At 48.8% G+C, this 142,448-nt stretch overlaps 3 protein-coding genes and 1 pseudogene across 8 annotated transcripts; 2 read left to right on the top strand and 2 right to left on the bottom strand.

Moving 5' to 3' along the window:
* The first annotated feature begins 9,925 nt into the window (after positions 1-9,925).
* SYNPO (synaptopodin) lies at positions 9,926-64,483 on the top strand. 6 transcript variants are annotated; one of them, XM_004471991.5, is made up of 4 exons: positions 9,926-10,153; positions 27,821-28,476; positions 54,389-56,742; positions 61,712-64,483. In XM_004471991.5, exons 2-4 carry the CDS (start codon positions 28,077-28,079, stop codon positions 62,384-62,386), a joined length of 3,429 nt encoding a protein of 1,142 aa, XP_004472048.2. In that variant the 5' UTR covers positions 9,926-10,153; positions 27,821-28,076; the 3' UTR covers positions 62,387-64,483. The 6 variants fall into 6 exon arrangements, with proteins under 6 accessions (XP_004472048.2, XP_004472051.2, XP_004472050.2 ...); XM_004471993.4 differs by lacking the exon at positions 9,926-10,153 and adding an exon at positions 11,521-11,621; XM_004471994.5 differs by lacking the exon at positions 61,712-64,483 and having other exon boundaries at positions 9,929-10,153; positions 54,389-58,772.
* A 79-nt stretch (positions 64,484-64,562) lies between these two features.
* MYOZ3 (myozenin 3) lies at positions 64,563-84,989 on the top strand. The gene is made up of 7 exons (XM_058281013.2): positions 64,563-67,045; positions 68,439-68,500; positions 77,138-77,292; positions 78,237-78,290; positions 78,370-78,508; positions 78,909-79,071; positions 82,715-84,989. Exons 2-7 carry the CDS (start codon positions 68,440-68,442, stop codon positions 82,881-82,883), a joined length of 741 nt encoding a protein of 246 aa, XP_058136996.1. The 5' UTR covers positions 64,563-67,045; position 68,439; the 3' UTR covers positions 82,884-84,989.
* On the bottom strand, positions 71,286-72,468 carry LOC139439862 (cyclin-G1 pseudogene; annotated as a pseudogene).
* Positions 84,990-119,431: 34,442 nt separating the features above from the next.
* On the bottom strand, positions 119,432-132,937 carry RBM22 (RNA binding motif protein 22). The gene is made up of 11 exons (XM_004471997.5): positions 132,786-132,937; positions 132,319-132,372; positions 130,738-130,767; positions 130,007-130,139; positions 127,564-127,664; positions 127,292-127,464; positions 123,320-123,520; positions 122,145-122,309; positions 121,284-121,372; positions 120,944-121,075; positions 119,432-120,556 (listed from the first exon to the last, which is right to left on the bottom strand). The coding sequence occupies exons 1-11, from the start codon at positions 132,837-132,839 to the stop codon at positions 120,426-120,428; spliced, it is 1,263 nt and encodes a 420-aa protein (XP_004472054.1). The 5' UTR covers positions 132,840-132,937; the 3' UTR covers positions 119,432-120,425.
* Between the last annotated feature and the right edge of the window lie 9,511 nt (positions 132,938-142,448).

Consider the following 142,448-nt stretch of genomic DNA (forward strand, 5'->3'; position numbering starts at 1 on the left):
CTGGAGCTGTCGGGGTGGATGCGGCCTCTGTCCGGGTGAAGGTTGGGCCTCTGGAGGGGTGGGTGCTGGGCCTCTGGAGGGGTGGGTGCTGGGCCTCTGGAGGGGTGGGTGCCGGCCTCTGGAGGGGTGGGTGCTGGGCCTCTGGAGGGGTGGATGCCGCCTCTGGAGGGGTGGGTGCTGGCCTCTGGAGGGGTGGGTGACGGCCTCTGGAGGGGTGGGTGCTGGGCCTCTGGAGGGGTGGATGCCGGCCTCTGGAGGGGTGGATGCTGGGCCTCTGGTGGCATGGGTGCTGGCCTCTGGAGGGGTGGATGTTGGCCTCTGGAGGGGTGGGTGCCGGCCTCTGTTGGGGTGGGTGCTGGGCCTCTGGAGGGGTAGATGCCATCCTCTGGAGGGGTGGATGCTGGGCCTCTGGAGGGGTGGGTGCTGGGCCTCTGGAGGGGTGGATGCTGCCTCTGTCAGGGTGGATGCTGGGCCTCTGGAGGGGTGGATGCCGGCTGCTGTCGGGATGGGTGCCGGCCTCTGGAAGTGTAGGTGCTGGCCTCTGGAAAGGTGGGTACCGGCCTCTGGAGGCATGGGTGCTGGCCTCTGTCGGGGTGGGTGCCGGCCTCTGTCAGGGTGGGTGCCGGCCTCTGGAAGGGTGGGTGCTGGCCTCTGGAGGGGTGGGTCCTGGCCCTCTGGAGGGAGGTCCCAGTCTGCTTTGGGAGGACTCGCCTGTCTCCCCCATGAGCCTGGCTACCATCCTTGTAGAAGTTTGGATTTTCCACAGCGTTGTGCCCCAAGGGCAGCTGCAGAGCATGGAAGGGCCACTTGGTGAGTTCCTAGCTCCATGTGCCCTGCCTGGAACTTCCTTCCTGCCTCCTGAACTCCTTCAACCTCAGCCCCAAAGCTAGGGGTGGGGTGCAGGGGTAGAGAGCCCCCCAGAGCCAGCCTTGGGCTTGCTGTCCCAGCTCAGAGGGAAAAGGGGTTCCACATGTTGGCACAGAGGAGACCTCTGTACCATCCACGGAAGAAAGTAGATCTTAATTGTGTTCAGAGAGACCCCAGACACAGATGGAGGGAGCCAGAGGAGGAGGGGGTCTCACCTGTGTGTGAGAGAGACACAGAGACAGAGAGAGACACAGAGAGAGATGGAGAGATAGAGATAGAGATAGAGAGACAGAGAGAGACAGAGATGGAGAAGAAGAGAAGAAGGGCAAAGGAGGGAGAAAGAAGAAAGGAGAGAGAGACAGAGAGAGGGAGAACGAGAAAAAGAGGAGAGAGGAGCAAGAGCCCAGCCACATGGCAGAGGTGCGGGGTACAGGAAGGGGGCAGAGGAGAGGCGGCTGGGGGGCTGGCAGGGGATGGAAATGAGCCATAGAGCCAGGCTGAGGTCTTTGGACTTCACCCTCCAGAGAATAAGGAACCATTTGTTTAAAAAAGTCTTTTACATTTAATTGAGTTGACTTTTTAAAAAAAATCACAGTGCGCACTTATTGTAAAGAGAAAAAACAAGTACAACCTGGTGTTCAATAACAAGCAATTTCCCTTCCCGCTCTCCCAGGTCCCTCCTGAGAAGAAACCACTGTTGCCAGTTCTTGTATATCCTTGGAGAGATATTCTAGGCTGTATTTGTTTGGTGTATCCATCCCCTCATATTTACCCACAAGCAGCATATTATACACACCATTCTGTTTCAGTGTGTGGTTATAGATAATTTCCTAGCAGTGCATGCACGTCTGTTTGTCTCATTGATTTTACCACACTCTGTCCCACTGTGTGGATGCTCTGGGTTTTGTTTACCAGTCCTTACTGATGGACATTAGATTGCTTCCAGCCATTTGCTTCCACAAACACTCCTGCAATGAATGTAAACTTGAGCATCCACCTTTGAGCACACGGGCTGGTAAATGGGTCTGATAAATTCCTAGGAATGGTATTGCTGGGTCAAAGGACATGTGCACTTAACCTTGGATAGACATCACCAAATCGCCCTTCACAAGGTTTAAGGCAGGGCAAGGGCAAAGCTCCATGATCTGGCAAGTTGCTTTGGATGCATTCGGCAAGGGAAGGAAAAAGCAAATTATTTGATAATGAGCCGTGCAGTCTGAGACCAACTAACATATCTTAAAGGATCTTTAGGTGAGGGTTCCTCTTGAGACCCTGGGAGCCCTTTCAAAGCTCCCAGCTCTGGTGCACCTCTGCAGTGCATTCTGGCAGGCCCCTCCTAGCACCTGGGAGCCTGGGAGAAATGGGCCTCAGTGGACAAGTTGCTTTGCTGCGGGGAGAGGGCCCCGAGACCCACCCCCATTGGCCGGACCCACTTCTCCGGGGTGGCTACAAACAGCCTAGTGGGGAGAGGACAGGCTGCCGGCAGCTGCAAGGGGCCTGAGTTCAGCCAAAGCCCGCGCGAAGGGCTGCCAAGAGTTTCTTTTCATTTTTCCAAGTCTTGTGCTTTGGACTAGGGCACAGTGTCATCCTCCTGTTTCCTATTACTTTGCAAGGCTCCCATCAAAGCGCCAGCCGCACAAGCTCTTTGATGTGTGGGCCGAGGCTGCCTCCACCTCTGGGAGAAGCATCTTTGCTGAGGCTCAAGAGGGGAGTCAAGCTGGAGACAGTCCCCAAACCTTCCCCCATGTGCTGCCCAGCTCCACTCTGGCTGGGACCCTGGCCGAGCTGCAAGGCCCCGGTGATGGAGCCCAGGAGGGGACCCAGAGAGGGCAAAGGGCCTGCCTCAGAACGCACGGTGAATTGGTGGGGTGCTCCAGCTCTGGCAGATGTCCAAGGCCGGGAAGGCTGGGAGGGGACCTCTGCCTGTGTGAAACCTTTGGCTTCTCTTGGTTCCTCAGTTTCCCCACCTTGCTTTCTGGAGCCTACTGGCTCTGACACCCTGCCACTGAGGGTGGAGGTTAAGTGTGGGTGTCTGCATTCGCCTTGCCTGGATGCAAATCCTGGGCTCTGTCCCCCTTAGCTTTGTGACCTCTGAGCCTCAGTCTTCTGTCTAAACTGGGATGCTGACAATTCCTGCCTCAGAGGCCCCTTTGAGAGTAAAATGAGAAGATGCAGGCAAAGTGCTTAACACAATGCCTGACACATAGAGTCTCAAAAAGAATAGTTCTTATTATCCTCATTCTTGGTGATGATGATGATAACGACAGTAACAAAGGCGTGGGGAGAGGGTTTTTAAGGGGAAAAGCCTACCGAGGAGTAGGCTTGCTAAGAAACCTCTTCACTGCCCCCACCCCAGCCATATTCTAAAGTCCAGGGAATTAGCACCTTCTTTGCTCCCTCCCAACTCTCCACTTCTAATGTCAAGGCTCTCAGGACTGAGGGGGTGATGGGCGGGTGGAGAAAGGCATGGGGAAGGGGCACCGTGGAGCCTGGGCCCGGAAGCCGGGTGGGGGTGGGGTGGGAGGCGTGTGGGACACCGCTGGCCCTGCAGCCCTGACGGGGGGAGTTGGGGGGAAGGGGGTGTTTCCTGGCAAAGTGTAAAAGGTTTGGGTTTGACTTGGAAACACATTGAGAAGTCCCTGGTGGCTGCCTCCTCAGAAACGGCCTCTCCGAAGCCCAGCCTGGAGCAGGGAGGCTGTTTTGTATAAAGGCGCTCTGGGGTCCTCAGGGCGGGGGGACGGCTGAAGTCTCCCTCTGAATTACAGCCCCGGCAGCCGGAGCCCCCTGCCCTCGCTGCAGGCCTGCCCCGGGGCTGGAGCACTCCCGCTAGGGACCCTTACCAGGACAGGGGAGCTTTGGTCGTATCTGTGTTTAGCCTGTGATATTATTTACTCAACATTTTTCTTTAAATTGACTCTCGTTTTAAAATCTGAATATGTTTGTCTAAAGGGGAACTTAATATTGCTACTATTAATGGAAAACTTGGATCGCTGGCCATAATGATCACATAAATGAAATACAATAAAACCAAACAATGCTGCTGAGGTCTAGCTAGAACCTGACACTGGCTCTCTCTGATGAAAAGGGGAGGTTAGCAACTGGGAGAGCCATGTTCAAGAAAGGTTATCACCAAGTAAGATTTTCTTCTCGCTTACGGTTGCCGGATAAAATAAAATATTGCGTGAAACCTACTTACCCTGAAAAATTATTCATCATTTAATTGGACATCCCTTATTTTTATTTGCTAAATCTGACAACCCTTTCCTTGGTGAATGAAAGAGAATTATTGCTATTTTTTAGGAGGTACCGAGGATTAAACCCAGGACCCCGTACATGAGAATCAGGCAACTCGACCACCTGAGCTACATCTGCTGCCTGAGAATTTTTAAAGGAATAAATTTCTTGCTGCTAAGAGATGAGACGTTTCTGTGAGATGTCCCTACACCACCAAAAAAAAAAAAAAAAATCTTGGGAAAGGCTGTTCTGATTCAAGGTGGAGTTAGACCTTAGTGTGGGAATTTGGAGGAGGAAAGGAGCATTTGGGAAATTCTGAAAGGCTCCGTGGAAGAGGAGGCATTGGGGTGGGGCTCCTTGCGGCAGGCAGAGCTAGGCAACAGTGCTGGGGTTTTGAGGACCCGTCCCCTCATCCACCCCACGGCCTGGGGCCAGGCCACTCCTGGGGATAAACTCTTGTCCCGGCTCTCAGAGGACAGAGGGGCTTGTGTTTGAGCAACTGTGGCTTGTCAGCATGAGTGACTGTGTGTGTTTGCCCAAATCACACCCTCTCAGGCCAGGAAAGGGCTTTTGAGGGCATCTCCCCTAACTCCCAGCCCTGCCCGCCCAGCCCCGCACGAACCTGAAACCTGATGGCACTTCTCCAGTGACAGGGAGTTGCTGCTAGAAAGTCCCCCCTCAGACAGACGGAAACCTGCCTGCCTTCGCGTCTGCAGATTCGCTTCTGCCCTCTGGGAACAAAGTGCCCCCTTCAGCCCCAGAACAGTCCCTCAGAGGTGAAGAGACCCCCCTTCCCAGGCTGCGTTTCTGACGTCCTGGTTTGCAAGGAAGCGGGCTTGGGGATCGGGCGGGGGACACTGCCTGTGGTGGCCCCACTGTTCACCGTTATCAGGCAGGGAGCAGGGAAGAGGCTCGTAATTGGGAGCGCTGGAAGTTGAGGCAAGAGCTGACCAGGAGGAGAGGGAGCTGCTTTCCTGTGATGCTCAGCCAGGCGAGGCAGGGCAGGGGGTGGGGAAGCGCCCAGCCCGGCAGCCCCTACTCAGAACCTAATTTTCTGGGTGACCTCAGGCAAATCCCCTCCCCCTTCTGGACTTGAGTTCTGCTTTATGCGCTGTGAGTGGCTTGGCCTATTATTATAGGTAAAAATATTTGTGCCTAGTCTGATTGATTGGCACCAGCTGGCTAAAGCCTGCGCTGGCTGAAGTTCGGTGGTGGGAAGGATGCCGAGGCTGTGCCTGGGCCCCTGAGAAACAGGCACGCGTGGCCCGTGGAGCGGTGGTCTGTGCGCTGTGGGTCTGCCAGCCCTGCCCCGAGCGGGGTGCCAGTGCCGAGAGCGCCCGGTGTGGAATGATAAAGCAGGCCTCGGAGAGGTGCCCGGGAGGGGGACACGGGTATGGGTGTGCCGCCGGGAGGAGGGCCCGTGGTTCTGCTGGCCCCGTCCTCCTCCAGCCTGCAGGCTCTCACACGTGTGCTAGCCCACACCCTGCCACCCAGGCGGCCAGAGGACAGAGGTGCTCTGTGAGCAGGCCAAGACTCCTGGCTGGAGGGTGCTGTGGAAGGCGGCAGGGCTGGCTGGTGTGCGCGCGTGCGTGTGTGTGTGCACACGTGAACGCACGCTTGCAGATGGGGCTTCTTTGCTAGGAGTTAAGTCATTAGGGAACACAAAAATGGGTCAGAGCTGGGATCTGACTGCTACACAAAGGAGCATTCTCCCCATCCCTGCCCTGCAGGCCCGGAGGCTGGAAGAGGGGAAAGCCCAGGCTCTGAGGATCTCAAAGGGGCCGTGTTGAATCCGTCAGCTGGACAGAATCCCCAAAGGTCAAGGGCTCCTTCCCCGGCCAAAGAGCAGACAGGCCCTCCCGAGAGGGGGACTCTCATTTTGCAGGACCATGCTCTCCCTCTGCCCCTGCTTCTGCTGCCGCGCACTATGTGAGCCTCACCAAGTCCCCTTCCCTCGTCTGTAAGGTGAAGGCAGATGGTCTCGGAAAGCCCTTCCAGACCTCACGTTTGCAGACTCCAAGTACTACGGAGCACTCCCAATAAGCTGGTATTGCCTGCAGGGCACTTTCCTGCTTCCCACTTACTTCATCCCCAGCAACCTGCCGAGAAGGCCATGGTGAGACTTATCCCTCCAATGTGTTCAGATGATTGAACAGAGGCTCAGACAGAGAGAGGCTCTTCCAAGGTCACAAAGCAAGGTTGTGGCTGATCTGGCCCCAGGACTCCTGCCGCCACGTCTGGACCTCCATCCACTGATCAGCAGTTTGCAGGATGGTTCAGTGGGGCCTGGATGCAGTGGAGGTGGGTCTGGAGCCTTGAGGGGGAAAAAATGTGGGGAGCTGCTTTGGAATGGGCATAATTGCTTCATTTCTGTTTTCTATATGATTTCCATGTAGGAGGAATTTGGAGGAAAAGAGTATTCGAGGCTAAAAATCTCAGAAGACCTGTGCTGAACCAGGACTTCCCAGGTGGAAGGCACTCCCTTCTCAACCGCATGGTCTCTGGGTTGGGGAGCTTTGCCTGAGGTTTAGGCAAGAGCTTCATGTGTCTAATGGAAATAAAGGGGATTTGCACATATTAGTTCAAAGGCATTTAGCACATGATGGCGCTTGGATGGAGGTTGGAAAACTTCTTTAGGAACCATCTGGTCCTTCCCTCCCTGCCCTTTACCAAGGGGAAACTGAGGCCATGGAGTGGAAGGGATTTAGCCCCGGTCACAGAATCAGTGGCAGAGACAGGACTAGAACTTGGGGATCCTGGCATCCCTGACAGTTTTGACAGCGTCCACTGTCTGGGGAGGCAAAGGCGGGGTGGGGGGAGGGGGGATAGGACAGGGGAAGAGAAAGGAAAAGAGGGGGTTGGGGGCTGGACCAGGGGACAGGCAGACAAGAGGTATGCGTGGCCCAGCGGCCGCTGATAAGAGACCCGCAATGCCATTCCAAAGGGATATTTTATCAAGATGCAATTTTCCCCGCTGCAGACATTATTTTCTTTCTCGCGCAGACTGTGCTGGCCTTTGCGATAAGGCGCCTAGACATGTTCACACTAAGGCAGCCAAAATATGAGGCAGGAGGAAAAAAATTCCCTTCTTAATCCCCCCCCAACCCCCCCATTTCCTCTCATTCTCTCCAAGTTCTCATGCCCCCCCCCCCCAAGCTGGCTGGCCTCTTCCTGCCTTCCAGTAACTCAGCCCAAAGGAGCCAGGAAGGTATGTGGCCCAGAGGAGGTCAAGAGGGAGAAGTGTGCAGGGGCCTCCCCTGGGAAAAGGGGCACAGGCCACAGGCTCTCCCACGACTGCGCAAGGGCGAGGGGGCGTGTGCTGTTTACCGGCCTGCCCTTGGAGTCTCCTCCCGCCCCCACCATCCCTGCAGAAGAACTCAGAGCTGTCTGTGGTTTGGGGGTTTAAGCTGGAGGTGATTAGGGCCTCCCCCAAATGCAGATTCTTTCCTCCCTGACCCTTCCTCCTGACCTCGTAATGCAAGGCCTGATGGGAATTTCTGTGGGAGGGGGCTACCCTGCCTACGTCCATCTAAAACCCCCACCTGAAGAGATCTGGCCAGCCGGACGTCGGGATCCTGGCCCCACAAGCCCACCAGCTCACTGGTGGCTCTGTCCCCTCTAGGCCTCGGTTCCCCCATCTGCCCACCACTGGGGCAGGACTCAGACGTCCTGGCCCTGAAATTCTTCCCCTGGTTTGGGAAGACGATGTTCTACCCCAGGCCTCCCGGGAGCTTGAGCGAGCCGGCGGCATGGCCCCCACGTACCAGTACCCGCCCTGCTCTCCTCAGGAAGTCCACTCCACCCGCCACATCTGGATGGAATTTACCCCCCAAAGCAACTCAATTACCGGCGATCTGATCAGGACGGCTCATGTGTCAGAGGGGGCCCTGGTGGAGGCTGCTCTGCCGGAGAGGAGGGTCTCTGGGCCTGCGACCCACCCCTCTCCTCACTGCACTGCCTTCCTGAGCCCCCTGGGGAGACAGGCCCCGTGTCCTGCTGCGGGCCGGGGGGCACCTGGGAGGGCTGCCACCTCCTGCCTTGTCTTAGGCCACCCCTTCAATCAAGACCCGAATCAGGGCATAGAGGCTGGAGGCGGTGGGGGGGGCGGAATTCTACATCCACCGGCCTGGCCAACGGCGTCAGTGAGGGCGGGAGCCCCTCGTGGCCCCCGTTCACCTTCCAGCCCTCGTGAGGGGAGCCTGGCTGGTAAACGCTGGTCCCTGCTCGCAAGCCTGTGGCAGTGAGAGTTCGGAAGCCTAGTGCTGTGTCTTAGTGTGCCGCCTTGGGAACTCGAGACTAGCTCTCCTCGCTTCCTGTGGCTCCTGCTAAGTTGGCTGGAGGGGGACAGTGGGCTTTGGGGCTTTTCCCTTCCCTCAAGTCTCCACTTCACATCTCTTCTTTGGGGCCTACAGACAGTGTCTGCTTTCCCAGACACCGTCCCTTTCCTCTGCTCCCATGCCTCTCGCCGTCGACACACACAGGAGGATCCCGCGCCCAGGGGGCTCCAGGCTGCCAGGTGCCGACTCACTGAGGGTCTGCACTAAGTTTGCCATCCCTACGGCGATCTCCCAGAAGCCAGAGACAAGCGAGGAGTGGTAAAACGGCCCAGGTCACAAACAAAGCAGGCGAAGCTGTCATGCCCGAGGGTGGTGGGGGTCACGCCCGGGAATGCCCACTGCCCTCCGTACCGGTCATGGGTGCCACGTCGGCTGGGCAGGGCTGGCCGGGCCGGGGCAGCGGCGCACACCCTCACACTTGCCCACCACCCCCTTCCACCCGAGAACCCAACCAGGACGGTGCGAGGGTTCAATTCAGCCAGTACTCACCACTGCCCATTGAGAACAAGGCCCTGTGCTCCACTCTGCTGTGGGGAGAACGGAAAGTCGGAGGCAGAATCTCACTCCCCCAGGGGCTTATACTGTCACTGGGGCAAAAACGCTGACAGAGGAGGCCATCTGTGTGGTGGTCCAGAGCCAGCAGACCGAGTTAGAATACCAGTTCTGCCATGTCTGGGCTGGGGGGCTTTCGGCAAAGAGTTTAGCCCCCTACCAGCCTCATGGGGTTGCGAGGAATGAATGCGACAGCATATGTGGGACACGGAGCACAGCCCTGGTGGAGAGTAAATGTTCCACAAATGGCAGGTTTATTATTATTTTATTAAATAATTAGCAACAAGACAATAACGCCTCACTTACCTGGAAACCTTCCTAATGCAGAAACCTGTTAAGATCTCCTAAGAAGACCCTTCTAAAAAGGCCTTTGAGCTGCCACCAGTAAAGCCATGCATAGGCACTGGCTCGTGGACTTTTCTCATCAGGAAGCTGATGCTAGAAGAGGAAGGATGGGCAGGCCATGGGTGAGGAGGCAACAGAGGGCTTCTAGGGGGCCCGAGGGCAGCAGGCTGAAGGCATAGAAGATCCAGGAGCTTCTGATGGGATCAGGTTCTCAGGGGTCTTGAATGTCCCTCTAAGTCTTTGGAAACCTGGGGCGAAGGGGAGCAGCTGTGAGTTCACTGTGGGGCTAGTGAGATAAAAGAGCTTCTTCCAGAAGCGACTCTAGGGTTGACACAGGCTATACCCAGGGGCAAGAAGGCCTGGTACGGCCTGTGGGACCCCAGGCAGGACTTAATGCTGGATCCCCAACAGGGAAGACCAGACAGGGAAATCACCATGTACTTGGCAAAGCCCCTTCACATCCTTCCCATCACGTGGTCTCCAGAATTCAATGACACGGTTATCTCCACTTCACAGATCCCTAGAGGAGGGCGCTCACACAGCTCATTAGTGCAGGGCGAGGCCAGTGACCCTTTTCTTCATGGAGCATTTGAGCGTGTTCTTCCTGGCCAGTCCTCGAGTCAGAAGAGCCTGGAGGGAGGCCCAGTCCCCTTACTTATCACCAGGGTGGACTGGAGAAACATTTGAGCCTCAGTTTCCCCCAAATGGGGATGGCCATGGAAGCTACTTCAAAATGTAGAGGAGAGGACTCCATGAGAAGGTCCCTGTAAATATGGAGGCGCTCTCTCTTCTGCAAAGACGGCGGCTCCTTCTCCACTGTGAGTTCCGGGAGGGGTGGGCTTGTCTCGTGGTAACTGTGACTGTTGCCTGGCATGAGGCTTGGTACACGGTAGGAACTCAGCCATTGTCATCGTAAGAGATGTTCACATTAATTGAGGTACTCGTGTGTCAGGCACTGTGCTAGCTGCTCACCTAAATGGAGGGTAGGCAGTCAGTGGAGGGTGGGGTGGCTGAATCCTAACCGGAGTGGGGAGATGTGGCCACACCCTCTCCCACTGGTGTGGGGTCAGCCGGGACTGTGCAGACCAGAAGAAAAGGACCCCAGACTGGAGGGAGCTGGGGGACAGCTCACCAGAGGGGATCTGAAGAGCCATGCTCACCTGCCCCCTCTGCTGTCACCTGCTGTGTGACTTTGGCCAAGGCCCGGCTCTCTCTGGGCCTGTTTCTCCTCTAGGAGGACAGATGGAGGGCACGAAGGCCTGGCAGCTGGGCTGTCAGGGAGGGAGGCTCCTGCACCTGAGGCCTCCGGACTTGTTGGGATCTGCCTGCCTGAAGGGGATTTCCTGGGGCCGGCCCAGTTCCCAGCCCTGCTGACGTCGACTCTCCTGGATGGGTGCCCAGTGGGGTGGGGGGTGTCCTCAGAGCAGCCATCTCTATTGAGAAAGGCAGGCGACTCTCCCAGCCACACTGACCCTCCCTCTGGGGCTCTGGGGTCTTCCCACCTCCATCCTCGAGGCGGGGAAGTGGGGGGATCCCTCTTGTTGAAAGAAGAAGGCACCGCCCTTTGACCTAAGATCCTGTTTGCTGTGTGACCTCAGGCAAGTCCCTGTTGCTTTCTGGGCCTTGGTCCCTTTTTCTCTGAAGTGAGGAAGGCAAAGATTTCCAAGCTCTTTTGGAACTCTGACACTCTGGGATCCTGCTGGGGGCTGGGGGTCCTGGGAAAGAGAATTGGGGTGGGGGGCTGGATTCCAGGGACTTGCTTTCTTGCTGTGGAGCAGAAAGTGCAGGGGGTGGGGGAGTGTGGTGGGTGAAAATGAGCACTGAGGCCTCCAGGTGGCTGCAAGAGGGGGCAAGGCGAGCCTGCAGTCTTGGAAACATATTTATTTTTAAGTGTCCTGTGTCACTGGGGGCTTTCTCGTTGGGTTTTGAAATGCTCCAGAAGTCAGCGTGTGTGTGTTTGCTGAGCGGAATATGGGCTGTATTTATTCATCCTTTAGCCCGAGCCCTTAAAAATATAGACGGCTAATGTCTTCAGTATGTATGAAATATCCCATATGCTCAGAAACAAAAGGGGCTCTGTTATTAAAGTTTCATTTCCACACGCCCCCTCCCCTCCCTCCCTCCCGCCCCCCTGACACCCTGCCCTCCTCCCATCTCGCTCAGCCTTCTCCGAGACAGCCGGCGAGAGCGAGGAGGCAGGCGGGCAGGCGGCGGGCAGCCGGGCAGCCGGGCCGGGGGCCCGGGCATAGCGGGTCCCTGTGGTGTGGGTGTGGCGTCTGCCTTCAGGTGAGGGGGAGACAGCGGAAAAGGAGAGCAGGCTCTTCAGGGGAGGGGGCCTCCTCGGTCCCCGGGATGGGCAGCGGAGGAGTGGGAGCCGAGGTGGCCCGTCCTGGGGCTGGGGCCCTGGCAGGGCCAGCTGTCTGGGACGGAAATGCCCGCTTTGCTGCTAACTGAAACCACATGTGTCTCCCAGGCAGGGGGACAGAGACGCCGCCAAGCCTGGGGCTGGGGACTGGGGGAGGAAAGATGCCGGCTGGCCCCCGCCGTGTGCCCCGGTTGGGGGCGGGTGAGAGGGCTGCCAAGCAAGGGTCGGGGTGGTGCACGCCGGCGATGGCGAGAGCGGGGTGAAGAGTGTGAGTGAGTGTCTGGGATCCGTGTGTGCGCGCGTACAAGTTGCACGGATGGGTGTGCTATGTGTGTCTGAGCACGCACGCTGGCCGGAGTTGGGAGTTGGTGCGTCCCAGACTGTGCACACTGGCCTGCGCACAGAGGGTCTGAGAGCACACTCGACGGCCTGTGACGGGGTGAGTATCCGTGTCTTCGGCGTCCGTCGACACCAACACACATGCCGGGGCACATGGAAGAGGGGGTTTCGGAGTACCCCCCATGGGCCTGTGGATGTGCGGATGTGTTTTGCAGGGCAGTCTGTAGCACGTGGGCGGCGAGCACAGTATTGTCTGCCCGCATGTGTGTGCGGCAGGTGGGTGGAGCGCCCCGGCTCCTGGGCTGAGTCGGCCTCCCCTTTGGCCTCCTGTGGTCTGAGCCCTGGCCTGGGAGCCTGCTGGGCACCTCCGGCTGGGTGCTCTGGGGCAAGGATCTCCAGCTGGGCCACCACCCTCCTTTCTTCTTGTTCCTCCAGCCAGGCCAGGCTTCCCACGCCTGCACAGCCCCTTCCCATGGAGCCCGGGGGTGGTAGAGTCCCCTCTCCCACATCTCTGTTATCTTTTTCAGAGAACTCTCCTCCCGGAGCTTGGCCTCTTCACTGTAGCTCTAGAAGGTGAGGAAATCAAGCCCGAGGGAGGGACACCCTTGCCCACAGCCATCAGGAGCCAGGGGAGGGGGCTGAGCGGCCTGGGAGGGATCAGAGGATTCCGTGGGCTCTGCCTTGGAGGAAAGACCAGAGGTGCTCCATGTGCCAATGGGGACCCCCAGGGCCCAGGTGACCTGCGTCCTGGGTCTTCTCCCCCAAAGGCATGAGGCTTGCCCAAAGTTGGGGTCTGGGTTCTGGAAATGGCTCTGCCCCTGCCTTGCTGAGGCTATGGGGCTTCGTTCCTCTGTGGCTACAAGGACAGGGTTAGCCCAGCCTCGGAGATTCCCAAAGTGTGACACGCACACCTCTGCAGCATGGGATGCTGCCACGTGGACAGCTGTTTTTATTTTAGTAAGTATTGTTTGTTATTTTCACCTATCTACCTTAGGGGAAAATATATGAATAGCACATCAAACCAGCTAGTTGATTTAAATAAAAACATAAACTTCCCAAATGAATGAAGACTAGTAGAAGATCCCTGGTCCTGTCCAGATAAGGCAGTGTGCTGTCTGTGTTTCTACTATTTCAAGTGCTCACAGGTGTCAATTTTAGCTGTCTAGGATCCCCAAAATCGTCATCTGTTCTGTAGACCATGTTTTGGCCTCCACAGATTAGCAGCTTGATAATTCCATGATTGCTAAGTGAAAAGTCCAGTTGCCACTGTACCGCGTGTGTGTGTGTGTGTGCGCCTTGTGTGCGCTGTGTAGGAAGGGGCAGGGGATGGAATCAGCAGAGCTGGGAAAAGATCAGCCCAACCCAACGGGGGCTGGGTGCCCAAGGTCAAAAGCAGGGAGTTTGGGAAAGAGATTGTTCCCGGACTGACATTTTCAAGTGCTTTGTCCGGCCTCAGCCCTGCCTTGAATTGGGGGGGGCGGTGGGCAGGCGAGGGACCACCCGGCCTTGGGCTTTCCTGCCATTCAGTCCCAGCTCCTGGCCACTTGGCTGCATTTTATCTGTCAACCCAGGAAGGGGTGCACGGGGTGGGGGGCACTGCTCAGGCTGGTCTGGTCAGGGCCGCTGTTGCCGAGGACGTGCCCGCTCGCCCCCCCTTCCTTGGCTTGCTGTCGTTGCCAGTGACTTTGTCGGTAATTGTTTACGTGTGCCTCTTGGTTGCTGATTGGCCTCATCGCCAACTCTCTAGGCAAGAAGGACCCTGCTCTGTTCCAGGCAGTGGAACCTCAGGATGCTTCCTTTGTGTCACATCCTGCCTTGGGCACATGACATGAAACCTTGGCTCAAGGACGGACAGCATCCTTGGTGGAGACAACTCATGGCCCCTTCTTTGGGAGGAAGCAGATGCAGAGGAAGGTGCCCAGGGCAGTCCATCCTGGCTGGGCCACTGATTTGCTGTGAGGCCCTGGGCAAGGTGCTCACCTTCTCTGGGCCCCAGAATCCCCATGGATCCTAGGTGGCTTTGTCCCCACTGAGACTGAAGTGATCCTCTGGCTCTGCCCTAGAAGGGAGCGGCATCCACTCACTTCTAGAGGGTTCTTGTATCGCTAGAAGGCTGCTTTCTCTGAGGGTGCAGAACCCTGTACGCTTTGCGGAGTGGCTTCCTGGAGCAGGGATGGGCCATACAGAGTCCTCCACACTCAAGGTTTTTTGGGGTCCTGGGCCAGCTGGGGTCCAGGGTAGCAGCTGGGCAGGGTCAAGGGCACATCCCTGCCTGCAGAACTCATCACTTCCTAACTGGCCCTCAGTGGCCTTGTGGGCCCCACAGCTGAACCCACTGAGCCACAGCATCTACTCCCAAGGCCAAGGGCAGACAGGAAACCTGCTTTATGATCCCCTGGGCAGGTTTATGGGCATCATGATGGAAAGACCACCCGGCCAGGGAGTGGGAGGTGGCTCTGCTCAGTGGGGAGGACCTGGGCTTAAAGAGCAACCTCTCCCCAAAGAAATAGTCTCACTTAGAAAATGGAACTCTTCATAGAGCCGTGGTCAGCTGAAATATGTCACCCCTTGGTGGGCTAAGCAGTGGGCTTCCGACGGAGGCGGAGGATTCTAGCTCACCTTAGCTTCCTGACCAGCAACGCCCATCTGCACACTCCACCTTGGTTTCTATTTCCTTGATTGGCTAGAGGCAGAATGTGGAAGTGGTGACAAAGTCCTTTATCTATAGAGTCACACCAGTGTTTTCTTGTGATAATATGCGCTTAAGGTAAAGGAAAGCTGAAGTTTGCTATTGGGTCAGAAGAAAAGTAAAAGGAGAAAAGTCAGGTGGATTTGTGCCCTGCCTCTGCCACAGCTGTGGACCTTGCCAGGTGGCTGCACCTCTCTTGGCTCCACCTTCCTCATCTGTAAGATGGGCTATCATGAAGATTCTCAAGAGAGTGGCCCAGGAGCCCTGGGACCCACTGCATCTGGCACTTGATAAATAGTAGCTCGAAGGCCTCAGGTCCATCAGTAATGCCCTCCTGGCTGAAGAAAGTGGTGTCATCCTCACTTTATGTATGAGAGAACTGAGACACTGTGTGATGTGCCCTAAAATGAGGGAAGAGAACCAACTCTTGCCCAGGCCTGGGTGCAGTACTCCTCCTGCACCACACTCTCTGAGCCTCAGTTTCTTCATCTGTGAAATGGGGACAGGAGCAGCACCTACTTTAGAGAGCTGCTGTGGGAATTAAAGAGCCAACCTAAAGCTCCCGGCACATAGTAGGTGCTCAGTGAACACTGCTGTAGCCAGGTAGGAACTGGTGGTCTGGGGCCCAGCCCTGTAGGAAGCAGGGGCCTCTGCCTCCCAGGTAGCTCCCCTCAAGCAGTCCCTCTGCTCTCTGCACAGGGCTAGAGCCTTTACACGCAGCAAGGCCAGGCGGCCACATTCTCAGGAAGCCGCAGGGGCTGGATTCAAATCTTGCCCCCGGCCACTAGCAAGAGCACCCTGGAGGAATGTTCTGCCTCAAGTTGACAGGCGGGCAGTCTGGTGGGTGGTAACAGTGCTCTGAATTCTTACTGATGACAGTGGTGGGGCTGGTTTGCACCTGGAGGACCTTTAGAGAAATGAGGAAACTGAGGCTCAGAGAGGGGTGGGCCTGAGTGAAGTTGTCAACATGGCAGCGAGGGGTGGAGGTGAGAGGGTAGGAAGCATTGTGGGAAAAGCGGCGGGGAATAGCCCCTATACCTACCCTGGTAGGGCCTCCCTCGTAGCTCTGCTGGAAGCAGGAAGGGGTTAAAGGGGAGACGGAAAGGAAAGGAAGAAAGCAAACAGAGGCAAGAGAAAAGCCTGGCGCTCAGAGCACTCTGGGGTTGTTTGGTCTGGCAGGCCACCTCGGAGGCCACTCCCAGCAGCTCTGCAGACAGAGGCCCCGGCAACCCCCACCTGCACACGCACACACAGAGAGACACAGAGACACGGACACACGGACATACAGACGCACAGATAGAGACAGACACACGCCCAGACAGACACTGAGACTTAGCCACACACACAACACAGACACACACAGAGGCGGTCACAGACAGTCACGTGTACAGACGCACACAGTCGCGCATCCTCACGCACCTGGGCACAGCGGGAGCCTCAGAGCTGGAGGGCAGCGGCCGGGCAGGGCCGGGCAGGACGGTTTCTGGGACTTGTTTTGGCTCAACTTCATCCCCCACAACTTTCGGAGGCCACACCCCTCACGGCACAAACACTTACCAAGTGCCTGGCTCGGTTCTAAGTCCTTCACTCACATCAACCACTTCCATCCTCACGACCCCCCTGCGAGTAACACTTAATGGGTACAGAGTTTCTGTCGGGGGTGGTGAAACGTTTTGGTGGTGGATGGTGGTGACAGGAGCACAACGTTGTGAATACAATGAACACCCCTGAATTGTATGCTTGAAAGTGGTTAAAATGGGAAACTTTATTCTGTCTGTATGTTACCACAACAAAAATAAAATAAAACCACCAACACCCTCTGAGGCAGGCACAGCTCTTAGCCCCATCTTGCAGATGGAGAGACTGAGGCTCACCCGAGGCTGCACCGTTTGTGCCGCGGCTCCTCCCAAGCAGGCCCCCAGAGCGCACAGCCCATTTGCTGACCACTCCCCACACTGCCCCTGAGGGGCCTGCGGGCAGCACTGGCACCCCAATTCCCCGTGCCATAGGAAGCAGCAGTGTGATTTCACCCTTCCTCAGCCCCGGCCCCACAGAGAAGGATCAGGGCTGGTTGAGCCCTGACGCCACCATTTACCGACAGTCCTTGCCAGCAAGGGGCCAAACTATCAAAAATGCATGTCAGGTCCCCAGTTAGGCTCAAAGTGCCTGCTGCGCGGGTCACAGGACACGGGAGATGCACATGAAAGTAGAGTTACACAGTTAGGTCCTTGTGGACCACAAACGTGATATGATCCACCAGGATGCAGCTGTCGAAGAAAAAACAAAAGCGAAGTTGATCTTAGGCTGCTTTAATTAAAGGTAGAATGTCCAGAATGAGGGAGGTGAGGAGCTTGCCACATTCTGTGCTTGTCTGGCTGTCCTGGAATGTTGTGGTCAGTTTACTTCTGAGAAACTGAGAGCCTGGGCTGAGGACCGAGGTTGGGGAGGAGTCTGAAAATTCTTCATGTGGAGGAGTTGAAGGCGCTGCAGAGGTTTAGCTGCGGGGACAGAGGAGAAAACAGGGAGGGACTTGTCTGTGCCTCCTCACGGACTAGTATGGGGCTGGGGGTGATGAGGGGAAATTCCCAGGATGGGAATTTCACCTCCACTGAAAAGGGATGCCTGAGTCCAACCAGCGAGTTGGGGGCCTGGAGGGAAAGGTGGTCCAAGCATCACGTGGGGCTTCCCTGAGTGAGGGTCTCCTGACTCCTGGCTCTTCCCCGAGGCGGTGCTGAAGACGAGGGACCCCAGGAGGCCTGGGCATGGCCCCAGCACTGCTCTCCGCCTGCTGCGCCGCCTCAGCTCCCACCTCGGCCCCCCTGCCCCCCAGGACCAGGGCACGGTGTCTCGGACGGACCCTCCAGAGTCGGCAGGGCCCTTGGCGAGCGTGTTGTCCTAACCCCCTCACCTCCTGGAGGGGTAAACCGAGGCCGATGAGGGGAAAGGGCTTTCCTGGAGTCCCTGGGCTCGTAGTCCCTGCCTCTGCCTTGACTCCAGGCCTCCAGCCCGGGGCTTCTGCCTCCCCGCCTGCCCGGGCAGTGACAGGCTGATGATCTGATTCCCCAGCCTGAGAAGGCATCTAGGCAGAATCAGTCCCACTCCTGCACGCTCCTCATAGTGCTTCTCATTCGAGATCTGGTCACCATGCCTTTATTAAGCGCCTACTGTATGCCAGGCATGACACTAGGTCCTGGGGGTGCAGTGACTGCCGCACTAGACGGGAAGTGACAGCATCCTCCTGCCTCTCGCCCTTCGGAGCACTTTTCTTGTTTATTCATCTACTAGATTGTTGCCTGTCTTCCCTACCCCACCCTGCTCCGCTCCCAGCACTTCCGAGTCCAGGTATGCGCAGGTCGCCGTTGTAGCCCCAGCTCCCAGAGCAGTCCTGCCTCCCAGTGAGTGCTCAGAACTACTCACTGAGCGAATTAATGGTGAGCAAAACTGACACAGTGCCAACCCTTGTGGAACTAGAATAATGAGCAGCCCTTCTTGAGCCGAGCGCCTCTCCCACATCCTCTCATTTAATCCTCATGTTGCCTGGGAGGTGGTATTATCACTGGCCCCATTTGACGGATGGGGAAATTGAGGCTCAGGGGTTAAGTAGCTCCTCAAGGGCCTTGTGCCCTCCCACCTTGTTTTACAGCTAGCCAAGCCTCCGACTCATACCCCTCTGCCCACACTAGGCGACTTGAAGGCAGGAGCCACTGCTGATTTCCCTCCATTTCCCACAGTGTCCCGCGGTGCTGGCTCCCAGTGGCACCTCTAAGGGCCCTTCAGTTGGGTTGAACTCAAACTTGGGAAGGGAAAGGAGGACAAGGTAGGGAAGGGAGGTTTAGTGTACACCAAAAAGGGGCCATGCCAGCTGGAAGCCATCTTCAAAGACCATATCATCCCGTGCCCCGGTTCCCATAGAGTGTTTGGATTCCCTTTAGAACAGCCTATCAAGGGGTTTCCCTGGCTCTGCTCATTCCCCGCCAGTGACAGAGAGCTCAGCACCTACTGAGGTCTGCGATAATCCAAGGAAATCACTTAGCCCAGTGCCATATGGTCCCATGATAGCTGATATTTATTAAGTGCTTTTTTTTGGTGCAAGGCACATTTACATCCACATCACAGCCACTGTGAGGTAGATACTATTATTATCCTTGTTTTACAGATGAGGAAACTGAGGTACAGAGAGTCATGTAACTTGCCCAAGGCTTCATACCTGGTAAGTGGCAGAATGTGATTCAAAGCCCTAGAGAGCATGCCCTCCTCACCTCTGTGCCATCCATTGACTTATAGTGTAAACGCTATATACAGGTAGTTTTAAATTTTCTAGTAGCTGCCTTAAAAAAATAAAGAGAAACAGATTTTTTTAAAAAACAGGTGAAATTAATTTTAATAGCATGTTTAGCCAAAAATAGTATCATTTTGACATGTAAGAAATGTAAAAAAGTTATTAATAAGACATTTTACATTCCTTTTTTAGTACTAAGTCTTTGCTATCTGGTGTGGATTCTTTATTTACAACACGTCTCAATTCCAGCTTGCCACACCTCAAGTGCTCAGTAGCGCAAGTGGCTACTGAGTTAGACAGCGCAGCTCTAGGCTTTACTGCCCCTCAAGGGGCTTCTGGGGTGCATCCCAGGGCATAGGAAGAATCCAATAAGTGTCTGTCACTATTATGATTACTTGGTCACCGCGTGTTGTTATTGCTTGTCCAGGGAGAGGCTGGACTGAGGCCCCAAGCCCTTGGCCTAAGCTGCACCCTGACAGCTCTCTTCTTGATGGGAGCCTCCAAGCCAGCAGCCTGATGGCTTCCAGGCTGAGCCGAGCTCCGAGACCGTAAGCTCGTGGGTCAAGAAAAGTCAGCCTGACTTCTTGGAAGGGAGGGAGAGACTAGCGTGGAGTCTCTCTAGTTCTCTGGCTGGCCAGCTGGGCACATGAAGTGAGGTCTTCTGGGGTTTCCAAGCCTGAGGCCCGTCTGTTCCAGAGGAGAGAGGCTAAGGGAACCCCCTCACCCACTGCCCCTCCTGGAAGCAGCACCTCCTGCATGCCTTAGGCCAGGTCAGACGTTTAAACAGAAACAACCAAAAATCCATTCTCTCTCTCTCTTCCCCCCCCCCTCTTTTTTTCATACAAATTTATTTTCCTTGGAGAATGGAGCAGGAATGAGGAATCTGCCCCCATCTTTGGTGTCCCTGGACAATGTTTACTATGGGCTTGCAAAAAGGCTAACAAAATACTGAGCCAATGGTTCCCAAACCTGTCTGCACCTTGGAATCACCTGGGAAACTTAAAAAAAAATGCTGATGCCTGGGTCCTCCCCTCCAGATTGTGATTTAGTTGGTCTGGGGTGTGGTCTGGGGTTTGGAAATTGTTAAAGCCTACTAGGTGATTCTTATGTGCGGAAAGGATGGAACCTGCTGTGCTAAGCCATAGGGGCACAGGCTGTGTGATGCAGGGGTGGTTGTGACTCCCATTTTACAGATGAAGAAATGGAGGCTCAGAGGCAAAGCCACTGGCTCAAGTTCAAACAGGCAGGAAATGAGTGTGGTGAGGATTCACAAGCCATGGTCTGGTAAATTCTTAACAACTGGCTCTCTGGGGTGAGGATGGAGGAGGGGCGGGAGCCCTGATGTGTAGCATTTGCCAATTTCGGTGGTGTAAATACTCCTCTGATAGCAGATTTCAAGTTCTACCAATATGAGGTCACTGAATGCAGAGTTGGGATGTGATGAGCACAGCTTTTAATCAGCATGGGCCAGCTCCAGCACACTGCTGGGCCTCTCTGCAAGAGGGAAAGGGTCCAACAGAGTGGGAGGTAGATATGACTAGTCATTTTCTAAATTTTAGTCAATCCTTTCTCAAATGAATTCTTTGAGAACTCCAATACAGAAAACAGATAAAAATCTTATCAGTAGAAGTTTATTGTATAATCAGATTCCTAAGAGCATGCTCTTGTGCTAATGGGGCAACACAGTTTGGCCCCTCGGGCGGGGCAAAGGGCGTCTGTGAGCATGGACAGTGGGTGGCAGTGAAGAGCAGCTTCCACTCAGCATTGGGAGCCTTGTGAGACAGGCCCAGCTCTGACCTCGCTGACTGTGTGACCTTGGGCTAGCCCCTCCCCTCCCACAGTTTACCTGTGTATCCAAGAAGAGACCAGCCTGGGTGTAGGACCCCTAAGGAGGGGCTTTCCAGGCTGGCCTGAGCCATGTCCATGCCCCAGCCTCCTCCCGTCAACTTTGGCCTTGTATTTATAACCATGACTTCAGGCTCCCTAGTGCTGCTGAAGCTAGTTCTCTGGCCCACGTATTTATAAACCCCAAAGGGCAGAAATAGATGTGACGAGCAGGGGACTCGGCTGATTTCACCAGCAGGCTGGATTCTGTGAGTCCGTTTGGAACGGGCTAGAGTCCACCAGAGTCTGGGTTCCGCAGTTAATCCAGAGCTGGAAGGGCCCCAGAGACCCCACGCCCAGCCCGGGATGGTACACCAGGGACCACTGAGGCCCAAGAGCAGAGGGATATGGTCAAGGTCAGGCAGAGTGGGGCCGAGCCAGGCCAGAGTGGAAGTTCTCTCTAATGTGTGATTTGGCTTCTCCCCAGGACGCTCAGAGACCCCCCCAGCGATCACCCCAGGTCCCAGGCCCAGGTCAGGTCCAGCCTTGGTGGTGTCCCTGCTCCAGGACCATGGGCAGAGGTTCCCCATCCCTGAGTCTCAGTTGCCTCGTCTGTTAAGTGGGGCAATAGGAGGTGCCCACGTCATATAAACACAACAATCGACACTGCGGGCACAGCACAGAGCCCAGCACCGAGTGGGTGTTGATAAATGCTAGCCAGCTCTTGTTATTCTTTTGTCCTCAGTCACCCCTCAACAAAAATAATGATAATGACCATAGCTGCAGATTCTCAAGCCCTTACACACGTTACTTTATTTAATCCTCACAACAACCACGTGACGCTGTTATCATGATCCTCAAACTCAGTGTACTTCGAATGTGTCGCCCTGAGGAGACCCTTTATCAATGCAATGACTTTGGAAACAGATCCTCTCAAAGAAATAATGCTACTATGTGAACTCATGTCTTTACAGGCAGGATGACTAAAAATATTCCTCAAATAGAGGACACGTGCACAGAGGCATGGGAAGGTCCTAAATATCAGCAGCACTGTATCTCCCAGGGGGTTGCAGGGCTTACAGCCCTGAGTTGGCCACGTAATGCCGATTTTATGGATTTTATAATTGCATGTGAGAATTGAGCGTAATTGTGAGCTTGAAATACATATGCCATACAAAAACTAGAATGACATCTGCCAAGGTTTTCCACATTACCACCACTATTTGCTCTAGCATAATGATCCATAGCACTCCCTAACCCTCTTTCCTGCTCAATTATTTTTCCATCGCACTATCACCATCTGTCATTCTTATTTATTTTTTTTGTCCACCCCAGCTAATGTGTGAGTGCTACATGGGCAAGATTTCTTTCCCTTTTGTTCACTGTGTACCATCAGCACCTAAAATAGCAAATGGCATACAGCGGGCATTCAGTGAATACGTGTTAAATGAATCGATGAATAAATGAATGATTGAATCTCCATTTTACTGAAAAGGCAACTGAAATTCAGTGAGATGAAGTGACAGGTCCCAAATTACCCCGCTGGCATGAGGCTGAATTGAGATCTGGCTGAGGCTCATCTCTCCTGAGACCAGCCCTGCTTGCCTGCCCTTGAGAGTTCCTCCCAGTCCTTCAAAGCGAACTCTTGTCAGGGATGTTTCCTGATGCTCTCTGAGCACCCCCCGCTTCAAATCATTCCATCCAGCATGGCCCCTTCTGCCCCAGGAGGTAGATGGGAATGAGGGGGGAGGGGATGTGAACAGGTGTACCCCAGGCCATTGGGGCCACTTCTGAGTTACCTTCCCTCTTTTTAGCCCCAGGCTATTCCTACAGTTAATCCCGAGGTCACACCTCACTCATTAGTTCACTCAAGAAATATCTATTGAGTACCTACCACGTGCCAGGCATTAGAAACCGTTTCCTCCCTGCCTCCCTCCTCTTCCCTTCTCTCTCTCTGTCCTCCTTTCTTTCCGAGTTTCTCCTTTCCGTTCTTCTTCCTCTTTCATTCATTCAGCCACTATTTATAGTATTGGGCTAATACAGCCTTATGGATAAAAGTGATATTTGGAGCTAGACTATCAGGGTTTGAACCCTGACTCAGCCACTTATAGCTGAGCTTGGCAAGTGATGTAAGTGCCGTTTCCTTATCTATAAAATGGAGATAATAATAGCATTTTCCTTATAGGGTTGTGATGAGGATCAAACGAATTAATGCATGACAAATGTCTGGAATAACACCTGACACAGTAAACACATCATAAATATTAGCTGTCATTGCTCTGATTGTTATTGTGTGTCTGGCACTGCCGAGGAAATGGCCCTAAAATGCTCTGCTCTGAGGGATCCCAGCCTGCCAGCCTTTGTTTTCAGTCTCCTGCTTTCTGCCCTAGCCTTGCTGCCTCCAGCCATTGCCCCAGAGCTGGGCTTTGCAGTGTCCCCCAATCCTGCAGGGCTGTCCCCTACATCTACATTGTCTCTTCATCCAGCAGGAGACAGTCCAGATCATTGAAGCCGGTCACAATCTGGCCACTTGTCTCCCAGCCGCACCTCCCTCTGCCCTTCCACACATGCCTTTCCTCACATGCCTTTCCACACAAGCCTAGATGGACCCCAGCTTCATTCCAAAATGGCCCTGCCTTCTCTCTTCACTTGGCCTGAGGTGCCTTCATCCGTCAGAATCCTAAGCTCTTCTTGTCAAAGTCCTTCAAATCTAGCTGAAACATCACCATTCCCCTCAGCCATAATATGGCATCCGCTTTTGAATCTCCATTAGCTTTTCTTTATCTTGTGAGCAGTGGGGATCTATGGACTGTTCTTGAGCAGATGAGTGACACATACTGAGCTGCACTTTAGAAGAATGGATCAGAACCGCTATAAGATGGAGACAGGGAGATACTACAGGTCGGGAGGCCAGATAGGGAGACTTCTGGAGCAGAAGGGTCTTCCGAGAAATGAGGGCTTAACCTCATTAGGGCCTCTCCTCTCTCCACCCACTTCAGTCTATGGAATCACATCCTATGATTCTCCAGCAGGACTCCAGGGGTCACTGGAAGAATAAGAACGAGGACCCCATGCCTCGCTCCCGGAGCCGTGCACCTGCTGAAGCCCTGACACCCAGCGCCCCTCAGCTCCTCCTTCCTCCGAGGCTCTTTTGGCCTGCGGGCGCACTCCTGCTGATGGGGAATCAGGCTGCCTGGGGGGGAGGGGGGCTGGACTGTGCTGTACTCTCACGCTGGCCTGTGAGCACCAGGCCCTGAGGGCCCCGAACACCAGGTCCCCAAGCAGCCCCAGAGCCCTTCTGGGGACCAGCACAGCAGGGCTCTCCCATAACTGCCGAAGGAATCCATGAACGAAATTTTTTCACTTAGCTCCTATAACAACCCTGTGATGGAGGTACTCTTTTATTCCCTGTTTTGCGCACGGGGAATCCAAAGATCAGAAAGAGGAAGAGACTTGCCCAGGATCAGGTAATCACTGAGTAGTGGAGTCAGAATTCGAACTCAGATCTGATTCCAAAGTTAATGCCTTTCCCACTCCACCTAGGGACAGAAGGAGGGACACGAGAGTCCCAAGGCCACCTCCCTGGGCCCACCCACTGCAGAAGCCAGTACGGGGGAGCCCCTGGAGTGTCTTGCAGGGCTCCAGAGCTGCATGGATGGGACCATACAGCATCTGATGCTTAGCTTGGGCTTTGGTCCCCGGGACCCTGCCTGGGTGGGCAGGGAGCAGGCGAGGCTGACCCCTCCGGGGGAGTGGGGCTTATGGGAGGAGCTGCAGGTAGAACATTTGGATACCTGGGTTCCAGAGCCAGGTCTGCCTCCTACTTGCTGTGCAGCCCTGGGAAAGTCCTCCCCCTCTGGGCTCGGTTTCCCTCTGTGAGACGAGGTCATGTGCTCTTGGCCTAGCCTTGCCAAAGCTTGGGTGTCCTGGTGCCTTGTGACCAGACGAGGAATATGGATTTGGGGGAGATGGAATCAGAGCTTTTAAAATGCTCCCCCTGGAGTGGGCCATCTCCTGCCCACAGCGGAGATCTGCCCACGTGGACGGATCGTCTGTGATTTGAGCTCAGCAACCTCAGGAGCCGTGGGGGTCCCTGGAGTCCGAGTCTGAGGCCACCAGGAGCAGCGGTGGGTCAGAGCACAGACCCCAACTTCACCCCCCACCACCTGTGAGACTCCGGACACTGTTCTTTACCTCCCTATGCCTCAGTTTCCTCATCTGTAAACTGCTCTCGGGCCCACCTCCCAGGACTGTTAGGCAGAGGCCTTGGACTAGCATGGACCAGCAGATGCTCAGTGAGCAACAGCTGCCGTCGTTAGGGGTCCTGACCCCGTGGCTCCTGGGCAGGGGTGGGTGTTCAGGGCTCAGGCCCGCACCAGGCCTGCCCGAGCCCCCGGCTGAGTTGGAAGTCAGGGAGTAACTCCCTGGGAGGGAGCCTCAGATTGGAATGCTCCTGCCAACCCCTCCCTCCTGGCTTGGCAGCATAAAGACAACGCCGGCCAAAAATATTTGTGTGGGTGGCGGAAAGTTAACTTTTCCGCCTCTCTCTTCTTTCCTGGAAACCGTGGCCACCGTCAAATACAGCAAAACAGAAGCAGGGAAAGAGCGAGGCGAGGCCCCTGCAGGGATGCGGGGAGTCACAGGGAGCCCGGCCCCCTCCCCACACCCACTCCTTCTGCCTCCTGCCATCTGGCTCTATGCGGGGCGCAGGGCGCAGAGTGGGGGGCGGCTCTGAGTACTTAGAACCATGGGATCCTGCCAAGCCCGCGTAGGATGGACCCTCCAGCATCATCTGGCTCAATCCTACCTTGTGCCCCTGGGGAAACCGACTCCAGACAGCAGAAGGCACCTGCCTGAGGTCACACAGCCAGGGAGGGCCAGGCAGGCCTCCTCGGCATTCCACTCACCCTCCTGAGATTCTAAGATGCTTTGAAATTCTCAGGGTGGAAGTCTCCAACAGTAGCTGATGCCCGAGGAAGTCCTTGGAGGGGCTGAGGGCCTGGGGCCACTTTGTCTGTCTCTCTGTGCCCCCATCATGGCCCAGGTGCTAGAGTGGGGTTCAAATCCCAGCCTGTCTCTTCCCAGCTGGGTGTTGGCAAGAAGTCACTTCATCCAGCTGAGCCTCACTTTCCTCGCCCCTGAAATGGGATAATAATAATAATAGCAGCTCTCACAGGATGGCAGTGAGGATTTATTTTGATCACCAAAGTGAAGGAACCCAGCATGCACAGGTGCTGGCTATGGTGAGCTCCCGTTCTTCTCCCAGGCAGGTCAGCTTCGTTTACCTGACCGTGCTGCCGCTGAGGCTGTTGCAGCAGGTGCCTGATTAGCTTTTGGATCCTGACCTCTGTTTGCCTTTCCCCTGGCTGGCTCCCATCCGCCCCAGGGCCTGGGAATGAGCTTATCTCCGCCCCAGGCCTCTGAGAGCCAAGGCCTTGACCCCCCTACCAGGGCGGGTGTACTTGGCCCCTGCCAAGTGGTCTCCAGGCCAAGGGCCACAGCAGCTGAGGCCAGTCCAGGCCTGAGATCACCGATGCCCACAGACCTCACAGGCCATTGGATTCTCACGGCCCAGGGGGCAGCTGGCGGGGTAAAGACAGATAACAGGGGCTTTTCCGGGTTCGCACAGCTAAGCGGTGGCAGAATCGAGCCTTTATCCAAGATCTGTTCCTTCCACGGTTCCTTCCCCACATAGAGGACCACTGGCCCTGTCTTGGACGCCGCCTGCCATTCCTGGGGGTCTCCTCATCTACACTCTGTGCCTCCACAGATGAGGTCCAAACTTTGTCCTCAGCCTTGTTCTCCAGGACCCCACGTGGAACTACCCACATCCATCTCCTCCAGAGATCCGAACTCTAGCTCATCTCCCTGCTCCCCTGAACACCTGCTCCTTCCCATTTATTCCTAGTCTTTATTAACAAAACCACTCTGTTGCCAGCGCTACGAACCTGGGCTGTGTTCTAGACTCCTCCCTCTTCCTCCACCCCACTCTCCATCTGCCTCCCAGCCCTGCCAATTCCACCACCCAAGTCCCTTCTCCATCCAGCCCTTTCTCACCATCCCTCAGAGGAGGCTGCCGTCACCTCGCTCGGATTATCGGCATTACCATTTATAAATACTCATCCTGTTATTATTATTATTTATTCACAGCTTCCCCCACCCTATTTTAAGGCTTCATGGGCCTGAGCATTATGTCTTCTTTATCTTCCACTGTATTTTCAATATGATCTGAATATATATTTGAATATATGCCTGAAATAGGAGCTCAAGAAATGTTTGTGGAATGAATGAACAGCCAACATGTATCGAGTTATGTCTCAGAAACCATGCTAAGTCCCTGGCATACATTTTCTTATTCCATCTTCACTACAGCACAATCCCCATTTACAGAAGGGAAGCTGAAGGTCAGAAAGGTCACGTGACGTGAGGTCCACCAGCCAGGTGGCAGAGCTGGGGCTCTAGGTCGGCGCTGGGCATCTGGGTACCTGGCTGCACCACCTCCCTTTGGTGCCGAAGCCCCTTCATGGGGGTCCCAGGCCTCATTCTTGTGCCCTTTGCCCCACCGTTCCTGTGATTCTGAAAGTGGTATGTGCCCGGGGAGGCATGTGCGAAAATTTTTTCTAGGCAGTGCCAGATAAGTATTTTTAAATAACTAGATATTTATTTAATGTGTGTGGGGGGTGGGGAAGACTTAGCACAGCATATTTGTGGTTTTCCTGCAGTTATCACTTACAATAAGTCTAAAGTAATGCAAGTAAGTTGATTTAAGGAAAAATATTAAGTAAATAATGCTTCAGGTGGCATAAGGATATGGCAGAAATCTGGGCTGTTGAGACAGGCCTGGGAAACACTTTGCCGTGGAAGGGGGGACCTGTACCCTCAAGCCTCAGCCAGTTGTCAGGGACACCCCCAGATGGAGGGGTCTCAGAAATTCAGCTGGGAACACCCAGCAAGGCATCTCATGTGCTGTTTCTTTCTTCCCTGGGCAGACGGATCGCCTTGAAGGGGGCCTCACAGCGCCGCGACGGTTCAGGAGGAGGGCTCAGGGGCCCTCCACCCCACCCGGCCCAGGAAGGACTCCTCTTGCTTCCCAGCCTGACTTCACTCCAGCCCTGTGCGTTGCAGAGGACTGCAAAGCTGCCGAGCGCTGGAGGAGGCCCCGAGGGGAGCCGAGACAGTGAGCACAGCTGCGCAGACCCAGGCCCAGGAGCCCGCTCCCCTGCACCGCAGAGGGGAGGCCGCGCTATGCTGGGCCCCCACCTTCCACCCCCTCCCCTCGGGCCCCGCGAAGGGAGGCCCCCCTCCTGCACCTTCCGGATCCCCGACGGCAGCTATAGGTGTGTGGCCCTGGAGGCTGAGGAGAGCGGCAGCGAGGAGGGCCCGCAGGGAGAGGCGGGTCCTCCAGACCTGGAGGAGGCCAGGGGAGCCCGCAGGAGGGGGGGCAGCTCGGCCTGCAGAGCCGCCCAAGGGGCACCGCAGCTACCCAGAGCCCTGGGCCTCCAGCCACCCGGCTGTTACAGCGAGGCACGAGGGGAACCCCAGCATGACGACAGGGCCGGTCAGGACTGGGGAGCAGTGAAGGCCCGGCAGGTGACGACAGCCAGCCCCAGCTCCGGCCCCGGGCCCGGGGCGGCCCAGAAACCAGGTAAGCTTGCGCACCTTCTCCCTGCACTGCGGGAGCCAGGGCCTCCTGACAATACATCACAATCCCTCTCAGTCCCGTGGACATACCCAGATTAACAGCTGTGGAGAGGCAGGAGAGGCTGTGTACCTGTGGTTCCTGCTGTGCCACACCTGACCGCACTCTTTTCTCTGCCAAAGAGGGCCTGTGAGAAGGCAGTGAGAGAAGGCCGCGTAGCATGCTTGGTTGAAAAGAAAGGGAAAAAAAGGACCTCTCTCACCATCACCTGCCCTGGAATCATTAGTGGTAACAAAGGACTGTGGAGTCCTGAGCGGCTGATGAGGCAGAACCGCCTCACTGAACGTGTCAGGCTGAGGGCAGCACCCGGGTCAGTTCCCTCACGGAGCCCGTGACAGAGCCTGAGCCTCTGCTCTCGGATCTAATCCAACCTCCTAATTTTACAGGTGGGGAAACTGAGGTCTGGGGGGGGGCGGTGCTGAGTGGCTGAGTTGAGCCCACACACCTCACTTGGGCCTCAGTTTCCCACCTGTCTAGGATGACAAAGGCAGGACCTACATGTCCTGGGCTGCAGTGGGGCGGCACGTAGGGGGAGGCACCGTGAGCCCGGCATGGAAGGAAGGAATGGTGATGATTTTCCTGCAGGTGGAGCAGGCGGGGCAGGGAAACCCACGCTGAGCCACCTCCAGGGGCTGGGCCCGTGGAAACGCTGAAGTGGGTCCAGATGGGGAGGACGTGAGCCAGGCTGTGCTCGGCCCAGGCGGGAGCCGCTGCTGTCAGATCCCGGGGACGCGGGGCGTGGGGGGACAGAGTCCTGGGAGAGCTCGTGCGTCAGGAAACTGAAGGAACACTTCACTTCTCCGCAGGCGTTGCCGACGCCCCCGCTGGCATCTGACCAGCTCTCCCGCCCACTCTCCTCTCGGCAATAATTCTCGCAGGTTCTGACCACCTCCGAGCCCAGGTCTTGCAGGGACCTGGACCGGAGCAGGGAGGGGTCCTCAGTTCATCTGGGGCAGAAAGAAGGAGCCTCAGAGAGCTCAGGGAGGGGAGCTTGGAGGTGGGCGCTTACAACAGAGTCAACCAATACCCTCGTCCCTGTGGCCCAGAGCTCCGGGCTTCTCATCGACCACAGCCAGGGATGAGGAGGCACAGGTGCTGGTTCGGGATCCGATGTCAACTAGCCAAGTCCTGGGTAAATCCTTCCTCCTTGATGAGCTTCAGTTCCTTCATCTGTGAAAATAAAATAAAACTATGGGCCCTATCCACCTCATAGAGCTGTCATGAGGTGGAAGTGATCTTGCCTACAGCTGTGTTTTAGAAATTTTAAAGTAATCTAGATAAGCATGTGAGGGGCACTGATGATAATTAAGATTATGATCTTCAGCTCCACAACATGGCTACTCTCTGTTAAGCCCATATGCGCTAAGCCTGCTCCCCATGCGGAGCAAAACTATGAATATTATTACTGTATTACCGCCATTATACAGACAAGAAGACTGAGGCTCAGGGAATGAAAAGCAACAGGCCAGCACGGTGCTAAGCCACGGTTCGATCAGTTTTCTGAATACACACTTTGTGCTCTTAGCCACCACCCTATTCTGGAATCGTGATGGAAAAATGTTGTCGGTGGATACCCTGGAGTTGGAAGAGACCATGGGTGAAGAGGAGAGATGAGAGGATGACCTGTTGGCATCCCACACTGGGTTAGGTTATTTAATAGTATATCATTCTCATTATCTTACTACAATCTTCCAAGGTAGGAATTATTTGCCCCATTTTATAGGTGAGGCAACTGAGGCTCAGAAACTTAAGCCACTTGCCCAAGGTCACACAGCCAGTATTGGAACTCAACTATGGTTGTGCTCTGCTTACCTCAGCCGGGTTCACTTCTCTCTTTAGCGTCCATCTAGATGGTCATCCATTTCTGGCCTGAACATTTCTAGGGACAGAGGGGGAAAGAGTGGCCTCAAAAACCTGAAGTGAGTCGGGAAGACTTCTTGGAGGTGGAGACAGGAAGGAAGCTGGGTCTTACAGAAGAGTAGGAATCTGGGTGGTCTTGGGTCAGAGCCCACATGGGCCTTTCAGCTTCCTTGGAAGGGAGTGGCCAGAGTCCCTCCTTTCCACCCGTAGATCAGATCCGGAGGGCAGAGGCCCGTGGAGCTGCCAGGTTATTAGTGGATTAGAGCTTCCTTTAAAAGCTTCCCCCAGTTACGACCAGAGGATTATAAGCATCTTCAGTTACACCCATCCTTCTGCAATTATACCTGCCTCTCTAGAGTGCTCTCTGGCTTCTTTAAATCTGCCTTGGGCCTGTAGAGGCCTGATTTTGGGGAGAAGAGGGCGTGACTGGTGCCATTTCTCTAAGGTCTGAGTACCAGCTAGCCAGGGCAGAATGGGGTCCTTGGCAGGCTGCAGTGGCAGGGGATCCGGGGAGGTGGGATGGGCAGCAGCCTGCTGTTCAGTTTCTCCCATCAGCTGCTGCCATTTTGGGAGATTATCTGTGGGAAGAAAAGTGTTATGACAGGCTCATGGTTGAGCCTCAGCCAGCATGAGTTGGTTCACAGCTCACAAAAAGAGGCCCCTGCTGCAGCTGTCCCCTCCACAGCGTCCCAGTTGATCATGACTGGCAGGACTCATTGTGCAGATAGACACTATAAAGACCAGAGATTGCAAACGACTTGTCTAAGGCCACCCAGTAAATCACTGGCAAAGCTGGGGCTGGAACCAGGCCTTCTGCCTCCCAGTTCGGCTGCCAGGCACTGGGCTAAATGGCTTGTATAGATTACTTCATTTCCTCCTCTGAACAGCTCTGTAGATTTCGTACTTTTCTTATCTTTGTTTTACAGATGAAGGAACTAAGGCCTAGCCAGTGTAAGCAGTGACTTGTCAAAGTCTCACAGCCTCTGGGTGGAGAAGCCAGGATTTGAACCCCAGGAGGTCTGGGGCCCATGCTTAACCACCCTCTGTGCTGCCTTGTCTCCATGGAGACAAGGCAGCAGGCTGCGTTCTTCCACCCACCTGGGGCTGGCAAAAGGTTGTTTGGTTTTTGGGGGGTGGCGAGGGATTCTGCCTGGCACATTCCCTCCGGCATGGATGTGCTCCAGGGGGCCTGGGATCCGCTGCTCATCCAGTCCCTCGTTGGCCAGGTGGCTTTGGGAAAAGGGAGTTGTATGTCGAGCATTTGGAGGCCTTTCCAGCTCTAGCAGACCCTGCTCTGAGCCTCCGGGGTGGGCAGAGGTGTGGATCTGGGTCGTCAGGTGGGCCCTGGCCATGTCTGTCCTGTCGAGGCAGTGGAACCTGTGACATCCTAAGAGCTGACAGTGGTCACTGGCTCCTCAGGCCTGTGGGAGAGAGGGCACCCAGCAGGAGGCTGGGCAGGACGCCACCCACTCCCCCCCCCACGCCCCCACACCACCCTGGTAGGAGGGTGACAGCAGAGAAGTATTGTCACAGGTTCACATATACCTCCCACGTGCACTCCCACACATCCATAAGCACACAGGTGTGCACACACATGACAACATCATGTTCCCAGGTGAACACTCAAGTACACACACGCACATGCCCTCAGGCACACACATAACCACACATGGGGCATACACTGGCACACACACATCCTCCAATAGGCCCCCTCTTACGTGCACCCTTAACTTTCACATGTGGACTCATGTAGCACATTTGCATACATAGCTACACTCCCACCTGAGAACATACAAGCTCTCATACGCATACTTTCTCATACAAACACACAGATCCCCTCCCATAGAAACAGGTTAAAAGCATGCTCTTTTCTCCATTTTCTTTTGCTCACACACCTACACTTTGAAATTTCTTTTCCATGCACACATTCTCTCCTATAGGCATATCCACTCTTGTGCACCCACTGTTACACACCTACGTACAGATGGAACCACTTGCTCTCCTTCTTCCTTTTCCCCATCTCTTTCTTTCATACCCACCCACACAATATTCCCAGCCTCTCTTTCTCTTTCCCTCTCACCCACACAGTTCATTTCCTGGTTTCCCACAGGCTGGCTGCAGCCCCTTTCCCAGCACATACGCTCACAGGGTAGGCAATACCCAGCCTGGTGCCAATCCCCAGGACCCCTCCCCACCCCCCAGCCCCTCCACATGGCAGCCGCAACACAATAGGACAAGAGCAGTCACAGATCTAGAGGAATACTCTTGCAGCCCATGACATTGGAAGCTCTGGTGTAGAGGGATGGGAGTGGCCTGGGAGGGTTTGTGCCCTCTGTCACCTGACCTCCCATGTTTTAGCCAGCCCACTGGGGACAGGGATATCCCAAAACCTGGGCACCCGGAGCTCTGCTTTTCACAGAGCTACGGGTGGGGTGGATTACATCAGTGCATGTCTAGCTTCCTTTAGCAGAAATCTAAATGCAGAACCTTGATATATAAGACAGATGAAAGTGGAACTGCCCTGGCTGAAGAGGCGGGGTATTCAGAAAGAACCCAGGGAACTTGGGTGAAAACCGGGGCCAGGAGTTTTTCAAGTGTGGTTCTGCTTCAAAAGTGTTGGGTGAGTGTGTGTGAGGAGTGCTTGTTAATCCTGTTATCAGACTGGGGGTGGCTGGAATCTGGAAATCTGGGCTTTTAACATCTCCGTGTTGTGATGCAGATACCATAGAGCTCTGCTGAGCTCTGCATGAATGACATTTAGTTCAAAGTCTAGATGGGAAACTGAGGTCCGGGGTGGCCACACAGTGCCCCTGTCCTGTTGTTGCTGAGCCACTAGCTGTCGGGATGGTGGCAGTGTGGGGGATGGGGTGCATGAGGTGGGGGTACCCTCTCTCCCTCCTCCTTTGCCTCAGTCCTACCAAGGGAAACAGACTTATTCTAGTAACTAGAGCTAAGAAGAAGGGGGGAAATGGGCCCCAGGGGGGGTCGCCTCAATGGTCAGCACCTGCCTCAAGGTCTGAAAGGCAACCCAGAGGGAGGGGGTGAGTTATGGGGACAGAATCACAAACACAGATTTAAAAGGGGGGTGGGTAAGGAGAAAGAGAGAAAAGAGGAGACAGAACGTGTGACGCTAAATGAACACTGAGATAGAAAACAGAAGGGGTGAGGGACAGACCAACCGACCACCGAGAAGTGCAGAAAGTGATGAGGAAACCAAGACTGACACCCAGGCAGCAGAGAGAGAAAGCGAGAGGAAGGAGGGAGAGGGGGCCGCCTTGACACTGGAGGCCGAGCCCGTGGGGGAGGGAGCCCCCCCCCCCCCCCCGCCGAGGGCGGGGCGGCGCTAGGGCCCGGGGGAGAGGGCGGCGGGAGAGCGGCTCGCCGGCCCCGCTGCGGGCTCGCGGTGCGGGCAGCGGGCGCGGCGGGCGGGCAGGCAGGGGCCTCCGCGCACAGGGGCGCCGGCGCGGGCCGGGGGTCGTGAGGGCCGCGGGGCGGGGCGCGCTGACGGACGCGGCCAGGTGCGGCGGCGGCGCTGGGGAGCTCGGGCACCGCTCTCGCCAGCTGGAGGTGAGTGAGGGGCGCTGGCCCTCAGGGGAGCGGGCACCGGGCGAGCCTGGCCCCTTCCCACCTGCGCCGGCCCCGGGGGCGCCCAGCCCCGGAAGCGGCACACCTGGCTCCAGGCCCCCCGCCCGCGAGGTGACCTTGGCCGAGTCGCGTCTGCACTCTGGGCCTCAGTTTCCCCACCTATGCGGTGGCGGGCTAAAGGGGTCTTGAGGCTCTCGGGCAGCTCAGGAGCCGGAGGACACCCCGACGCCGACGCGCACAGCCCCGAGGCTGCGTGGGGGTCCAGCCCTCCTTCCCCTCCCCGCAGGCGGGTCGGGAGCCGGGGGCAGTCCCGGGCCCGCGGGTGGGCCCCAGCCCGCGGTCTGCGCTCCCCAGGCCCTCCGAGAAAGGTCGGAGCGGCTGGACCCAGGACACTCTGCCCGGGGTTGACCAACATGGGCGCCTGTGGCGCCGCGGGAACGGCGTGTGCCGGCCCCCCTCCCCGCGGGCGGGGTGACCCGGTGCCGCGGGCTGGCAGCGCGGGCGGGCGCGGCCCGCGGGAGGCCGGACAGTCACGCCGTGGGGACCACCCGGCCCGCGCGCACCTGGGAGAACCTCGATCGCCCGTGGGGAGGGGGAGAGCACCCTAAGCGCACCACGTCAAATTCTCACAGCACTCCTGTTGTCTCATTGGCCGAGGAGGGAATTGAGGCCCCAGAGGGGAAGTCAAGCGCCCAGGTAGCCTGAGGGTGGAGGGGTCCTTCTAATGACAGCACTGTGGAATCTGGGGGCTCCATCCACAGCCCAGGCATGGCCCTGGAGAGGACTACTTTCCTTTTCCCAACCCCACCCCACTCTATGGGCTTAATTTACGTGGGAGCAGGGAGGCACCCATACTCCCTTTCCCCACCCTATGGGCAGTGGCAGGTGGAACTGGAATAAACCAACTTGCTGTGTAGCCTGGGCAAGCCCCTTGCCTTCTCTGGCTCCCAGTGAGAGGGATGGCAGGGTGGCCCTGGTTGGGGCAACTGCCCTGGAGGCAGCAGCACTGGTAGTGGCTGTAGGGGCAGTTGGAGGGTGCCCCACTTGCTATGGTGTTGGAAGGTGGAGGGTGAAACATGAGATCTGGGGGCCTAGGGTATGCTGGGGCAGGGGGCTGGAAGACTTGCTGGTGCCAATCTGCCCTGTCACTACCCCCATCCCCTTTTGGGGACAGAACCATAAGCTGTAACTGATGTTCTCTTCCCCTGACTACTCATATTACCTCAGGTAGTAGTGTGGGGTGCCTCAGGGAGTTGAAAATGCTCTTTTCTTGGAGGGGCAGGGTCCCCTGCCTCTGTCCTTATGAGATCTTGGCTTGGTCTCTCTCCATCTCTGGTCCTCAGTTTCCCCATTGTACAAGGAGGGTGTCCGGCTAAGATCGCTGTAGTTGGACATCCCCGAAACATCTCCAGGCCATGTTGGCAGCTGTGCCACACTGATCGCTGCCCGGCCCCCACTTTGCAGGCCATGGGCCAGCTAGCCCCTCTTCCCATTCCCTACATCAAACTCGTTAGAACCAACATTTACGTGTTTAAACAAGGCTGTTCTTCTCTGTCTGCCTTGTGCTTCTCCACTCCCCTCTCCCTAAGAGGTGTTAAAACAAAACAAAAACTACAAACCTTTGGCATTCAGGTGCTGGGGTTCCTGGCTGGTCCCTAGGCCCTTCAGCCAGCATTTTACCCAACCCCCCCCCCCATTTTAGAGTTGGGGAAATTGAGTCTGGGGAGGGGAAGAAATTTGCCCAGAATGGTGCTGTGAGTGGAAGGTAGCAGAGCCCCCTTTCCCTGAGAAAGATCAGCTCCCAGATAAGTGGGAGAGGACCCAAGTGGCAGTGGAGCATCTGGAGAGATGGGAGAAGCTCTGGAGGGACCTTCACTCCATCTCTCTGCCCCAGGTCTTGCCCATTTCTGTGGTTGACAGCGGTCTCCCTCCCACCCCTTCACAGCTGTGAGGCGGGGCTGGGCAGGGGTCAGCACACTTCCTCCCTCCCACCCCCACCTCCCCGGGCTGCCCCCCACAGCCTTGGGGCCTGGCCTGGGAGGCACCTTTTCCTTCAGGGCAGCCCCCAGGCTTCCAGACATGAGCTCATCAGAGCCACTGATGCCAGGAAGGGCGGGACTGGGGGGGACGCCTGTAGGGCTGCCCGGTCTGGGGCGCTGTGGGCCCCTGGGGAAGCGGAGGGGTGCTGCTGGCGAGGACCTGCAGATTCTGGCCCCCATCATAGCGAGGCAAGATAGGCCAGCAGGTCAAGTGTGGGGCGTGGGGGACACCTCTGCCACCATTCGCTTGCTGTGTGGTCTCCTTGAATTCCTTGCCATCTCTGGACCTCGGTGTTCCAGCTTGGCTACGGGGGCAGGGGAGTGCTTAGGCACTGGAGTTACAGTGGCGACTGAAACAAGTCCCTGCCCTCAAGGGGCTTGTGTCCCAACTGGGGAGATGGACAGAAAAAAAGCAGATAAGCCAGCAAGATAATTTCAGATAGATAGACGTGGTATAGGGAAAAAAATAGAAAACAGGAAAATGCCATGCTGCTAAGATGGAGAGCAATTAGAGGGCCTCCTCTGGGATGGTAGTGAGGTATCACCCTCTCAGAAGATGCTGCTGGAGGGGAGACCAGAACGTTATTTGGAGGAGCGGTCAAGGCTGGCTTCCTGGATGAGGCACGACAGGAGCTGGGGCCTAGAATAGCAGGAGGGATTTGATGGGGAGGAAGAGTGTTCCAAAAGGTGGTAAATGATCTGAACGGGGGGCGGGGGCGGGGACACTGGCTGTAGGCTGTGAAATGCCTTCATCCCCAAGGTTTCAGGCTGCAGACTCAAGGGAGCCTGTGATCTGGGCCACGGGTGGCTGGGCCTGTCTGCCAGGAGGCTGTGCTGAGTTCTCTGGAGTGTGTGAGCCCTTCGTGCACGGTCCCTGAACATTGGGGCTCACTTGCTACCCAGTGTCGCCAGAGGAGGAGTCAACATGGGGGCAGCCTCCAGGCCCTGTAATTCCAGAGGCTTACAAAAGCCCTCTCTCCGGAATGAACTCTTTACCAACTGGCCGCTGCCTGAAATTCCACCATCCTCGCTTCATCTTTTCCACTTGGTGAGGCAGTATAGCATAGCACTCTCCTAACCCTGTCCTGCCCTGCCCAGCCTCTCAGAGCTGCTGCAGGTGGAACAGAATCGAGCCTGCTCCTGTGTTACCTGCTTCCTGAGTGGTTAACACACAGATTCTGTTGTGGGACTCCTGGGTTCACCTCCTGGCAACCTGTAAGATCTTGAGCATTTTATATAACCTCTCTGGCCCTTTGTTTCCTCATCTGTAAAAGGGAAACAATAATAGACCCCAAAATAGATCCCTATCTTGTATGCTTGTTAGGAAAACTAAATGAGATGACGATAAATGCTTTAAAAAAATTAGCCGTTATTTATTAATAGTATTATGGTTTTGATGGAATCTCACTCAAGACTTGTCATAGCTCAGCATAAACTACTTTTTGACATTTTTCCAGGAACACATCTTGATGGTGAAATTATAGGCACAAGCACAGTGGAGAGGGGCTGGCCTGAAGGGATGCTTGGCCCTCCAGGCCTAGCTGGCTGGTGAGCTTGTGAACGAGCTCAGTAGACAGCACCTGGGGCCAGCAGGAGGCGCTGTCTCCATCGTGGGGCAGGAAGGGGCAGGCTGGATGAGCCCCGCATCCAGGGGAGTGAGCTGACTCTGGGACAAGGGACGGCCTGACCAACAGGGGTAAGAGAGGGATGATTCCTTGGGCTGCCTGGGAGTGGCACGCTTGGCATCCAAGGAACCACCAGTGACTCTGACCCTGTGTGTCAGGGCCTCTCATGGTGCCCAGACCATCAGACTGTGCCCACTCGCTAAGCTGCACAGTGGGTGGGAGTGGTGGGTCAGACTCAGCCAGTGGTTTCCAGTGTGCTCTCTGGTTCCTGGGGATGGGAGGCACAAACCTGAGGCCCTTGCATCTAATCCTCCAGAATAGTCTCTTGGAGACGAAGATAAGCACTTTTAATAGGTAAAAGCCAACATCCTTGAGGAATAGTTTATTGTGACTTACTATGTGCCAGGGATGCGCTAAGTTCTTACAGTCAACAACTCCATCAGGTAAGTATTGTTGTTATCAATATTGTACAGGTGAGGAAACTGAGGCATGGAGAACTTAAGCGAGTTTTCCAACATCACCCAGCTGGTAAGTGGCCAGATTCAAACCCAGACAGTCTGGTCCCAAAGCTTGCTTACTTACTGCACAACACTGCCTCTCCTGCTTTAGGTGGAATGCCTGGAGGCTCAGCAGTGCCAAGCTACCTGCCCAAGAACACACAGCATTCCTCCTTGATCCTTATCATCCCTTTCCCTCAGGGCCTGGAAGGAGGAGCCTCTCTGGGTCGTTGGTCCAGGGCTCGTTGGCCCTTGAGCCAACTCAGCCTCTCTTCTCCTCCCAGCTTCCTTTGGGAGGATCAGTGTTCCCTGTCAGTGCCGCGGGCCTCTTGAGTGGGTGTTGTCAGTGTCGGGGAGCTGGTGTGGATCCCAAGTGCTTGCATTGTAATGAACTGCCATGCAATCTGGTGCAGCCCCATCATTGTTCAGGTGAAGGAAACTGAGGCCAAGATCGCGCAGGCAGGAGGGAGGCCCAGGTCGCCTCTGCTCAGGCCTCTTTCCACATCACTGGGCTGTTGCCCCTCCCTCTGGGGCCTCCTGTCCTGCTTTCCGTGGGCTCTAAGGGGAGTTGGCATGTTGGGGATCTTCTCTGATCCCCAGGGTGGCCTGAGCCTCAGCCAGGTCATGATTCCCAATACAGGGCCCTTTGGGAGTTGGGGGATGGGAAGGTGCTGATTAAAAAATAGACTGTCATGCGCACGGGGAGCAAACGCACCACCACCCGGCCTGTGCCAGTTGGCTCCCCGTGCCCAGCTGCCAGGCCCCACTCAGGGCTCCCTCTGGGGCCCCGCCCCCCCCACGCTGGCTCCCTGCCAGAGGCTGACAGCTTCCCAGCCACCTTCCTCTCTCCCTCCACCACCCCTGCCCAGGCTCCAGGCAGATGGTGCCCTCAGTTGGGGGGGGGGGTGCTGCTGGTGGCTTTGACCCGTGCCAGGGGTCTGGCTTCACCGCACACTGGCTGTGTGGCCTTGAGGGAGCTCTTTCCCTCTCTGGGCCTCAAAAATGAACAGTATAATGCCATCAGTTAAAGCTCTTTTTAGCTTTCAAAGCCTTTCCCAGGTTCCTTCTCTCGCTTCGACTTCACAAACAGTGCTGAAGGTCCCACTCGGAGAGCTTCAGGAAGCGATGCTGCTCTCAGCCCTAGCTAACTGGCGGTGATCTTGGGCAAATCATTTGCTTCCTCTGAGCCTCAGGCTCCAGTCCTGAGCCGTGGTGAAGTGGCCTGGAGGATCCAGGGTGTGAGAGAGCTCAGGGGTCAGCAGGAGGGGCCGTCTCCGTGGTGGGGCAGGAAGGGGCAGGCTGGCCGAGCCCCACAGCCAGGAGAGTGGGCTGAGCCTGGGGACTGAGTTAGCCAGCTGAGTTAGCAGCTGGTCATACAGGGCAGATGCCCTTGCACATCCCAGGCCTGTACAGCTTCTTGAGGGTGAGTGAGGGCACTTGGAACCACAGAGGTTAGAGGCTTTAATCATGTTGGGAACAGTGCAGTGTTTTTACTCATTTATTCTTCCATTTGTCAACACATGTTTTCCTGGGACACAGACAGAGCCAAAGAAATGGCAGCCAAAGCCCCTGCCTTGTGGTGGCTGCTCACCATCAGGCAGGGCAGGCCAATATTAAAACAAATAATGATGAAATTGCTAATTGAGCCAGAGCCTGGAGGTAGGGGTACTGTGGCAGGAGAATGTGTCCTTGGTGGGTCTCCCAGAGACCTGTAAACTGATTTGAAGGGGCTGGTGAGGGGATGAGGGAAGAAAGGCTTCTAGGCAAAAGGGGCAGCAAGTGCAAAGGCCCTGGGGAGAGATCATGCTGGCACCTTGGTCCAAGCACTTGCAGGAGGGCCAGCGGGGCTGGAGTGTAGAGAGGGAGGGTAAAGCACCATGTGGGGAAGTGGAGAGGTGGGGAGGTGGCACGACCAGTCCCACAGGGCCTGGGGCCTGCAAGGGAGGGTGAGGCAGATCTGAGGAAGGAGGGCTGTTTTCTCTTGCTGGTGCGGGAGCCTGGTCTTGTCTCCTCTTAGTGCTGCCAACGGGCCCCACCATGTGCTCAGCCACTTCATGTGATGTCTGAAGGCAGAGTGGTCGGGCCATCGTCCTCTTCCTGGATCTTGGTTGCGTTTTAATAGCCACCCGGTGCATCTTGGGTTCTGGTGGTTTATTGGGCTTCAGATGCAGGCCGGTGCCAAGCATGTTCTTGGGCCGGAGGTGGCAGTCACTGGAGCCGAATGCCTCTGTTCAGGTGAATTCTTTCCTTTTTGAAAAGCTTTTATTGTGGCAGCATATATACAACATGACATTTCCCATTTCAACCCCCTTCAGGCACACAGATCACAGTGTGAATTACATTCACAATGTTGTGCTACTGTCACAACCATTTTGATTGCCTTCTGTTCCTGGGAGCCTGTGGACCCCTGGCAGTTCAGCTTTTGGCTGAAGTGAAGGCCTGTTTCTGTCCCCTGCCCCCCTGCAGTCCCCTTCACTCTACCCCAAAGCCCCCCAGGGCCACAGCCCCAGGATGCAGTCAGGAGGCCTGTGTTCTGAGCCCAGCTCTGCTCTAGGCTCTTGGACATATCCCTTTGCCTCTCTGGGCCTCTGTTTTATAGGGAAATGCTCTAGTTCTTCCATACTCAGAGTATGGCCCATGGACCAGCAGTATCGACATCACCTGGAAAGTTTTCGGAAATGTGCGGTCCCAGGCTCCATCCCAGATCTACTGGATCAGAATCTGCATTTTAACAACATCCCCGAATGATTCCTATATACATTAAAGTTTGAGGAGCGCTGCTCTAGATCAGCCATGTTCAAGCTTTTAGAAGAAAAAACTAAAAAGCTGTAGGACCTCCCTCCCTCTCCAAAGCTTTATATATAAAACACGTAAGAGGGGAACCACCCACTCTATATTTATTCATCACATGAGTAGGGAAGGGAGGGAGTGGGGAGGGAGAGTTTGGAGGCACACGCTTTTATTGGGATGGGCATCGGAGGGGAAGAGGAAAAGCAAGAGTTCCGGTAGAAGAGAATGGGGGTCCTGGGGACCCATCTCAGGCATCAGCTTTATCCCTTGAGAGTCCCTGACCACGGGCCTCTAAGAGCCCTTTCAGCTCTGACCTCCAGGGTCCCAGGGTCCTCTGTCTTTATGGGTTTGGAAAGGTGGGCTTGCAGGGAGGGCATTTGACATCTCACAGCCCGGTGACATCTTTCCCTGCTTGTCCCTACCTTGGTGCCCTGCCCGATTCCCTTTGGAATCCCTGAAAGGGTAGCGGGTGCTATTTTTAGTGTGACAGGGTGGTGAGGAGAGAACATTAGTGCATTATTTATGCCTCTGAGTCAACAGGATTACATTCAGGGCTCCCTGGACGCGGCCTCGTCACCACCAGGGGCAGGCGTGCCCCCTGCGTGCAGATGGGAGGGCAGCTTCCAGGTCCCATAACTCATCCTTCTGGCCCTGCGGTCCCTGCTCAGCGCCTCTGGCCCCACGCTGTGCAGTGGGTCGTGAACCACAACAGAAAGCAAGGACGAGGCGCCCGTTGCTTCAGCGATGACATTCCCTTCCGTCCTCCGCTCAGTGCTACGTTCTTTCTGAGCTCGCATCGCCTGCAGTAGGTGTGAGTACGCGGAGGCAGGGAACAGAATCCCTGCAGTCCAAGAGCTCACGCTCCGCCCTGAGAGTTCCCGGTGCCCCGTCATCCTGGTCACGAAGGCCATTTCGAGCGCGGGGGCCAGGCCTGACGCTGGGGGTGTCGGGCACCCTCCCAGACGACAGCAGCCCTCTGCAGGGAGGATTAGTAGGAGACTCTGTTGCAGAGGAGGAAACTAAATGCCACTGCAGCTAGTGATGGGCCCAGCTCGGCTCAACAAAACGACAACTTTAGACCCAACAGCAGCATGCAGTGTTAGGGCTCTGGTGGGAGGGAAAAGAGCAGGATCCAGTGGCGGGAAGGAAGGCGGGAGAGGTTGTGCTGTTTTCAAACTCCAAGTTACTGGAGGAGTCGTGTGTGGACAGTTTTCCTCAATCTGGAATGGAAAGACAGGTACACAGTGGGCTGGAAGTCGGAGCCATATGGGATTTGGTGAAAAGACCTGAGGTGGCTGGGAGTCACAGGCCTGCGTGCTGGACCCAGCTTGGCCGCTTCCAAGCCGAGATCCCGGGCGAGTCCCTTGGCTTTTTTCTGCCTCAGTTCTCCAGTCTGTAAATTAGAACAGTCCCTGCTCTGCCTCCATCTCTGATGAGGATCCAGTGGATGTGACAGTGCCAGGAAAACTAGGAAAGCGTTGTGCTTGTTCAAGGGCTGGTGCTATACTACACACACGCACGCACACATACACATACATACGAATCCCTTGTACTTTTGTTCACCTTATGCACGTTATGTGCCAGGCAACACTGTTTTCCTGTGCATTCACTCACTTGTCAATACATTCCTGAAGCCCAGTGGGTCCGCATCCTGGCAGGGAGCCTGTGTGTAGTCTCTGTTCCCACAGGTCTGGGTTGGGCCCCAGGAATCTGCATTTTGAACATACTCAGGGATTTGAGAAACCTGCAGTTTTTCCTTCTTTCCTCCCTCCCTCTCTCCCTCCCTTTCTTCCTTCCTTCCTCCCTTCCATTCTTAATGGAAATGTTTTATTTTTAAAGCTTTAGAGTACATAAATGTAACATTGAACATATAGGGAATTCCCATATACCCCTCGCCCTTCCCCCACTTTTCCCCATCAACATCTTTCATCAGTGTGGTACCTTTACTACAGTTGATGAACACACAGAAGCATTGCTACTAACCATGGTTCATAGCTCACATTATGGTTTACACTTTGCACTTTACAATTTTATAGGTTTTGACAAAGTGTATAATGGCCTGAATCCTGAGGGTTTCTGATCTGGGCCAGAGAGGGGAAGGGGTGTGCCCACGGCCTTGCGGCAAGCTGAGGCCAGGTTGAGCCTGAAACCAGGCTTCTGGGCCCCAGTCTGGCCCTTCCCCGTCCTCTTCAGCCGCCCCCGAGCACCTGGAGGATGAAGCTGGGGGTGACGATGACCAGGAGGGAGGAGGCTGGCAGTGGCTGCTAATACTGACGGGGCCGTGCCCGGCATTTCCTGTGGCTTGTTCCGCCGAACTGCAGTAGTGGTAGAAAAGGGGCCGTGCTCCTCAGCAACGTGATCCCCTGGGACATTCGAGCATCAGGTGGCAGATTCTAATGGACCCCTGAAAAAGGGAACCGAGACTGAAGAGCAGAGATACTGGAGAAGACAATTTGAAACTCCAGTAGCACGTGGCCCAGAGGCAGGGGTGGTTTGGTACTCAGTTACCTGAAGACAGGGCAGGCCGCCAGGAAGGACGGATGTGCCCCCTCCCCAGGGGCACAGCTGAGGCGTGGCCATCCCCCCACCCCAGGGGCAAGCTGAGGTGTGGCCGTCCCCCCTCCCAGGGGCTAGCTGATGTGGCTGACCCCCTCCCCAGGGGCACAGCTGATGCGTGGCTGTCCCCCCTCCCCAGGGACGCAGCTGCTGATACGTGGCTGTCCCCCCTCCCCAGGGGCACAGCTGATGCGTGGCCATCCGTGCCAGGCTGCCACATGAGTGCTGTGTGTGCCCCGTGTACCTGCATCCCTGTTTGCACTCCCGCAGGCGCCTTGTGTGTCCTCATTTGTGTGTGAACGTCCTGCCCCTCTGAGGACGCCCTGCAGCCTTGTTTGCTGAGGGGGCGTGGAGCCTGTGCAAGCTCTGCGGTGGTAGTGCAATCCCGAAGCTACGCAGCGCCAGTGCGTGGGCGTGAGTGCACCACAGGAGGTGCTGCTGCCGGCCAGGGCCTCTCCAGAGCTGGGGAGCCTTGGAGAACGCGCGTGTGTGGCAGGGGTGGGTGTGGGTGGGTGTGTGCCAAGGGTTGAAACTCAGCGGGATCCCTGAGATCCCACAGGGCAGGGGTAGAAGGGCCTTTAGAGAACCTGCTTTCCTCACGCATGTCCCACCTCTACATTACGAGCACCATCTTCACCCCGCCTGGCAGAGCCGGCCCCGGGACCTCAGCTCTCACTGTCCCTCTGCTTGGTCACTTTTCCCTCACACATGCCCTTGCCTCACTCCCTTACCTTCTGCAGTTCTTTACCACAGCTCTCACCTTCTCAGTGAGATCTACCTTAATCACCAGATTTGCATTTGCAAACCACTCCCCATGCCAAGCAGTCCCTGCTTTCTTTTTCTATAGCACTTAGCATCTGACTTACTGGTGTATTTACTCCTATATTTATCTTGCTCCCAACTAGAATGCAAGCCGGGACTTTGGTTTCTGTTCCTGCCCGTGACCAGTGCCCTTGCTGGTGTGCAATGAATATCTGTGGAATGAATGAATCCATGCACCACTTAGACTTACTAAATTATTTTCTTTAAGTGCGTCTAACTTCTGTTACTGAGATCTTTGCCTCTAGACCTGAGATCACAGGTTTGGATCATGCTCCTTTTCCAATACATGTGTGGAATTTACATACTATTTTAATATCATTAGTTTACATACTATTTACATGCATACATTTTAAATATCAGGATACCACCTCAACTCTTCTTGCTTCCACTAGAGGTGTGAGGAAATCCCCCCTTGGAATCCCTTACCCAGTCCACTCCCCCATCTGAAGCGACGGACAAACGGAGGCCTTCGAGGGCCAGAGGCCAGCCAAGGGTAGCAGGGCAGACCCGGGAACCAAGGCTCCTGACCTCCAGGCTTTTCTTCTGTCATTTAAGTGGGGAAAGGGGGTGCTGGATGATTCAGCCTTTCCTCCAGCAGGAGACCCCTCCCGCTGGAGTGGAGCCAGGCATGCCCGGCAGCGGGCGCATGGCTGTGGTCTCGCCCCACACGCCCAGGGCCGTGGTGCCCTCCTGGCTGTGTGGCCATGCGTCAAGCTGGGGCTGAAGGGGTGGGGGGAGCTTCCTCCCAGGAGTCTTGGCCTGGGGGCTGCCCTAAGGGTTCGTGGGCTCAGAGGCCTGAGAGCCGAGTGGGAAGCGCGGCCTCAGGCGTGCCGTCCACCCTCGGCCTTCAGCGGCCTTCGCAGCCGGCTGGCAAGGTGGGGATGGGTGACCCAGGTCTGCAGCCGAGAAAACGGAGGGTGGGGGTTTGGTGACTTGCCCCAAATGGCCCTCCTAGCAAGAGGCAGAGCGGATGCAAACCCAGTTCCTTCTGCTACAGACGTTGCCTAGAGGTGGACCCTGGTCCCCTTGGGCAGAGATGCTGCTGGGGATTTGGGCCTGTCTGTGAGCTGAAGAGGGAGCCAGCAGAAGTGAGCACACACTCAGGGAGGGCTGGTAAAGGGAGGCGAAGGAGAGAGACGGGGCCAGCCTGGGAGAGTTATGCAGAGGCGGCTTTGTGCAAAAGCATGAGGTCCAGTCTCCCCTCGGGTGTGCAAAGCATGTTGTCTTTTATAAATCACGTCTGCCTCTCATTTGCTCAGCAGCTACTCTGCAAAGTAGATGTTATCATCCCCATTTTACTGATGAGGAAGTTGAGGTCTAGCAATGTGAAATGACTTACTAAGGACAGCCTGGCACGTTAGAATCTCAGACGCCTCCTCGGGCTGTGATTGGAGGGGACCAGGTTTCCCCCCACGCCCCAACGTAGAGCTGGTGAAGGAGGGCTGTCTGAGGATGAGGAAGGAGCATGCGGGCTGAGCGTACCCCGAGTGAGAGGTAGGTGCTGGAAACCGTCGTCTACCCACTGGTCAAGGGACCTTGGCGAGTCACGTCTCCTCTTCTGTAAAATGAGGTCTCACTGTAGTGAGAATTATAAGATGATGGCAATACTTAACTGATGCCCAGCATGTCTTTTCAGTAAAGGGTGATGAAAGCCAAGTGCACTCGGCGCACGGTGACCACTTCCCACGGCAGAGGGATTCCCAGGGCCTTTGGGGCAGATGTGAGCACCCGAGACCCAGCCAGGTCCTGCACAGCCCAGGGACCCACGAGCGGCGAGTTCGGGTCCTCGGCCTCGTGCCCTGGGCCGGTGGCGGCGCCTCTTGGGGCGAAGCAGCAGGAGAAGCCTCAGCCCGGGAGGGGCTCGGCAGGGGCGGGCGCGCCTGGGCTGGCGTCTCACCCCTGCCCCGGGACGCCACCACGCTTAGGCCGTCATTATCATTCCGCCTGCGTTGTTTTTTTCTTTCTTTTTTTTTTTTTTCCCTTCTGCCCTGGTTATTTATTTTTCTGTGGGGAAGGAATGTGGGGAATTTACCACAAGGCACTGGCCTTCGCTTTCGGCTTCCCAGTGGCCTTTTCTATAAGGGGGAGGCAGCCGAGACAGATGGTGGAGGAGACCGAGGGGGCGAGGAGGGTCCCCGCTGGATCTGCGGTGGGAGCAGGGGGGCGGTTATGTAACCCGCAGGGGCCCAGGGCAGACCTCGCACTATTCTGGTCTCAGCACGAGCCCTGTAATATACATTGCTCCTCCGGAATTGTGCCCACATCACCCCCATCCACCCTCGGCCTCTGGGCAAGTCCAGATGGGTGTGTTTCTCTGTCAAAGGTTTCTTCCTTGCCAGTTTATGGCACTGGTGATGCAGGTAGGGGATTGTGGGGGGGGGGGGGGCAGATATCTTGAGCCTTCCGGCCTCTGCTCAGCTGTCCCCATTGCTTAGAATGCCTCCCCACCTTCATCCTTCAAGACCTAGGTGTATGCCACTCCCTCCAGGAAGCCTTCCGGGTTGCTTTATTCTAATCCCTCTCTCTCAGGCTCTGTGTTCTCCTGGCACTTCTTGGAACAATGTACCTGTTAGATCTAACACAGTGACTTGAGGTGTCATCTCCCTCTTCACTCCAGACTTGTCCTTCTCCCCACTACCCCCAGGAACCACCCTCTGGATCTCAGATCTCTGGGGAAAGAACTGTGGAGCAAAATGCATAGGTGGGAGGCTTTGGGTTGTGGGAGGACTTGTCCTTCACCATTTATCCACCAAGGCTTATTGAACCCCTCGGGGTGGTGTCTTCTGCTGGGTCTGGGGGCGTTTAAGAAGGACAGAGACCCGCTCTGGCCGCAGGCTGGCACGGGGCCGGGAGGAAGGGCCGCTTCTTCATAGCAGGCCTGGAGTGCGCCAGGCCCCGGGCTGCGTGCTGGGGCTGCAGGGCTGACCTCGGCACAGCCCCACCCCGGCAGAGGCGGGTTTAGGGGAGATCGCCCTCTCCCCTGCCCTGGCTCTCCACACCTTTGTCTCCTGGCATTTTCTCTGGAAAACTCCAGGCAGTCCTTGCACTCCCAGAGCAGGGAGAGGGAGCAGGAGGGCACAGGGCTGGGGAGGGAGATGAGAGCCAGGGCTCTGTGTGAGCCAGCCTGTTTCCGTTGCTGTGTGCCTGGGGCTGAGCCCTGCCCCTCTCTGGTCCACCTTTCCCAAGTCCCTGGAAATGTACTGACTGTAGATTAGTGAGTAGGCAGGAGTAGGCCATGGCTGCTGCCCCTGGCAGGGAAGGGCCCTGCAGCAGTGCCCTGGTCAGTGAACAGTGAGCAGTGCTTGTGGCCTGCAGTGCTGGTGCTCATCGAGGCCTGAGGTGACTTGGGAGCCCTCATCTTACCGTCCTCCCAAACCGCCCACCCCTGCCTCACCTGACCCCACCCATGGCCAGCAGATAGAAACCAGGAGTCCAGCCGGGTCCAGCCACCTTCCCCTCAGACCTTAGTTTCTGAGCTTTCTCAAACTGTTCCTTCCTCTGAACCCCTGCTTGTTCTGAGTCCCTGGGAAGGAACAGTGATCGAGGAGATTGGGTGGATTGAGGAGGGCTTCCTGGAGGAAGTGGCATTTGGACTGGGTCTGGGGCAGAGGTTGGGGGAAGTGAGGTAGGCTGAGTGAGTGTGCTTTGCTGACGAAGCCCTTCAGGAGCGTGGGTAGAAAGGCTGTGATGACGGGCAAGGGTTTGGGTAGAGGCACCTGGGCAAATCATGCTTTGGAGGTGGGACCTCACAGGGCAGGTGTGGGAATCGTGAGCTATTGAGCTCCCTGGCCCCTGCTGAGGGTACAGAGGGGTCAGTGAGCTCTCAGGCAGGCCCTGACATCAAGGGCCTTGAATGCCAGGGTGTTCTGCTCCATCCTCCAGGTCCCGGGAGGTGGTGAAAGGTTCTGAGCCTGGGAGAGGCACGAATGGAGCCAGGGGCGAGGAAGCTGAATCTGGCAGCGCGGGGCGGGTAGATTGGCGGGGCAGAGACTGGGGGCGGAGAGGCCATTTAAAAGGCTGTTGCAAAATTGGTTTTCCTGATAAAGCGCCGGGCTGAGTCATCTGTGGAGGAGAGAAATCATATCCAGCTCCTCCGCGTTGCTGTCAATGTGGGATTTTCCTCTCTTTGTCGGCAAGGCGATTGGCTGCCTTCCCCGAAGGCTTTGAGAACCGGGGCCTGCTCGCAGGCAGGCGCATCCCGCGGGAAGCTGGGCTGCAGGCAGGACCCGCCAGCGTGAGTAAGATGAGCCCTCGAAGGTGCCTTTGTGTTCGGGGACGTGTGGCCTCCCCTCTGTGGTCTCAGTTTCCCCTGTGGGCAGCTGCGGAGAGGCATATGGTGGTTTCTCCCAGCCTGCTGGTGCCAGGCGGGAGCCTCCCGTGCCTGGCTGCCCTCATTGCATGTCTCCCGTGCCTGTTCCACGGTCCTTTCCACTGTGGCGTGGTTTATTTTTCTCCTGAGAAGGGGCTGGCAAGCTGCTGGGACGAGGATCGTGCTGCCCACCCAGACTCTGGTGTGGATGGAGAGTCCCCAGGGCGTGGAGGCCGTGTCATTTCCTCCCTCAGGCGGGGAGGATGCGAGGCAGGGGCTGGCAAGGTGGCCAGACCATTACTCAGGCCATGCTCATCTTCCTGCCCCCAGCCACCCCAGAGGCTTGCAGGGGCCTGCCAGCCCTCGGTTCCTTCCTGATCCCACCAGGGGGCCAGTTTATCCAGCTTGTTTACTGTCCCGTTGCCAAGACTCCCAGGCGGCCACAATGGGCTGCCTCGGGCCAGCGTCTCTTTCCACCTCTGGCGCTACGTCCCACCCCACCCGACCCAGGCTCGGACACCCCATTGACGGCAGCCATGTCCAGAAGCATTTCCTTGAATTCTCCTTGTCCTGACCTTCTGCTGGGACCTCCCTTCCCCTGCCCTGCCTCCCTCCTGTGCATTCTTGGTCTAGACAGGCCCGCTGGTGAGCCCCACAGGCAGCTGCCTGCAGAGGGGGGTGAGGGGGTGAGGAAAAGCGCTTGCCCTGACTTGCTGATTCCCATCCCTGTTTTCTTTCCACTCACTAAACTGTCATGCCCTATCAGTCATTTCTAGTTTAGTAAGAAAGACTTTATCAGTTCTTTTCCTGAAAGGAAGAAGGGATAGAGCCTGCGATATAGGCAGCCGAATCTGCAAGGGGAAATGGCGAAGTTGAGGGGTCTTGGGATGAGGGATAAGGGAAACAGAGGGCTCTGCAGACCATCATCCAGGAGCACTGGGGCCTCCGTCACACCCTTCCTTCCAGAACACTGGAAAGCAGAGTGGTAAGAGATGGGACTCAGTAGCCAAACTTTCTTGAGTTTTGAATCCCAGCCCTGTCACTTACAATCTGAGTGATGCTGGGCAGCCTCTCTGAGCCTCTGTTTCATCTGCAAAATGGGAAGAATAATAGGACTTCCCTCTCAGGGGTGTGGTGAGCATCTGGGCTATAGTGAGGGCTCCGTAACTAGAGCAGCCGCGCGGTCCTCATTCTAGCGCTGTGCTCGGGGTTTCTCACCCCACCCCACCCCCACCTTTGAGCGTTAACCCTATTGGCTGCTGGTCTCCTGCCCCCAGACAACTCTTCCTTGTGTCTGCCCTCCACCCCTTCCTCTCCTGAAGGTCTGTCTTCAGGGCTCCTGATCTGACCTCCAGGGTGGGACTGAAAAGGGCCAGCACCCTGACCTGGCCGGTGGTCCTACTAGCAGGGCGTCCTGACAAGTTTGTTAGGCACAGGCTGCCACCAGGCGAATGGGGCTCAGCCAGGTGCCTGTCCCCTCTGGCCCTCGGCCACCTCTTGCCTCTCTGATGCTAGGGAGCACAATCTTGGACCCGGGGGAGGCTGGGGCATTCCCAGGGGTGGCCGTTACCTAGCCTGGAGAGTTGGGGATTGAGCTGCCGCCCCTCGTGCAGCAGCAGGGGTCTCCGGGATGCCCGTAGTTGGCCACGCTCCATCCTCACACAGCTTTGTTTGTGCAGGGTGGCAAAAATGGTCTGGATTGCTGCTGCCACATTCCTTTTCCATTGAGTCATGGCAGGCTGGGGTGAGGGGCATGGAAGCCCTCCCCACAGGGCAGGGTTCACTCGCCCTCTGCCCTTTCAGTTGCATTCCTCTTGTCCCAGAACAGTGGCTCAGAGAGGGGGGGGCTCAGCCATGGGCAGCCCAGGCCGTGAATGGGGACCGGCTGGGAGTCTGCAGGCCTGGGACCTCGGCCCTCGCCCCGTGTATGACCTGGGCAGGCCTTTCCCTCGCTAAGGCTCAAGCCTGGCTTATCTTGAAGGACCCTCCATGCTCTGACTTTTAAGGATCTTCTAAACCCATGGCCTTTTTTGTTTTTAAAGATTTATTTTTTTCTCCCCCCACCCCATCCCCATTCTCCCCATTGTCTGCTCTCTGTGTCCATTTGCTGTGTGTTCTGTGTCTGCTTGTATTCTCATTAGGCAGCTCCGGGAGCCAATCCTGGGGCCTTGTGGAGTGGGAGAGAGACGATCACTCTCTTGCACCACCTCAGCTCTCTCTTCTGCTACATCTTCTTTTTTTCTCTCTTCTGTGTCTCTTGTTGCATCGTCTTGCTGCGCCAGCTCTCTGCGTCAGCCGGCACTCCTGCGCAGGGCAGCATCCCCACGCAGGGCGGCACTCCTGTGCAGGGCAGCACTCCTGCGTGGGCCAGCTCACCGCGTGGACCAGCTTGCCCTCACCAGGAGGCCCTGGGCATCGAACCTTGGACCTCCTATATGGTAGATGGGAGCTCAATTGGTTGAGCCACATCCGTTTCCCTAAACCCATGGCCTTTTAAACCCACCTGGGGATGGGACTGAAACAGAAAGATGAGGAGAAAAGCAGGAAAATGCAAGGGTGCTAAAAGGTCTGGATTTTCTGAGCCCAGCACTGTGGGAACAGGCAGCCAGAAAGCTCGGTGCTCTTTGGAGTCCGGCAGAGCTGAGTGTGACTCCTGCCCCACTGCCCTCTGGCTCCACGACCTTGGCCATCTCACCTCACCTCTCTGAGCCTTGGTTTTCTCATCAGTAAAATAAGGGCAATAAACAGTTTGTGCTCCAGAGGATTGTTGTGAGAATTAAATAAGATAATATGTGTAAAAGTGCATATAAAGGTACACAGTAAATGTTAGTTATTGTTATTGCAACTGTGTCATACAAAACCTTGTAGTGGGGAGCAGATGTAGCTCAGTGGTTGAGTGCTTGTTTCTCATGTATGAGGTCCTGGATTCAATCCCCAGTACCACCTAAAACAAAACAAAATAAGCGCCCCCCCCCAAAAAAAAAGACAGAAAACCTTGTCGGGACTGGGGATGTTTTTCCTGACCATGCCCCATGGGGGAGTGATAGATCTCTGACTCTCCGAAGGGCTGTCAGGTTGGAAAGAGAAAGCTTTTCATCTCTGTGGCCCTGGGGGCACAGCCACATCTAGAGGTGAAGTTGAAGCAAGGAGGACCCCCATAGCTGAAGATGTTAACTGGTGGAAGGCCCCTCCTCAGGGACAGGAGCAGGTGAGTGTAAGAGTAGAGGCTTGTACAGTCAGGGGCATGGTTTGAGGGACCCAAGAATTATATGGGGACTTGGACCCAGTGACAACCATGCCTGAGATTCTGAGGTTCTGTGAGTGGGGACAAGAGCTCTTCCTCCCCGTAAGTCCAGAATCTTCACCCCTGATCTGGGGAGTGAATTTGCTAAAAGGAAATCTGACCCAGTCCAGGGAGTAAGGTGGGGTCACCAACACCAGTTCATCCCAGCGTAGCATGAGCCCTCTGCCTCATCCCAGCCGAGCTTGATAACAATAAGCCTTTTACCTCGCTGCGGCCTCCCAGCCCTAACATGAAGGGCTTTGATCACCTCTTCTCCACTAAAGAAACTGAGGCTCTGAGAGGTGCAGTAACTTGCCAAGGCCACCCAGCTTGGCGACGGCTGAGTTCGGATTTGGCTTCTAAGCAGAGCAGAAGAGATGGCCATTTCATGAGATGCGCAACCTCTCACTGTGGTTGGCTGCCCTTAGCTCCCCCGGGGGAGCCGCTTGCCCAAACCCTCCATCTTTTCCACATGGGGAGATCTGGGTGGGAGAGGAGGCCCCCAGGATGGAGCAGTGTCATGGGTGGTGGGACAGGCTGTGCGCTCGCTGCTTTGGAGGCGTCGGCCCGGGCTAGGGGGAGCCAGGCCCTGAGGAGAGCTGCAGGGCCAGAGAGCTGCGGGGCTCGCCCCAGTGACGCAGTAGCCTGCAGCTCCTCAGGCTATGTGGCCCCCTACTGCCCCTCACTTCCAGTGGGGGTCAGTGGGCTCTACCCTGGGCCACTCTCTGGACCTCAGTTTCCCCATCTATACAATGGGGGTGTGTGTGTAAAATAGCTCTTCTATAAGGACCATGAATTCTGAGCTGCTCTGGCAGCATGCCTAGAGGACTGTCCCTGGAGACCCACTCAGAATGCCACGGCCAGTGCTAATGAGGGCAGAGCCGGGCAGGGGGGCAGTGTCAGATTCCTCATGAAATAATTAGCTTCCCACAGTGTGAGGGGAGGGTGGAGGGAGGAATTTTCTCAGTCACTGGCTGGGCATCTAACCCTGACCACGGCTGATCCATCGTTCACGGGTTCATGCGTCTACATTCATTCACTGTTCAACAAACGAGCATTGAGCACTGATGGGGTGCCAGCTGAGCACTGGGGATGCAGAGATGAATGGCTGCCTACGCTGAACGGACAGATTAACAGAGGCCTGACCCCAGACTGAGCCTTGACCTCAGGCCCCGACTCCAGCCCCGAACACAGCCCTGACCCTCGCTAACTCTGGCCCCGTGTCTCCAGTGGACCTCCTGGGACAAGCAGACAGCTTGGGCTGCGGAGCCAGAAGGAGCTGGGTTCTGGTTCTAGCAATGCCATCCTCAGTTAGGTAACCTTGGTCAGGTACTTTCAAGTCTCTAAGCTTTAGTTTCCTGAGGATAAAGTGAAATGATGCAATGTTCTAGTGTAGCTGCTGTTGCAATTAGCACCATTTATTACTTTTCTAATGTTAAAATACGAGAATTTTTAAAAGAAAATTTAAACTTGAAATAAAAGCAGAAAAAAACTTTGAAGGCTATAAAAAAAACCTGCTAGTAGTGGTTACCTGATTTGGGTAAGGGGTGCTCAGGGATGGAGGGAGGCTTGTCACTGTATACCTTTTTATAAGTTTTTATTTGGGGGCCATGTGAATGTATTATCTATTCTTAAAAAAAGGGAAATGTTAGTGGCATCTTTTTTTTTTTTTTAGGAGGTACCAGGATTGAACCCAGGACCTCATGTATGAGAAGCAGGATGCTCAACCACTGAGCTACATCCATCCCCTGGCATCTTTTTTAAAAATCAAAGCAAACCACCATACTATGAGTTTAAAAGTTTAAAAACAACTCATGAAAGACACATAGAAAATATTCTAGGGTTCGTGAGACATGAACAAGGAAACATGTAAAGAAGATAATTTTGAATTGTGGCGAATGCCATGATGGAAGTAAAACAAGGAGATAGGATAGGAGAGAAAAGCCAATATCAGAGAAAGAGCCCTCCAGATGCGACCACAGTGGCAGGAAGGACCCAACATGGAATGCCACCTGGGAAAAGATGATTCCAAAGAGTAGGAACAGCAGGGGCAAAGGCCCTGAGGTGGGAACAAATGTGACATTGTTGAGGAACAGAAAGCAAGCAAGCATGCAGAGCCTAGTGAGAAGGAGAAGATGGCTAGGAGATGAGTCAGGGGTGCAGTAGGGACCTTGACTGCTAGGGTGAGGTGTTGGTATGTGGTTGGCTGCAGTGCCTATCAATACCCTTCAAGGGCAATCTGAAGGATGGTTAATCCTAAAAAAAAAATAATCAGGGAAGGCTTCCTGTGGCTGGTAGCATTTGAGTTGGGCCAGAGTTCTTTATGAGGTTATGGGGAGAAGTGGTTCTAGGAAATGGTGAGTACTGATCAAATTCCAGAGGAAAAGAGCACGTGTAGGAGGGACAAGGGTGACCGCCTGCCTGCCGCTGTCTGTGCAGCCCTGTGGCTCTGCATTCCCATTTGCTAACTGGGCCTCTGTCCTTCCCTGCAGCATTGGGCAGGTGCACTAGCCTCACCGAGAAGGATCTGAAAGACGCCAAGGCCCGAAGTCAGCAGATCGCAGCCCAGCTGACCACCCCTCCCAGCTCCAACTCGCGTGGCGTCCAGCTCTTCAATCGGCGCCGGCAGAGGGTGAACGAGTTCACTTTGGAGAGCCCCAGCCGGAAGGGGCAGAAGTCTAGCCCTGAGTCCCTCCGCGTGCTCCCTACAGGCTCCACGGACCATGCCCTGGGGCTCGGCCTGAGTCCCACCTCACTCCCAGAGCCAGGCCCTCCGAGGAACCCCGACTCCCGGATCCCTGGTCCCAGCATGGAGGGGTACTCAGAGGAGGCCGGCTTGCTGCGGCACCTAGAGAAGGTGGCCAGCGAGGAGGAAGAGGTCCCGCTGGTGGTTTATTTAAAGGAGAACGCGGCCCTGCTGACGGCCAACGGGCTGCATCTATCCCAGAACCGAGAGGCCCAGCAGGCCCCGCCGAGCCCGCCTCCACCCGAGGACCACGGCCCAGCTGCAGACGTCAACCAAAACCTTTCCTCCCCCAGTGCCGGGCTCACCACACCAGCTTCTGACAGCAACCGCAACCTGCCAGCCACAGACGTCAATCAGAACCCAGCCGCAGCTGTCCTCCCGCCCAGCCTGCCGCTTTCTAGCACCCAGCGCAATTCTTCTGAGGCACAACTCCCACAGAATGACTCAGGGCCAGAATCGAAGCCCAGCACCCCGTGTGCTGGTGGGCAAGCCCAGGCACCGGAAGTGAAATCCAGCACACTCCTAATCGATAACATATCAGCTCCACCTACTGCCACCCCCGCCTTCTCCAGGGAAGCCACTCCCATGTCCATCCCCGGGGCCTCAGCCCCAGATTTCACGTCCAGCTCCCTGCTCGTCGATGTCCAGCCCACTGCCCCACTGGCATCAGCAGAACAAGAGACGTCAGGGCAGGCAGCCGCCACCACGCCCACCAAGCTGTGCAGTGAGGTCCATTTCACGCTGGCCAAGCCCCCCTCCGTGGTCAACAGGACGGCCAGGCCTTTTGGGATTCAGGCATCAGGGGGCACCAGCCAGATGGAACGGAGCCCCATGGTAGAAAGACGGCATCTTGGAGAGAAGGCCCCGACCTCCCAGCCGCCCAGCATGGCAGACAGGAGTCCCCGGCCACTGAGACACGTAGTGTCCCACAGCCCCATGATGGAGAGGCGGCCCATGGCCCAACGAAGCCCCGCCTTGGAGAGACGTCCCTTGGGAAACTTCACACCACCCCCCACCTATGCGGAGACCCTGTCCACGGCCCCCCTGGCTTCCCGGGTGAGGTCTCCCCCCTCTTACTCTGCCCTGTACCCCAGCTCCGACCCCAAGCCTTCCCATCTGAAGGGCCAGGGGGTTCCTGCCAGCAAGACAGGCATTTTGGAGGAGTCGATGGTCCGCCGGGGCAGCCGGAAATCCATGTTCACGTTCGTGGAGAAGCCCAAGGTGACCCCGAATCCAGACCTGCTGGATCTGGTGCAGACGGCTGACGAGAAGCGGAGGCAGAGGGACCACGGGGAGACGGGCGTGGAGGAGGAGCCCTTTGCGCTGGGGGCCGAGGCCTCCAACTTCCAGCAGGAGCCCGCACCCCGGGACCGGGCCAGCCCCGCCGCGGCCGAGGAGGCCCAGCCGGAGTGGGCCTCATGCCTCAAGTCTCCCCGCATCCAGGCCAAGCCCAAGCCCAAGCCCAATCAGAACCTCTCGGAGGCCTCCGGGAAGGGCGCTGAGCTCTACGCCCGCCGCCAGTCACGGATGGAGAAGTACGTCATCGAGTCCGCCGGCCACCCGGCTGAACTGGCCCGCTGTCCTTCACCCACTATGTCCCTGCCTTCATCCTGGAAATACTCTACCAACGCCCCCGGGAGCCTCCGAGTGGCATCCCGAAGCCCGGCTCGGACCCCGCCCGCCTCCCTCTACCACGGCTACCTGCCTGAGAATGGTGTCCTGCGCCCAGAGCCCACCAAGCAGTCGCCGTACCAGCTGCGGCCCTCGCTCTTTGTCCTCTCGCCCATCAAGGAGCCTGTCAAGCCCTCGCCAAGAGCCGCCTCACCCAGAGCCGTCTCACCCGCCAAGCCCAGCTCCCTGGACCTGGTGCCCAGCCTGCCCAGGGCCGCCCTCCCGCCATCGCCTGCCCTGCCTCGGCCCTCCCGTTCCTCACCGGGCTTCCACACCTGCCCTGGCCAGGACGGCCTGCAGCCAGCGGGGGTGAGCCCCACCTACAGCAGCGACATCTCCCCGGTGTCCCCCTCCAGGGCATGGTCTCCCCGAGCCAAGCAGGCCCCGAGGCCCTCCTTCTCCACCCGGAACGCGGGAATCGAGGCCCAGGTGTGGAAGCCCTCCTTCTGCTTCAAGTAGCCAGACCCACCGGGGCCCCACTGCCTGTCAAGGTCCCCTCTCCGAGGGGAGGATGGAAAGTGGATGTGGCAGGGATCGGCACAGGGCTAAGGCCAGGAGTAGGAGGAGCCTGAGGGGTCAAGGTCTGAAGCTACCGCCAGCTAGCTTTGTGACCTTGGGCATGTGGCCTCCGCTCTCTGAGCTGCCCCAAGGGGGGTTGCACTTCATGTCTGGGGTGTGGGGCATCTGGTTCTGGGTGGGTAGGAGGGCCCCTTGGTAGGCCCGAAGGAGGCCAACGGGGCTTCCTTTGGCCTCGGGGCCTGATGCCAGCGTCTTGCTGGGGCGATGGCCCGGAAGGGACCCCTAAAACAGGGTCCGGGAGCACACAGCCTGCCACTGCTCGTGGACTCGGCCGGCTAAGGGGCTGCCCCCGTAGCCCCGCAGGGCCTCCCTTGTTGTGGCCCCAGCTCCTGGCGTCTTCCGGGCTCTTGCTGGATCCTCACTCCACAGGTCTGTCTTTCACCTCTGCCTTCTGGACACTGTTTCCTCTCCACTGCTTCAGAGAGCTTTGCCTCAGCCTTCTCCTCTTCCACTCTCCTCAAGCCATCTGCTGGACAAGGACCTTGCCCGCCATTGTCGTCTGACGTTTTTCTTCCTGCCCCTCTGCTCGGCCACCTCCATGCCCTCTCCGAGCCCCCGGCCCCCCTTTAGGGACACTCATGGGCCCAGATCTCAGTCCTGGTTCCAGCTAGCTGGCCTCCACTGCAGGGTGGAAGAGGTTCCAGGGATCCCCAAGAGAAGGCGAGAACTTGGATGGATGTGCAGATGTGGGTGCGCAGGTAGAAGAGAGGCCCCGACAAGGGATCCATCGACTGTTTTGGCTCAGCCTCAGCCAAGATCTGCCAGACTAAAAGCAGTCATCTTAGTGAGTGCAACAGGCCCCAGTGGGAAAGATCCATCTCAGCCACCCATTTCCTGTGTGACGTTAGCAAGTCACTTTCCCTCCCTGGGCCTCATATATGGATGTTTTCTATACATAGAAACATATATAAGCCTTGGCAGGTTCCTTGATGGATGAGAGGACTATATATATATGTGTGTGTGTTTTCTCATCTATACCAAGAGGGTGTGAGGATAAAGAGGATAGGCTAGTGCTTTGGGAGAAAGGCCTTGTAAGGGATAAGACGGTCCCCTGAGAAGAGAAGAGAGGGATGGGCTGTTGCCCTAGGACAGGTGGAGGTTAGATTGAACTGTGTAGGAGGTTGGATTGAACTGCCCCCCCCCTCCCGCCAGGGTATCAGAGGCCCAGGCTGGGATGGCTCAGACTCTGGAGGCAGAAGGCGGGGCTGGGGCGGGAGCAGAGCAGCTCAAGGGGAAGGGAGAGAGGAGACCTTCAGGTTTTTAGGAAAAGGTGGGAATTTAGGGGATCTGGATTCTAGCAGACTAACTCCATGTGTATCTTTGACTCTCAGTCGCCGTATTCATACAGTGAGGGCGTTGAGTCAAGTAGTTTGAGATCCCTGCCACACTGCCACCTTTGAGGTGATACAGCCACCCAAAAGCAGGCTTTGGGGCAATGAGGAGCACAGATGCAAGAGGCAGGATTCAGATGGAAACTTCCCAAGGCTGGGGGCCGAGGACCACCCACTTTCTCTTTCCCGGCCCTATTTCTGGGCTCCCCAGAGGGGTGAGGGGCGGTGGGGGTGGTGCCCGTGCTGGGCTGAGCCTGCAGTTTTCTTGAGCTCTGGGCTCGTCGCCATGGGAACAGGGGGTGCCTTCCCAGTGAGCTCATGAGGCCCAGAACGCGGGAGTATGTATGGGGGAGTTAGGAGTGAGCGCAGCTCTTCTGTGGCAGATCCCTCCCAGGGCAGAGTGAAGCCCCCATCCGGGACCGTGCTCGCTTTGACCCCCGAGGGCCAGCCGTGGAAGCACCCACCCTCCATCCTGCAGCTCCTGCGGCCAGGCCAAGCTCTTCCGCAGACTTTGTTTTCTCTCCTGTTCTAAATACACTCTGCCTCAAACTGTCTCGCTTCTTTCTTTCCTCCCCGCTCGCAGTCAGGGCCCTCCCACCTCCCTGATGCTGGAAGTGTGGTGGGAGCCTTGTGTGCCTCCACGTGCTGCCCTCTTCCCAGGTCAGCAGTGAGGCCACCAGGAGCCTGTGGAGATCATGGTCCTCTGCTCTCGCCTTCCCCTCGAGTTTGGCCAGAAATGTTCCAGATCATCGGGAAAACCCGTAGCCCTTCCCAGTCCAGATTTGTATGGGTCCTTTAAAAATGGGATTTGAATGCCTTTAGCCAGAACATTTACCCTCAAGTCCCTCAGGCCCCCTCTACCGCTCCCTGTTATCTATCTCTGGGCCATTCCCCAAATTAGCTGGCTCCCAAAAGCATTTGAGTTTACATCCTTGGTGGACTCAGGAGAATTGGGTTCCAATCCCAGATCTGCACTTGACTCCTTGTGTGACTTAGACAGCCCTTCCCACTTCATTCCTGGGCCTCTGTTTCCCCTTCTCTGCAATGAAAGGACATCAGAGTGGTCTGATAGTTCATCCAACTCTGCTGAGCTCACACCTTCATCCCACACGTGTGCCCGGCTTGGGGGTGAGGGCTGTGTTTAAGTGGGTGCTACCTTCTGAATCCTCACCCAGTGCATTTCTAAGGAGTTCTGGTGTAGACCGTGCTTTGAGATCTTCGTCAGATAGTGAACGCGGTTCTGATTCCCTGCAGTCTTTTCTGAAATGTGTTCACCGCTCCTCCTCCCCCACAGCACACATGCACAGAGTGTTCAGTACTCAGGCATTGCAGGCGGTATGAGGTCAGGCTCTGGCCTTGCTTGCCCATCTCCAAACGTGGGGAAGCTGCTCACCACTCTCCCCGAACACGCCAATCCATGCCTGACCCTTTCTGTTTCATCATCTCAGCTGAATTCTGTTTCTCCTTTCATTCCTTGGCCCTGGTGTTCCCCTAGTGGTCACCAAAGATAGAGGCAACCCTTTAGAGATTTTGCATTTTCTCTTAGCTCCCTCTGCCTCAGCTTACTCTTCTGGCTGAAGACCCTTGCTCCCTCTGCCCTGGTGGTGGTTGGCCAGCTTGGATCATGGGCTCCCTGCCCCACCTTCCCACTCGGGGTGGCACTGTGGTCCAGTGTTGGCACATGCCTGGGCTCACCCTGATTTAACATTTGGCCCTGATTTAACATCTAGCCTCCACTCCTTCCCTCCAGGCCATGGGGCAGGGAACTCCCAGCTCCTCTCCCTAAGCCCTGGAGTCTGCCTCCTGCAGCCCGGATGATTGTAAGATGACTGAGGTGTCTCACACACATGCGTGCAAACATGCTCACACACACATTCAGCAGTCCCCACGGTCTCTGGCTCACGTGTACACGACTCTGACCCTGGGCATGAAATGGGCGGGTCCTACTCTGAGCCTTAACTTTCCCACCTCATCACTGGGGGCCTCGAAGGGTCACTCCACCCCTACCTTCCCATGAAAAGTCTCCTGTTCAAGCTGCTGCACTAGTCACTTGTAGGCCAGGAGTCTCCAATTCTGAGCCTGGGCTCATTAGCAACTGCTGCATTCTGTTTTGGAGAACCCATTCCATTTATGTCTGTTCCTTCCTTTTGATTGGGGGGGAGGGATTAAGTTCTGACTGGATGAGAGGGGTACTTGGCTGTGGCTGATTGCTGATTGGATGAGAGAATGGATCTTGTGGATGGTTCTAGATTCCGTTATGTTAGAGACACAGAATGAACTGGCTGGCTCCAAACTCTTATGGATGACTGTGGTGAATATGGATTGGATTGGGAGGTTGAGTGGACTGGTTTTTGCTGGACTCTGATTGAATGGTTTAGCAAGTGCTTGCTGAACATGGATTCCCAAGCCCTCCACTTTCAAACCAGTTTGCAACTGGCTGTGGTTTATAGCCTTTGAGCAGCAGAAAGACACACACACACACATTTCCTGGTGCACAGAACACACTGGGTTTACACCTCTAAGTTGCATTTTCCTCATGAGGAAAATAACAGTTACTCCCCAGTCTGTTGTGAGGATCTAATGAGAGGTAAAGGAAGAGACTGAACCTTGTAGACTGGAAAGTCCTTCAACAGGTATGGCAGTGCATAGCAGAGCAGTGCTTTATCACCTCAAAGCATGTTTCCCACCCCACCTCACTGAAGCACACGCTCCCCCTGTGCTGGCCAGAGGCCCAGTGAGGTGCTGCCTGGGGGAACAACCCCACTCCCTCCTGCGGGAAAAGTGAGGAGGCGACAATGGCAATAGGGCAAGGGGTTAGGGCCAAGAGGGTCTTTTACGAGGCCCAGTCTTAACAATGAATCATTTTCAAATGTTAAGATTTTGAATAGGTAATACATCATGTGGTTCAAAAATCTTAACTTACATGAAAAGGAATATATTAGAAAGCCTTATCCCCAACCCTGTGGCTGTGCACACTGTCCCTGTCCACCCCACTTCCTAAATTAGGGTAACCACCTCCCTTAATTTCGTGTTTCCCTCCAGTATTTCTTTGTGTAACTAACGTCTTTCAGACTATGTTGTAACACACGTCCTGCTCTTTTACATGGGTTATCTCGTTTAATCCTCACGACAACCGTAGGGAGCACGTGCTGTTATTAACCCCATTTTACACAGGAGGGAACGGAAGCCCAGAAGTGTGAAGCAACTTGCCAAGTTCACTCAGTAAACGGAGAGGTCCGTTTTCAAAGCCAGCGTTGGCAACCGCGTCTGCCTCCCTGTTAAGCACAGAGGGGCAGGCGGCAGGATGTCTTTTAAAGCACGCTGGGCTCTCAGCTGAGGCACTGCATTTTATTGCAGGCACTACCTGACTGTGGTCGGTGGCTTTCCGGCTTTGTACAATGCCCAAAGCAGACTCGACTCCTTCCAAAACTCGAGTACAGACGATGCCAGCACTAACGCCTGCCCCACCCCCTCTGCTCTCTCCCCAGGACCGCCGGGAGAGCCTGCCCACCTCCCCGCCCTGGACGCCCGGCGCGTCCCGGCCCCCCAGCAGCCTGGACGGCTGGGTGAGCCCGGGGCCGTGGGAGGCGGGCCGCAGGAGCAACATGAGCAGCCCCCCGCCGCTGCCGCCGCCGCCGCCCATGTCCCCTTCGTGGAGCGAGCGCTCCGTGTCCCCGCTGCGTCCAGAGCCTGAGGCGCGGGCCCCCAGCCGCCAGCTGCAAGCGCTCTTGGCTCGAAACATCATTAACGCGGCCCGGCGCAAGAGCGCCTCCCCGCGGCGGGCGAGTGCCGAGCACCTGCGGCCCTTCCCCCCGCCGCGGGCGCCGCCGCCGCCGCCGCCGCCGCCGCCGCGCATGCGCTCGCCGCAGCCCGCCCGCCCCGGCCTGGCAGCGGCTTCGGGGTCCACGTTTGCCCCGATACCGCGGAGCCCGCTACCCGCCGGGCCCTCGTCCTGCGCCAGCCCTAGGAGCCCATTGCCCGCGCCGCCCAGACCCTTCCCCTACCGCCGCTCGCCCACGGACTCCGACGTGTCCCTCGACTCGGAGGACTCCGGGGCCAAGTCGCCGGGCATCCTCGGCTACAACATCTGCCCCCGCGGGTGGAACGGCAGCCTGAGGCTAAAGCGTGGCAGCCTCCCCACCGAGGCTTCTTGCACCACTTAAAAGCTGCCCCTTACCCCCACCCACCCCGAGCGAGCCGCGCCGGAAGAGCCCCCGGGCAGCGAGGACCCCAGCACCACATCCCCAAGAGTTCTGGCCTCTGGACAGCTCCGGAGATAAGGGAAGCAGAAAAGGAAAGCTCTGGGCTTGAAGGTGGAGGAGAGACCTAAGCTTGGGTTATAGCCCTTGAACTATCATTCAGTCACTGTGTGACCCTGGGAAGACCCTCAGCTTTCCCCTGTTTAGTGGGGCTTTGGCCAAGGCACTCTCCAAGCACCTAAATCCTCCCATCCCCACCCATGCACACCAACACACACCCAACAGTGCCTTGGAAAGGCAGGGCATGGCATATATGGACCCCTAATTTGCTGGGTTCCTGGGCTCCAGGGCCCTCCTCCCTGCTCCCCTGGCTTTGCCCTCAGGGGTCTGGTAAATGAAGGGTGTGTTCAGAAAAGCCTAGGCCATGTCCCCTGTCCAGGGCCTGGCCTGATCATCAGGCTCCTTGGCACCAAGTCCCAGGCAGGAGCAGCTGTTTTCCATCCCTTCCCAGACAGTTCTATTTTTACCATGCTGACCTTTAGATAGGTCTCCCAGGCCAGCTCAAGGTGCCCCCCTGGCTTCTCTGGAGGGAGGAAATGGGAAGAGTCCCCTAGGTCTTTCTCAAGCTACTTTCTCCTCTACCCTAGCTCAGGCTGTCCAGGGCATCTCATCTTCAGGCAGGGAAGAGAGCTGTGAGATGATGGTTCCCCGCCCCCCAGGTCCACAGCTCAGCCCTCTAGGTCTCTTATAGATGCCTTCAACCCATCTCTCCTTTCTGAGTCCTTTCATGGCAGATTCTGAGCTCAAACCTGAGCTGGAGAGAAAAGGAGACAAGGAGCTACCCTGTGGCTTTACCTGATGGCCCTTGAGTTTGGGATTGCCCGTTTGGAAAGAGGTTGACTAAGGGTTCCTTGTTATGGCAAATATGCAAGCTGTGGCCTGACCAGGACGCAACAGACAGGATTCTAGTAGGGGAAGGAATGGGCTCAGAACTTCTCTGAGGGCTCTTCCATGAAAGGCTTTCCAAGGTATTAGGGAGGAGGTGGAGGCTGGACTGGGCTTGCACTGAGGAGCAGACGAGCTTGGGTGGATGAAAGAGGGCTTTTGGGCCAGGTTCTGCCTGTTTTTCTGGCCCCCTAGGAAGTGTCCACTCTTCAGTTTCAGGCCCCAGCCCAGTGTCCATATCACGCCCAAATGAGTGATACTGTCCTGCCCCAGCTCTTTCCCATTGTACTCTGGCTGTCCAGGCTAGTGCCTGGTCCCCAGTGACTGTGGGAAGCCCGACCACCAGCCTAGCTTAGAGCCCATCCTCTAAGCCCTGGTGGCTCTAATTCCAATCCCCAGGAGGAGCGTGGGAAAGAATGTGGCTTTGATTTCCATAGGTTCCAGAGTTGGCTGGTGGTGCCCTCTAGAGGTTCAGACTGTCTTCAGGATGCTCTGGTGGGGAGGGGGTGGGGGGTCTGGAACTACAGTGGTTGAGGATCAAAGTTATGTAGATGAAAGGATGCCAGGAAGTTGCTCAAGGTTAGGGACCGTGTGTTATTTGGGATTAGGAGTAGACTTATCTGCCCCTTAGAGTGGTATTAGACCTGGGATCCCCAAGTGAGCCTGGGGAAAGCTGAGCTCATGGTGGACGAGAATTAGGGGGGCGGTGCTTTGAAATAAAGGAGTGATCCCAGAGGGTCCCTAGGGCCTAAGGATTTGGGGCATAGGCCCTATGGATGGAAGAAGAGAGGATGCTCCTGCTGGGTCAAGGATGAGTGGCTCCATTTTTTATAGCCCCGACCTGCTGTAGGGTCCTTTGTAGCATGGGAGGCTGGGGCTCTCCCAGACACAAGACACTATCTGGTTTCTGGCTGTTGCACAGAGGAGCCGCTTCTACCTGCACTTCCCCCAAGGAGCCAGCAGGAGGCAGCCTGGGGAAGCTGCAGTTCTGCCCCTGTTCTCTCGTCACCGCCTTCTGCCCATCCATTCCTCTTACGCACTGGGGCTTAACTGTGGCCTGCCTCTAGACTCCTGTAGAATTCAGCTCTGGCCCTCAATAAATGCTTCCTCAATAAATCCTTCCGCCTCATATCATTTTCAGCTGTGTCAGAAGCCCTTTCCTTTCCCCAACCATAGAGCAATCTGTGAGGCTCTGGGTGGGTGGGAATGTTTTTGAGACATGAGATAGGAGCTTGGAAAGGAGCAGCCCATGAGGAGAGATGGGAACAATGGAGAAACTTGGGACCAAAAGGAAGTCCCTGGGTTTAAGTCCTTATCCTGTCATCAACTAGCCAGTTGTCCCTGGGCCAGCCTACTTGTCCAGCCCACAGCTTCCTTATCCGTGTAATGAGAGAGTTGCCCTAGGTGATGTTTCCGGGGTGGTACTTCCCAGGCCTGGCCTCAGGGCACTGGAGGGGCTGGGGCCGAGCAGAGGCTGTGCCCTGTGCTCTGGGGCTCCTTCTGTAGGGCAGGGCTCCAGGCCAGCAGGAAATCGTGAGCGCTTAGACAACCCTCATGAGGTCAGAACCCAACCATCAGGATTCCTTCTCTCCTGACAGAATCATTTACACAGAGAGAGGAATTGGGGTCCCACTCCCAGGTGCGACCAGGCCTGCCCTGGGAACATCCTTGGATGGAGGAACCTGAGGGGCAGCCCACAGCAGAACCCAGGCTTCCGTCCTGAGAAGGTGTCAAAGGTCCACCCTTGGGCAGTCTGTATCCACACACAGATACAGATACAGGTGCCCCACCCGGGCCAGGGTGCCCTTGCCGATCCCACCCTTCCCCAGGAGCTGTGGCGTGTGTGCTCTAGCTGGAACTCCTGAGCACAGTATTCCACTGCCCACTGGTCATCTCACGTAGGCCCAGGCTTCTCAGATCAAGTCACCCCAAACTGAATCTGTATCTCCATCCCCTCTCCCATACTGTTCCTTCCCCCTTAGTCATCCAAGCCAAAAACCCGGGAGGTGTCCTTGACATTCCCTCACCTCTCACATCCCATCCACTCTCTCACCAACACCTGGTGATTCTCCAGTACCCCTCCAGTCTTCTCCTCTCCATCTCCTTTGACACTGCCCTTGTCCAGCCACCTGGCCAGTCATCTCTCACCTGGCTACAGTGAAATCCTCCCTTCTAGTCTCATTGTCTCTAGACTTGCCCTCTCCAATCCATTTCCCACACAGCAGCCAGGTATATCTTTGGAAAATGCCAGTCTGTCTACTCCATCCCACTCTCTTAAGCTCTTCAATAGTTCCTCATTGCCCTTTTTTTTTTTTTTTTAAAGCTTTCTCTCTTTCTCTACCCTTCTTCCCCCTGCCTCAGTTGTCTGTTCTATTTGCTGCATGTTCTTCTTTGTCCGCTTCTATCCTTATCAGCGGCACGGGAATCTGTGTTTCTTTTTGTTGCGTCATCTTGTTGTGTCAGCTCTCCGTGTGTGCGGCACCATTCCTGGGCAGGCTGCACTTTCTTTCATGCTGGGCGGCTCTCCTTATGGGGCACACTCCTTGCACGTGGGGCTCCCCTGTGTGGGGACACCCCTGCATGGCACGGCACTCCTTGTGCACATCAGCACTGCGCGTGGGACAGCTCCACAAGGGTCGAGGAGGCCCGGGGTTTGAACCGTGGACCTCCCATGTGGTAGACAGATGCCCTAACCACTGAGCCAAGTCTGCTTCCTTCATTGCCCTTTCTAAAGCACGTTTCCTTTTGAAAAGCCTGCTGTGATCTGGCCCCTACCCTCCCATCTGGCCTCCTGTCTCACCACCGCTCCACACCCACCCTAGCTCCAAGTCTACTGTCCACTTCATTTGTCCCTTGTCCTTGCCTGCACTGCCCTTGCGTCTCCTTCATCCAATGAGCTCCCACTCATGCTTCAGGGCCCAACTCAAATGTCTCCTCCTTTGGGAAGACTTCCCCAAGTCCTGGGCTAAGTTGGTGACACCCTCCCCTGGACTTTCCCAGAGCATTTCCCATGATGCACCGCAAAAGCTTGTTTAGTGGTATGACTCTGGCTTGACTGAGCTACTTGAGAACAGAGGCCTGCCTTATTTATTTTTGGTCTATAAAGACAGGCCCTAAGAATGTGAGAAGGTAGAGGGAGGGAGGGAGAAAGGAAGGAAAGAATAAGTCAAGCAAAGATATTGGGGGACAATTCCTCTATCCATCCATCCATCCATCCATCCATCCATCCATCCATTCAACAAATATTTATTGAATTGAATTTCTACCAGGCACCATTCTAGGCACTAAGAATCCAAGAGTTAACAAACTGAAGTGACCGGCAACTGACTGGTGTATGTATATCAGTGTGTGTGTATCCGTGTGTGTGTGTGTACACAGGCACACAAGCCTTTCTATCTGCAAGGGCCTGCTGCCGGGGCACCTGTCTTCCCCAGGGCCTAGAGCTCTTAGCATCTGGCCCCGGCTCCTGTTGCAGCCTGAAATAAGGCTGTGACCCACGGCAGGGCTGGGAGGATCCTTGTCAGCTGCAGCCAGAGCTGAGTGCAGGACACGCGCTACTCGCTGACCGCTGACCACTGACTGCCGACACAAACACCGACCACTCTCAGCTTCCAGACAGAAGTGTTGACCTTGAGCAGCTGGCACTCTCTCCTAACCTCTGTGGTCCCATCCTTGCAGGTACCAGGGTTCTAGGGGACATTGGGGAGCTGTGGGGAGAGGAGAGAGGACACGAGCCAACTCTCAGAGCACCTTCTCCCCCAAACAGAAGGCCCTGCAGAGGATGTGGGGAGTAGGGACGTGGAAGCCTGGGTCCTGGGTTGAGGAGAGAAAGGCTAAGTTCTAAGTTGCACTAGTTAAGTGGGGAGGGGGTGCCTCAGGTTAAAGGTGGGGGTAGGTAATGGCTCCACTCAGGACTTCAGGATCCTTAGGAAGTAAATAAAAGTAGCTTGCCTGACTGTAAAATGTGGGGCCCTGCCCAGTGTCTGCACTGATCAAGAAAGGAGATCGGTGGGCTGTGGAATCCTAAATGGCCACAGTCAGAGCAGTTCAGCCACCGCATGATCTTCACCCGTGTTTGCACACAGCTTTAGGGGGGTATGTGTCTGCCCTGAAGCCCGTCCAGGGATCTGCATGATCTAGCTCAGCCCCAGAAGGGGAACTGAGGCACAGAGTGGGAGAGCACCTTGCTCAGTTGCAGAGCAAATCAGGGGCAGTGATTAGACTCTAGGTCATCCTGCTCAGCACCCACTGACCCAGGTCCGTGGTGTGGGGATGAGGGTACCGATGCAGGCAGATTGTTTTTCTAAAAGAAGGAGCATAGAGAAACCTGGGCGTACAGGGGCGGGGCTCAGTGTTGAGCAGTCAGTCAGGGAGCTCACGGGTTCTGCCCTTTCTCCTAGTGGCAAGTTAGGGAACCTGTGTTTGGGACCTGCAGGGGTTCTCTGGGACTCGGGACCTCGTTTTATGTGTAAATCTCCTCCATGATCCCTGGAAAGTGCCATGAGATGCAAACGGAGCTAGGAATGAGGGAGAGGAGGAAGCAGCTTGGCCCGGGGATGGGGAGGAGGGGCGATGGTGCGCTCAGCTTTGTGGACCACCTGCACCCGTGAGCCTCAGGGCCATGAACGGGGACAGGAGGGCCTTGCAGACCCCGGTGGAGCCCCAGCCCCCCTCCCTTGCCCTCTGACTTAAACCTCCTACCTCTGTCAGCCTCTGATTATAGTCCTCCTGGGTCAGTAGCTGACAAAGCAGTGCCTGAGAGGCCCCTTCCTCCCCCCTCCTGATGTCCCGGCATCTGCTGTCCCCGTGATCAGGATACGTGGTCCAGAAAAGACCCTGGAGACCACTCCCCCAAGAGAAGGAGCTTCCTTAGCAACACGGCACCTCGAGCACCTCACTAACCCATCCGGGGTGGCAGTCTCGCCCAGGCCCTTCCAGCTCATTCAGGCCTGGCTTGGGCCTCTGGGACGGAACCAGGGTGGAGCGGAGCTGGGGCTGGATGGGGGGGTTGGGTAGTGGACACCAGGAGATGGAGGCAGCCTGGCTCACTCGCGGAATCTCTCCTCTGCAGGATGATTCCCAAGGAGCAGAAGGGGCCAGGGATGGCTGCCATGGAGGATCTCGCAGGACCAGGTAAGGTGGGCCCAGGCCTGCACTTTCTTCAGACGCCAGCGTCTCAGCCCCATACTATGGCCACTCAGCCCTGCTGGCTCCAGGCCCGGGCAAACGAGCGTGAGCTCCCGGCCAGCCCTGGGAGCGCCTGTGGAATGGAACCTCTCACCTCGGCTGGGAAGCCTCCTGGGGCATCGGGAAGGGCCTCTTCCCTGATGTCCCCAGACCCAGGAGCCGAGGGTGAGCCCCGGGCTGAGCCCTCCCCAAAATGACGCTGGCCCGGGCCCCCGCTGAGTCCTCTGCTGAGCCCCGAGCTGAGCCGGAGAGCTCCGGCCCCAGGTCAAGCCCTCACGGTAGCCACATGCTCCCCACACATTTGCCCTCCCTAATTGTAACTGGAGTCTCACAACAACTCACAAGTAAGTAAGATATTATTATCCACCCCCTTTGGCAGATGGAAAAATGGAGGCTCAGAGGAATTAGCTGTCACAATTTTGGTAGGTGGTAGATCTGGGATTTGACCTCAGGTGTCTGTCTCCAGACCACTTCTTTGCTATACGGTTATAAAAACAGTACATCCATGTTATAAAAATTCAGACTAGACAGAAAGGAATGACTTTGAAACTGAAAGCTTCTTACAATGGAACCATCTGGAGATAACCACTGTTCACATATTTGTGTAAACCGTTCTTCTGTTCATATATAAACATATTTATATAAATGCATAAACCCATAGGCTAAATACTAGAAGCTGTGTTTTTTTCACTTGGCGGCATACCACAGACTTCTTGGCATCCGAGTACGGTCTCTAGTCCCACCTCCTCCCCCCAGCATACCTCTGTTTGGATGTATCGTAATTATATTTAACCTTCCCCTAATGGTGGTCATGAAGGTTTGCCTTAGGTTGGGCCTTTGAAGGGGAAGCAGAGGATTCTGGTGCATATGACTTGTTGAGAGAATCTTTTCAAGAGAAGGGGAGTGAGGGAAGCAGAAGAGGGCAGAGGAAACTGCTGAGCGAGGAGGTGGGCTCAGCTGTAGTCCAGGTTCAGTGTGATCCGGTGGGGGCTCTGTGAACTGCATCGCAGAATGCATCCCTTCTGAGGTGAGGCGGATGCAGCTGCTTCCATTCAGCTGAGCAAGTCTCTGCAGGAGGGGGCAGCTGTGAACACTTAGCCTGTGGGAAGGGGCATTGAGCAGCATCCACGCCAAGACTGACCCCCATCCTCACAATTACACCCCCACTGCCATGCAGGCCCTTGTACATTCATCTTTGGGCTTGCTTGTTCAACTTTTTCCCTAAGAATGAGTTTTCAGAAATGCAATTGGTTTTATTGATGGCTTTTTTAAAAATACTGAGTTCAGTTCAGGATAGTATTTGAAAATATGAGGCAAAAGGACTTTTATTCTGTATTTAGGTACAAATAGTCTTTCATATATTAAACTACACAATACAATTTCTTGTTAAAGAAATAGAAAGCAAGGCAAACAATCTAGTTCTCCTCCCTATGTCCCATAATTGCTCATTGCTTCCTTGTAATATAGTTAAATTTGTTCCTCTGTCCATTTTCTTTTAGTACCAAACATAGTGGTAATTGTTAGGTTACTTCTGCCAACTCAAAATTAACACTGATGTATTCAAAATATGGAAATGTATCAGCTATTTGGGAAAACTGAAAAGCTATCCATAAACATAGTTTACAAAAGTTAGGTATAATTTTAGGTATTACTGTGGTTCTTCGGTTTACTTTTCATTTTATATATATACATAACATGATATCAAAAGTAAATCTGAAGTGGTTACGGCCATTCAGGATGGAGTCAGGCTACACATTTGCACTGAGTGACTGCTAACAACACTGTAATACTGTAAACCGCGTTACATTCCCTGACTTACATGGGAAATCCTGAACACTGCCAATCATATGGGTGCCTACTTATTTAAGACTTTGTTTTGGCATAGTATGGGTATAACTGAAATTAGTCTCAAAATTCTCAATTAGGGAATGGCAATTTTACCAAAACAGTCCATGGTGAAAACTTCTAGAGCGTTAAATCTAGCAGGTACTTCCTTTGGTGGGGTAAAGCAAGGTTTTGGAGTGCTAATTTATTTTTATTATTAATACAAGAGAGACTAATTTCCTCGATGGGACTAGATTGAGGCAGAAGATTCTGCATAAAAATTTTATGATGGATATAAACATCACCTGTGTTCTAGAAAAAATACTAACAATAACAATGAATTTGCCAAGCTTACCAAGTCTATGTTTTTACCTTATATAAAATGCCCTCAGATTTAAACGTAATTGTCATGTAGCAATAATCCTACATCTCTGGATTTTCTACCACCTGGCATTATGAAACCATTTATACTGCCTAGAACAGTAATTTGTTATGCCTGAAAAGTGCACATGTGAAATAATTGGTTTTGATGTAAACTTCACAATTTAAAAAGCATGCTTAAGATGATTAAGTAGGCTACCACTTTCAATACCACCTAAATATAACATGTTGATCCAATATAGATATTTGGATCAATGTTAGAAATGAAGATTCCATTTAACTTCCTAGGCTTGCCATTAGTTTCATGCTTTAATTTGTAGGCTTATCAGATGAATTAATATCTAAACATAATTTTACCATAGCATAATATGAAGCAGGCAGTTCTCCCAAGTCTGAGAATATCAATATTAACCTAGTTGTGATGTTTTGAGGCTTCACAGTTTAAACCTATTTCACTAATGAATCCATTGCTCGGCGCTGTGAAGAAAGGCTTCAAAGAAGAGACTTTGTTCCTGTAATAATCCGATTAAGGAAATGTTTCAGGAATTGTTGGGAGGTGGGTGATTCTGTGGTAACTATTCTTCTGCCCTGCAGTACACCCCGAAACAATCCATTTCAGCTTCTGAGCATTTGGTTTGGAACACATGTTTGATGAGTGTTTGGTTAAACGCTTGGATACAAGCTCTTGCCAGAAGATCAAATCTCTGCCATCTCTCCTGGAATGTTTCTGAAGACATTCTACTCCTTGTGTTAATTCTACACACTTCTGTGCTTGAATCTCCAACACAATGATAGATAATGCCAACACCAAAGGCTTATTAGATTTAGAAAATATGATCCTGCAGTGACATGCCTGAAGTTGATCTTCTGGCCTTTAAAAATTAAGGCAATTTTTCCTTTTCCAACACAAAATTTTCCATTCCAATCAAGTATGAAACTGTGAACTTATACTGGCTTTTAAGTCAGTTGCCAGTGGGACATTCTTTTCCTCTTCAATTGATTTTCTAGCCAAATAGTAGCTCAAACCAACACAGCGAAGGTGCTTGTGCTGTACCTTGAATGTGATAGTGGCCCCCCAGCGGGAATCCCCCTCCCCAGGCCTGCTCACGCCTCACCCCACGGTATGAGATCCAAGAGGCCTACAAGCTGTGGGGACCCAGGGACAAGAGGGGAGAGGCCAGTAAGGGGAGACATCCTGGGTGGACTTTCTGTAGCTCCTCAAGATGAAACTGTCCTCGGTCTGGGTCAGCTCTGAGCAGCTGTCCATTTTCTTTTGAACCCACCCAGCAGGAATCTAACTGCTAATATTTAGTGTGTCTTCCTGTAGACTTTTTAAATGCACACACAAGCATATTTATTTTATTTTTTAATATACAAGTGTAATCTTAGGATACATATTTTTCTGAAATTTACTTTTTTTTTCCTCTTAACCAACAGTGGATTTCTTTCTAGTGCTAGCATGTAGCAGGTGCTCTATGCTCCATACATATGTGTTGAAAGAATGAAACCAATTCAACCTCCCTTTTTCTAAGACTGCTTAGTATTCCATTGTACAGAACGAGTCAGAACCCTTGGTGGGCCCTCATCTGTGCCTGGTAACCACATCCATTTCCCTTGCCCATTCGCTCTCCCATACTGCTCTCCTAGATGACTTTGTCCACCCTTCTCATCTTCCTCCAACCTCCAATACCTCACCCCTCCTTGTCCATCTTCACTCTCAGCTAATGACCTTGTTTCTTATTTCACTGAGAAAAATGAAGTAACCAAAAGAGCACTTCTGCACACCCCTGTCTGCCATACCTGTTCACTTGTTTGCTGTCTGCAGTTTTCCGTTTTCCTTCCTAATATGTTGGATGAACTCTCCTTGCACCTGTTTGAAGCCAACCCGTTTAGCGCTGGATGCTCCCCTGTCCCCCTGCTCAAGCAGAACTGAGCACTTCTCACCTCTCTCTACTGCTTTGTTCGTTTTTCCCATCTGCTTATATATTATGCTGTTATTTTTTCCCTCCTGAAACAAAACAAAACAAAATCCTCTTGACTGCTCAGCTGCCTCCAGCTATGCTACTTCAGAGGCCAATTCCTCCAAGGAGTTGTCTATCCTTCATTTCCATCCTCTCTTCCTCTCTTTGACGACAAGTTCCAAGAAACACCAAAGTAGAGGGTACATAACCCCATGGCCCCTTTTATCCCTGGATCATTTCCAAGCAAATCCCAAACAGCATGTCATTTCATCCCCCAAATACCTCAGAGTGCATCAAAAATAAAAAGGACATTTCCTTACATGACCAGATACTAGCACACCAAACAAAAGTATCAATAGCTATTTAGTACCATCAAATAATCCCATATTCAACTTTCTCCAATTTCTATGCAATGTCTTTTTACAGTTGTTTTTTTTTCCCTCAGGGTCCAGTCAAGAACCATTGTTTTTATTTAGTTGTTAAGTGTCCTATAATCTTAAACAGTCCTTCCTCCCCCTTTCCACCTCATTAAGTTGTTTGAAGAAACCAGGCTAGCCGTCCTGTAGAATGCTTGCTCATGGTGTGGTGAAGCTTGTTCCTCTGTACATTTTCTTTTGAACCCACTCTAATCACACTTCCACAGCCAAATACTCCACAGACTGCTATTGTGAATATTGCCAATGGCGCCATGTGTCTAAATATAATGTTCAGTTCTCAGTCATCATTTTACTTGACAGATCAGCGACATTTGACTCATGCCATCTTCCCTGACATGCATTCATCTGGTTTCCAGGACTTTACCGTCCTCTGATGGCCTCCTGCCCAGGCTCCAAGGCTGGCCCTTCCTCATCTGCTCAGTCTAAATGTTGGAGTGCTCGGTCTCTGGACCTCTTCTCCATGTCGTCTCACTTCCTTGGTGATCTCATCCAGGCTCCCAGATTAAAATACTATTTATGGGCTTATGATGCCCCAATTTTTATCTCCATATCAATTCTCTCCTATGAATACCAGGCTCAAATCCAACTCCCTCCTCAGCATGTCTACTTGGAGATAAACAGGGCTTCTCAAACTTAATATGCCCAATTTTGGAGACAATTAGAAGAATTTGAATATGGACTAGGTATTAGATCAAACAAAATTTGTTTACCTGTAAAGACAGAGATGATTAATTGATTAAAAAAAAACAAGTTAAGAAGCACGTATGCTATGGTTTTGGTTAAACAATCATGATTCTTTTGTGGTGATGAAAAAGGGTTTTTTTTAATTTGAAGATTTATTTTTATTTTATTTCTCCTCCCTCCCTCCCTTCATTGTCTGCTCTCTGTGTCCATTTGCTGTGTGTTCTTCTGTGTCTGCTTGTATTTCCCTTAGGCAGTTCTGAGAACCACTCCTGGGACCTTCTGAAGTGAGAGAGAGGCGATCATTCTCTTGCACCACCTCAGCTCCCTGGTCTGCTGCATCTCTGATTATCTCTCCTCTGTGTCTCTTTTTTGTTGTGTCATCTTGCTGCTTCAGCTCTCCACATGGGCCAGCACTCCTGCATGAGGCAGCACTCCTGCAGGGGCCAGCACTCCACGTAGGCCAGCTCATCACACAGGCCAGCTTGCCTTCACTAGGAGGCCCTGGGTATTGAACCCTGGACCTCCTACATGGTAGATGGGAGCCCAATTGCTTGAGCCGTATCCGCTTCCTGATGAAAAAGCTTTGAAACTAGAGAGATGGTAGTTGCATAGCATTGTAAATGTACTAAATGCTAATGAATTGTACAACTTAAAATGGTTAACTGTATGTTATGTGAGCTTCACCTCAATAAGTAAATTCATATATGAATATATAGTTCTTGGAAAAGGTATGAAAGGATATACACTAAGGTGTGAATGGCAGTATTCTCTGGGTATTTTTATTTTCCTTTATTCTTATTTGTATTTTCTAACTATCTTCAATGCACGACTATTTTGTTTTTATAATAAAAATGCTATTTTAAAATAAAACAGGTAAGCAAATGTTGTTCAAGTGATAGAGCTTCCACCGACCATCTGAGAGGACCCAGGTTCGATCCCTGGGGCCTCCTGGTGAAAAAGAAGAGAAAATGTGTCTGCATGGCAAGCCAGTGCCCATGTGAGTGCCTGAGTTGTAAGCCAGTGCCCATGCAAGTGAGTCACACAGCAAGATGATGACGCTTCAAAAAAGAGAGACAAGGGGAGAGTCAAGGTGAACTACAGCAGAGACCAGGAACTGAAGTGGTGCAATTGACAGGGAACCTCTCTCCATAACGGGGGTCTTCAGGATCAAATCCCAGTGAATCCTAGAGGAGAGAAAGTGAGAAGAAAAGACAACACAGACAGCAAAAACAGCAAGGCAGGAGGAGGGGAAGGGAGAAAAATAAATAAGATCTTTTTAAAAATTAAAAAAACAAAAAAATTAAAAGAACACATATCTAAAATCAGACTCCTGATCTTTCCCCAAACCTCCTCCCCCAGGCTTTCCCATCTCAGCAAGTGGTTCAGACCAGATCTTTTTTTTTTCTTTTTTTAAAAATAATTTTATTTTTTTAATTCATTTTTTAAAAATATTACATTCAAAATATATGAGGTCCCCATTCACCCCCACAGCCCCCACCCCACCACTCCCCCCACAGCAACACTCCCCCATCATCATGACACATCCATTGCATTTGGTGACTACATCTCTGGGCATTGCTGCACCTCATGGTCAATGGTCCACATCATAGCCCACACTCTCCCACGTTCCATCCAGTGGGCCATGGGAGGATCTACGATGTCCAGTAATTGTCCCTGCAGCACCACCCAGGACAACTCCAAGTCCCGAAAATGCCTCCACATCTCATCTCTTCCTCTCATTCCCTGCACCCAGCAGCCACCATGGCCACTTTTTCCACACCGATTCCATGTTTTCTCGATTACTAACCACAATAGTTCATGAATAGAATATCAGTAAGTCCACTCTAATCCTTACTGTATTCCTCCATCCTGTGGACCTTGGATTGGTTGTGTCCATTCCACATCTATGTCAAGAGGGGGCTTAGATTCCACGTGGATACTGGATGCAATCCTGCTTTCAGTTGTAGGCACTCTTGGCTCCATGGTGTGGTGGTTGACCTTCTTCCACTCCATATTAGCTGAGTGGGGTAAGGCAATAAACCAGAGTGTAGGAGCTGAAGTCTGTTGAGGCTCAGGGCCTGGCTATCATGTTGTCAGTCCAGAGATTCGGATCCCCTAGATATATCTTAAACCCCAGCCCCAACTACAATTCTGGTAAAGTAACAGGAAAGCCTTGTGAAAAGAGATCACATCTGAGTCCAGCTCCATCATGCAGAAACACCAACTCCAAAGAAGGGCCACCTGAATTGGCACTGAACTACATCTGCCATGACCATAAATCCTGTGGGTCTCTTTAGCCCTCAGAAGAACCAATACTTGGGGTTGTATCTACTTTATCTGTCTCTGAGACTCTGCTCAGGTGTGCATAAGGGCAATCCTTCTGATAACCTCCAGACTCTTTTTTAGAGACTCATAGCCATATAAACTCATTTGTCCTTTCCATTTCCCCCTTATTTTAGGTCAAAAAGCATTTTTAACTCCTGTTATTATATGTAGACAGTGATATTCTGCTGGTCTGAGTTGAAACTTTTATTCAAGGTCATTTTCTAGTTACGTCATCAGCTGGTACTTGGTAGTGATCCCTCAGCACCAGGGAGGCTCATCCCTGGGTGTCATGTCCCATGCTGGGGGGAAGGCAGTGCATTTACATGCTGAGTTTGGCTTCGAGACTGGCCACATTTGAATAACATGGAGGCTCTCAGGAGGGAACTCTTAGGCACAGTGCTGCTCTAGGCCTTGTTCTTATTTCAGGTGTATAGGCTCACAAGTATAGTCATTAATATCAGGGGCTCACTGTTGGACCCTCATTCCTTCCTGGTCCTTACCCTTACACCCGGGGGACTGCCGCTGCTCCCCTAGGGACCATGACAGAGCCCCCCGGCCAGGAATCCAGCACCCCCCAGCTGTTGTTTTTGTAGTCATCCTTGACTCCTCTCTCTCTCTTACCTCACATTCCCATGGCTATCCTTTAAAAGATGTCTAGAAGCTGAGCATTGCTCACTGCCCCACCACTACAGGCAAACAACTGCATGGGAAATTCATGGACTAAATGCAAATGGCCACTGACCTTCTGAACAGTGCTCAACCTTACTGAGCATCAAAAATGTTCAAGTTAAACTGTAAGGTGTCATTTCTGCCCATCCAGTGGGCAGAGCTTCCAAAGAATGGTAACACCCAGTGACAGCAAGTGTGGAGAGAAACAGGCATTCTCACACATGATGCACGATGCCGTGAGGGCCATGCCCAGAGCGTTTCTGGGTTTGGGTTCTAAGAGGTAGCTCCACCTCTCCCGGCAGTCCCTTCCCTGGACCTGGGCAAGAAGCTGAGTGTGCCCCAGGACCTGATGATGGAGGAGCTGTCACTACGCAACAACCGAGGCTCCCTCCTCTTCCAGAAGAGGCAGCGCCGCGTGCAGAGGTTCACCTTTGAGTTCGCAGCCAGCCAGCGGGCGGTGAGTGGGCCTCCACTGTGCTCATGGGGAAACTGAGGTTGAGAGTGCCAGTGGCTAGCCTAAAGTCACCCAGGGAGCCAGGCCAAGGACTTCTAGCCTCTGCATGTCCCCCAGTCTCCACTGGGGAAGGTTTTAACAGTGTCATCAGACTAAGCCTCTGCCTTGCTGTATGAGCCCAGTTTTCTTTCTCGAAGGCATCTTTGCCCAGATACAAAACTTAAAGTGGACTTGATGTGATGACTGTTGGGTGAAGGGGCTCTGGCTCACACAAAATGTGCTGAAGAATATTCATGTGCTCTGGGCTGAATTTGCAGCAAGCCATATTTAGGTTAGACTTGAACTTGATCTAAGATGTAAAACACAGAATGTCTTTTTCTCTTCTTCCCACTGAAAGAAGAAAAAGGCCATGGGACAGTCTGGTGGCAGAGAAAGAAAACAAGGCGACAGGCAGTCTGAGGTCCTCATGAAGTCGGGAGCGTTGCACCCCCTGCTCGGCTCGACTTCTGAGCTAACCAGGGAAGCAACTGAGAGGAGGTGACTAGGCAGAGTAAACAAAGAAGGCAAACATCTCCCTTTGTTCTGTGCTGTACGTAGCCATAGCAAAGCGCTTTACATGTATCATCCCATAAATACTCTTAGAGCCCTATGAGGTAGATTTTATTACCCCCATTTTATAGAGAAGGAAACTGAGGCTCAGGGAGGTTAACTCTCTTGCCCAAGGTCAATATTACAATAACAGTTAACATCCATGGAGTATTTTTTCTGTTCCAGGTGCTGGGTTTAGTGCTGTACACTATTCACTCACCCTTCCAAAAATTCCCCTGGAAGTGGGTGCTAGGATTTTGCCTTTTTTTTTTTGGCGGGGACAGCTGGAGGGGGCAGGTACCCTCAGCCCTTGTCCTGACTGAGCCACCCTGTGATTTGCTCTCCTCTGCCCATCCCAGACGGTGGTCCGAAGCCCCATGGGGAAGGTTACTGGAACGGAAGAGCCGAGGACGGTAAGCGTGGAGGGAGGCATGGCAGAGGCGCATGGGGTGCGGCCGTCCGCCGCCCCTGAGCCCGCACCCCTGTGCCCAGGTTGTCAACGGCCCCGAGGCGCAAGAGAACTACCGCTCGGAACTTCAAGTCTTCCCTGGAGCGTCAGGGGGCCCGAAGGACGCCCGCCCTACAGCCGCCCGGGAGGAGAGCGCCCGCAGCCCTAGCACCCTGGCACCGGGTGAGTGGCCCCCGAGAGGGGATCAGAGCAGCAGGCGGGGAGAGTAGGTGTCTTCGACTGCTGAGCAGGCAGAAATCTCAGAGATCCTCTAGTCCATCCCCCTCCCCAATATCCAACGGAACACTGAAGCCCAGAGAGGTACAGTCATGCCACCAACGACACACAGCACGTCAGAATAGAACCAAGACAAGAAACCTCCCTCGGATCTCCCAGCTCCTCACCTGCAGTCGTCCTCCAGTTTTCTGGAATGAGGAAGGGTCCCCTTTGCTGGCCAACTTTGGTGTCCCATCTCCCCACTCACCCCTTTCCTAGGTGGGCATGGGAGTGGGGGCTGAGGGAGAAAGGAGCTGAGGTGCCACCCCACCCCCCCAGCCTCCAATGCGTCCTTCTCCACCTCCAGGCTACGCGGAGCCCCTGAAGGGCGTCCCACCTGAAAAGTTCAACCACACAGCCATGCCCAAGGGCTACCGCTGCCCGTGGCAGGAGTTTGTCAGCTACCAGGACTACCAGAGCGACCACCGAAGTCACACCCCCAGCCTCGCTGAGTACCGCAATTTCAACAAGTAAGGGGGGACAGGGCGGCTGGGGAAGAGGGCAGGGGGGTGCGCGGGGAGCCAGTCAGAACCGCAGCAGTAGCCTGCAGCTACCGAGCACTTCCCACGTGCCAGGCTCAATCCTGAACAGCTTATACACATTTACTGATCTCCTGCTAGAACAGTGCCTCAGCACACAGTAGGTGCTCAATAGATGCATGCGGGATGAATGCATGAATGTGCCACACATTACGGTGGATCCTTGCCCCAGGGATCCAGGGTGCAGCAAGTACTACAATCTTTCCTGTTTTGCAGATGAAGAGACTGAGGCTCAGGAGTATCAAACAACTTGTCCAAAATCACAGTGTGAGGAAGCAGCGCGGGGCGGGGATTCAAGTCTAGGTTTCTGTGCCTCCGGAGCCCAGGTTCTTGGGCTTACTGCCACGTGCAGTGATGCACCTCTTTAATGGGCATCATGTTCCTGTCCCTTCTTGGGTGGGGTCCCCAGATCTCAGCAGTCCGAGGCCAGCGCAGGCTTTTCCTCACTTTTATCAATGGTCTAGAAGAGGCCTGGAAGGTGGCTTTGGGGCTTCTCCTAAGTGGGGAGTGGCAGTGAAACACTGGGGGCCAGAGCTGAGAGCCACAGAGGAGCGGCTTGTCCTGGTTTAGAGTGTGGTCCTTAACACGGGCTCAGATGCAGACTCCACGCCTGGCTGTGTGGCTGTGGGCAAGTGACCATTGCTAAACCCCCATTTCCCCACCTGTCCAAGGGGGCTAGTAGAGTCCCCCCTTCATCAGATTGCCATGAGGCTCACAGGAGGTGCCATAGTTTCTGGCAAGTAGTACGCTCCCAATAAATGGCAGCTCTTATTATTATTTTTTATTATTACTTTTTCACAGACTGAAATCATGGTTGGAAAAGCTAATAGAGGAGAATTTGAAAGGGATAAAATTAATGTTCTACCCTGGTAGCCTGAAAACAAACCACAGGAATCAAGAGAGAGCTCGGCACTGGAGCAAAGCCTCGGGGTGGGGGCTACATTTCAGCCGCATCCCACTTCCTCGGGCTGATGCTGTTTCTGGAACTGCTCCTCCCGCGGGGACCGCATTCAGTGAGGAGGAGGCTCGGCAGGGAGGACACCAAGTCTAGCTCTTCTGGCACCTGCTCAGATGACACATGGAGACTGTGTCTGTCCGGCAGACAGACAGATGGGCACCAGGACCTGGCTAGGCCTGGAGATCAGGTGCTAGTAGGAGTGCTGCAGAGCTGGACTGGTCAGCCGTGGGAAGAAATGGCTCAGGAGGGACACGGCCAAACGACCAGGAAGGCCCAGACGGGAAGCCTTGGGCCCAGCAGGCCATGTGCAAGCCACGAGCCGTGGCGGACCCTCGGGTGGTCCGGGCCAGGCAGGTCTGCCCTCTTTCTCCTGGGGCCCTGAGGCCCCGTCTGCCCAGCGATTTAAAGCCCACCGCGGGCCTTCGGTCCTGGCAATCAGCTTCCAGCAGGCCAGCTCGGGTCCAGCTCCCATCCGGCTCGCACCTCCCGCCTGGCAGGCTGAGGCACACTGCCACCAGCAGGAGGAGGGTTTTGGGGACCCCTAGCACCGACCCCTCTTGGGGCAACTGAGGCATAGAGAGGAGGAAGAGCAGTACTGGCCTAGTGGGCTCAGCACCCAGGGCCGTGCGCTCCCAGTCAAGGGCCCAGCTGTGAGGCCTGCTGGGGTTGGAAGCTGCCCAGCCCGTTCCTGCTGCCAAAGCCGGGGTGGTCCACGCAGGAGGCTTTCCTGGCTGGAACCCAGGCCCTGGCCCAAGCACTGCCCCCTTCCCACTGCCCCCAGGCTGTGGAGATAAGAATGCTTTTTATTTTTATTAAAATCTAAAAATCGTTTTAAAAGCGCCTAAGTATATTCTATTTTTGAAAAGATCTGGCAGTTACAGGAAAAAGAGTCAGGCACTTTTGTCCATTATCCTCCAATCCCACTTCCCTCCCCAGAAGTAACACTGTTGCCAGGTGGCTATGCATGTTTTCAGAACTTTTGGAAGGGGCAGCTATACACCGAAAGGGGATATAGCATGTGTACATGGGTGTGTTTTAATATTTTGCATTTCATTCTGTTAACTTGCTTTTTTAAAATTCAACATTATGGTTTTGACATCTACCCTACTTGACACATGTAGATCTAATTCATTCCTTTTAAATTGCTATAGTCTGACCTGTGAACGTACTACATTTGTTTTGTCCATTCCTCTGCAGAGGGACTAACAGGTTGTTTCTAGGTCTTTGCCAGAGCCGTGCTCACACCTGCCTTTTGCATACATGCACCTGCTTCCCGGAGCTATTCGCCTAGAGGTGGAGTTGCTTTGCTGGGTGGGAGGGTTTACACATTTTCAGGTTAAAAATTCCTGCCAAAACTGATGATAGCACAACTCTGTGAACATAATTAACAACACTGAATTGTATATGTGAATGTCGTTAAAAGGGGAAATATTAGGTTGTACGTAAGTCACTAGAATAATTTTTTTTAGAATAGGACTTTACAATACAGTGAACCCTACTGTAAATACTGGACCATAGTTAACAGTAGAATTATAAAAATGTTCTTTCATGAATTGTAGCAAATGTACCATGCTAAAGCAAAGTGTTATAACTGTGGTATATAGAAACTCTGCATGCTTTTCTGTAAACCTACAACTTCTATAATAATAATAATAAAATGTTTTTAAAGAAACTGCCCAAAACAGAACAAAGCAAAATCCTGCCAAATTGTCCTCTAAGCAGTACCAGTTTACTCCAAGTTTTCTAGGGCTGCTAGAACAAATTACCACAAACAATGTGACTTAAAACAACAGAAATTTTTTCTCTCGTGGGCCTGGACCTTAAAAGTCCAAAATCAAGGTTCAGCAGGGCCAGGCTCCCTCGAGGCTTTGGGGAAGAATCCTTCCTCGCCTCTTCCTCACTCCTTGGTTTGTGGCAGCTTAAACTCTCCACCTCTGGTGTCACATGGCCTTCTTCCCTGCGTGTCTCGGTGTCTTCTTGTAAGTTATAAGGACACCCTGATCCAGTATGACCTCATCTTAACTAAGTACATTTGCAAAGACCCTAATTTCCAAATAAGGTCACATTCTGAGACTTCAGTGGACATGAATCTTGGAGGGACACTATTCAGCCCAATATAGTCTCAGATGTGCAGTAGGTGAGTGACACTTTGCCCCCACCATCGCACTGACTTTGCTCCATTATCAGATTCTTTCATTTGCCATTCTACTGGGTGAGAAGTGGCATGCCCTTGTAGAAATTTGTATTTCCTTGATTCTCAATGCCTTTTCTAATCCTCCCTTCTCTCTCCATGACAAGTAGAAGGCAAAACTCTAACTTCCAACTCTACTCCCTTGTAGGACTTATTTAAGGGAGACTATAGAGTTTTGCCTAGGACAATCCAGTTATAACTGAAAATTTCAGTGCTATCCCTAAGCAACAAGCCATGCCCATAAGGGCCATTCTTGGGAATTGGCAGAGCTGGAGAGACCTGTCCAAGGTAGTACAAAACCTTGCTGCATAGAAAGGGAAACAGGCAGAGTGGCAGGGAAGGGGTCACATTCAGTGACCCACATGTCAGTGTTCCACCATCCCCTTCCACACAGCTCACCTCTTCTTCTGCTCTTCTTTCCCCAGGACCCCAGTACCCTTTGGAGGGCCCCTCTTTGGGGAGACCTTCCCCAGAGCAGACACCCCCTTCATCCCGGAGCCCCCCAGTGGCTTGGAACTCCTCCGCCGCAGACCCAACTTCAACAGAGTGGCTCAGGGCTGGGTCCAAAACCTCCCGGAGTCTGAGGATTTGTAGCCCCAGCCTGAAGCATCAATTCCCCAATCTTGGGATTTGGGGAACACCTAGAGCCAAGACTTGCAAACGGGGCTTCACAGTGCACAAAGGGCCTTCACACACGAAGCCTCATTTCAAATTGCCTGAAAAGTCACCAAGATCAGGTGGCCCCAGCAGTGTCTGTGCTTCAGAATCACCTGGGGGTCTTGTTTCAAATATGGATTTCTAGCCTGCCCTAGACTTGCAACTCCTGAAAATCCCAGGTTAGAGAGTCTATATTAGTAACCTGTACTCCCAAGTGATTCCAGGGTAACTTGTCCACTGCTTGTCCTTTAGGAGTCCAAACCACTGATGGACTCCACTCCATGCCTCCTCTTCTGCCCGCCCAGTACTACAGCTTCTTCTCCTCTAGTAACGGAGCTCACTGGCAGCCTGTCTGCCTTGGCATAATTGAAAGGTTTTTCTTTTACTGAAATGCAATCATTCGCTGTCCATCTGTTCATGCTGTAAACGGTTACTTAGCACTCACTGTGTGCTAGACACTGTGCTGGCTCCTGGGAGTGTGTGCTGAGCGAGCCCAGACCCTGCCCTGGTGGAGGGAAAGGTAGTGGGGAAGGATTTGTAAAATATTATATCACCTAAACTCCCTTATAGCATGCTAACTGACGACTGAGGAACAAAGCAATGCAGAGAAGGAAGTCTCAAAGCCAGGGTGGGTTGTGGAGTTCAGAGAAGGTTCCCAGAGGATTTGAGTGGGGTCTTGGAAGACAGGTGCAAGACTTGCAGGGGAAGAGGGAGTGGCGGGGAGGGAATTCCTAGCCACTGGAGCGGCATGTGCAAAGATGAGGAATTGTGCCCAGGTGCAAGGTGTACTGGAGAAGGGAGAGGGTGGTGTTAGGGAGTCGGTGAGGGCTAGAGTAGGATGGGCTTTATTAAGGAATTGGGGGAGTTTTCAAGCTGGAGAGTGAGGTTGCTTTGTGGGAAACAGAGAAGCCAGGAAGACTCAACGAATGGACTAGGTAGGTGGCCATGAGGCAGGTAAGAAGGGACTGCCTCCCACCTGCCATTCTGAGCAGGTCCCAGGGTAGAGCTTGGCCTAGACCCATCCAGTAGTGGAGGACTCCACTCTGGCTCATCGGGGAAAGGAGAGAAACGAATGCCTCTCAGTCCAGATGTGATGATGACAGTGATGATGGTGGTGGCTGCCTTTCATTGAATGCCTCAGTGCTTTGTCTGAATAGATTCTAATCCCAGTATTACCCCGGGAGAAAGGTATGGTCATCCTCATTTCACAACTGTGGAGACAGAGGTTCAAAGGGGGAAGTGACTTGTCAGAGATGGACAAAATGGGAATCTGATTCCAATGGGTAGCTCTTCACTGCACTGGGTGGCCAAACCAATGCCTGCTCACTCTGGAATCACCTAAACGTGGTCACCCACCTGAGAGTTTAGGGGTTAAGAATGCAGGCTCAGGAGTCAGTCTGGGTGGGATGGGCTCTGACTCTTCTGCTGCTAGCTGTGTGACTGTGGACAAGTCATTTCACATCCCGGCCTCTGTAAGAGGAAGGCAAGAATAGATGCTCCTTTCTAGGTTTACTGTGAGCACAGTGCAGGACACATAAATATGGACTTGATCACGTTAGTCTTATGCAACTACTGCTCTGGACTGGAAAAGATGTTCTTGCAATGTATGCTGCTTGAGAAGCAGGCTGCTAAGCTACCGTTGGGGATCAGTAAAACTGAAACCTGAAAGAAAGCCTCTGACCACTGTAGGGGTCCCTTTGTACATGAATTACGGATCTCCTTCCCCCTGCCTCTCTCGCTGTCTTGAGGAGGCCAGAAAGGTCTGTCTGGTTTCGGGGATGGATGGGATAGCCACTGCCTTGTCCAGCAGCCTGACTCTTAGAATTGCTTTCCATGGATGTGTTCTCTTGAATTTGGGGGCAGCCATTTAAAGTCATGTCCCCAGGAGCTGGAGACCAGTCATTAAAGTATCTGTAACATAAAGGAGAGATCCTCCGTGCCTTGCGTTTTCTCTGCTGTGTTGCTCTGGAGCCACTGGGCCCAGAAGAGGAGTGTCTGGTGGAGAGCATGCTGCACCCAAAAGCAAATCCTTATCCCTTTCTTCTTCTTCTTAATGTGATTTTTGCTGATGTTGTTTAAAAAAAAAAAAAAAGAGCAAGAGAAAGACTGTTTATTCCAAAATTGAAATATAGGCATAAACAAAGGAGTAAAATGCAGAAGTATCTGCCCACATATCTCCCCCCATACACACACATAGACCTTCCCACCTTCCTGCATTCCACCCCATTCCCACAAACTGATAAGAGTCTCGTCTTTCCAGGATGATTTGCAAGGATAAATATTTAACATGTATACAGATGCATAGGTACATAGGAATATTTTTATTTTAATGGGATCGTACTATATATATTGTTTTGTATCTTGCTTTTTCATTTAACAAAAAGTAAAATTTGGATTATGTAAAAGCAGGTCATTAGCCTTTTATGCAATTTGGGGACCTAACGAGGCCTACATAGAAAGCTCTATATTTTTGCCTTTTTTGTTCTTTACATATATGAAATATTTCAGTGATATGAAAATGAAAAGGACTGAGAATAGAACATTGAGAAACTTGACTTAAGACGTTACAGCAAGAACATGAATGAACTGTAGCTACATGCAACATCATAGATGCATCTCACAAACATAGTGGTAAGCAAAAGAAAGCACATACATAAATACATATTTATTGATGCCTGAAACACAGGGAATTTTTCTCTGTGAAAACCTGGTAGGGATCCTGAAGGTAAAAACCATGAAAAGGCAGGGCCCCCCTTAGACTGGGCTCTTAGGAGTTTTAACTCAACTGAGTCAATGCTCAGCCTCCAGCATTTTGTCGAAATTTCCATTTAAATGTTCCTACCAAATACTGACTCCAGGGGCTTCTGCTTCAGATAAGTGATCTCAGTTGTGATTCTCTGTATTTTCCAGAGTCTCCTGATTGGGGGTGGCAGTTTGCACTGTGTTCTCAATTCCCTGATGGTTCTTAAAAACGTCATTATTTTCATTTTGTTCTGCTTTTTTCTTATTTTGAGGATGAGCGTGATGACTTCCAAAGTTTACAAGTTAGAGCTGAAACTGGATGTTTTAACACTTACATTTTATACATGATAAAATGGACTCAGTTCCTTTTGAAAATTATTTTCCTTCTTTTATCGTATTTTTAGTTTTGAGCATTTCAAGGATATTTTTGCCTAAATTTTAAGCTAAGGAAAACAAGTCTCAAGCTATTAGTTTTTTTTTTTTTTCCAAAGAGAAGGAAATTCTATCTCAGATTGGGGAAAATGCAGTCAGCCTTTCACACCGGTCTTCACCTGGAGAAACAAAGATGCTGGGAGCAAGAGAAGCTCAGAGGAGGAGGGAGCTTGAAGGTGAAAATGAGCCCCATTTTTTCTCAGACAATTAAATACTCACTGCACACCATACACCAAAATGCATTCCAGATGAAATAAGAGTTCAGTAGGGAAAAAAGTCATTAAAAAAGGCATAATGAGAGCTAACATTTTCAAACCCTGGCATTATGCGAAGCAACTGTCCTATATGGTTTTTTTTGTTTGTTTGTTTTTTTAAAGATTTATTTATTTATTTAATTCCCCCCCCTCCCCTGGTTGTCTGTTCGCTGTGTCTTGTTTCTTTGTCCGCTTCTGTTGTCGTCAGCGGCTCGGGAAGTGTGGGCGGCGCCATTCCTGGGCAGGCTGCTCTCTCTTTTCACGCTGGGCGGCTTTCCTCACGGGCACACTCCTTGCGCGTGGGGCTTCCCCACGCGGGGGACACCCTTGCGTGGCACGGCACTCCTTGCGCGCATCAGCACTGCGCATGGCCAGCTCCACATGGGTCAAGGAGGCCCAGGGCTTGAACCGCGGACCTCCCATGTGGTAGACGGACGCCCTAACCACTGGGCCAAAGTCCATTTCCCCCTATATGTTTTATTTCCATTGTATCTCTTCATCTGCATAAGAACTATAAAAATGTTGGCACTGTCATCCCCATTTTACAAAAGAGGAAACAAAGGAAGAAGGGTCTTAAGATTATAGAGTTGAATTTCCACACCCATATTTTGTTTCTTAATACAGTTTGCCCACTGAAAAAAAACAGATTTCCTTGGTGAAACCACTGATTCCAGGTACAGGAAAGTAAGGAATAAGGTGAGTCTGGGACATGCCAGAAAGCAAGGAAGCCTTCAAAGACTAATGGAGTTGTGTTGGCAGCGCATAGGAACCAGCGTGAAGAGGCTCTCACAGATCAAATTTAAAATGATTTGGTTATCAAAAAGAATAATGACTATAATTGATTTTTTTTTTTTAATTTTGAGGACTTCTGGGAAGATGAAGAATTAGAAAGGCAGAGGGATCACTTCTCTCCCAGAAAAAAATAGCTAGAGGACAGGCAGGAACTGTCTCTGAGTATGAAGGGCTGCGCTGGAGCTCAGGACACCAGGAGAAGGCTAGCCACCACCCCGAAGAGAGAGGGACAAAGGAAAGGGGTCTCAGTTAGCTGAAAAATTCCATGAGTAGAGCTGCAAAAACAGCAGGGGGCGCCCATCCCCCCACCTATGGAGCAAACAGTCTGTAGACTGCAGTGGCTGTAGTTGCAGTGGCTGAGGACTGAGGGGGTTGCAGGGGTCCTCTTCCCCAAGAAAGGGGAGAGGGAGAGACACAGCCTACAGCAAATTCAGATTGTGGCCAGCGAACTTGGTCTGCTGCATTGGAGGGGTCAAACACTTCCAGGCCAAGTGGGATGTGACATTGTTTACACTGAGAGTTTCCAGGGAGCTAAAGATAATTTGCCTTCTCAAAAACCCTCACTACTATCCTGGGCTGGTTGCTGGGAGAACAGCTTCTGAGAAAGTTTGTGAGGCTTGACCAACCTGGAGGACATTGCTTCTGCACCGATCACCCATCTGGGGAGTTCAACTGAATATATTCCCCTTGCACCTGGGGTCTGAGCTGAGTGGGCTGCCAATGAGCACCATCTGCTGGCAGACCAGAAGAGTGCATGAAAAGGGAAGAAAAGTAAATAAAGGCAAGCAGCTACCTTTCCTGCATCCCTCTCCAAGGCCCTTGGAAAATGCACCGCACCCCATTACTGGGTTCTTAGCCCTGCTTTGAGCAGTTAAACAGGGGCAACCCTAAATATCTAGAACAAAATGAACCAAGAGTCAATGAACAGTGGTAGCACACAGCTACTTAACTGTAAGATCCCTGGGAAAGAGAGAATAACTGAACATCAGAGTAAACTCAGCATCAGACTCAGATGTTTAGACATCAGCAAAAAATTACAAGCCATACAAAGAAAAGGGAAAATATGACTCAGGCAAAGAACAAATAAAGTTGAACTTGAGACAGCTAATCAATGAATTCAAACAAATGTCCTAAATCAAATCACAGAGTTGAAGGACAACATGGCTAAAGAAATAGAAGACATTACAAAGACACAGGTGAGTGCAAAGAAAAATTTGAAATCTTGAATAGGAAAAAAAAACAGCTTATGGGCATGAAAGACACAATAAGTGAGATTAAAAATACAAAACAGACAATCAGCAAGATGGTAGAGTAAGGAGCTCCTAGAGTCAGCTTGTGATACAGGGAAGCCAGTAATCACCCAGAGCTAACTAAAGCACCTGTTTGGGGGCTCCAGGAGACCAGAATAGCATCCTGAAACATCCTTGAAAAGAATGGAAGGAGGAGACTGTCCATCTGTAGTGAAGATTCATGAGTAGAGCAATGCATGCTGTGGAGGCCGGTGTGCATCCTCCACTGTGGCTCAGGCCACTTCAGGAGCTATTCTGTGGCTGGAACTGGAAGGTCCATTTCCAAAATCAGGGAAGGAAGAGATGGTTGGGCACCAACTTCAGCTACTGATTAGTTAATGTGACTGGCTAAAGAATAATCCTAAGAACAGCTAAAGTTTGAACATGTCGAAGTCAGAAAGAGGCTGGTAGCTGCCATTGTAACTCCACCCCTGACATGAGTGCAAGTGGGGCTGACTGAAAGTCACAATGAATGTATAGGCTGGCTTCTTTCCACCAAGATCAGACTGCAGGCCTATCCTAGGTTCCACCCCACCTCCAGCAGTGAGAAAGTTGGGGAGAACCTACACCAGCCTCTCCAGGTAACTGCAGGTACATTTGGCTGGCACAGACAGAAGAGTCTGGCACCTGGGGCTCCATCCCAGCATCCCAATGGGATAGGAGAGGAGCTGTGTTTTCTCAGCCTCTCCAGGCAACTGCAGGCACTTTCAGCTTACACAAAGTGATTTGTTGAGCACCTCAATTCCATCTCCACCCTCAAACCCTATAGGATAGGAAGGGGCTGGGGTTTCTCAGCCTCTCTGGGAACTGCAGGTGCTTTTGGACCACACAGACTGAATAGACATCTTTAACTCCATCCCTGCCCCCAAGTTAAGGAGAAGGGGAGCTGTGTTTCTTCAGCCTTTCCAGTTAAGGGCAGGCACTTTTGTCCTGCATGGCCTGGACTGGTGGGTACCTGTGAATCTACCCCCAGTCTCCCATAGGATAGGAAGAGACTGGTGTATCCTCATCCTCTACAGACAACAGCAGGTACTCTCAGTCTATAGGGACTGAACTGTACAGCACCTGTGAATCCATCTTCATCACCTAATAGGATAGGAGGGGCTGGTGTTTCCTCAGACTCTCTGGGCAAAGCAGGCACCTTCAGCCTTCATGGACTGAACTGTTGGGTATCAGTGGTTCCATTCCCACCTCAAAAGGACAGAAGGGACAGCACTCCCTTAGCCTCTCGGGGCAATTTCAAGCACATTTGGCCCACACAAATTAGATTGTTAGGCAGCCCAGAGTCTCCATCCCCACTCCTTGCAGGGAGGAGGGGACAGTGCTGTCAGTCTATGGGCATCTGTGGTCATTTTGGACCCACATTGCAAAGATTGCTGCCCACATCTGCAGCTCCATCCCCACCCCAGGCAGTGGAAGGAGGGCCATGAAGCTTCATCAGTATCTCCAGGCAACTACAGATGGTCTTGGCCTGCCTGACTTGGAATATTACACATGGCTGTGACTCTGTCCCTACCCCTGGCAAGGGAGAAAGGTGGGAGATGCTTCATCTGTCCCTGGGGCAATGTAAGCAGCTTGACCCTCTACAGCTTACAGCACCAACTACAGCCTTGGCTCCTACTACACAACCAGCAAGGGGAAAGGGCAAGAAAGCCTAAATTAAGGAGAGAAACTGCTCTCAGAATAACTACATCTAGTAAGCCAGATGCCAAGACACCAACAAAAATTTGCAATTCATACCAAGAAATAGAAAGATATAACCCAGTTAAAGGAACAAGATAAACTTCCAGATGACATAAAGGAGTTGAGACAACTAATCATAGATGTTCAAACAAATCTCCTTAATAAATTCAGGGAAATGGCTAAAGAGATTAAGGATATTAAGATATTGGGTAACATTTTGTGTGATCTATGTACCTTTAAAAAAAGACAATAAATTTTTTTTAAAAAGATACTATAAAAAAAAGAAGACATCAAGTGAGCACAAAGAAAAATTTGAAAACATACATAGAAAAATAGCATATCTTATGGGAATGAAAGGTGCAATAAATGAAATTTAAAATATACTGAAGTTATATATCAGCAGATTTGAGGAGACAGAAGGAAGGATTGGAGAGCTTGAAGACATGGCCTCAGAAAGTGAAGATATGAACGTACAAAAGAACAGATGAAGGAAAGAATGGGAAAAAATGAACAAGTTCTCAGGGAACTAAATGACAGCAAAAAACATGCAAACATACATGTCATGGATGTCCCAAAAAGAGAAGAGAAGGGAAAAAGGGGCAAAGGACTATTTGAAGAAATAATGATAGAAAATTTCCCAACCCTATTAAAGGACATAGGTATCCATGTCCAAGAAGCACAATGTACTCCCATCTGAATAAATCTGAAAAGACCAATTCTGAGACACATACTAATCTGAATATCAAATGCTAAAGACAAAGATAGAATTCTGAGAACAACAAGAGAAAAGCAGTGCCTAACATATAAGTGATACCCAATAATATTAAGCATCAATTTCTCATCAGAAACCATGGAATCAAGAGGGTAGTGGTATGATATATTTAAGATACTCCAAGAGAAAAACTGCCAACCAAGAATCTTATATCCAGCAAGATTGTCTTTCAAAAATGGGGGCAAATTTAGAATATTCACAGATAAACAGAAACTGAGAGAGTTTTTAACCAAAGACCAACTTTGCAGGAAATACTAAAGGGTTTGCTATAGCCTGGAAAGAAAAGACAGGAGAGAGAGGCTTGGAAGAAAGTCTAGAAATGAAGATTATCTCAGTAAAAGTAACCAAAAGTTTCAAAAGAGTGGTGAAAAAAATATGATGGATAAAACCCAAAGGTCAAAAGTGGTGAAATAAATACTGCTTTACAGTAATAATGTTGAATGTTAATGGATTAAAATCCCCAATCAAAAGACACAGACTGGCTGAATGAATAAGAAAATACAAACCATCTATATGCTGTCAACAAGAAAGAGGCTCACCTTAAGCCCAAGGATACCAATAGATTGTAAGTGAAAGGCTAGAAAAAGATATTCCATGCTTGCAGTAACCAAAAAATAAACAAATTTTAAAAGCCAGAGTAGCTATCCTTTATCAGATGAAATAGACTTTAAAAGCAAAACTGTTATTAGAGACAAGGAAGGACATTATACATTAATAAAAGGGACAATACACTACAAAGAAATAACAAACATAAATGTAATGCACCTAACCAGGATGCCCCAAGATACCTGAGGCATATACTGGCAAAACTGAAGGGAGAAATAGATGTCTCTACAGTAATAGCTGGAAACTTCAATACACCAGTTTCACAATTGGACAGAACATATGGGCAGAGGATAAATAAAAAAACAGAGAGCTTCAATAATATGATAAATGGACTAAACCCAATAGGCATATACAGAACATTGCACTCCAAAACAGCAGAATATATATTCTTTTTTTTTAATTTCTCTCTCCTCCCCCCTCCAGTTGTCTGCTGTCTGTGTCCATTCACTGTGCATTCCTCTGTGACCACTTCTACCTTATCGGTGGCACCGGGAATCTGTTTTTTGTTGCATCATCTTGCTGTGTCAGCTCTGTGTGTGCGGTGCCATTCTTGGGCAGGCTGCACTTTCTTTCATGCTGGGTGGCTCTCCTTATGGGGCACACTCCCTGAACGTGAGGATCCCCTATGTGGGGGACACCCCTGCATGGCATGGCACTCCTTGTGCGCATCAGCACTGTGCATGGACCAGCTCCACGTGGGTCAAGGAGGCCTGAGGCTTGAACCATGGACCTCCCATGTGGTAGGCAGATGCCCTATCCATTGGGCCAAGTCCGCTTCCCCTATATGTTCTTTTCAAGGGCTCATGAAACTTTCTCTAGAATATGCCATATGTTGGGTCACAAAGCAGATCTCAACAAATTCAGCAAGATCAAAATTATGCAAAGCACTGTCTCTGATCATAATGGAATAAAGTTGGAAATCAACAAGTGGCAGAAAAAGGGAAATCCACAAATACATGGAGATTAAACAACGCATTTCAAAATAATCAGTGAGTCAAAGAAGAAATTTTCAGAGAAATCAATAAATATCTCAAGATGAATGACAATGAGAACACAACATATCAGAACCTATGGGATGCAGCAAAGGCAGTGCCAAGAGGGAAATTTATAGCCCTCAATGCTTAACATTAGAAAAGAAAAAAGCTAAAATCAATGACCTAACTACACAGCTGGAGGAATTAGAGAAAAAACAGCAAACTAGTAGAAGGAATGACATAACAAATATTAGAGCAGAAATAAATGAAATTGAGAACAAGAAAACAATAGGGAAAATTAACAAAACCAAAAGTTGGCTCTTCGAGAAGATTAACAAAATTGACAAACCATTAGAAAAAAAGAGTGAAGATGCAAATAAATGAAATAAAAATGAAAATGGGACATTACTACTGACCTCATAGAAATAAAAGAGATCATAAGAGGACACTATGAACAACTGTATGCCCAAAAAACTAGACAATGCAGTTGAAATGGAAAATTTCCTAAGAATGTATAAACAACCTATACTGTCCTAGAAGAAATAGAAGCCAATCTCAAGTAAAGCCAATCTCAAGTAAATCTCAAGTAACAAGCCAATCTCAAGTAAAGAAATTTAAACAGTCACCAAACAACTCCCAAAAATGGAAAGCCCAGGACCAGATGGCTTCACAGTTGAGTTCTACCAAGCATTCAAAGAAGATTTAATATCAATCTTACTCAAGCTCTTCCAAAAAATTGAACAAGAAGGAAAGCTACCAAACTCATTCTGTGAAATTAATATCACTCTAATATCAAAGCCAGATAAAGATGTTACAAAAAAGAAAATTACAGACTCATTTCTGTAATGAATATGGATGCGAAAATCCTCAACAAAATATTTGCTAGTTGAATCCAACAACACATCAAAAGAATTATTCATCATGATCAAGTGGGCTTTATATCAGGCATGCAAGAGTGGTTCAACAAGAAAATCAATAAGTGTAATACACCATATAAATAAATCAAAGAAGAAAAGTCACATGATCTTGTCAATTGACACAGAAATGGCATTTGACAAAATACAGCATCCTTTCTTAATAGAAAATATGACAAAAGACAGGAATTGAAGGAGACTTTTCAACATGATAAAAACCCACAGTTAACACTGTACTCAATAGTGAAAGATTAAAAGCTCTCCCATTGAGATCAGGAACAAGACAAGGATGCCCACTGTCACCACTGTTGTTCAACATAGTGCTAGAGGTTCTAGCTAGAGCAATCTGGCAAGAAAAAGAAATAAAAGTCATCCAAATTGGAAAGTAAGAAGTAAAACTTTTGCTATTTTCAGATGATATGATCCTATACCTAGAAAGTCCTGAAAAATCTACAACAATGCTGCTAGAACTAATAAATGATTTCAGTAGAGTGTCAGGAAACAAAATCAATATGCAAAAATCAGTGGTGTTTCTATACACCAGTAAAGTGCAATCCGAGGGGGAAGTCAGGAAAAAAATTCCATTTACAATAGAAATTACAAAATTACAAATTACAATAGAAATACAAAAGAATCAAATATTAGTGATAAACTTAGAACTAAGTATGTAAAGCATTTGTATTCAGAAAACTATAATGCATTATTAAAAGATATTTTAAAAAGACCTAAGTAATTGGAAGAACATTCCATGCCATGGACTGGAAGACTAAATATCATGATATCAATGCTGGGGAGCAGATATGGCTCAAGCAATTGAGCTCCCTACTACCACATGGGAGGTCCTGGGTTCAGTTCCCAGTGCCTCCTAAAGAGAAGACAAGCAGACACAGAGAGCAGACAGCAAGCACAAACAACAAGGGGGAGGTAATAAATAACTAAAAAATAAATCTTTTTTAAAAATTGTCAATTCTACCCAAATTGATATACAGATTCAATGTAATCCCTATAAAAATTCCATGAGCATTTTTTAAACAAATGGAAAACATAATTATGAAATTTATTTGGAAGGGTAAAGGATCCCAAATAGCCAGAAATATCATAAAAAGGTAAAGCAAAGTTGGAGGACTCTCACTTCTGAACTTTAAATTCATATTACCTAGCTACAGTGGTAAAAACAGCATGGGACTGGCATAAAGATAGATACATGGACCAATGGATCTGAATTAATGGTTCAGAAACAGACCCTCACATCTATGGTCAACTGATTTTTGACAAACCTGTCAAACCCACCCATCTTGGGTAGAACAGTATATTCAACAAATGGTGGTGGGAGAACTGGATATCCATAGCCAAAGGAAAGAAAGAGGACCCCTATCTCACACCTTATACAAAAATTAACTCAACATGGATCAAAGACCTAAATATAAAAGCAAGAACCATAAAGCCTGGAGAAGAAAATGTAGGAAACTATCAAGACCTGGTGGTAGGCAGTGGATTCTTAAACCTTACACCAAAGCATGAGCCACAAAAGAATACATGGATAAATGGGGTCTCCTCAAACTTAAGCACTTTTGTGATTTAAAGGACTTCATCATGAAGGTGAAAAGGCAGCCCACTCAATGGGAGAAAGTATTTGGAAGCCACATATCTGATAAGCATTTGATTTCCATTCTATATAAAGAGACCATACAGCTCAACAATAAAAGAGCAAGCAATCCAATTTAAAAAATGGGCAAATATTTTAAATAGATTTTTCTCCAAAGAGGAATTATAAATGGCCAAAAACATATGAAAAAAATGTTCCATATCATTAGCTCTTAGGGAAATGCAAATCAAAATGACAATGAGATATCATCTCATGTTGCATAGAATGGCCATTCTTTAAAAAAAAAAACAACAATATGTGCTGGAGAGAATGTGGAGAAATAGGGACACTCCTTCACTGTTGGTGGGATTGTAAAATGGTGCAGCCCTGTGTAAGACACTTTGGCAGGTCCTCAGAAAGCTAAATATAGAACTGTCATATGGTCCAGCAATTCCTCTGCTAGGAATATATCCAGAAGAACTGAAAACTGTGACATGAACAGACATATGCACACCAATGTCCATAGCAGCATTATTCACAATTGCCAAAAGATGGAAACAATCCAAGTCCCATCAACCAGTGAATGGATAAGAAAAATATGGTATATACATACAATGGAATACTATGCTGCAGTAAGAAGAAATGAAATTGGGACACATATGATAATATAGATGAATCTCGAAGACATTGTGCTAAGTGAGAGATGATCTGCATTATGTCTCAGATGAATGATACTCTTCAGAATGATGTTGAAGGGAGTGCCTGGTTGAAATGACTGGTGGGTCCTGGTTGATCAGTTATTGTTAGCTATGTGGTTTAAGGTGAATTCTTTCAAATCTTCAAGACACAAATGGTCTCCATCTTATGTAGCTGTCCTAATGTAGAGTGATAAGGAACACTTCCTAGCAGCTTTTGTGGGGCCAATATGACCTTGACATGTGGAATTAGATCATTATTTATCTCATCTTTTTAAAAAGTATGTATGAGAGGACCAGCAAGATGGTGATGGAGTAAGGAGCTCCTAGAGTCAGCTCCTGCTACACGGCAGTTAGTAAACACCCAGAGCTCTCTGGGGCTAGCTGAAACACCTATTTGAGGATTCCAGGAGGCCAGAAGAGCATCTTGCAACATCCTTGAAGGAATGGAAGGAGGAGACTGCTCATTTGCAGAGAAAATTCATAAGTAGAGAGCTCCATGCTATGAAGGCCAGTGCCCATCCTCCACTGGAGGCACAAGCCACCTCAGGAGCTATTCCACGGCTGCAACTGAAAGCTCTACTTCCTAAAAATGGGGGAGGAAGAGATGGCTGGGCACCAACTTCAGCTACTGATGAGTAAATTCAGCAGGCTAAAGTATAATCCTGAGGACAGCTAAAGTTTGAGTCTGTCCAAGTCAGAAAGAAGCCAGTAGCTGCCATCTTAACTCTGCATACCTGGCATGAGAGAAAGTGGGGCAGACTGAAAATCACATTGCTGGTGGGGACCACCTTTTTTCCATCCAGATCAGGTTGCAGATTAAGCCTAGGCCCCAGTGCCACCTCCAGCAGGAGGAAGCTGTGGAGACTTGTGCTAGCCTCTCTGGGAAATTACTGGCCAAGCCACAGAGGCTGGAAATTATCCTACTCTGGTGGCATGAGCTGCCCCAGGAGCTATTCTGTGGCTGGAATTGGAAGCTCCATTTCCCAAAAACAGGGGAGGAGGAAATGGTTGGCTGCCAGTTTTGGCTACTGATTAGTAGACTCGGCTGGCTAAAGTATAACCCAGGAAGAGCTGGGGTATAAATCAATCCAAGTCAGAAAAAGGTCAGTAGAGGAAGCAGTTTCTTTCACCCAGGTCAGCCTGCAGCCCTAGACTAGGCTTCAGCCCCACCTCTGGCAGGGAGGCGGCTGGTGGGCCCTGCGACAGCCTGCCCAGGTAACTGAAGGTACATTTGGCTGGCACAGACTGAAAATCAGAAGTCTACTGGGGCAACTGCAGTCATCTTGGACCTGCACTGCATAGATTGCTGCCCACACCTGCAGCTCCATCCCCACCCTAGGCAGGGGAGAAAGGGGCATGAAGCTTCGTCAGTCTCTCTGGGCAAGTACAATCTAGTCCTGCATGACTTGGATTATTCCACACAGCTGTGACTCTCTCCCCACGCCTAGCAAAGGAGAAAGGTGGGAGAAGCTTCATTGGTCCCTGGCGCAATGAGGGCAGCTTGAGCTTCCACAGCTTATAGCACCAATTACAATCTTGGCTCCTACTGCACAACCAGCAAGGGAGAAAGGGTGAGAAACCCTAAACTAAAGAGAAAAACTGCACCCAGAATAAAATACTCTAGTAATCCAGATGCCAAGACACCAACAAAAAATTACAATCCACACCAAGAAGCAGGAAGTTATGGTCCACTAAAGGAACAAGATAAGTCTCCAGATGACATAAAGAAGTTGAGACAACTAATCGTAGATGTTCAAACAAATCTCCTTAATAAATTCAATGAGATAGCTAAAGAGATTACAGATATTAAAAAGACACTGAAAAAAAAAGACACTGAATAAACACAAAGAAGAATTTGAAAGCATACATAGAAAAATAGCAGATCTTATGGGAATGAAAGGTGCAATAAATGAAAGTTAAAAAACAATGGAATCATATAGTAGCAGATTTGAGGAGGCTGAAGAAAGGATCAGTGAGCTTGAATAAATGGCCTCTGAAAGTGAACATACAAAACAACAGATGAAGAAAAGAATAGAAAAAATTGAACAAGGTCTCAGGGAACTAAATGACAGCAAAAGGCATGCAAACACACATGTCATGGGTGTCCCAGAAGGAGAAGAAAAGGGAAAAGGGGAAGAAGGAATATTTGAAGAAATAGTGGTAGAAAATTTCCCAACCCTTTTGAAGGACATAGAAATCCACATCCAAGAAATGCAACATACTCCCATCCAAAAAAATCCCAATAGACCAACTCTGAGACACAAACTCATCGGAATGTCAAAAGCCAAAGACAGAGAATTCTGAGAACAGCAAGAGAAAAGCAATGCATAACATATAAGGAATACCCAATAAGATTAAGTGCTGATTTCTCACCAGAAACCATGGAGGCAAGAAGACAGTGATCTGATATATTTAAGATACTACAAGAGAAAAACTTCCAGCCAAGAATCTTATATTGAGCAAGACTGTCTTTCAAAAATGAGGGCAAGATTAGAAAATCCACAGATAAACAGAAACTGAGAGAATTTCTAAGCAAGAGGCCAGATTTTCAGGCAGTGCTAAAGGGTGTGCTAGAGCCTGAAAAGAAAAGACAGGAGAGAAAGACCTGGAAGAGAGTCTAGAAATGAAAATTATATCAATAAAAGTAACTAAAAGTGTCAAAAGAGTGGTGAAAATAAAATATGACAGATAAAACTCAAATAGTCAGGAATAAACTTGACTAACAATGTAAAGCACTTGTATTCAGAAAACTTCAAATCAATGTTAAAAGAAATTTAAAGAGACCTAAATAACTGGAAGAACATTCCATGCTCATGGATTGGAAGACTAAATATCATTAAGATGTCAATTCTACTCAAATTGATATACAGATTTAATGCAATCCCAATAAAAATTCCACCAGCATTTTTTTTTAATTGAAAACACAATCATCAAATTTATTTGGAAGGGTAAGTGGTACTGAATAGCCCAAAACATCATAAAAAGGAAATGTGAAACCTCATTTCCAGACCTTAAGTCATATTACCTAGCTATGGTGGTAAAAACAGCATGTACTGGTATAAAGACAGATACATTGACCAATGGAACCAAACTGATGGTTCAGAAACAGACCCTAACCTGTATGGTCAAGTGATTTTTGACTAGCCTGTCAAACCCACATAGCTCAGGCAGAACAGTCCATTCAACAAATGGTGCTGAAAGAATTGGATATCCATAGCTGAAAGAAGGAAAGAGGACCCCTACCTCACACCTTATCCAAAAATTAACTCAAAATGGATTAAAAACTTAAAAATAAAAGCAAGAAACATAAAACCCTTAGAAGAAATAATAGGAAAATATCTTCAAGATCCGGTGGTAGGTGGTGGATTTTTAAAGGAGAAAAGAGGAGAACTGAGATGGGCTACTGATTTTTAATGTATGTAGAAGTTTTAATTAGCTTTACTGTAAAATGTGGAAATGTATAGAGTGGAATGGTAACACATGGTGAGGAACAGCTAGTTCTAAATGGGGATGTGGCTGAAAATGGTAGTCTAGGTATGTAAATGCCAATTGACAGAATGCTAGAGAATAATCTAGGAACTGAATAGCACAGTAAACCAAGAAGTGGATGTGAATTGTGCTTGATGGTACAGATGCAAGAGTGTCCTTTGTTAGCTAGAGCAAATGTACATCACTACTGCAGGGTGTTGGGAATGTGGAGATGCATGGAAAAATACAGCTGGAGTGACCTATGGACTGTGGTTAGTAGTAATACTATAATATTCTTGCATCTATGCAAAAGATGTGCTGTATTGATAATGAGGCAGTACAGAAAATGTGAGCCAAATGTACACTATGCATGTGGTAACAATCAGATGATATTATCTTATCTGTAACAAATGTTCCACCACAGTGTGGTGTGTTGATGGAAGGGTGCTGCTTGGGAATTCTGCACTTGTGCATGATTGTTTTATAAGTTTACAACTTCTGTCATTAAAAAAACATATTTAAAAAAAAATAATAGGATGGGTTGGGGGAAAAACACACCAAATATAAGGTAAGGACTATGATTAGTAGTAAGATTTTGACAATTTTCTTTCGTAATTTGTAACAACGTCTCACGACAATGCAAGATGTTGGTGGACAGTTGATATATGGGACCCCTGTATGATGTTATGCATGTTTCCTTTGTAAATTCATAACTTTTACTATACACATAATTGTTTATGTATGTTCATATATAAATGATATAAAGATAATAATAGGGTTGGTTGGGGAAAAATACTTTGGTTAGTAGTTATATTTTGACAATGCTCTTTAATCATTAGTTAAAAAGGTTTAACAACAATGCAAGTCATTGGTGGTAGGGTGAGTTATGAGAGTCCTGTATGATGTTATATATGTTTGTTTTGTAAGTTCACAACTATTATTACACTTATTGTTTATGTATATTTATGTGTGAGTGATACACTTCAATAAATTATTTCATAAAGTATGTATGTCTTAGTTCATATGCTTTTCTATTTAGTCTCAGGTGTATTTGGGCTTTGAAATTCTGTATGTAACCTTGAAACACCCTGCCTTCTGGGATTTCCAGACAAATAAGGAGGGCTTTTGATGCAATGCAAGCAAGATAGAATTTGAAGACTATTTTCAAAGAGCCTATTAGATAAACAGAAAAATTAAGACCACCCACAAAAGAATATATGCGTTTTATACAGGTTTTGAATAGATTCACAAATAAGAATTTATCTTTGTAACTCTCCTGTTCTAATCTTATAACTGTTTAAGTGTCCTTATCTGTAGAAAGTCCTTTTTGTAAGAGTCTGCTTTCAAAGGCATACTGCTTTCTCTTGGAATGTACCTTTAATCAAAAATCCTTGTAAATCAATGGCTTCTCATGGAAGATGACATTCAGGCTGGGATATATAACCTCTTTCTCTACACATATGTTCCAAAATCTTTTGGTATATCCCCGTAGATATAAAGATAAGTTAACAAATTTTTAAAAATACAATAGAGGTGTAGTGGGTGTAGCTCAAAGGTTGAATGCCTACTTCACACATATGAGGGCCTGGGTTCAATCCCTGGAACCTCCTTTTAAAAAAATACAATAGAGGTACACAAGAGCAGATTTGAAATCATGGAAGAAAGAATCAGCAATGTAGAGGAAAGAACAATTGAAATTAAAAAGCAAGAAGAACACAGAGACAAAAGAATGGGGGAAAAAAAGAGCAGGGGCTCAGGGAGTTGAACAATAACATGAAGCACACCAACAAACATGCAATGGGAGTTCCAGAAGGAGACAAGAAGGGAAAAGGAGCAGAAAGAGTATTTGAGGAAATAATGGCCAAAAATTTCCCTACTCTCATGGAAGACATGAATATACATATCCAGGAATCACAGTGCACTCTGAGTAGAATAAATGCAAATAAACCTACCCCAAGACACATAATATGCAGAATTCCAAATGCCAAAGATAAAATAATTCTGAAAACAACAAGGGAAAAGTGAAACATAACACACAAGGGACATCCAATAAGAATTAGTGTGGATTTCTCTTCAGAAACCATGGAGGAAAGAAGGCAGTGGTATAATATAATTAAGGTACTAAAAGAGAAAAGTTGCCAACCAAGAATTCTTTATCCAGCAAAATTGTCCTTCAAATATGATGGCAAGCTAAAAAAAAATTCACAGATAAACAAAACCTAAGAGAGTTCATACAACTCTGCAGGAAACACTAAAAGGAGTTCTGCAGTCAGAAAAGAAAAGAAAAGAGAAAGGCATGGAGGAGAGAATAGAAGTGAAGACTAGCAAAAAGTAAACAAAATGGTAAACAGATAAAAAATATAAGATATGACATATGAAAGCCAAAGGATAAAAAATTGAAGTAATGCCTTTACAATAATAACATTGAATGTTAATGGATTAAACTCCCCAGTCAAAAGACATAGGCTGACAGCATGGATAAAAAACATGAGCCATCCATATGCTGTCAGCAGGAGACTCACCTTAGACCCAAGGATGCAAATAAACTGAAAGTGAAAGGTTGGAAAAAGATATTTCATGGAAATAGTAACCAAAAGAGAGCAGGGATAGCTATACTGGTATCAGACAAAACAGATTTTAAATGCAAAAAAAGTGAAAAGAGATGCAGAAGGCTATTACATATTAATAAAAGGGACAATTCCACCAGGAAGAAGTAACATTTAGAAAAATCTATGCACTTAACCAGGGTGCCCCAAAATACATAAGGCAAACTCTGGCAAAACTGAAAGGAGAAATAGATGTCTCTACAATAACAATTGGAGACTTCAACATACCACTCACATCAATAGATAGAACAACTAGATAGAAGATCAACAAGGAAACAGAGAGCTTAAACAATAGGATAAACGACCTGGACCTGAAAGATATATACAAAACTTGCCCAAATCAGCAAGCTATATATTCTTCCCAAGTGCTCATGGATCTTTCTCCAGGATAGAACGCATGCTGAGCCACAACACACCTGTCAATAATTTAAGAAGATTGAAATTACACAAAGCACCTTCTCTGATCATAATGTAATGAAGCTGGAAAACAGTAATAGGTGGGAAAGGGGGAAATGTGCAAATACATGGAGGCTAAATAACTCACTGCTAAACCATCAGTGGGTCAAAGAAGAAATGGCAAGAGAAATTAGTAGTTGTCTCAAGATGAATGAAAACAAGAACACAATTTATCAAAACTTATAGGAAGGAAACAGATATGGCTCAAGCGATTGGGCTCCCATCTGCCATGTGGGATGTCCAGGGTTCGATTCCTGGGGCTTCCTGGTGAGCTGGCCCAAGTGGAGAGCTGTGGCGGAGTGCTGGCCTGAGCAGTGAGCTGGCCCTAGTGGAGTGCTGGCCCAGTCAGGAGTACTGCCCCACTTGGCAAGTTGGAGACCTAAACATAAAAGCTGGGACCATAAAAACTTCTAGAAGATATTGTAGGGGGAGGCAGAGCAAGATGGCATCTGAGTGAGTGCACCTTATAATCTCTCCTGCAAAGAAGCAGCTGAGTAGGGTTGGAATCCTGCTGGGCCAGGCTGTTTCAGGTGTTTGCAGGGCAGGAGGTGTCTGGACATTGATTTAGTGGGATGGTGACAGAGAAGATTCTTGTAAAAGGTAGAACTTTGGGTCTCTTTCACAGAGATTGGGGCTGCGCACTGAATGCTTCCTCCTGGGGCTGGTGGCCCAGCGGTGGCAAGTCCTGGAGGCTTTGCTGCACTGGGGAGTTCCCAAGCCCCAAACGGGCTATTCGGGGGCTTGCAGGGTGGGAGGTGTCTGGAAGTCGATTTGGTGAGACAGTGAAGGAGGAGATTCTTGTGAGACGTGGAATTTTGGATTTCTGACATGGAGATCAGAGCTTCTGGCTAGAGCCCCTCCCACTAGGGCTGGCGGCCCATCTGCAGCAGTCCCTGAACAGTTTGTAGTCAAGCAGCGCCCCCAGCAGGTTGTTTCGGGGGAGTGCAGGGCGGGAGGTGTCTGGAAGTTGATTTGGTGAGGCAGTGATGGAGGAGATTCTTGCGAAACATGGAATTTTGGGTTTCTGACATGGAGGCCAGAGCTTCCGGCTAGAGCCCCTCCCCCTAGGGCTGGCGGCCCATCTGCAGTGGTCCCTGAATTGTTTGTAATGCAGTGGCACCCCCATCAGGCTGTTTCAGGGGCTTGCAGGGTGGGAAGTGTCCTAAAGTCGATTTGGTGAGGCAGTGACAGAAGAGACTCTTGTGAGAGGTGGAATTTTGGGTTTCTGAAACAGAGGTCAGAGTTTGCAGGCATGACTCCTCCCCCTAGGGCTGGAGCCCAGCTGTGGGGATCCCTGAAGGCTGTGTTGTGCTGCAGTGCTCCAAGGCTCCCTGTTAACCAGATGCGTGGTTCCCAGGTCAGTGTCCCCTAAACCCTGGTGACCCACTCTCCAGAGACTCACACCTCTTGAGTCTGCAATATCACAGACCTCCCATCCCTGAATCCACCATGCCCTGAGGTCCATCTGAGGTCCTTGATTGTCCTAGCGTTTGTGTTTGTTTTTTTTCCCCATTTTCTCTTTTTCCTTTTTTTATTGTCTTGCTTGCTAATATTGCATTATCTCCTGGTCTTTTCTCCCATTGTATCCCCCAAGGCCCTTTTTCATTTATTTAGGTTTTTTTTTTCTTCTTTTCTTTTCTTGCTTGTTTACCTCCCTTTTCTTTGCCCACCCCCCTTTTTTTCTTCTCTTTATTTTCTTTTCTCTCTTTTTCTTCTTATTTTATTTTATTTTATTTATACAATAGGTGCTGCAGGGAGCGCTTCACATTTGCTGTGTTTCCTCATCCTCCATTTCCTCGTTTCTGTATGAATTGATTTTGGCCACCTACACTATCACCTTTCCCCCACATCTTGCTATCCTCCATCATCCACTGTCTCTCTTACTTTCCACCTCCCTTTCTTTGGTCCCCAAATTCTCTAACTTTTAATTTCTAATACTTTTGTTCTGTTTTCTGTCTTTTATCCACTCTTGATATTATTGTCTTTCTTTTCTCTTTCCCTCTCTCATGAAAACACTGCCTTTTTAATTCATACTGTATTCCTCCCCATATTCAGTTGACTATTTCATTATAGGTACTCTACATACCACTATAACTCTACACAACTTACATGAGTCTAATATCCATTCTCCCAGATCTCACACTGTGGCTCTGTTAACATTTATTACCAATACTACTTTACACATTTTCTTTTCTTACACAATTTCCCTTCCCTGGCCCTAATATTTTCCTTCAAAGTGAGCTCAACCAGCAACAAGAAATTAGAGTAAGAAGAACAAAGTGACAAAGAGAAGACATAACACTTATGCAAGAACAACAACTAATTAATCCCCAAGACTAGACAAAGAAGCTAAGGAACTGATTAAACCCATCAAGATAAAATGATGACCAGAAAGCAACAAAAAACTACAAACCAAACCAATAATCAGGAAAACATGGCTGAATCCAATGAACAAACTAAAAACCAGGAAGGAGAGCAGAACATCGGACAAGTAATTAAAGATCTCAGAAATATATTAGAGACCAGCTTAATGAAATAAAGGAAGAATTTAACAATATGAAGAAAACGCTTGGAGAGGAAATTGCAGACATACGCAAACAGATAACAGATATGATGGGAATGAACACCACAGTTCAAGAAATCAAAAATACACTCTCAGCAAATAGCAGCAGATTAGAAGAGGCAGAGGAGAGAATTAGCGACATGGAAGACAGTACATCTGAAATCAAACAGATAGCAGAACTGATCGATAAAAAGATAGAAAAAATCCAGCTAGGACTTAGGGACCTGAATGACAGTGCAAAATGCACAGACATATGTATTATAGGCATCCCAGAAGGAGAAGAGAAGGGAAAAGGGACAGAAGGGGTGTTGCAGGAAATAATGGCTGAAAACTTCCCAAATCTACTGAGAGAGACAGATGTACATGTCCAGGAAGCACAATGCACCCCAAACATCATAAAGCCCAACAGGCCCACCCCAAGACATATACTTGTCAAATTATCCAATGCTCAAGACAAAGAGAAAATTCTAAAAGCAGCAAGAGAAAAGAAAACCATCACATACAAGGGAGACTCCATAAGATTAAGTGCTGATTTCTCATCTTAAACCATGGAAGCAAGAAGGCAGTGGTAGGATACAGTCAAGGTACTAAAAGAAAAAATTTCCAACCAAGAATACTCTACCCAGCTAAACTAGCATTCAAAACTGATGGAGAGTTCAAAATATTCACAGATAAACAGAAATTGAAAGAGTATGCCAACAAGAAACCTCCCCTTCAAGAAATACTAAAGGGAGTTCTGCAGGAAGAAAGGAAAAAACAGGAGAAGCAGAGTCAGAGGAGAGTGTAAGAGCAACAAAAAAGACAAAAAAAGAAGGAAAACAAACAAACAAAATATGACAAACACAAGTCCAATCAAAATATAGCTAATATAAATAATTCCTTGAAAATAATAACACTGAATGTCAATGGATTAAGCTCACCTATCAAAAGATTCAGACTGGGACATTGGATAAGGAAATATGACCCATCTATATGCTGTCTACAAGAAACACATCTTAGACCCAGGGATTCACGGAGGCTGAAAATGAATGGTTGGAAAACAATCTTACAAGCAAACAATAACCAAAAGAAGGCAGGAGTAGCTATATTAATATCAGACAAAATAGACTTTAAATGCGAAAAAATCATGAGAGACAAAGAAGGATACTACATATTAGTGAAAGGGACAATCTCTCAAGAAGAACGAACAATCATAAATAATTATGCTCCTAACAAGGGCGCCTCCAAATACATGAGGCAAACACTGGAAAAACTAAGTGAAAGAATAGATGCCTCTACAATTATAGTGGGAGATTTTAATACACCACTATCAACTCTGGACAGAACATCTCAAAAGAGAATCACTAAAGAAACAAAAACTTTGAACAGTATATTAGAGGAACTGGATCTAATAGACATATACAGATCATTACACCTGAATACAGCAGGATACACATTTTTCTCAAGTGCACATGGAACATTCTCCAAGATAGACCATATGCTAGGCCACAAAGAAAGGCTCAATGAATTCAGAAAGCTTGAAATCATACAAAATAATATCTCTGACCACAGTGGAGTGAAGCTGGAAATCTGCAAGGGCCAGAAGCCCAAATTTCACACCAAGATATGGAAATTAAACAGCACACTCTTAGAAAAACAGTGGGTCAAAGAGGAAATCTCAAAAGAAATAATAACTACCTTGAAATTAATGATAATGATAACACAACATACCAAAACTTATGGGATGCAGCAAAAGCAGTACTGAGAGGGAAATTTATAGCCATAAATTCATACATCAAAAAAGAAGAAAGAACAAAAATTGAAGAACTAACTGCACACTTGGAGGAATTAGTAAAAAAAACAACAAACTAACCCCAAAGGAAGAAGAAAGAAAGAAATAACAAAGATCAGAGCAGAACTAAATGAAATAGAAAATAAGAAAGCACTTGAAAAGATAAACAAGACCAAGGGCTGGTTCTTTGAGAAGATCAATAAAATTGACAAACCCTTAGCGAGACTAACAAAGAAAAAAAGAGAGAAGATGCAAATACACAAAATAAGAAATGAGAAAGGAGATATCACTACTGACCCCACAGAAATAAAGACTATCAGAAGAGGATACTTTGAAAAACAATATTCCAACAAAAATGACAATTCAGAGGAAATGGACAAATTCCTAGAAACACATAAGCAGCTTATACGGATGAAAAAAGAAATTGATGATCTCAACAAACCAATCACAAGTAAAGAGATAGAATCAGTCATTAAAAACCTCCCAACTAAGAAGAGCCTAGGGCCAGATGGCTTCACAGGTGAATTCTACAAAACATTCCGGAAAGAACTAACACCAATCCTGCTGAAACTCTTCCAAAAAATCGAAATAGAAGGAACATTACCTAACTCATTCTATGATGCCAACATTACCCTAGTACCAAAGCCAAACAAAGACACCACAAGGAAGGAAAATTACAGACCAATTTCTCTCATGAACCTAGACGCAAAAATCCTTAACAAAATACTTGCTAACCGTATTCAACAACACATTAAATGAATTATACACCATGACCAAGTGGGATTCATTCCAGGTATGCAAGGATGGTTCAACATAAGAAAATCCATCAATGTAATACACCATATAAACAGATTGAAGGAAAAAAATCACAGGATTATATCTATAGATGCAGAAAAAGCATTTGACAAAATACAGCACACTTTCTTGATAAAAACACTGCAAAAGATTGGAATACAAGGAAATTTTTTGAACATGATAAAAAGTATATATGAAAAACTCACAGCCAACATCATTTACAATGGTGAAATCCTAAAATCCTCCCCTCTAAGATCAGGAACAAGACAAGGATGCCCACTCTCTCCCCTTCTATTTAACATTGTTTTAGAAGTACTTGCTCGAGCACTGAGGCAAGAACCAAATATAAAAGGCATTCGAATTCGAAAGGAAGAAGTCAAAATTACATTATTTGCAGATGACATGATCCTATACATAGAAAACCCTGAGAGGTCTACAACAAAGCTTCTAGAACTCATATATGAGTTTAGTAAAGTTGCAGGTTATAAGATCAATGTGCAGAAATCAGTAGCATTTCTGTACACCAATAATAAGCAAGCTCAGGAAGAAATCAAGAAAGAAATACCATTTACAATAGTAAATAAAAAAATCAAATACCTAGGAATAAATTTAACTAAAGATGTAAAAAACTTATACACAGAGAACTACACAACACTGTTCAAGGAAATCAAAGAAGACCTAAATAAATGGAAGAATATTCCCTGTTCATGGACAGGAAGACTAAATTTTATTAAGATGTCTATCCTACCAAAACTGATCTACACATTCAATGCAATCTCAATAAAAATCAACACAGCATTCTTTAAGGAACTAGAAAAACTTACTATGAAATTTATTTGGAAAGGAAAGAGGCCCTGAATAGCCAAAGACATATTGAAAAAGAAAAATGAAATTGGAGGAATCACACTACCTGACTTCAAAACATACTACAAAGCTACAGTAGTGAAAACAGCATGATATTGGCATAAGGAGAGACACACAGACCAATGGAACCGAATCCAGAGTTCTGATATAGATCCTCATATATATAGCCATATAATATTTGATAACGCCACCAAACCCTCTCAACTGGGAGAGAATGGCCTATTCAACAAATGGTGCCTGGAGAACTGGATATCCATATGTAAAAGAATGAAAAAGGATTACCATCTCACACCTTATACAAAAATCAACTCAACATGGATCAAAGACCTGAATATAAGAGCCAAGACCATAAAGACTTTGGAAAGCAGTGTAGGGAAGCATATACAAGACCTTGTCATAGGAAATGGCTTCATGAACTTCACACCGAAAGGACAAGCAGCAAAAGAACAAATAGATAAATGGGACCTCCTCAAAATTAAAGCCTTCTGCACCTCAAAGGAGTTTGTCAAGAAAGTGAAATGGGAGCCTACACAATGGGAGAAAGTATTTGGTAACCATATATCGGATAGGAGACTTATAACTTGCATATATAAAGAACTCCTATATCTTGAAAATAAAAAGATAAACAACCTATTTAAACAATGGGAAAAAGATTTAAACAGACACTTCTCCAAAGAAGAAATACAAATAACTAAAAAGCACATGAAAAAATGCTCCAAATCTCTCGCTATCAGGGAAATGCAAATCAAAACTACAATGAGATACCATCTTACTTCCATAAGATTGGCAGCTATGAAAAGAACAGAAGACTACAAATGCTGGAGAGGATGTGGAGGAATGGGAACACTCATCCACTGCTGGTGGGAATGCAGAAGGATCCAACCATTCTGGAGGACAGTTTGGCAGTTTCTCAAAAAACTAACCATAGATTTGCCATATGACCCAGCAATTCCACTCCTGGTTATATAACCAGCAGAACTGAAAACAAGGACACAAACTGATATATGCACACCAATGTTCATAGCAGCATTGTTTACTATCGCCAAAAGTTGGAATCAACCCAAATGCCCATCAACAGATGAATGGATAAATAAAATGTGGTATATACATACAATGGAATACTACTCAGCTTTAAGAACAAATACACTAAAAACACACATGATAACATGGATGAATCCTGAGAACCTTATGTTGAGTGAAGCAACCCAGGCATTGAAGGACAAATACTACATGACCTCAATAATATGAAATAAGTAAACCAAGCTACCTCAGAGAGCTAGAGACTGGATGATAGGCTTACAGGAAATCGGGGGGTAGAGGAAGGATGTAAGCTGACATCTAGATGGGTGATATCTCTGATAAGCTTGAGGTAAGAATGTGTGCAAGGAAGGGATAAAATTGGGGCATAGGGTTACCTTTGGGTGGGGTTTTGCGGTCTTGAGGTGGGCTAGGGATAGGAGGATGGGTAATATTGCCCAAGAAATTGGGGAGAGGGTTGGGCAACATACGAACATAGGAGATTGTCAGGTGTTCGTTGAGAGTATAATGCTGAGAGAACCTTTTCAAAAATATAATAAGGAAAGTTACCTGTTTAAGATACTTAAAGGGGATAATCTGATGCAGGACAGACTCCTAGGGAATATGTGAATGCTCATTTAGCCAGAGTGGATTATACCATTGGATAGAGACCCATATAATGAGCGTGAAGGTATACCCACATCCTGGGGAGGACTGATGCCATCAAATAGAGGGAACTGTATATCTCAAGAGAAATGGTGGCTCCCAGTGCATTAGGGCAGTTGAGCATGTCAAGCCCTCAACACTGTTGCAAGTATCTCTGAACATGGCCCTTCAAGCAATGAAGATTGACTGTCACTGTGGGCCCTAAGGGGAGGGGGAAAGAGGTATTGAATAGATGGAACCAATGTAACTGTGTGGGCAATAGAAGTGTTTCACAAGAGTATGCAAGGACGGATATAAGACATGTAAAATTACACCAAAAATATATAGGGGCTGATAGGCTAAAAGGTAAATCATAATGTAAAACATAAGATAACTAAAAATTTAGAAAATTGTATAGTCTAAAATATAAACCACAATGTAAACATAAATGTTACCTTGTTTGAAAGCTATTGTCTCAATATCTGTACATCAGTTTCAGTAAATATGGTATGAATATATAAAAAGATTATTGCTGTGGAAGAGAAAAGGTTTTATGTTGGATATGTGGGAGTACTGTATATTGTATATATGAATTACTGTCATCTAAAACTCTTGTGAAGATAAGCTTAATAATTAGAAAAAAGAAAAGAAAAAGATAGGATGTAGAATTTTTCCAAATTAATATGTATTCTATATCTAACCTTTAAACTCATTGCTATATTCCATTTTACTATTAAGGGAACCTGGCAATATATTGGGCTTCACTTTCCAGGAAGTTTTGGATCACAGAGAGGTTCAACAATGGCAGCGGAGGAATACTGGTGTGGGATGTTATTGACAGGGGACACATGGTTGGCAGGGAGTTCTACAGGCATATATCCAGGGTACATAAAAATGTTTGGATATTTTCATAGTGGAAACAATTAAAAACAACAACTGACGGAGTGCTGAGTTCCTAGCCAGGGGAGCTCTATCACAGTCCCTAAAGGAACAGAAACAATCCCCCAAGAGCAATGGCAAAGACCAAAAAAGAATGAAGGTCCAACAATGAGCCCCTGATACTAATGACTATGCTTGTGAGCCTGCGCACCTGAAATAAGAACAAGGCCTAGAGCAGCAGTGTGCCTAAGAGTTAACTCCTGAGAGACTCTGTGTTGCTCAAATGTGGCCAGCCTCGAAGCCAAACTCAGCATGTAAATTCGTTGCCTTCCCCCCAGCGTGGAACATGACTCCCAGGGATGAGCCTCCCTGGCACCAAGGGATTACTACCAAGTACCAGCTGATGATGTAACTAGAAAATGACCTTGAATAAAAGGTTCAACTCGGACCAGCAGAATATCTCTGTCTACATAAAATTATAGGAGTTAAAAATGCTTTTTGACCTAAATCAAGGGGGAAATGGAAAGGGCAAATGAGTTTATATGGCTATGAGTCTCTAAAAAAGAGCCGGGAGGTTATCAGAGGGGCTGCCCTTATGCACACCTCAGCAGAGTCCCAGAGACAGATAAAGTAGATACAACCCCAGGTAGTGGTTCTTCTGAGGGCTACAGAGACCTACAGGTTTTATGGTCATGGCAGATGGAGTTCAGTGCAATGTCAGTTGGCCCTTCTTTGGAGTTGGTGTTTCTGTGTGATGGAGCTGGACTCAGAAGTGATCTCTTTTCACAGGCCTTTCCTGTTACTTTACCAGAATTGTAGTTGGTGCTGGGGTTTAATATATACCCAGGGATCTGAATCTCTGGACTGACCACATGATAGCCAGGCCCTGAGCCTCAACAGACTTCAGCTCCTACACTCTGGTTTATTGGACTTACCCCACTCAGCTAACATGGAGTTGAAGAAGGTCAACCACCACACCATGGAGCCAAGAGTGCCTACAACTGAAAGCAGGAGGATTGCATCCAGCATCCATGTGGAATCTAAAGCCCCTCTTGACATAGATGTGGAAAGGACACAACCAATCCAAGGTCCACAGGATGGAGGAATAGAATTTGGATTAGAGTGGACTTACTGATATTCTATTCATGAACTATTGTGATTAGTAATCGAAGAAAATGTGGCATTGGTGTGGAGAAAGTGGCCATGGTGGCTGCTGGGTGTGGGGAATGGGAGGAAGAGATGAGATGTGGAGGCGTTTTCGGGACTTGGAGTTGTCCTGGGTGGTCCTGCAGGGACAATTACTGGACATTGTAGGTCCTCCCATGGCCCACTGGATGGAACGTGGGAGAGTATGGGCTATGATGTGGACCATTGACCTTGAGGAGCAGTGATGCTCAGAGATGTATTCACCAAATGCAATGAATGTCTCATGATGATGGAGGAGAATGTCACTACGGGGGGAGTAATGGGGTGAGGGGGTGGAGGGTATTTGGGGACCTCATATTTTTTAATGTAATATTTTAAAAATGAATAAAGACTAAAACAAAAACAAAAACAAAAGATATTGTAGAGAAACATCTACAAGACCTTGTGGTAGGTGAGGTCTCTTAAACCTTACACCCAAAGCATGAGTAAGAAAAGAAAAAATAGATAAGTGGAACCTTTCAAATTAAACACTCTGCAGTGTAAGAAAACTTTGTGAAGAGGATAAAAGGCAATCAACTCAACTGGAGAAAATGTTTGGGAATAACATATCTGACAAGGGTCAAGTATTCACTATGTATAAAGAGTTCTTATAAAGGCGGCAGACTTGGCCCAGTGGTTAGGGCATCCGTCTACCACATGGGAGGTCCACGGTTCAAACCCTGGGCCTCCTTGACCTGTGTGCAGCTGGCCCATGCGCAGTGCTGATGCGCACAAGGAGTGCCCTGCCATGCAGGGGTGTCCCCCACGTAGGGGAGCCCCACGCACAAGGAGTGCGCCCCGTAAGGAGAGCCGCCCAGTGCAAAAGAAAGTGCAGCCTGCCCAGGAATGGTGCCGCACACACCGAGAGCTGACACAACAAGATGATGCAACAAAAAGCAACACAGATTCCCGTGCCACTGACAACAACAGAAGCGGACAAAGAATAAGATGCAGCAAATAGACACAGAGAACAGACAACCAGGGTTGGGGGGAGGGAAGGGAAGGGGAGAGAAATAAAATAAATAATAAATAAATCTTTAATAAAAGAAAAAGGTCAACTCAGACCAGCAGAATATCTCAGCCTACATGTTGGATCAAGTGTTAAAAACTGCTCTTTGGCCTTGAATAAAAGGGGGAAATGGCAAAGACAAATAAGTTGATATGGCTAAAACTCTTCCAAAAAGAGTCATGAGGTCATCAGAGGGGTCATGCTTATGCACACCTCAGCAGGACCCCAAAAAAAGCCAAAGTAGATACAACTCTAGGTACTGGTTCTCCTGAAGGCTATGGAGATCCACAGGATATATAGTAATGGCAGATGGATTTGGAGCTCTGTGCCAAGTCAGAGGACCCTACTTTAGAATTTGTGCTCCTGCGTGTGACGGAGCTGGACTCAGATGTGACCATCATACACATGGCTCTTCTGTCACTTTTACTGAACCTGTGGTCGGCGCTAGGGATAGTCCATACTCAGGAGACTTGAATCTCTGGACTGCCCATGTGCCAGTCAGGCCCTGAGCCTCAGCAGAGTGGTGACTCCTACTCTCTGGTTTGTTGGTCTTACCCAGGTCAGCTAACAGGGAGGTGAAGATGGTCAACCACTACGCCAGGGAATCAAAAGTGCCTACAAAGGTAAGCAGAGGAATTGCATCCATCACCCATGTGGAATCTAAGCCCCCTCTTGATCTAGAGATGGAGAGAACATCACCATCCCAGGGTCCACAGAATGGACTCTAGTCAGAGTGGACTTACTGATATTCTACTATAAAACTATTGTGATGAGTAATAGAAGAAATTGTAGCATCAAGGTGGAGAAAGTGGCCACAGTAGTTGCCAAGGGCAGGGAGAGGGTAGAAAAGATGTGATGTGGAGGCATTTTTGGGATTTTGAGTTGTCCTTAATGATATTGTAGGGTCAGATCCTGGACTTTGTATATCCTGACATAACCCACTGAATGTACGGGGGGAGAGTGCGAACTACAGGGTAAACTACTATCTGTGTAGTACAGAGTGTGATGAGTGTGCCACAATGATGAGGGAGATTGTTGGTGTGGGAAGAGTGGGGTGAGGGGTGTGGGAGGAATACAGGAACCTCTTATATTTTTTAGTGTAGCATTTTTTGTGTGATGGATATATCTTCAAAAAAATACAATTTACGAAAATGATGTGGTGGGGGGTAGGGAGTGGGTATATGGGAACCTCTTATGTTTTTTGTTTTTTTATGTTTTTTAATGTAACATTCCTTGGGTCTATTAACTTTTATTTTTTAAAAAGTAAAAAATAATAATAAATAAATAAAACAAAATAAAAATATGTCTTTGGGCCACTGGGGGACGCTGATGTAATACGTGGCAACCACTAGAAGCTATGGAGACAGTGAACAAACACCAGCAACCCCGTCCCTCCACTTAGACGCGTGGGGAAAAAAAAAAGAATCCATGGAACTACATTACACAATGAGCCCAAACTCAAACTGTGGACTTTAATTAGTAGTACAATTATTAAAATGTGCTATCATCAATTATGACAAATGCGCCACACCAATGCAAATGTTGCCAATGGGGTGGTGTATGGGAATCCTGTATTTTATGCATAATTGCTCTGTAAGGCTACTTCTCTAAAAACAATGTTCATAAACAAATATTGAATTCTAATTAATTATATAAATGCTTAAGTGTTTAGAAGTAAAGTGTACTGATGTCTTCAACTTATTCTGAAATGCATAAAAATTGATGGACAGATAGAAAGTTGAACAGATATGTGATAAAGAAAATATGGCAAAATAATTGTAGAATGTAGTTGGGGGAGGATATGGTTGTTCACAGTAAAATTATTTCCCTGTGTTAGGAAAGTTTTATAATAGAATGGTAGGGGGAAATACAAAAACTTCAGAATCTCTGTGGAGGATAACATTTTCTAATCTTATAAGCAATTTCATCCTATACTAGTGTTTCTCAAAGGGTAGCTTGAGAGGAAAGCGGACTTGGCCCAGTGGTTAGGGCGTCCATCTACCACATGAGAGGTCCGCGGTTCAAGCCCCGGGCCTCCTTGACCGGTGTGGAGCTGGCCTATGTGCAGTGCGGATGCACGCAAGGAGTCCCCCGCGTAGGGGTGTCCCCTGCATAGGGGTGTCTCCCGCATAGGGCAGCCACACACACAAGGAGTGCGCCCCGTAAGGAGAGCCGCCCAGCGTGAAAGAAAGTGCAGCCTGCCTAAGAATGGCACCACACACATTGAGAGCTGACACAACAAGATGACGCAACAAAAGGAAACACAGATTCCCGGGGCCTCTGATAAGGATAGAAGGGGTCACAGAAGAACACAAAGTGAATGGACACAGAGAGCAGACAACTGGGGCAGGGAGAAGGGGAGAGAAATAAATAAATAAATAAATCTTAAAAAAAAAAAGGGTAGTTTGAGAAACCACCAACATATAAAACACCCAGGGGTGCTTGCTGAAAATGCAGATTTCCTAATCTATGGGGGTGGCATTAGAGAAACTGCATTTTAAGTTCCCTGGAACTTACTTAGGCCCACCGAAACTTAAGAACTGTTTCTCTACACCGAAACCTCTGGTAGACTTCACTCCTCACCCAGGGCTTCACTGCCGACCCCCAAATCTTGATTTCTCTTAAAATTCACTCTCCTTCAAGCTGAGGACTGACCTGTTTTACAAGTATCCTGGACTCACCAGAGCCCATAGCGGTCTCATGTTTTCCTACCCCTACTTCCCAACCTCGTTCTCCTCTCCTAGCATTCTCTTTTTTGGGAAAAGTCATCCTTCTGCCCCATTGACCAAGCCAGAGACCTGCAATCACCCCAGACTCTTCTTTCACCTCTGCATATTTCAAGTCCCAATGTCTCCCTGATTTGATTCTCAAAATATCTGTACATCTCTTCATCCCATGGGCATTCACTGCCTCAGTTCAGTTGTGGGGAGGAACTCAAAATACCACAGGCAGTGAGAAAGACCAAGAGATGAAGCATGATGACACCTAGGCAGACTTAAATAATTTGCTTTAAGGTCACACAACTGGAAGGTACTGAAGTAAGGATTTGAACCCAGCCATTCTGGCTCCAAAGTGTGTTTAAACTACCATGTGTGCGGCGGCTTGCTCGGTTGGTGGCGGTGGGGTCTGGCTGCGGACGAGGGGTCGGTCCAGCTCTGGACAAGGGGTCGGTCCGGCTTGGGACAAGGGGTCGGTCCGGCAGCAGACGAGGGGTCGGTCTCACAGGGGTTGCACAGTTCGGCTGATGGGGTCGCCCGGCGAAGCAGGCGATGAAGGGGTCGCCCGGAGAAGCAGGCGACGAACTGGGGACAAGGGAGGCCGGGCCCTTGTCGGGGGCTCTCAGGACTGGAGGGCGCACGGCAGAAGAACTACCGCGGGGACGAGGTAAACACGCAAGTCCGATTTTATTGAGGAAGTGGCTACAGTTTTATAGGGGCTGGGGAAGGCTGATTGGTCGAAGCTTATGCCATGTTCTGATTGGTGGCCGCAAGCAGTTACTGGGGAGAAAGGTCGGTGGGAGGCACTGGAAGGGGGAGGGGTGGTGGTTAGGGATTGGCTGTTGCTGTTACTGGGGGAAGTGGCAGGGTTTAGGGATTGGTGGCTGCTGTTGCTGGGGTAGAGGGCAGACTTGAGTTTCCCGCCTTGCGCCTGGCTGTTGCTGCTGCTGGGGGGAGGGGAAAAGGCAGACTGGAATCTTCCGCCCTGCACCTGCGCAGGGAGAAAGAAGAAGAAGGGTGTTGCCTCATAAGGCATTGTGTGGCGCTATCTGGGAGGAGGGGCGGCCGCGGAAGCATGGCTGCCTAGAAGGGGAGACCCGAGGGCACTCTGCGCCCATGCCGAGCTCCCTTCAGAGGTGGCGGTGAGTCCGACCAGCCACCCTATGATGGGGGCAGCAGCTTGGAATTAGGCCTACCGCGGCCGCTCCCCCGCCGGGCCAGCAAACCACACTTCAGCCCGAGGGGTGACCGCACATGTGTATAAACAAAAGTGTTTTTTTTTTTTACTTTTTGTGTGATCAGATTTGACCACATCTATCTATCTATCTATCTATCTATCTATCTATCTATCTATCTATCTATCTATACATATATATATATTTTTAAGATTTTTATTTATTTATCCCCCCCCCGGTTGTAAGATTTTTATTTATTTCCCCCCCCCCTCCCCCAGTTGTCTGTTCTCTGTGTCTATTTGCTGCATCTTGTTTCTTTCTCTGCTTCTGTTGTCGTCAGCGGCACGGGAAGTGTGGGCGGCGCCATTCCTGGGCAGGCTGCTCTTTCTTTCACGCTGGGCGGCTCTCCTTATGGGTGCACTCCTTGCACGTGGGGCTCCCCTACGCGGGGGACACCCCTGCGTGGCACGGCACTCCTTGTGCGCATCAGCACTGCGCATGGGCCAGCTCCACACGGGTCAAGGAGGCCCGGGGTTTGAACCGCGGACCTCCCATGTGGTAGACAGACGCCCTAACCACTGGGCCAAGTTCGTTTCCCACACATCTATATTTTTATTAGAAAACCATGAGCTGTTGTAACAGATAAATCCCCAAGTTTTAGTAAGCTTATCACAACAAATATCTCATATTACAATGTTCTCCATTAGCTATAAAGGGACTCAGGTTACTTCCATGTGTGCCTCTGCCATTTTCCAGGCATCATCCTCCTCTGCTTTCAGTCAGCACATGGGGAAAGAGCTCACAGGACTGGGTAAGATGTTTTTTCAGGCCAGGTCTGATAAAGACAAAGATTACTTTTCCCCAAGTATACCCCAGCTAAGTGCCCTAGAGAAAAAGGAGATGGAGTTGGTGAACTCCTAAGACTTTTTGCCACCATCTAATTGCCCTTAACTCTGACTTATTTAGGAAAGACTAATTGAGCACCTCTTCTATACCTCAATTTATGCTTCATTTTTCACAAGATCCATAAGGAAACAGTACGTAAAAATTAGAACTCCCGCCAAAAGGCAAGATAAGAATCACAATTGGATATAGCCATATGTATATACGAAATCATTGAATTTGGCAATTATTAAAATGCTACACATAAGATTCACATATACCTTTTAGACAAACTGCTCATACTCAAAAGTTGGTAAAACAAATCACCAAAAAATCCAAAAGGGTACTTAGGAATTACCCTGCACTGTTTCTTATATTACTAGAAATAAAATGAAATTTTCTAAGTGTTCTTAGATTTTTAAGTCTTTTTTTAAAAAAGGCAAGATGAAGTTCTCTAAAGGAAAACAAAAGTTCTCCACAGAAATGAAGAGAGGCGGCGGACTTGGCCCAGTAGTTAGGGCATCCATCTACCACATGGGAGGTCCGTGGTTCAAATCCTGGGCCTCCTTGACCCGTGTGGAGCTGGCCCATGTGCAGTGCTGATGTGCGCGCAAGGAGTGCCCTGCCATGCAGGGGCTCCCCCCGTGTAAGGAGTGCGCCCCGCAAGGAGAGCAGCCCATTGCGAAAGAAAGTGCAGCCTGCCCAGGAATGGCGCCGCACACACGGAGAGCTGACACAAGGTGACGCAACAAAAAGAGACACAGATTCCCATGCTGCTCTCAACAACAGAAATGGACAAAGACGACGACGCAGCGAATAGACACAGAGAACAGACAACCAGGGAGGGGGAGGGGGGTGGGGAGAGAAATAAATCTTAAAAAAAAGAGTATCATATGGGATATATACATCCATAAGCACACAGTTTAGATAGAAGTAATATGGAATTGGCTTTAGGAAAAATAAATTTGTAGATAGTTTGCCTTTCCCTTCAAAATGACTTGTGTTAAGATTTACCAAACACCATATGCTGGGCTAAGTGCTAACTGCTTTTTGTGAAATCATCTTATTTTAAGCTCACAATCAACTTTTTTTTAAGACTTACTTTTATTTATTTCTCTCCCCTTCCCCCACCCCCCCCGTTGTGTGCTGTCTGTGCCCATTCACTGTGTGTTCTTCTGTGTCCACTTGGATTCTAGTCAGCGGACCCAGAATCTGTCTTTTTGCTGCATCACCTTGCTGGGTCAGCTCTCCATGTGTGCAGTGCCACAGCTGGGCAGGCTGCACTTTTTTCACGCAGGGTGGCTCTCTGTAAGGGGTGAACTCCTTGCATGTGGGGCTCCCCCACACGGGGGAAACCCCTGCACGGCAGGGCACTCCTTGCGCGCATCAGCACTGCATGTGAGCCAGCTCACCACATGGGTCAGGAGGCCCTGGGTTTGAACCCTGGACTTCCCATGTGGTAGGCAGATGCTCTATCAGTTGAGCCAAATCCGCTTCCACAACCAACTTTTGATGTAAGTACTAAAAAGGCCTGGATCTTTTTACGATCACAGAATGGATACAGAGATAAACATCAAAACAATCTAAAGCCAGATTTTTAAAAATTCACACATATGTATCTATATAACTTGCTTCTAATTCCCATTGGCCTCAGGTTCAGTTAAAAGGAGAAAAAAAACCCTGACAACTTTAGAAATAAATTCATGACAATATTTGGAAAATTGACCCGTTTTAATCATTTAAAAACGAAACACAACACAACATCTTATCTCCTTTAGCATCTATAATTCAGTTATATCCAAATATTCTAAGACCAACAGATAACCCCTGCCCATGAGCAAGGAATTTAAATGAGATGCTGAAGACACACGAAGGTGAATGCTGGAGATCAAAGTTCCGGCTGTAAGTCACAAGTCTTCCATTCAAACATTCTCCAAAGCTTTTTGTTTCAGTCTGTTAAAGAGTTTTACAGGAAGTTCTTTAAAATAATTTCATGCCAGATACCAGGCTTCTATGATGATATATAGTTCCATGAAAGTTGTGTTTCCTTCTGACTCATAGTAATAGAACGTAATTTTTGTCTTTCTGGTGGCACAGAGAAGTAAAACTGTCAGATTCCTTTAGTAAGAAAGTAGGGGAAAAACAAGAAAAGAAAAGATCTGGGCTGTGCTGGGTGCTGGTTTCTATTTGTCTTTCCAAGGATGTGGCTTCAGAAGAGTTCAATCACACTCATGCCACTACAATGATTAGAATTAGTAATCTTTTTTTTTTTAGATGATAAAAAGGAAAATACCCAATGGACATAAAAATAATCAAGTTTCTTTTGTATATATATTTTTTTACCGGTCAATTTTTTTTCCTTAAATAAAAATACAAAATGAACATATAATTGGGATGGTAACTCCGTTGGATATTCCAATTCATCCAGTCACCTATCCCCCATAAAGACAAGGGGAGCAGGCATTAGGTTTTATTAGTAATGTTATAGTAGTAACCAGATGTGTTAATGGCAGCTTATTTGAGGTCCATCAGTCCTTTGAATACAAGTAGGAAAGCATGGCTGTAGTTCTCTGAATTCCCACATCAGAACACATTCAGCTACCATAGGAACTAAAAAGGAAGAAAAAAATGTATTTATTCCCAGATTAATTTACTGGAATTTGTAAGCGCCCTTTCTTCCATAGAGCCCAAGCGTGGTGGTATGTGCTAGGGGCTGCTGTGTTTCCCAGCATGAGCTCCCATCCTCTGAGGGTCCTGAGAAGGATAGTGGATTGGTCCTGGAGCCCTCATGAAAGGCGGGGGTGGCCCCATTGGGTGGAACATGTGTGGACCAAAACCTGCAGATGGGAGAGAACAAATTTGTCAGGTTTACAGTTGCCTTAACAACTTTTCATAACTCTAAATCTTTCTAAGGTCAAAACAAAACTACATATATAAACCAAATAGATAAGGGGCTTAAGAAAATGTCAGTTCACAAGACTTACTTAGGAATGTCTACCTGTATTTTTACAAGATTAAGACCTCGAGCCAATATGTAACTCAATTACATTACCAAGCTAACTGTTTAGTTCACCTGACAATTTTTATAAACAAGATTTTCTAGATGAAGAAACCAGTGAATTGATTTAGATTCTGGCACAAGTCCCTTATCTTTTCACAGACAGGACTTTCACGAAGACTTCTCTGGGCTAAGGAAGTCAAACCAGAAGGAAGATGAAAGTTACCTGGGGGCGGGGGCGGAGCAATACCAGGAGGTGGTGGCAGGGCAATGTTCACCACGGCTGGAGGACCACTTGGGGGTAGGTTAAAGTAGTTGGCAGAGGCTTCTTCTTCTGCTGCAGGAGGAGGAGGAAGAGCTGGAGGAGAAATAACAGTCAAGGGTTAGGGGGGGAGAATTACGGAACACTGTTTTTACTGCCTTTAAATCCTCAAAGATCCTGCTGGGAGTACAGAGCTGCTGCTTCAGGAGAAGTTCAACCCTCATCTATCCCTCAGAGGACTATCAGGGCAGAATGAGTACCTGAAGGCAACAAGCTATTGGGTAAGCAGGAAGTCTATACTCACCTCCTGGCAGCCCTGGAACAGGCTCTAGCTTGATTCCAGAGTCTGTGGTTCCATCCTTCTCTTTTTCTTTTCCTCTGGCAGCTTGGGATCTGAGAGACACATATAATACACATCAATACACAACGTCAGAGGTTTGCTCCACCTTTGCTTCTCATGTTCTCCACTCAAAAGGAGTTCCTTCACTATGTGTCTCTTCTTCACTGAACACTCTTTCCCCATAAATGTCACAGTACAGAATGAATAACAGCAAAGGTTTTGAGTCAAAAAGACCTGGACTCAAAACTAACTTGCTAGTATTAATAACTAGCAGAGGCAACATATATGTGTTTAGACAGTGCCTAGTATCCTGGAAGCACTCCACAAAGGGAGCTGCTCATATTAGTGATCTCCTCCCTGTCCAAGCTGGAAACATGTTCCCCTTTAAACTTCCAGGGTACTTTACCCATTTCTCTCTTATGCGATCACTACTTTCAAACTTAAATTAGCTATTCCTTTATCTTTTCCACAAGACATCAGCCTCCGGAAGGCAAAATCTAGGTTTAATTCATTTGTAAACCCTCAAACCCACCTCTCATACCCTGGCCTAATACATGGCCTATAATAGTTGCGCAAAAGAAAACCATGAACCTTCCCTTCAAAAGAGATTATAAACCAGAACCCTGAACAAATTTCCAAAGTAGGAGTCTCCCAACATCCACAAAGTCTATTTTCAATACAATCAACTATTGAAAAGAGAATGAAAAACCAATTCTAAAAGGGTCTGATAATTTAAGCCTGCTTCCCAAAGGCTTACTAGTCCCCAAATAATCAACCAGTTTCTTGAAAATCTCCAAGATGATTTTAAAATACCCTAATTCTCACCTTCCCCATTTCACGTTGAGTCTGCGGCCATTGACAATCAACTTATTAAAGGATTTTTCAGCAGCCACTTCTGCAGCTTGCCTTGTGGCAAATTGGATGAAAGCACACTGTTGCCTCTGTACAACAGTTATTGTCCGAATCTCTCCAAACTGGTAGAAATGATTTCTAAAAGGATACACAGAGGAAAATGGGCATTAACAATATACATATATTCCCAAAACACTGAAAATGGATTATTAACTCTTTTACACTGACTCATCACCAAGAAAGTAGAGCCCATACTTATCCACCTTACTACCACAGGTCCTTTACCCGATACCTTATCCGACTGTGCATGCTACCTACTAAGAGGAAAATAACAAAGCTATCAAACACCTCAGGGTTTTTCCCCATTGAAGAAAGGAGCTCGAATAGATTCCTCAAGGATCCTAAGCCTAAACTCTATATCAGGGGTTGGCAAGCTATGGCCCCTAGTCCATAAGCCAAGAATGTTAGAATATTGTTTAAAAGTTGTAAAAAAAAAAAAAAAAAAAAAGAAGAGTAAGAAAAGAGGAGGAGGAAGAGGAAAAATAAAAGAGACCACTTGTGGTCTACATAGTCTAAAATATTTATTATCTGCCTTCTACAGAAAAAATTCCCCAAGGGGAATGCCTAGCTCATTTAGATAGGTTTAATGGAACCAAAAGCAGGTTATAACTTTAAAGGAGTTCCTTCTCCACTTCATCTCTTTGGAAGAAGTAATTTCCATCACTATATGTCTAGATCTCATTCAGCCAAACAAAGTACAAACCAAAAATAATACAAATTACCAAATATGTGTCTCTTTAAAAAGCTAACAATTTCAGGGCTTGATAATCTCAAAATTCTCCCTTTTATAAAACTAAAATCATGCTTGGATGTATGCCATTTTTAAAAAATTCTAATGGGCTATTGGTCAAATGGAACCCCAGTATAACTATTACATTGCATATGCAAGGATGGAATAAGCACTGCTGATGGACATTCCCACTGTCATAAAGCACACGTGATTAAAATTCTAGTCAGTATGATACTAACTACAGAGTGGCTAAAGAAAATGTACTTTTTACAGAATTATTAGTTTGCCTTTGTTTTTGCCAACAAAATATTCTGGGGAGTTAAAAGCAAATAGAGCCCATAAAATTATACCCACATACCTTAGATCTGTCTCAGTAATAGTATCGCCCAGACCACCAACATATAGTGTGGTGATAGTCTTATCCTCTGGTGGGTCCAGACGAGGCATTGTTGAAGCCCGCTTTAGAAGCTTATCTGCCACAGGGTCATTGATTCCGTAATATCGGTCTTTGATATTCTGATCAGCAAGGGGGTCATCTGGATCTGTAGGCTTCTCATGTCTATGGATTAAGAAAAGAATAAGGCATAAATGTGAAATAAAGGGAAAAATTTTACAGATATCAACCAACGGAACCGTATATTAAAGTCCCAAATACCTACCCTAGAAAGTCTTTTGAACTTCAAACCAGAGCCATACCAAAATGTAAATAGTGAAACAGAATTAATACCAGGGGATTTATAGTATCACTCAAGGACTTCCTAGCCTCATAAATGTCATCTAAATGGCCATCTAGGTGCCAGTTTCCTTAACAAAGAAATGCTTTTGTCAAGTTCTACCTCAAAACAAAAGGGGACACAAGTTACCCCTTTCTAGGTCAATGGTTCTTAATGTATTTGAAGTCTTACATTCCACTAAGAATGTACTTAAAGCTATTGACCCCATCTCAGAAAAAAGCATGTATAATTTAGTGGTGGGGAGTGCTTTAACCAAACCTCCAGTTATGAATTTCTAATCCAATGTAGGGAAACATTTTCAAGATCTTGTGGTATATGGAGGTTTCTTAAAACCTTACACACAAAGCACAGGAAACTAAAGGAAAAATAGATAAATGGGACGTCCTCAAAATTAAACACTTTTTTTTTTTTTTTACCAGTAAGCACTAGTTTTACTCCAGAGGAGGATCATTCAGATTTACTCCAAAAAAAGTATGCAACCCTTAAGCAAAGCTTTTCTTCATTTAAAAGGAAAACAAAAACTATACAGTAGTCTTTCCTTATGTTCATTGCACAAAATGAGTTCTGCTTTTAGAACTTTGACACTCAAAATATTTTTTAACAATTTAAGATCCCAGCTTTTATAACATTTTTCTACTCCAAAAAACCCTCATAAGTTTTTCTTTAGGATGGTGTAGAAACCAGTATTTCTGCACAATTCACTGGAATTTTTTCTTCGTAATAAAATCTCTGTAAAACCAAAAACAAAAGAACAAAGGAAAATCCTCTACCCATCATGGTTTCTGCAGCTATGAATGTACTTCTTAGCTTATAGCTGCTTTAGCTACTTCAGACTCCATGTCTGCTAAAATTAAACACTTTTGTGCTTCAAATGACTTTGTTAAGGTAAAAAGGCAGCTTACCTCAATGGGAAAAAATTTTTGGAAATCGTATGTCAGATAAGTGCCTGATCTCTATGTTATAAAAAGAGATCATACAACTTGACAATAAAAATACAAGCAAAACGATTAAAAAATGGATGTTTTTCCAAAGAGGAAAAAAAAAAAAGGCCAAAAAGCACATGAAAAGCCCAACATCACTAGCTAGTAGGGAAATGTAGATCAAACCCACAATGAGGGAGTGGTGTGGCTCAAGTGGTTAAGTGCCAGCTTACCACTACAAGGTCCTAAAAAAGAAAGAAAAAAACAAAAAAACAAAAAAGCCACTACAATGAGATCATTTCACAGCTTACAATGTGGCCATTATTAAAAAACAAACAAACAAACAAAAAAACAGAAAACTACAAGTCCTGGAGAGGATGTGGAGAAATAGGAACACTCCTTTACTGTTGGTGGGAACATAAAATGGTGCAGCCTCTGTAGAAGATATTTGCCAGTTCCTCAGGAAGCTAAATACAGATCTGCTGTATGATCCAGCAATCCCGCTACTAGGAATATATTCAGAAGGACTGAAAACAAGGACACGAACAGACATTTGCACACTGATGATTATAGGGGCATTATTCATAACTGCTAAAAGATGGAAACAACCCAAGTGTGCATCAACTAATGAATGGATAAATAAAATGTGGTATATATGTATGATGGATTCCTATTCAGTTGTAAGAAGAAATGAATTTGGGATACTTATGACAACATGGATGAACCTTGAAGACATTATATTGAGTGAAATAAGCCAGATACAAAAGAACAAATATTGTATGGTCTCACTAATATGAACTAAATATGAGTAAACTCAGAGCATAGGTTACTAGGAGACAGAATGGGGATGGAGAAGGTAGAGCTGAATATATGTAGAATGTTTAATAAGGTTGATTGTAAATGTGTGGAAGTCGATAGTTTATGGTAATACATTATAATGAGTATAACAATGCTGACTTATAAATGCGATTGTGGCTGAAAGGGGTAGTCTAGGACAGTTTGTGGGTAAAATACACCAAGTTTAAACTATGGACTATAGATAGTATAATTATGACGTTCTTTCATCATTTGTAACAAATGTGTCATAAAATGTAAGGTGATGGTGGTAGGGCAATGTATGACGTATGGCAATTCTGTATGGTATGCATATTTGTAAACTCACAACTTCTCTTTTAAAAAAAAGCAGAGACCACACCTTTCAGCTCTTGATGGGCATGAGCATTTTAGAAAGATACTAACTAACTGATTAAGGGAGTTAGCAACTGAAGGAATTCAACAAAAAGGTTGACCTTTCCAAAGGACTGACTCAGTCATGGAGGCAGGTGTGGATCCTGCAATGCTTTTTTATCTGTCACTTTCAAAATGTTCATGAACGCTGACACAAGCTTCCCATTTTATAAACAAGAAATTGAAACACAGAAAAGTTAAATGGTTTGCCCAAGATAACATACACTATTATTCCCATAACACATAACAGCAGGAAATAGCTAAGGAGTCTAATTTGTTAAGTGTTAGCTCTTAGTCATATATAAAAGCCATTAATAATGTTACACTCAGCACATTAGTTAGCAGCCATGACATGCTACCAATTGAGACCTGAAATTTGTTCATCTTTCAGCTAATCCTATTAAAACTGTACTTCTTGGCTAGCTCATGGGCCCCTTGAGGACTAGAAATTTACTAGCAAATGTTCTCCCCTGTCTGAAAGGGACAAAGCTGAATGTACAAAACTTTCTAATAACCCCCAGCTAAGTCCATCTTGGAGCAGAGGTGTAAAAACTGCAGCTCTGATCAGTTTATGCTTGTGGCACTCTACTTTAGACATTATAGTCCACATATCCTGCCACCAACCTAAGTGCAGCAGGTATCCAAATCTTCGACTTCCACCACAGACCAGACCCTCTTCTTTATTCTCAGTGAAATCAACATCTTCCAAATCACCCAGCAGACCTGATATGTCTTCCCTAGTTACCCTCCACCTGTCCCCTCATGGTCTCAAGGTTCATCTAGTAAAGTCCTTCTCTGCTTCAACCCTTCCTTTAAGACACTGCCAGATCAACCATCCTGGTGGATATGCTCATCAATTTATACTTATCCCAGTAGCCTCCTACTGCCACCAGTCTCTCCCCTTCAAACTCACTTTATCTTCCACCAACAAATTAACCTCCCTAATCCACTGTTCTCATGCCCTTCCCTTTCTCAGAAGCCTTCAATTCCATTCTGCTGCCTACAGGACTAAAGGCACACTCCTCAGCCTGAAATTCATACCACCACCCCCCACCAACAAATTTTCTAATTCAGATATTTAGCAGTCTTGACTGAAGCATACTCATATATTCTTTAGAAGTCTGGCCTCTTTTGAATTCAATTATACATTGGGATTCAAGTGATTTATACCATTATTATGAAGACTTACATCTCAGGAGAAACTTTTGGGTCAACATCTGTACTATTTGGTAAAGTAACTTAGTTTAAAAGGCATAATGAAAGCTCAGTTTTAAGTAAAAACTACAATTTAATCAAGCTCTTCTAAATATAATAGTACTAAAACATGAGACAACACTAGTTGCACAAGCTTTTAGATTTTAAAGTAGACATAGTGTAAATTAGTATCTCCTACTTCTTAAACGACTAATCATCTAAAATCAAATATTAAAAATACAGTTTAGCTCTTGCCTGTATGGGCACTCCTCTCCTCTCTTACACTCTCCTTTCACCCAGAAAGAGCAAATGTGGGGTCGATTCCGTTTATAGTAGGGTGTGGTCCGGGCTAGTTTGAGCAACATGTCACTGGTGGATGTGGCTTTCCCCAGCATGCCAACGGGCCGTGTTCCATCAGAGTTGGAAATCTACATGAGAATGACCAATTCAAAAGATAAATTATATAAACTGTGTCACTTTACTAGGATTTACAAATATAAAGCTACATCAAGAAAGTGGCAGCACACCTCTCTTTCCATATTCTGTGTATAGTACTCTTTGTTGACATCTGACTTTGGCATGTCATCCTTAAAAGACAAACCTGCATCGCGAACCTGGATGGGCAGGCCTAGTATAAAAGAAAGGATGAAAACGAAACAAAGCAAAACATATATTTAAAAACATATTCATATCAAATATGCAGCATAGAATATATCATCGCCCTTCCCTTATCTACCCTCCCATCAGGTAGGAGAGGCTCTAGTAAATTTTTATTTGAAAATTTTAACACCATCAATCTAAGAGTGCCACAGATTATTCTAAGGAATTGCCCATATTCCTGACTTGTCATGAAATTTGATGAAAGGAATGTTTTTAAAAAATCTTTTAGGGGAAACGGACTTTGGCCCAGTGGGTAGGGCGTCCGTCTACCATATGGGAGGTCCACGGTTCAAACCCCGGGCCTCCTTGACCCGTGTGGAGCTGGCCATGAGCAGTGCTGATGCGCGCAAGGAGTGCTGTGCCACGCAAGGGTGTCCCCCGCGTGGGGGAGCCCCACGTGCAAGGAGTGAGCCCGTGAGGAAAGCCGCCCAGCGTGAAAAGAAAGTGCAGCCTGCCCAGGAATGGCGCCGCCCACACTTCCCGTGCCGCTGACGACAACAGAAGCGGACAAAGAAACAAAGAAACAAGACGCAGCAAATAGACACCAAGAACAGACAACCAGGGAAGGGGGGAAATTAAAATAAATAAATAAATCTTTAAAAAAAAAAAAAAAATCTTTTAGGTGAACAAACTTTGATTATAGTCAGATTAACCTGTAAACTAGTAATGCATAATTACTAATAACAAGATAACAAATAATAACAAGATTTAGTTAAATATAAAAAGAGGTTTACTTTTGGGCCTGTGCCACAGATCCTCAATGAAAGCCAATCATATAAGGATCACATTATCCAGGACCCTTAACAAACATATCATATTAAATTATATATGGTAACTCATTAGCAGGGTAACTTTTGAACTTAACACATATCAACTCACACATTTTCCTCTTCTCTTTTACTTTGACGTATAATAAAAACTCTTGTTGGAAAATTATTTTTCATAAAAACAAAAAAATGACCTGCAGTTAAGAAAAAATTAAATCACTCCCAGAAGCAGTTACTTTGAAACACTAGCAATATATAATATACATGGTCCTAACAACACAGGAGAGGCAAAAATCTAAAGCACAGTTAATCTGTGAGCTGACGGTTGGTTATGGAAAAAGTCTGGATCAGTAAGAGGCCCAAGGCAAAGAAATTATTGTTCCTAGGATTGACACCTTTTACCTCAGAGTGAGAGTTTGAGATTATTTTTTGTGAATCCCAAAACAGAGATGAATTATATCTGTAAACTGGCCTGTTCCTCTGGGTGTGATGCCCTTTGACTATTTGGATTCAGTTGATGAGTCCTTGATTAAATTACCTGCTAAGATTAGGCTTTGATTCTACTATAACAGTAGAGTGTAGCCTCAGGGTCCAGTCCCTGCCCCCTTGGTGGGCTGATATAAATGGACACACAGAGAGGAAGACATGGAAGAGGAGATAGGGGAACAGATGTGGCTCAGGCAACTGAGCACCTGCTTCCCACAAGAGAGGTCCTGGGTTAGGTTCCCAGTGCCTCCGAAAAAAACAAAAACCAACAACAAGCAAAACAAATGAAAACAAAACCAAATAAAAAACTGAGCTGTGGCTCAGTAGGTGAGTGACAGTTTCCCACACACCAGGTGCCGGGTTCAATCCCCAGTACCTAAAAAAATAAATAAATAATAGGAGGATATAGCTTTGTCATGTTTGATCCTGGGGCTCCAGGGAAAGATAAGCCTTTCACTGGATAATTTGCAGCTGAAGAGAACAGACCAGCTGATAAGGCCTGGAAAGAAACAAGCGCTATGCCAGACTGATATAGGAAGCCCTGAGAAACGAGCCCTATGCCAGTCTATGGCTGAGACTGGAAGAAGCTGGGCCCACAGAGCTGTTAGAGGAAGAAGGAAGGAAAGACCAGGAAGAGATCACCAGCCATCTTGCTTCAACACGTGGCAACTGACTTTGGTGAGAAAACAGCCTCGAACTGGACCTTGTAACTATAAGCTTTTACCCCAAATAAATACCCTTTATAAAAGCCCACAGATTTCTGGTACTTTCCATTAGCACCCCTTTGGCTAATATACTCACTTTGGCTACAGGGATGCACATGAGGGAGGTTTAGGCCATTTCTGAGTAATTCCCAACTTTTCCTCAAGTTCCCTAGTGTTATTTGGGAAATAGCCTAGCAAGAGTCTCCTCTTCCTAGGAGAAGCAGACCACAGTACATATTCCAAAACTGGTCAGACCAGAGATAGGGTGAGAAGTGGGAGACACAAAGATTGATCTGTTTTCTAGGGCACGTGCCCCTGCATATTTTCAGATCTATTTAACAGGGAAAACATACCATATTCTAGGTCCAAGAGGCAGGTCTGACAGACATTCTTCAATTTGCTGCAAGTTTGGCATACTTCGGTCTTCTTGAAACGCATGCGAACCCCAGGACACCAGCGAAACACTGTGAATGGCCTGGCACAGATCTGGAACACAGAGCAAGAGCCACAGGGTGTTGATGGCCCTGACCTGGATAATTAATCCAGATTTATTAACAACAGAGGATTCAAAGACAGGATTCCTGAATCTAGGTGTTGGAAACGGATTTAACAATCACCTCATCTAAATACCATCTGATGTTTCAACCCTATTTATAACACCCTTCCCAAGTAGTTTAGAGTTCACACATTACAAAAATGAAATACTCAGAAAGTAAAAGCCCCCCACCCTATAGGTAACCACCATTATTAACTAGAACCTTCACCATTTGGGGGGATATGGGTGGTTATCACACACATATACTTCTTTGAGTATCTTATGACAAAGTTTCTTCCTCATCACCTAAAATTTTCATGTGGATAGTTATATATAATACTTGGTAACAAACTCAACCCCTACTTTAAAGAGCTCATTTTCTGACCTCCCACAAAAAAAGTTACCAGCCAATGAATACATAAACGATACATGAAAACTGTGTAGCACTGATTTTTATTGAAGGACCTGAAAATACAGCAAATTGAAGGCATAGTTGGTAGACAAAAGGAAAATAAAATAAAATCATTACTCTTTAACAAATTTACTTACTTTGCATTCCTTCCCATACTTTTCTTTGGTCTGAAATAAAAAAATAGAAAAGAACTGGAGTTAACAGAAAGAAAACCAGATGCCTGCTTCATTCCTAAATACAACTCAAGAAATGTGTCTGGAGATCCCTGGCATCTAAAGAAGACACAAGGGAAGGAGGTGTAGCTCAGTGGTTGAGTGCCTCCTTCTCATATACAAGGTCCCGGGTTCAATCCCCGGTACCGCCTAAAAAAAACAAAAAAACAAAAGAAAAAGCTAAAAGTGATACAAAAACAAACAAAACACAATTCCCCCCTCCCCTTTTTAATGAGAAAGGGGGGTATATATATTCTAACTGATGACAATTCATTATAATCTTTCTCAAGAATTTTATGAATCTAACACCAAGTAACTGCATATCTTTCCATAGTTCACCTCTGGCTCCCAAGTTCTCTCCCAAGAACTAAAATTCTTAATGGTCACCATGATCCCCAAATCAAGGAGGATGTGGCCATGGCCAGCCTATCTTACAAAGTTAAGTCAGAAAGCCACTATTCTATGCTGATGCCATGTATATAGTAAACATTCTGTTCCTATAAACTATCCAAACACCTTGAACATACCAACATGTCAATACCTCTGAGATTCATCACAATAATACAGCCCAAATCTAATTCTTAAATGGCAGTTGCCACTAATTTTACCCTTTTTTTTCCCTCTCCCCTTCCACTCCCCGCCCCCAGTTGTCTGTTCTCTGTGTCCATTCGCTGTGTGTTCTTCTGTGACCACTTCTATCCTTATCAGCAGCAACAGGAACCTGTGTCTCTTTTTGTTGTGTCATCTTGTTGTGTCAGCTCTCCGAGTGTGCGGTGCCATTCCTGGGCAGGCTGCACTTTCTTTTGTGCTGGGCAGCTCTCCTTATGGGGCGCTCTCCCTGTGTGTGGGGCTCCCCTACGCGGGGGACACCCCTGCATGGCAGGGCACCCCTTGCGCGCATCAGCACTGCGCATGGGCCAGCTCCACACGGGTCAAGGAGGCCAGGGGTTTGAATCGCCGGCCTCCCATGTGGTAGGCGTATGCCCTATCCATTGGGCCAAGTCTGCTTCCCTTAATTTTACCCTTATTTATAAGGAGTAGTGTGTATTTCCCCTCCCATCCCACCCTTACACACACATTTAAGAAACTACAGTGGCCTAGCGGCCAAAGAGCATTCAAATGGGAGTCAAGAAACCTAGGTTTGATCCTGGTTCTCATCCTAACTTGCTGAGGTCCCTCCCTGGAGTCGGATTATGTGAAGGCAAATCCATGCTCCACCCCTTACTTGCTATGTGAAAAGATACTTCAACTCTCTGAGATACCGCCTAGGTAAATAAATGCTGAGCATATACTAGCTATTATAAATTCTACATCACAGGATTATTGCTGAATTCCAAATTGAAATAAACATGACAGTCCTTTGCAAACTGTCCTTCGCCTTGGGTTAACAAAAAAGCATCATTACTGCTGCCCGGATATGAGACACACTCCATCGATGGCATGCAAGTACCACAACAATGACAGAACATGAACAATAACTCCCGCTTCACATGTGATCACACTCACCATTCGAATATATGGGTTTTCTCCAAGACACGTCTGGCACAGTATGGGGAAGTCCTGGTGAAAATGGAAAGTATGGTTGAGGACGAGTCTCCGAAGACCCTGGCATCTCAGACACTCCTCGGGGGAAGGGCAGGAAGGGTGGAGGAAAGGAAAGGGCAGGAACCCGAGGTCCAGCAAGGGCCGGGTCGCTGTCTGCACTTCCGGCAGGCGGCAGGAGAAAAGAAAACCAGCTCTAAAGGGCTGGAGGGGTTCAGGGATTGAAAGAAGGATGGCCCAGGGCATTGCCTGTTTCTTCCCTTCAAGTCTGCATGAGGGCCTCCCCCTAGCCTCCTGCTGCGGCGAAGGTAGGCCGCGGTATTGGCTCTTCCCCGGAATTCCCTCGGCCATGCCACAGGCTCGTCCCTGCCCGCCCGCAGGAAGCCGGGCTTCGCCGCCTCTTTTCGCGCCCCTCTAGCGGGCACACTCACCGCATCCTCCCAGTTCTGCCTGTTGTAAGTGTTGGAGCCCAGAGAGGTCGCCATCTTGAGAGCGCCCGGAGGCAGCAGTGGCTTCCGAGTTGGGAGAGAGGACCGCCACAATCCCGTCAGGCCCCGAGGCGGGCTCCGGCCTATCTACGTCTTATTTTCGCGTCTAGTACACCCTTGGGGGCGGGGCCTTGTGCGCCATGACGTAACCCGTTCTGGGCATTTCTTAACAATTGGAGCCTTGGTGTTTTACATCTTGTTAACGTTCGTTCTACCTAGTTGAGGTGAAGAGTCACAAGTATATAAAATGGGGTGAAAGGGGAGCGGGTGTAGCTCAGTTCTTATAATGCCTGCTTCGTATGTACAGGTCACAGGTTCGGTCCCCGGTACTGCCTAAAGGAAAAAAAGGGGTAGGGAGGGCGGTGCGAGGCTAATTAGAATGAAGAACTAAGTAGTGAATGAGAGGCAGGGATTAAAACAGAATTGGCTACCAGTCACTGAGCGCTTTTATAAACAGCAGTTTTATTTCGCTATATTCACATACCATACAGTCCATCCAGTGTATAATCAATGACTTTGAGTATAATCACAGAATTGTGCATTCATCACCACAATCAATTTTAGAACATTTTCATTACTCCAAAAAGGAAAACCCTGCATCCTTCAGCAATCACCTTTCTTTTTTTTAACAAATAAATTTTATTGATACACATTAATAAAGCATACAATTCATCCAAAATGCACAATCAATGGTATTTGGTATAATCACATAATTGTGCATTCATCACTTCAATCATTATTAGAGCATTTTCATTATTTCAATAATGGAAGTAAAAAAGCAAATGAAAATTCTTCATCTCTCGATCTCTCTATGTTGGGAAGTCCTTTACTGTCAGTTCATTACATTGTTTTTAGCTTTTTGTAATCACAGCACCTCAGAGAAGGAATAATTAGCTAACAATGGATTTCCATCGTATTTTTTATGTATTTATTTTTTAAATAAAACTTTAAATTAAAGTTAATAGATCACATAGAATGTTACATTAAAAAAACATAAGAGGTTCCCATATAACCCACACCCCACTCCCCCACCCCCATCATTTTCGTAAATTGTATTTTTTTTTAAGATATATACATCACAAAAAAGGTTACATTATAAAAAAACATAAGAGATTCCCATATACCCCCTATGCCCCCACCCTTCTGCTACACCAACAGCCTCCGCCATCATTGTGGCACACTCATGGCACTTGGCCTACGTATTTTGGAGCACTGCTGCACCACATGGATAATAGTCTACTCTGTAGTTCACACTCTTTCCTGGTACATTCAGTGGGTTATGGCAGGATATATAATGTCCAGCATCTGACCCTGCAGTATCATTTAGGACAACTCCAAAGTCCCCAAAATGCCCCCTCATCACATCTCTTCTTCCCATTCCCTGCCCTCAGCAACTACTGCAGCCACTTTCTCCACATCAATGACACAATTTCTTCTATTAGTGGTCACGAAAGTTTTATAGTAGAATATCGGTAAGGCCACTGTAATCCATATATTTTTTTTTTTAAAGATTTATTTATTTATTTAATTCCTTCCCCCCCCCTCCCCCCCCCCCCCCCCCCCCCCCCGTTTGTCTGTTCTTGGTGTCTATTTGCTGCGTCTTGTTTCTTTGTTTCTTTGTCCGCTTCTGTTGTGGTCAGCGGCACGGGAAGTGTGGGCGGCGCCATTCCTGGGCAGGCTGCTCTTTCTTTTCCCGCTGGGCGGCTCTCCTCACGGGCGCACTCCTTGCGCGTGGGGCTCCCCTATGCGGGGACACCCCTGCGTGGCAGGGCACTCCTTGCGCGCATCAGCACTGCGCATGGCCAGCTCCACACGGGTCAAGGAGGCCGGGGTTTGAACCGCCGACCTCCCATATGGTAGACGGACGCCCTAACCACTGGGCCAAAGTCCGTTTCCCTGTAATCCATATTTTATTCCTCCATTCTGTGGGCCTTGGGATGGTGATGTCCACTCTACCTCTATATTGAGAGGGGGCTTAGATTCCACATGGATGATGGATGCAATTCTCCTGCTTGCAGTTGTAGGCACTCTCAGTTCCCTGGTGTGATAATTGACCATCTTTACCTCCCTGTTAGCTGACCTGCATAATTCCAACGAACCAGAGAGTAGGAGCTGCAACTCTGCTGAGGCTCAGGACCCAGCTGGCACATGGACAGCATTTGGGTCATTTGCAGATTTGGTGAATATGAGTAAAGCCATTGTAGACATTCACATGCAGGTCATTTTTTCGACATAGGTTTCATTTTGCTTGCATAAATACCTAGGAGTGGGGTTGCTGGACCTTACAGTAAGTAATATATTTTCTTTTATAAGGAAATGCCAAATGTTTTCCAAACTAGCTGCACCATTTTGCATTTCCATTAGCAAAGTATGAAAGATCTGGTTGATACCAAGTGATATTATCAGTTTCTTTCTTATTTTAGCCATTCTAGTAAGTGTATAGCGGTACCTTATGGTGGTTTTATTAATACTTTGCATTTCCCCTATGAGGAATGATGGGCATCTTTTCATGTGCTTATTGCCATGTGTATCTCTCCTTTGGTGACATATGCATTCGCATCTTTTCCATTGTTTAACCTGGGTTGCTTTCTTGCTTTTGAGTTTTAAGAGTTTTTTGTTTGTTTTTTAAATATATGTTCTGGAGATCAGTCCTTTGTCAGGTATGTATTTTGCAAATATACTCTAGTCTGTGGCTTGTTTTTCATTTTCTTAACAGTGCCTTTTAAAAAGCAATTTTTTTTTCCTTTTAATCAATTCACATTTATTAACTTTTTCTTTATTGGTTTATGAATTTTTTTACTATTTAAGAAATCTTTTCTCAGCCTGACGTCACACAGATTCTCTGCTTGTTATCCTCTAAAAAGTCTTATAACTCTTGTATTAGGTCTGTGATCTATCTTGAGTTAATTTTTGTATTTGGTGCAAAGTAAGGGGTGAGGGTCTTTTTCTGCATGTGGATATCAAACTGTTTCAGCATCATTTAATTGATTAGCACCTTTGTCAAAACTCAGCTGACATATATGTATGGGTCTATTTCTGGATTCTCTACTCTGTTCCATTGATCCACATGTCTACCCTTTTGTCAATACCATGCTGACTTGATTATGTAGATTTATATTAAGTTTTGACATTAGGCATCACGAGGTCTCTAACTTCTTTTTCAATAATATTGACAATGTACATTTTATAATTAATTTGTCAAATTACAAACAGTTTAGTTGGGATTTTGATCATGATTGCATTAACTCTGTATACCAGTTTGGGAAGAATTGATATCCTAAAAATATTGGCTCTTCCAATTCATAAACAAGATACATCTCTCTATTTATTTAGGTCTTTTTTTATTTCTCTCACAATGTTTTATAGATTGTAGCGTAAAATCTTGAACATATTTTGTGAGGTTTATACTTAAGTATTTTCTGTTTCTTGGTGATGTAAATGTACTCATTTTAAAAATTTCAATTTCCAGTTGATCATTGTTAGAATATAGAAATACAATAGATTTTTTAAAAAGATTTATTTATTTCTCTCCCCCTCCCCCCAGTTGTCTGCTCTCTGTGTCCATTTGCTATGTGTTCTTCTTTTGTCCGCTTCTGTTGTTGTCAGCTGCATGGGAATCTGTGTCTCCTTTTGTTGCGTCATCTTGCTGTGTCAGCTCTCCGTGTGTGGGGTGCTGTTCTTGGGCAGGCTGAACTTTCTTCCGCGCTGGATGGCTCTCCTTATAGGACGTACTCCTTGCGTGTGGGGCTTTCCTACGTGGGGGCACCCCCGCATGGCAGGGCACTCCTTGCACACATCAGCCCTGTGCATGGGCCAGCTCCACTCGGGTCAAGGAGGCCCCGGGTTTGAACCACAGACCTCCCATGTGGTAGGCGGACGCCCTAATCACTGGGCCAAGTCCGCTTCCCTACAATAGATTTTGACCTTTTATCTTACAATCTCAATAAAATCAATTATTAATCCTAGTGGATTTTTATGTGGATTCTTTGAGATTTTTCTATGTAGACAATCATGTGATCCTCGAATAAAGGCAGTTTTATTTCTCCCTTTTCTATCTGTATGCCTTCTATTTATTTTTCTTGCTTCATTGCACTGTAAAATGTGGAATGGGGGGATGATAACATCTTTGCCTCATTCCTAATTCAGCCTTATTAAGTTGTGGATTTTTTTGTTGGTGCCCTTTATCTGGTTGAGGAATTCCTTTAAATTCCTAGTTTTCTGAGAGTTTTATTTATGAGTAGATACTAATTTTGTCAAATGCCTTTGTGGCTTCTATTGATATGGTTGTATCATTTCCTCTTTGTCTTGTCGATATGATAATTACACTGATTGCTTTTTTGAATCTTAAATCAACCTTACATTCCCATGATAAACTCCATTCAATCATGATATATTGTCCTTTTTTAATATCATTATATTTGATTTCCTAGTATTTTGTTAAGAATTTTTGTGTCATTGTTTGTGAAGGACATTGGTTTGGAGATTTGTTTGTTTATTTGTTTTTTTCTTTTAATGACTTTATTTCGTTTTGGTATCAGAATAATGCTGGTTACATAGAATATATTGGGAAATTTTCTTTTAAAATCTTTTAAGTTTTCTGGAAGTGTTTGTTTTAAACTGATATTACTTCTTCCTTAAATTTTTAATAGAATTCACCAATGAAGACATTTGGGCCTGGGGTTTTCTCTTTGGGAAATTTTTAACTACAAATTCAATTTCTTTAATAGATACAGAGATAGTTGGGTTATCTATTTCTTATTGAGTGAACTTTGGTAATTTATATATTTCAAAGATAGCCCATTTCATCCAATTTGTCAAATCTATTATCATAAAGTTGTTCATAATATTTGTTTTTTAACACATCAGTTTTATTGATACATATTAATAAAGCATACAATTCATCCAAAGTATACAATCAATGGTATTTGGTATAATCACATAGTTGCGCATTCAACACTTCAATCATTATTAGAGCTTTTTCATTATTTCAATAATAATTGTAGTAAAAAAGAACAAACAAGAAAATTCTTCATCTTTCAATCTCTCTATGCTTCCCCTGTTGTACATAGCTGCTATTTCTGGCTATTCTTGCAAAATTATTTATTTATTTTTAAGCAGTTTTATTAAGATATATTCATATACCATATAGTCTATCTAAAGTGTATAATCATTGGCTTATAGTATAATCACAGTGTTGTGCATTCATCATTACAAAAAATTTTAGAATTATATTATTACTCCAAAAAGAAAAACTGCACACCCCTTAGCATGCCTTCCTTACTGTACATAACCAATACTCAAATTTTGTCTTTCTAAATTGATTTATATTTACATTTTATATAAATGGAAACATGTAATATATTACAAAATATATTTAGGTCATAGTAACACAATTATACAGTATTTGTCCTTGTGTGTCTGACTGGGTTCACTCAACATAATGTCCTCCAGTTTCATCCATGTTGTCATGTGCTTTATGACTCCAGGTCTTCTTACAGCTGCACAATATTCCATCGTGTGAATATACCACATTTTGGTTTGTCCATTCATCAGTTGGATATCTGGGTTGTTTCCAACATTTGGCAATCGTGAATAATGCCACTATGAATATTGGTGTGCAGATATCTGTTCATATCACTGCTCTCAGTTCTTCTGTGTATATACCCAGTAGTGGTATTGCAGGGTCACTTGGCAAAACTATATTCATCTTCTTTAGGAACTGCCAAACAGTCCTCCACAGTGGCTGTACCATTCTGCATTCCCATCAACAGTGAATAAGTGTTGCTATCTCTCCACATCCTCTCCAACACTTGTAGTTCTCTGACTTTTTAATAGTGGCCATTCTGATAGGTATGAAATGATATCTCAATATAGTTTTTTATTTGCATTTCCCTAATCATTAGTGATTAACTTTTTTTCATGTGTTTTGTTGCCATTTGTATTTCTTCCTTAGACAAATGTCTATTCAAGACTTTTGCCCATTTTTTAATTGGGCTGTTTGTCTTTTTATTGTTGAGTTGTAACATCTCTTTATATACCATGGGTATTAAACCCTTATTGGACATGTGATTTCCAAATAATTTCTCCCATCAAGTCAGCTGCTTTTTCACCCTTTTGACAAAGTCCTGTGGGACACAAGAAGTGGTTAATGCAGGAGGTCCCATTTATCTATTTTTTCTTTTGTTGTGCATGCTTTGGGTGGAAGGTCCAAGAAACCATCAACTACCAGAAGGTCTTTAAGATGTTTTCCTACATTTTCTTCTAGTAGTTCTATGGTCCTGGCTTTTATATTTAGGTCTTCTTTTTTTAACATTTATTTTATTTATTTCTCTTCCCTTCCCCCCATTGTCTGCTCTCTGTGTCCATTCGCTGTGTTCTTCTGTGTCCACTTGCTTTATCTGGTGGCACTGTTAAACTGTGTCTTTCTTTTGATGCATCATCTTGCTGCATCAGCTCTCCATGTGTGTGGTACCACTCCTGTGTGGGCTGCACTTTTTTAACGCAGGGTTGTTCTCCCTGCAGGGCATACACCTTGCACGTGGGGCTCCCCTGCATGGCATGGCACTCATTGGGCGCAGCAGCACTGCATGTAGGCCAACTCACCACATGTGTCAGGAGGCTCTGGGGATCGAATCCTGGACCCTCCATTTGGTAGACGGATGCTCTATCAGTTGAGCCATGTCCGCTTTCCATATATTTAGGTCTTTAATCCATTTTGAGTTGGTCCTTATATAGGGAGTGAGGCAGGGGTTCTCTTTCATTCTTTTTGTTATAGATATCCAGTTCTCCAGCAACATTTAAGAGACTGTTTTGTTCTGCTAACATGGACTTGGTAGGTTTGTCAAAAATCAGTTGGCCATAGAGGTTAGGGTTTATTTCTGAACTCTCAATTCTATTCCACGGGTCAATGTGTCTGTAGTATGCCAGTACCATGCTGTTTTGACCACCTGTACCTTTGTAATATGTTTCAGAGTCAGGCAGTGAAATTCCTCGCATGTCGCTTTTCTTCTTTAGAATGCTTTTGGCTATTCGGGTGCACTTTCCCCTCCAAATGAATTTGATAATGATTTGATAATGAACTTTTCTATTTCTGTAAAGTTGGCTATTGGAATTTTGATTGGTGTTGCATTCAATCTATAAATCACTTTGGGTAGGATTGACGTCTTCATGATATTCAGTCTTCCAGTCCATGAACTTGTAATATCTTTCCATTTGTTTAGGTCTTCCTTGATTTCTTTTAACACTGTTTTTTTCGTTTTCTGCATATTGGTCCTATACTTCTTTCATTAAATTGATTCCTAGGACATTGAGTCTTTTTGTCACTATTGTAAATGGAATTTTTCCCCTGATTTCCTCCTCAGATTGTCCACTACTAGTGTACAAAAACATTACTGATTTTTGTGTGTTGATCTTTTATCTTGCCACTTTGCTGAACTCATTGATTAGCTCAAATAACTTTGCTGTAGATATTTCAGAATTTTTAAAATATAGGATCATGTCATCTGCAAATAGTGAGAGTTTTGCTTCCTCTTTTCCTATTTGGATGCCTTTAATTTTTTTTCTTGTCTAATTGCCCTAAGTAGAGCTTCTAGTACAAAATTGAATGACAATGGTGACAGTGGGCATCTTTGTCTTGTTCCCAAACTTAGAGGGAAAGTTTTCAACCTTTCCCCAGTTAGTATGATGTTGACTGTGGGTTTTTCATATATGCCTTTTATCATACTGAAGAATTTTCCTTCTGTAGCAGTCTGATATGGTGTTTTTTTTATTCCCCCCTTCCTTGCAGATTTTTTTTTTTTGCTTGCTGTCTGCTCTCTGTATCCATTTGCTGTGTGTTCTTCTGTGTGTCTGTATTTATTTTTACTTATTTTCCCCTTCCCCCCTTGCGACTTGCTTATTGTCTGCTTCTCTGTGTCCATTCACTGCACGCTCTTCTGTGTTTTTACTTGTCTCCCTTTCTGTTGTGTCACATTGCTGAGTCGGCTCTCCACAGTACTTGCAGGCTGGGTGGCACTCCGCAGCGCTTGTGGGTCAGCAGCTTTACGCAGCATGCAGGCAAGCCTGCTTTCACTAGGAGGCCTGAGGACATGAACCCAGGTAGACAGGAGCCCAACTGATTGAGCCACAGCCACTTCCCTCTGATATGGTTTTGAATTCCAAAAATAGCTATTGGATTTATGTTTGTAAACTGGTCTGTACCTGGGTATGATTAAATTATTATTGGGCTTTCATTATACCACATCAGTAGGGTCAGATAAAAGACATGGCAGAACACAGAGTTGGTTTTGATGTTGATGTTTTGATGCTGGCATTTTTTAACTCAAGCCCCAGGAAGTAAGCACACAGAGGAGCTGAGCCTGGAGAGAAGCAAGCCCCAGGAAGAGAGAAACCCAGGAGCCTGAACTCTTGCAGACATTGGCAGCCATCTTGCTTTAACACGTGGCAATAGACTTTAGTGAGGGAAGTAATATATGCTTTTATGGCCTGGTAACTGTAAACTTCTGTCCCAAATAAATACTCTTTATAAAAACCAACCGATTTCTGGTATTTTGCATCAGCACCCTTTTGGATGACTAACACAGAATTTGGTACCAGGAGTGGGGTTGTGCTTTTGCAATTACCAAAATGCTGGGATGGTTTTATGAATGGGTAAGGGGTACTTTTTGGAGGAGTTGTGAGATGCTTAGTAGAAAACACATACAGTGTTTGGAAGAGACTGCTGATAGTAGTATGAACTCTAAAGAGACTTTTTATGAGGCCTTAGAAATAAATGATGAAACTATTATTGGAAACTGGAGGAAAGGTGATCTGTGCTTTAAAGTCACAGAGAACTTAGCAAGATTGTCTCCTGATGTTTTATGGAAAGCACAATTTGAAAATGGCAAGCCTGGGCTTTCAGCTGAAGAACTTTCCAAAGTAAACTTGGAGAACACAGCTTGGCTTTTCCTTGCAGCTTATAGAAAAATACTATCTGAGCAAAATAAGCTGATGATTGAATTGTTGGGCACAAAGAAACCAGAAACTTATTCCAGAAATTCCAAGCCTCTGGAAATCAAGTCCCCAGAAGACAGTGCCCCATTTGAAGACTTAACTAAACTTGGAACTTGTAAATCAGGATTGAAGATGCAGTTATCTAGGAAAGACTTGGGGAAAGTCTTACTGTCTGATGGTTTGGATCCCTGCTTCTTGCATGCTAAACCAACAAGATTTTTGAGAGCTCTGTATGAGCAAAACCACTGTCAGCATGAACTAAAAGGGACATGGAAAGGGGAGATTGAAGGAGAAACAGCTTTTAGGTGAAAACTATGGAAGCTGAGATGTGGAATTAAGACATCACTTTGGGCCAAGAGAGGAACCCCACCCATGTGTACAGAGAGAGTGAGTTTGCTCTGGTAGTTGAAGAGGGTGGATGTTCCCACCTGATGTTCAGGGAGAGTTTTGCCACCCCAGGGTACAGAGAAGGTGGAGCACATTCCTCAAAGATTAGGGTGGTTAAGGTCAGCACCCCACAGGTCTGAGAGGTGTACACCTGTCCCCCATCAATTAGGGAAGTCCAGGGAGTCAACTCATTGCTCCTAGATGGTTGAGCCTGTATGCCAAAGGTTA

The sequence above is a fragment of the Dasypus novemcinctus genome, chromosome 2 (assembly GCF_030445035.2).
Source record: "Dasypus novemcinctus isolate mDasNov1 chromosome 2, mDasNov1.1.hap2, whole genome shotgun sequence".
NCBI lineage: Eukaryota > Metazoa > Chordata > Mammalia > Cingulata > Dasypodidae > Dasypus > Dasypus novemcinctus.

Excerpts from the sequence above, each read along its gene's own strand:
- RBM22 (XM_004471997.5), bottom strand. The coding sequence starts at position 132,839 with ATGGCGACCTCTCTGGGCTCCAACACTTACAACAGGCAGAACTGGGAG. Across the intron at positions 127,465-127,563 it reads CACAGAATATGGAAAGAGAG|ATTTCCAACTCTGATGGAAC; the intron begins GTGTGCTGCCAC and ends ATTCTCATGTAG. Across the intron at positions 120,557-120,943 it reads TGCTCCGCCCCCGCCCCCAG|GTTTTGGTCCACACATGTTC; the intron begins GTAACTTTCATC and ends TCCCATCTGCAG.
- SYNPO (XM_004471991.5), top strand. The coding sequence starts at position 28,077 with ATGCTGGGCCCCCACCTTCCACCCCCTCCCCTCGGGCCCCGCGAAGGG. Across the intron at positions 28,477-54,388 it reads CGGGGCGGCCCAGAAACCAG|CATTGGGCAGGTGCACTAGC; the intron begins GTAAGCTTGCGC and ends CCTTCCCTGCAG. Across the intron at positions 56,743-61,711 it reads ACGCGGGAATCGAGGCCCAG|GACCGCCGGGAGAGCCTGCC; the intron begins GTGTGGAAGCCC and ends CTCTCTCCCCAG.
- MYOZ3 (XM_058281013.2), top strand. The coding sequence starts at position 68,440 with ATGATTCCCAAGGAGCAGAAGGGGCCAGGGATGGCTGCCATGGAGGAT. Across the intron at positions 78,291-78,369 it reads GAACGGAAGAGCCGAGGACG|GTTGTCAACGGCCCCGAGGC; the intron begins GTAAGCGTGGAG and ends CCCTGTGCCCAG. Across the intron at positions 78,509-78,908 it reads CCCTAGCACCCTGGCACCGG|GCTACGCGGAGCCCCTGAAG; the intron begins GTGAGTGGCCCC and ends CTCCACCTCCAG.